This window comes from Caenorhabditis remanei, chromosome X (genome assembly GCF_010183535.1).
Source record: "Caenorhabditis remanei strain PX506 chromosome X, whole genome shotgun sequence".
NCBI lineage: Eukaryota > Metazoa > Nematoda > Chromadorea > Rhabditida > Rhabditidae > Caenorhabditis > Caenorhabditis remanei.
The window spans coordinates 21,371,548-21,501,900 of record NC_071333.1 but is presented as its reverse complement, the minus strand read 5'-3'; the positions used below and the strand labels follow the sequence as shown (position 1 = coordinate 21,501,900).

Here is a 130,353-nt window from a genome sequence, read left to right as displayed (position 1 = left end):
TTTCGGAAAAATCGATAATTAAACTAAATTAAATTTTAAAATTTTGAATTTTATCTTATTCGCAATTAAATCTTTACTTGACACCGCCCAATGACTTGCAAAACATGTTTTGGCCACAACAAATGTCTCCTCGTTGACTGACTGTGTGTGTGTGCAAATGCGCTCCGCAGAACACCGCTCCGCACTCGACCTCCACACGCGCATTCGATGTGTTCTCTCTGTATTGTCATCATTTTCACTTCATTTTTCGTTGTGTTCCGTCGTTCTTCTCGGTATTTCTTGCATAAATCAACTAATTCCAGTTGATAAACGAGTTTTTAGTGCTTTTAGTTCGTTTTGTTTGAAAAGAAACCGTTGGAAATCTCGAGCCAATGGTATTCATAACCGTTGAAGTCAAAATTGCTTTCTCATGATTTTTTTGATGTCGAAAGTGTATGACCCCACTGTTCTGCTTGAACATTTCCTCACTACATTTTGTTTGATATTCTGCCTCAAAGAAGTCTAGCATGTAGTTGCTGCGATCGTCGTTGACTTTTCGACATGAGCTGTTTGATCCAGTGGACCCCTAGGTGATAACTCGGCCATTACTCTGGTTTCTGTTTTTTTACCCAGTTTGCGCAAAGAAGTGTTATTGACGCATTTGTTGGTAACACAAATAGCGCGAGGTTGACCTCCTCGCTATTAAGTGTGTGCGCAAAGGAGCGCATCCACATTATTTTCTCTTGTCCTCTTTTCCTCTTTCGCTCCCTCTGTATTCTAGAGTTTTGAAACACTTACCCATAATTCTATTCATTTTTTTCGACCTTTGGCAATTGTGCTCTGAAGTTCGATCAGGGATTTTTGTGATGCACTGATATTGTAACATCCCGGAACACAGTCCCCCGTAAGACTGTCCAGAGTGCGAGAAATCTCAGGAGAAAGAGAAGGATTTGGTGTGTGGCGCCATGACAGTAGAACTGAAAATCAGAGTGTGGTTTATATGGCGAAGGAATGATGGCGCGAAGGCACCAGCGGTTGCGACGGCGGTGATGATGCTCTCTGGTCTAGTTGTTGCTGTTGCGCGCCGCCAAACGCGCATTCAAGTACTCTCCAAATTGCCATAATTTTCGCTTCATTTTCCGTTGTGCTCCGTCGTTGTTTTTGGTTTTCCTTAAAAAATTAACTAATTTTAGTTGATGAACGAGTTTTCGGTGCTTCTCCAAAATTTCCTTTTTGTAATCGTATTTCCCTGAGATTCTTCACGCTTCCGACTTTATTGTTGAGCATAGTCTCTTTTTCATTCACACATTATCGATTTTTTCCTTTTTTCTATGAATCAGCTTTTTCACTCACGATCTTCCGTTTTCTTTTTTTGTGATTGAATAAAATATAATTTTGTTGTTTCAGGCAAAGATGTCCAACGTTACTTCCGTCCACAACAACACTAAGTGGAACATTATCCCCACCTCTGAAGTCAGTCTCTGCGTAGATCCGAAACACCCCAATTCATTGGTGAGAGACTTTCCAGCTCAATTTACAAATTTTATTTACTTGGTTTCAGACACACTGGGTGCTCTCGCATGATCCTTCGTCAACCAAACTCTACCCATGCTCCTACGCGGCGCCGGAAAAACTCCGGAAAGATCTGAACATCGCTTACTTTTTGATTGATCACGAAGATCTGATGACGGTTCATCAATTGGAAAAGGAGTTCTCGTACAATACTTATCAGTACTGGGGAGACTCGTTCAGCTCAATTCTCCAGTTCACTCATATGATTGATATGGTTGGAATGGTTAGTATCATGTGCCAAACGGTGTTAAATATAAATATTGTGTTTTTTTTAGGTCGCCGAAGACAGCAGAAGAAAGAAAATGTATCTCCGTACTATTCCAGCAGTGCCAATGGGTGACAACACGCTCGGAGAGTCTCGGGTCTTTGTCGAAGAGATTTCGGCGATGATTCCTATTTTGAGAGAACATCAGGGAAACTCGTTTGAAAAGCCAGAAGGTTAGTTTTTGTTGTCGTTGTTTTTAGAACTAGATAATAGTTGAGCTTTTGTGTTAAATTAATAACCTTCATCCACGCAATATGGTAATTTTCAGCTGAGCAACAGAAAATCTCCGATAGATTCAACCCAGCCAACAACTCTGGTCTCATCCAAACGATTACACTCTCACAATTGAAAAATCTTCTCGAAGAATACGATATCGACAAATCCCTGCTTACTGTATGAATTTTTACTAGTTTCATTCAAAAAATGAACGTTTTTCAGCTTGTCGACGACCCAACTTATCTCATTGGATGGAAATCACTTGAAAAAAACGGGAGCTCCATTCAAAATGCTCATCCACTCGGGAGCAAATGATATCGGAGTCTACAATGGTAATTTTTACCAAGCTGTCCATACCATTAATTTATACTTTTTCAGACCCTGCTGACTATCCTTACCCGCTTTTGCCAGTCATTCCTGTGATTGTACCGCCAAAAGTCAAACCAGCTGAAGTGCCGGTTGTCTGTCCGGCACCAAAAAAGGCCAGCCAGTTGGAAACGAAAAGTCGTTCCAAAAACCGAAAAGGAACCTGGAAGCAAATCAATCGCAGCTTTCGAGCAAATGGTATGTAGATAACTCAAGTTCTATGTGATATATTCTAGGCTTCTCTTTATTTTTGTACATTTTCTAAGCTGACATCGAGTAACAATCAAACATTCCACGAACTAAGTACTAAGGATTCACTGAAAATTGTTTCTCTGAGTTAGCTAGAACGCAGAACAACTTGTGAAAAATTAGTTGTTTGAAACATTTTTTTCAAAAACTCGCAAAGTAAATTCCATGATTTCAGTTGGATGTCAGCTGGGACCGTCGTTGACCCATGAAGAGCTGCTTCAAGAGCTCACAAAGTCTGCGCCCCACAAAAAGGACACAAAATGCAAAGTTCCAAAAGAGAGGCTGTTTGGATTTGGTTAGTTTTCTATCGTTAGTCTAACAATCACAATTTTTCTTTCAGTCAAGCAGTAGACCATACGTCGACTTGGCCATCCCAACAAAAATCGGATTATAAGTGCCACCTGTTCTAGTCTTCACCTCCAAAACCAAACATCTCTATTGTATCCACTTTATGCCAACTGATTATATTGCTTATCATCCATCTGTGAAATAACTCCCCCCCCCCCTCTTCCAGTCATGTTTTTATTTTATATTGCTGTGTAAGCTACAACCGTCACAACTGGATACTGCTTGAATGTTTTTTGATAAAAAACAAGTTGACAATGTTCTTCTCAGTGTATATAGATCATTGCAAAGTTTGAAGAACTGATTTTCTTGATTCTGTGAAGCAAAGTTCACATCTGATGCCTAAAACAGATCTCAAGGAGTCACACTGATCGAGCCGGGTAGATGGAAAATGGCCCTCGAAAAGGTTGATTGATTACTAATATGTAGCACAAAGTCCAGAAGTATATTTTTGACAAGTTTTCAGTACCAGGTTTCACGTTTTACAAAATTACCAATCGATAACAATCCTGGAAATGTCTCAAATAGGATAGTTTGGTAAATTGAGCAGTTTCAGCCGGAGAAAGTCAGTTTTTCGGATGAAATTTGATAGGAAATAACAGAAATGAGTCAGCGACAACTAATTATAATCAAATTCCATCTTTTTATTTGGTTTCCAGCGCTCCCGGCCACAAAATCAAAAAACCGCGCTATACTTTTGACGCGGCTGATTTTCAGAAAACCCGTGACTGAGCTGGGGACATGATTGGAAATTTTCGAAAAAAACTTCGCAAGACATGTTTTTTGAGACGCCGGATCGAGTGGCATCAACCATCTTCTCATGCCGATTGCGGAAATTCCAGAAACGCCAAAATCGAGGGGGGCGCTATACTTATGACGCGCACTGTATGTATAAACCATACAAAACAAAGGTAGAGCATTATGTTTGTAGTTGACAACTGTTTTGTACAAGCACTTCCTTGAGATTTACATAACGACATAGTAATTTCTCCCTCAAATCGACCAAATTCGGTGCAAAATAGAACTTTGAGCTGTGTCCTTAAAATGATCACAGCTCTTTAGGGAGTTTTTTTTACAAAAAAGTTGTCAACTACAAAAATGAAGCTCTACTTTTGATCTGTATGGTTATACACAATTTGCTTTGTAGAACAATCAGTGATACCGTAACACCAACTCAAAGTTGGTCATTTTCAACTGAAAAAGTCCAAATTTGATATCTTACTGCACGGTATTGTATGTATTGAAAAAAATTCCACCATGACTAAATAAATTTTCGCAATACTTTTTTTCTTTTTCAAACACACTTTACGTATAACTCGACTCGTTCGAAACTATTCAATCTGTTGTAAGGCTCTCACATTCAACCCAGCACACTCCGGTGTCTGTACTTGCGCCCACGTCGAGCATGTTGTCTTCCGGGCGCCCGATATATAAAACATGTTGCCCAAGTAGGTACCTTGCATGTTGATTATGTGGGCTTTTTCTGAAATTCAGATGAATTCAGATTCAACTTCCATGATCTTCATATGATACCAGTCGCAAAGTTTCGTTTCTCGTCACTTTTTAACCCAGCTAACATGCCTTTCGAGTTGATGCATAAAACTTGAACTTGAACTTGAGTGAAGAATATATCAGTGGATCCGATTATTTTCAGACAGAATGGAGTGGTTAATCGGATGAATTTGGTCCAAGTTGGAGGACATGAACGGGTTACTGGAAAATGATTACATACATAAATAGAGGATTTATTGTTTTGAAAACATTCCGATTGTTTAGGAAAACATGATGAAACAGAAGTTGTCTACTCACGATTAAAAAAACGTTCAGCTAAACATAAGATTCTGATATAAGCAGATGTTTCATAAGTTCTAATTCATCTAGAGGGCAGGAACGCGTTACTGGGAAAAGATCACAGAGCGAGTCAAATAAGCCCAAAGATCCAACTATATCAGCCAGAAATGTATTCAAAGCTCTACTCCGATTTCCAAGCATCCACTGTCCATCATAATCGTGGTCAATCCAATTCTTCCAAGTAGATATTCAAGGCTCCTCAGTGATTCAATGATTCACCAAGATCGCAAGTCCTATTATGAGTCGCAACCTGTGTAGTGTCATAAAACCACGGTGAAAAGATTGAAAAAATTCTTGACAAGCGCATACTGCTTTTGATTCAAGTTCAGTTCAAGTACCGTTATACTTTTTCCTACTCGGAGGATCACTAGCAAAATTCAGCTCTTCCTTTGATAATTTTTCAGCGTAGGTTGGAACAACAATAGCGTCGGTCTCCACTTCAAATATGTTGATCATTCCAATACAAATTTTACATTTCTTCATTTCTCCACCAATCGATTCCTCATCTTTCTCTTTGATGCACGTCTTTTTAGGTGTCTGAGGAACAGCAAAGCAATGCGCATCGGAAGCATTTCGTTTTCTGCTGTTGTGCTCTGGCTTACTGTCCGCCACGATTTCGTTGGTAGATTCCATTTCAGGTTCGACGGGCTCCAGTACATTAGGTTCAATGTCTGAAAAAATGAGATGTGAAAATTGTTTGGTTGGGATCGTTAATTGATACCCATAAATTCAGATACGGTGTTCATTGATATATCGTTGATAGATTCGATTTCGGGTTGACCAGTTATTGAGCTACCGTTCTCAGACTTCATACCTGAAAAGGGGGATTTCAAGATTGTTTGACATTTCCTGTTTTTTTTATAATTTCAAAATTTGAAACATTACAGCACTACTCGGTGTATGAAAATGGATCCGACATTTCATTAACGGATCACAAGTTCCCGGCGTCGGGTCAACTTCTGATTCGCGCTCCACACACTACAAAGATACGGATTGGTGACAGTACAATTCAAGGGCGGCACGATTTTATGGAATTGAAAAAAGTCCATGTCTCTGAGCAAATACCTCAACTGGATCATGCCAAACTTGAAGAGTGGATGAACGATGATGATGCTATTGAGAAGGGTTTCACTGATCTGGAGAAGGAACGGATGCATGCCAATGTCGAATTCGAGTGGGGATTGGACTCAATACTCCATTGGTTCAAACCCAGCGTGGCTGAATTCATCTCGGCACTCAAAATTTGTGCTGCCGGTGTAATTGTAATAGGCATTATTTATTGTCTCTGCTGCTGCTACAGATGCAGCAAAAAGGCAACTGTTTTACCTAATTGAAATGCTTGCTATATTACGGATTTGTCGTTTTGTCTTCTTAATGTTTCCAAATCTTATATTCATATCTTGAACTGAAACTTCATCTCCTCTCCCTCCCCTTCTTCTAATTGTCTTCCCATCTTTTATTGTACCACTTTTTTCTTCTATAATAAACTGAAATATCAATAAACCATTTTACTTACTTATCTACCGGAGGCTCTATAAAAGCACAAAATCCCGACACAAAAATCATAATGAAGTGGTGATTATATATATATAAACAGATTGCGGTGTTTGAAATGTCTTCGCCCCTTGCGCAGTGCCCAACAAGCTTTGAATTTTTGTTCTACCGCCATTTTGAAGCAAGTTAGTTGACTTTTTTGATTTTATGTGACCCAAGCAAGCAGCATTTCATTAGCTTTCGAATGGTAGTAAGATGAAGGTTCTCCGACAATTTTGAACCGAGTTAGAAAAAAAAAATTATACCAGCCAGAGAGTCGAACCAAAAACCTCCCGAGCGTCGCACTACAAAACTGCCACTGAGCCACACACTCGCTGGTGTGTAGCCACCCAGATGGCGTTTAAGTGGTGGGAAGAGGCACGCTTGCTTCGACTCGACCAGTTGTCTCCTTTCAAAAATGTTCTTCAAAGTTTGGGACCCTATAACTCGGGTCAAAATTAATATTTTTTAAATCTGTTTTTTTTTTGCCTCTATATAATTTTTCTGGCTAACACATATCAAAAAACCATATTAGCCGGACAAAAGACACTCCAGAGCTAAGCGATATAAGCGAAAAACACGTTTTCTCCACAGCTCAGCTCCCACTCGACCGTTTCGGCTGAAACTTATATATTCCACTAGATAATTCCGATTTGACCAACATATCAAAAAATCAAAACAACTTTAGTACAAAAAATTTTCAGGACAGCAAAAATAGTCCGGTGGAGGCCAACTACAGCAAGGAATTTTTTTCTGTTTTTCTTCAGACCACCGGCCGTACCGGGCGGGGGGTGATTCAAATTGTGAATTTGGCGTAAAAAAGTGATTTCTCGTCTAAGTTTACGTCTAGTTGCCAAGTTATATGAAAAACTATCGGGTAGAACTCGAGATAATCGAGGTAAAGCAAAAAAAACCGAAAAATCAAAAAATCGAAAATTCTCTCAAAATAAAAAGTCTATCGATTATAACTCGTTCAGAAGTATGGAATCTCGATTAGGGGGTTTTTAATAAAAAAATGGCCACAAAATTCCCTATTGATGAAAAAAAATAAAATCAAAATTTCATCGAGAATTGGGAAAGTTATTAATGGTTCAACTTGGGGACAAAAAGTTGACATTTTTTGTCGCTTTTTTCACCTATTTCTGAGCACAACTCTGCTCTTTTCGACTCCAGGAAAATGAAATTTGGCAAAAAGAAAGAAAAAGTTATTAGCTAAGCAGCTAAAAAAAATTATTGGAAAATATAAAGTTTGAACAAAGTTGCAAGAGACAAAGCAAAAAAACTTTTTTGGACACAGTTTTAAGTCCCGCCCACTTTTTTTCCCCCCGCCATACCTACTACCCATTGGGAAAGAAGGTGGTGGAAAGTAAGAATCCCAGAAAATCAACTTATTTCCGTCTCTCGCATTGTTGATGGTCGCTTTCAGAAAACTACACGTCTCATCGTCATTGAACAAAGAGTGTTTGCATGACATCGAATTCAGTTTATTCACAAACTTCTCTTTGCGTACTTTGACGACTTCTAGGATAATTATGAATTTAAGACATTTGGTACCATCCAGACTAGCAGCAAGCATCACAGTGATGTAAACCAGTGGGTGTTTGGTAGCAGCTTACAATACATTGGAAGAGATGGTCTGTAACAGTTGCATCAACATCTAAAACTAAAACAGGAAAATACTAGTTTTTCTTAATTAGTGGGGAAAAGTTTTCCTTTCTAATTTTGGTTTTAAATAATGCTCAAAAAGTTTTGACTCACCTTTGCAAATTCCAAATATCCGAAATAGTAAAAAAAAGAAAAATACAAGGATTCAATAAAAATAAACAAGGCCGGGGGTGACGTTTATTTCGTTAAAACATCTTTGGTTCGGATGAATTGATCTTATCGACAATTATATTATTTTGATGCCTGTATATTTCTTATTTTTTGGAAAAATTTTGACGTAAAAACTCTCAGTGTATCGGATTTCCCATAATCAGGAAAATCAAAAATAAGAATACTGCCGCCGCGAGAACACTCGGATAAGACTCACTCTAAAGCAAGAATTACTGAATGTGAGTATCAGCGGTTTTAACGTGATGGGACGGGAAAAGTTTGGAGTTTGAGTTTGAAAAACACGCTGCTTTTTCTCGACTATTATTCCCAAGTGGAATTCTATTATAGCAACGTCGGTGAACCAATTCAGTTTTTCTCAATAAATTAATCAACAGGCTATGATTTCCCACTTTACAGATCGGTACGTTTATCTATTTAGTATCTCTGCCTCCCCCTTCTCGGTACATTTTTCAACCCAATTACTCTTTCTCACCCTTGTCCAGTTTTTCAAATTTTCTCTCCATTATACATGATTTTTGTCTATCTCTCCCTCCCCAACCAGGTATCAGTCTCCTGAGGGGATCCATCTGGTCTCTCACACTATTGTTCAAATTCCATGTCAATAAATAAATAAAGACATGAAAACTTACCAATGCAAGATTTTGGAGCAGACTGCAAAGATATGACATCCTTACTAAGGATGGCTTAGAGAACGCTGATTCCAAATATATATTCAGTTTTTGCCCTCGAGGTATTCGAGAAAAACGAGGTAAAAGTTTGGACGGGTGGCAAGTCATTACCTTACCGACGTGTTAAAAATATCGGCAGTGTGGCGCAGTTAATAGTGAGGCGGTGTGGCATGAGGAAAGTTGTGAGTTCGGTCCTGGCCAAGCGAATTTTTTATTGCAATTTTTGTAATGAACTTTTAAGATTCTCTAGCAAGGTCTGTCTTACTTTTACAAGATTTGGATAATGTTTTATTGATTCTTGTGTGAATATAAGCCATTTGAAACGAAAATGACGAAAAAAATTTTCCGAGTACTTCATCACTTTTCGACCATCAAATGATGGGCAAGTTTTTGAGAATTTTTGAAAAATAAATTGTTTTTTTAAATGTTGTTATTTTTCTTGAAAATCAATGAAACATTATCAAAATCTTGAAAAAGTGAAACACACCTTGCTAGAGAATCTTAAAAGTTCATCACAAAAATTGCAATAAAAAATTCGCTTGGCCAGGACCGAACCCACACCCTTCCTCATGCCACACCGCCTCGCTACTACCTGCGCCACGCTGCCGATATTTTTGACACGCCGGTAAGGTAATGACTTGTCAGGGGTCCAAAGTTTGACCTCGTTTTTCTCGAATACCAGGCCTCGAGGGCAAAAACTGAATATATATTTGGAATCAGCGTGATTTCAGCTTTCCAACGATATAGGTAACGACCCATAACTCCACGTTGACCTGGAGGCTTTCTCTAGTTAGCTTTACTTTTACAGATCTGTGAATTATGTCATTATAGTATATTGTCTTGCATTTTCAAAGTGATTAGGAAAAGTTAATTTCTTAAGCAAAAACCTTTACATTTGTTATAAAAGTTCCTGACATTTTTCTGTTCCCCCGTCTTTCAAATTTATCCGCTGGGAGATCTTCAATATATCGAATATTCTTTAAACCTTCACCGTATCGGTGTCTCAGACGGGGGAGACTGTCCCTGTGCCGTCCATAAGCACACTACTGTACAAAGCTAATCCAGCAAGAATGCTTTCCGAATCAGATAATACATTTACTCCACAACTCCATTTTCAATCTGTATTTTCTTCATAAACCTGATGTTCCGCCTCAATCAACGATCATGTGTGCAAGCTCCCTATCGAGAAGGATGGCACAAGTTCGATCAACAATTTCTGTGATGGATCGAAAAAATCGTTCGATAAAAATTCAAAATCGGTCTTGAATCGGTCAAAATCGGCGGAAAACCGGTCTTGAAGAAGTTATAGGTAAAAAATTTTTAAAAAGGTGTTGTGGTTCTCGAAAAAAGTCTGCAAAATTGAAACTTCTTTGCAGAAAATATTTTTCAATAGTTATAATAGTTGTTCTTCCCAAGTGCACAACAAAAATGTTTTCCTTCAATAATATAGGTGTGGTGTTGCGTTTTTTTCAACCAGAAAACCACAAGTACTATTCATTTACTATGTCTTTCATAAAATTCTACACAAAGTTTTCATAAACTGCAATTAATAAAAAACTCCTTTAAAAAACTAGTTGAAATCCAACTTTAGAGCAATACAGCATGAATATTTAGGTATATTATAAGTTTTTGTTATAAAAGCGAACATCATCTTATGCGGCGTCTTTAATGTTGAAGTTGAACGGAACACAGTACTTGTCTGAAAAAAGATTTGCTGAACAATTTGATTTCAGAAAGGCTAGCTCACTCAAGTTTTCAATTTTGTAGGAGGTCCAGTATATTGCTTGATCAAAAATAGGATATATAACCTATTCTCTGTAAGACTCGAGCATGGTCACTGTAGGTGGGGGCGTACGGCCTGTATTGATGTTGAAGATTAGAAATTGCATGTTCATATACATTAGGTCATCAGTGACCCATACCATGATTTTTGGGCCCCGGCTCCGGGCTACGGTAGTACGGTAGGTGCTCAAAGGTCAAAAAATTTTTTTTTTGTTTCTGATTTTTTAAAGCTGATTTTTCTCTAAAAAAATAAGCACAATTAGTAAACATTTTTACCAAATTATCAGACTTGAACAACTTTTTTTCATCGAGTTCACAACAAAAAATTTTGAGACATTTTGACCGAGAATCAAAATTTTCGACCCTTATTCAAAAAAACCTCACGATTAAACTTATATTTTGCAAATGAAAATTGTAAATTCTTTGATTTAAAAAAATATCCGTTTAAAACAACCTCTGAGCAGAAACCCAAAAGTGCTGCTGACTGGATGACGAAAAAATTTTTTTGACGGAAATCAAAAAATCTTTACAAATATAATAAGATCGTGTTATTCTAAACATTTTTTGTACTGACACTTTTTTTCAAACCAAGTGTATCTATGTTTTTGGACACAATTTTTTTGTGGTCCCCTTTAAAAAAACCATTAAAAAGATTATAGAATTAATTATCTGAAAAAGTCAAGTTGTCACTGAAAAAACGAGCAAATTGAGGCTGTGGAACGCATAGCTGCGAAACGTCCGGCTGCGAAATATCTCGCTGCGAAATGACTGGCTGTGAAATGTCTCGTTGCGGAATGTCTCGGCGGCGAAACGTCTCGTTGCGAATTGTCCCGGAGCCTCTGTATTAACCTCAACCGTTCCAGTTTTTCTTATCATTAAAATAAAATCATCTAACTTTTCCGAAAAGATTATTTTCAGAATTCCATTCCTTCGGTCTATTCTGTCTGGCGCCGTTCACACAATTTCAATATTCCATTCACGCTGCCACCTCCTAGGGGAGTCTATGTAGTCAAATAATCTATGTGTCAATCTATTGCGACGTGCGTAGAGTTAACTCGAATATTTTCGATTATTTGTATATTTTTAATATAATTTTATACTTTTTTTGCAGAGAGCAAGAGTAATCTAATTCAAGCTACGCTCATCAATATCATAGGTTTGATGGTATATTTGATTCTAAAATAAAAATCCTATTTCATAAGTGAATTTGGATTATCAAGATTTATATTACACCATCTATAATTTCGTTCTGTCCAAAGTTCTCAATGTTAGGACAACTTAACCTATCATTTAGCTTTGTTGACTTAACCTATCATTTAGCTTGTTGAAGCTTCAAGCAGGTGAGTGGGTAACTTGAGAAAAAATCACAAGATTTCAACTTCTTGCTTTACATATCATTAGAAGTTTAATGTCATATTTTGTTGAAATCACACTCTAGATCTTTTCGAAAATGTTAGTATGAAGCTTTTTTTGACTACTTTTTTCACATAAACACTTTTTTTCGATAACTTTTTTTCGGTTCATCTAAAAGAACGACTGTAATTTTGAACGAGTTGAAATATGTCATTAACTATGTTGAACATAATTATCATAATTCTGAGCAGAGATAACCATAGAACATTAGTTGGTCTCATAAGATTATCAATAACCTCTAGAAAAGTTGTGAATCATCATCATGAGGTTGTTGAAAAAACGCGGATAGTTTTATCTACAGCAAGTGTTCTTTATCAAACATATACTTTGTAATTGCAGATGCCTCGGCGTTCAATCTTTGGAAATGGAAAAGCTCGCGGCTTTCAAAAGAAGACTAGTGGATTCAAATCTAAATCTGGAAAAACGTCATTGTAGTGAGACGCCGTGCTAGCAAAAATCGTAGAAGAGTGAGCTTTATTCCTTAATTGTTCATCGATTGATTTTTAACCCACAGAACTACAACAACGTCTTGAACCAAACCAAATCGATGGAGGACTACAGTAATGCTCAAATCAACAAGATTTACAACGAGTACGAGGAGATTTGCCGAGCCTGGTGGTTTGTCGAAGAGAAGAACCGCCCTTATATTTTCTTAATTGGATCTATTTTTCTCATTGTTCTGCTCGCAATCACAATCAGAGCAATGTCGTGAAAATGAGGATTCAAGAGTTTTCGTGAATAAACTTCATTGTGAATATCTTTGGTTGAATCCCAATATGGGTGAAAGCTAGTGGTCAGATGAGGAACTAAACTCCACGACAGACGGGTCAATTGGCCTATGTTTAATTTTCTTATCTTATTGATAAGAACTCTAAGAATATCTGCAGATGAGGAACTAAACTCCACGACAGACGGGTCAATTGGCCTATGTTTAATTTTCTTATCTTATTGATAAGAACTCTAAGGATATCTGCAGATGAGGAACTAAACTCCACGACAGACGGGTCAATTGGTCTATGTTTAATTTTCTTATCTTATTGATAAGAACTCTAAGGATATCTGCAGGTGAGGAACTAAACTCCACGACAGATGGGTCAATTGGCCTATGTTTAATTTTCTTATCTTATTGATAAGAACTCTAAGGATATCTGCAGATGAGGAACTAAACTCCACGACAGACGGGTCAATTGGCCTATGTTTAATTTTCTTATCTTATTGATAAGAACTCTAAGGATATCTGCAGATGAGGAACTAAACTCCACGACAGATGGGTCAATTGGCCTATGTTTAATTTTCTTATCTTGTTGATAAGAACTCTAAGAATATCTGCAGATGAGGAACTAAAACTCCACGACAGACGGGTCAATTGGCCTATGTTTAATTTTCTTATCTTATTGATAAGAACTCTAAGAATATCTGCAGATGAGGAACTAAACTCCACGACAGACGGGTCAATTGGCCTATGTTTTATTGTCTTATCTTATTGATAAGAACTCTAAGGATATCTGCAGATGAGGAACTAAACTCCACGACAGATGGGTCAATTGGCCTATGTTTAATTTTCTTATCTTGTTGATAAGAACTCTAAGAATATCTGCAGATGAGGAACTAAAACTCCACGACAGACGGGTCAATTGGCCTATGTTTTATTGTCTTATCTTATTGATAAGAACTCTAAGAATATCTGCAGATGAGGAACTAAACTCCACGACAGACGGGTCAATTGGCCTATGTTTAATTTTCTTATCTTATTGATAAGAACTCTAAGGATATCTGCAGATGAGGAACTAAAACTCCACGACAGACGGGTCAATTGGCCTATGTTTTATTGTCTTATCTTATTGATAAGAACTCTAAGGATATCTGCAGATGAGGAACTAAACTCCACGACAGACGGGTCAATTGGCCTATGTTTAATTTTCTTATCTTATTGATAAGAACTCTAAGGATATCTGCAGATGAGGAACTAAAACTCCACGACAGACGGGTCAATTGGCCTATGTTTTATTGTCTTATCTTATTGATAAGAACTCTAAGGATATCTGCAGATGAGGAACTAAACTCCACGACAGACGGGTCAATTGGCCTATGTTTAATTTTCTTATCTTATTGATAAGAACTCTAAGAATATCTGCAGATGAGGAACTAAAACTCCACGACAGACGGGTCAATTGGCCTATGTTTTATTGTCTTATCTTATTGATAAGAACTCTAAGGATATCTGCAGATGAGGAACTAAACTCCACGACAGATGGGTCAATTGGCCTATGTTTAATTTTCTTATCTTATTGATAAGAACTCTAAGGATATCTGCAGATGAGGAACTAAACTCCACGACAGATGGGTCAATTGGCCTATGTTTTATTGTCTTATCTTATTGATAAGAACTCTAAGAATATCTGCAGATGAGGAACTAAAACTCCACGACAGACGGGTCAATTGGCCTATGTTTAATTTTCTTATCTTATTGATAAGAACTCTAAGAATATCTGCAGATGAGGAACTAAAACTCCACGACAGACGGGTCAATTGGCCTATGTTTTATTGTCTTATCTTATTGATAAGAACTCTAAGGATATCTGCAGATGAGGAACTAAACTCCACGACAGATGGGTCAATTGGCCTATGTTTAATTTTCTTATCTTATTGATAAGAACTCTAAGAATATCTGCAGATGAGGAACTAAAACTCCACGACAGACGGGTCAATTGGCCTATGTTTTATTGTCTTATCTTATTGATAAGAACTCTAAGGATATCTGCAGATGAGGAACTAAACTCCACGACAGATGGGTCAATTGGCCTATGTTTTATTGTCTTATCTTATTGATAAGAACTCTAAGAATATCTGCAGATGAGGAACTAAAACTCCACGACAGACGGGTCAATTGGCCTATGTTTTATTGTCTTATCTTATTGATAAGAACTCTAAGAATATCTGCAGATGAGGAACTAAAACTCCACGACAGACGGGTCAATTGGCCTATGTTTAATTTTCTTATCTTGTTGATAAGAACTCTAAGAATATCTGCAGATGAGGAACTAAAACTCCACGACAGACGGGTCAATTGGCCTATGTTTTATTGTCTTATCTTATTGATAAGAACTCTAAGAATATCTGCAGATGAGGAACTAAACTCCACGACAGACGGGTCAATTGGCCTATGTTTTATTGTCTTATCTTATTGATAAGAACTCTAAGGATATCTGCAGATGAGGAACTAAACTCCACGACAGACGGGTCAATTGGCCTATGTTTAATTTTCTTATCTTATTGATAAGAACTCTAAGAATATCTGCAGATGAGGAACTAAAACTCCACGACAGACGGGTCAATTGGCCTATGTTTTATTGTCTTATCTTATTGATAAGAACTCTAAGGATATCTGCAGATGAGGAACTAAACTCCACGACAGATGGGTCAATTGGCCTATGTTTAATTGTCTTATCTTATTGATAAGAACTCTAAGAATATCTGCAGATGAGGAACTAAAACTCCACGACAGACGGGTCAATTGGCCTATGTTTTATTGTCTTATCTTATTGATAAGAACTCTAAGGATATCTGCAGATGAGGAACTAAACTCCACGACAGATGGGTCAATTGGCCTATGTTTTATTGTCTTATCTTATTGATAAGAACTCTAAGAATATCTGCAGATGAGGAACTAAAACTCCACGACAGACGGGTCAATAGGCCTATGTTTTATTGTCTTATCTTATTGATAAGAACTCTAAGGATATCTGCAGATGAGGAACTAAACTCCACGACAGACGGGTCAATTGGCCTATGTTTAATTTTCTTATCTTATTGATAAGAACTCTAAGGATATCTGCAGATGAGGAACTAAACTCCACGACAGACGGATCAATTGGCCTATGTTTTATTGTCTTATCTTATTGATAAGAACTCTAAGGATATCTGCAGATGAGGAACTAAACTCCACGACAGACGGATCAATTGGCCTATGTTTTATTGTCTTATCTTATTGATAAGAACTCTAAGAATATCTGCAGATGAGGAACTAAACTCCACGACAGACGGATCAATTGGCCTATGTTTTATTGTCTTATCTTATTGATAAGAACTCTAAGGATATCTGCAGATGAGGAACTAAACTCCACGACAGACGGGTCAATTGGCCTATGTTTTATTGTCTTATCTTATTGATAAGAACTCTAAGAATATCTGCAGAAGAGGAACTAAACTCCACGACAGACGGGTCAATTGGCCTATGTTTTATTGTCTTATCTTATTGATAAGAACTCTAAGGATATCTGCAGATGAGGAACTAAACTCCACGACAGACGGGTCAATTGGCCTATGTTTTATTGTCTTATCTTATTGATAAGAACTCTAAGGATATCTGCAGATGAGGAACTAAACTCCACGACAGACGGGTCAATTGGCCTATGTTTAATTTTCTTATCTTATTGATAAGAACTCTAAGGATATCTGCAGATGAGGAACTAAACTCCACGACAGACGGGTCAATTGGCCTATGTTTTATTGTCTTATCTTATTGATAAGAACTCTAAGAATATCTGCAGATGAGGAACTAAACTCCACGACAGACGGGTCAATTGGCCTATGTTTTATTGTCTTATCTTATTGATAAGAACTCTAAGGATATCTGCAGATGAGGAACTAAACTCCACGACAGACGGGTCAATTGGCCTATGTTTTATTGTCTTATCTTATTGATAAGAACTCTAAGAATATCTGCAGATGAGGAACTAAACTCCACGACAGACGGGTCAATTGGCCTATGTTTTATTGTCTTATCTTATTGATAAGAACTCTAAGAATATCTGCAGATGAGGAACTAAAACTCCACGACAGACGGGTCAATTGGCCTATGTTTTATTGTCTTATCTTATTGATAAGAACTCTAAGAATATCTGCAGATGAGGAACTAAACTCCACGACAGACGGGTCAATTGGCCTATGTTTTATTGTCTTATCTTATTGATAAGAACTCTAAGGATATCTGCAGATGAGGAACTAAACTCCACGACAGACGGGTCAATTGGCCTATGTTTTATTGTCTTATCTTATTGATAAGAACTCTAAGAATATCTGCAGATGAGGAACTAAACTCCACGACAGACGGGTCAATTGGCCTATGTTTTATTGTCTTATCTTATTGATAAGAACTCTAAGGATATCTGCAGATGAGGAACTAAACTCCACGACAGACGGGTCAATTGGCCTATGTTTTATTGTCTTATCTTATTGATAAGAACTCTAAGAATATCTGCAGATGAGGAACTAAACTCCACGACAGACGGGTCAATTGGCCTATGTTTTATTGTCTTATCTTGTTGATAAGAACTCTAAGAATATCTGCAGATGAGGAACTAAACTCCACGACAGACGGATCAATTGGCCTATGTTTTATTGTCTTATCTTATTGATAAGAACTCTAAGGATATCTGCAGATGAGGAACTAAACTCTACGACAGACGGGTCAATTGGCCTATGTTTTATTGTCTTATCTTTTTATAAGAACTCTAAGAATATCTGCAGATGAGGAACTAAACTCCACGACAGACGGGTCAATTGGCCTATGTTTTATTGTCTTATCTTGTTGATAAGAACTCTAAGAATATCTGCAGATGAGGAACTAAACTCTACGACAGACGGGTCAATTGGCCTATGTTTTATTGTCTTATCTTTTTATAAGAACTCTAAGAATATCTGCAGATGAGGAACTAAACTCCACGACAGACGGATCAATTGGCCTATGTTTTATTGTCTTATCTTATTGATAAGAACTCTAAGGATATCTGCAGATGAGGAACTAAACTCTACGACAGACGGGTCAATTGGCCTATGTTTTATTGTCTTATCTTTTTATAAGAACTCTAAGAATATCTGCAGATGAGGAACTAAACTCCACGACAGACGGGTCAATTGGCCTATGTTTTATTGTCTTATCTTTTTATAAGAACTCTAAGAATATCTGCAGATGAGGAACTAAACTCTACGACAGACGGGTCAATTGGCCTATGTTTTATTGTCTTATCTTTTTATAAGAACTCTAAGAATATCTGCAGATGAGGAACTAAACTCCACGACAGACGGGTCAATTGGCCTATGTTTTATTGTCTTATCTTATTGATAAGAACTCTAAGAATATCTGCAGATGAGGAACTAAACTCCACGACAGACGGATCAATTGGCCTATGTTTTATTGTCTTATCTTATTGATAAGAACTCTAAGGATATCTGCAGATGAGGAACTAAACTCCACGACAGACGGGTCAATTGGCCTATGTTTTATTGTCTTATCTTATTGATAAGAACTCTAAGAATATCTGCAGATGAGGAACTAAACTCCACGACAGACGGGTCAATTGGCCTATGTTTTATTGTCTTATCTTGTTGATAAGAACTCTAAGAATATCTGCAGATGAGGAACTAAACTCCACGACAGACGGATCAATTGGCCTATGTTTTATTGTCTTATCTTATTGATAAGAACTCTAAGGATATCTGCAGATGAGGAACTAAACTCTACGACAGACGGGTCAATTGGCCTATGTTTTATTGTCTTATCTTTTTATAAGAACTCTAAGAATATCTGCAGATGAGGAACTAAACTCTACGACAGACGGGTCAATTGGCCTATGTTTTATTGTCTTATCTTTTTATAAGAACTCTAAGAATATCTGCAGATGAGGAACTAAACTCCACGACAGACGGATCAATTGGCCTATGTTTTATTGTCTTATCTTGTTGATAAGAACTCTAAGAATATCTGCAGATGAGGAACTAAACTCTACGACAGACGGGTCAATTGGCCTATGTTTTATTGTCTTATCTTTTTATAAGAACTCTAAGAATATCTGCAGATGAGGAACTAAACTCTACGACAGACGGGTCAATTGGCCTATGTTTTATTTTCTTATCTTATTGATAAGAACTCTAAGAATATCTGCAGATGAGGAACTAAACTCCACGACAGACGGATCAATTGGCCTATGTTTTATTGTCTTATCTTGTTGATAAGAACTCTAAGAATATCTGCAGATGAGGAACTAAACTCCACGACAGACGGATCAATTGGCCTATGTTTTATTGTCTTATCTTATTGATAAGAACTCTAAGGATATCTGCAGATGAGGAACTAAACTCTACGACAGACGGGTCAATTGGCCTATGTTTTATTGTCTTATCTTTTTATAAGAACTCTAAGAATATCTGCAGATGAGGAACTAAACTCTACGACAGACGGGTCAATTGGCCTATGTTTTATTGTCTTATCTTTTTATAAGAACTCTAAGAATATCTGCAGATGAGGAACTAAACTCCACGACAGACGGGTCAATTGGCCTATGTTTTATTGTCTTATCTTATTGATAAGAACTCTAAGAATATCTGCAGATGAGGAACTAAACTCCACGACAGACGGGTCAATTGGCCTATGTTTTATTGTCTTATCTTGTTGATAAGAACTCTAAGAATATCTGCAGATGAGGAACTAAAACTCCACGACAGACGGGTCAATTGGCCTATGTTTAATTTTCTTATCTTATTGATAAGAACTCTAAGAATATCTGCAGATGAGGAACTAAACTCCACGACAGACGGGTCAATTGGCCTATGTTTTATTGTCTTATCTTTTTATAAGAACTCTAAGAATATCTGCAGATGAGGAACTAAACTCCACGACAGACGGGTCAATTGGCATATGTTTTATTTTCTTATCTTATTGATAAGAACTCTAAGGATATCTGCAGATGAGGAACTAAACTCCACGACAGACGGGTCAATTGGCCTATTTTTAATTGTCTTATCTTATTGATAAGAACTCTAAGGATATCTGCAGATGAGGAACTAAACTCCACGACAGACGGGTCAATTGGCCTATGTTTTATTGTCTTATCTTATTGATAAGAACTCTAAGGATATCTGCAGATGAGGAACTAAACTCCACGACAGACGGGTCAATTGGCCTATTTTTAATTGTCTTATCTTATTGATAAGAACTCTAAGGATATCTGCAGATGAGGAACTAAACTCCACGACAGACGGGTCAATTGGCCTATGTTTTATTGTCTTATCTTATTGATAAGAACTCTAAGAATATCTGCAGATGAGGGAGAGAAGTAAGGTGGGGGTATTGGGAACACACCATGGAGCCGCTGACTGTCAGTGATAGAGGAGGGGAATGTAGGAGGGAAGAAGCGTGAGGGGTACCATTGTTGGAAGGGAGGATCGAGGGGAATATCAGTGTAGGAAAGTCATCTGAGCTATGGTAATGGTCTGTGTGAACGGATTGCTTTGGGTTTTCAGGAATGAGTGGGCAAAAATTTTGTGATGGATTCAAAGATCTACGTAGATGTGTCCTAAAAAGGCACATTTTCGGATTAGCGTTATCACTGGCGTAAACTTTGTGAGTGCGTACCGCCAGTTTGTTGTTTCAAGAGAATCCGTTTATAGGTTGCAAGGGCTTCAAGCTTTGAGGTGCCGGAAAATTTTTCACGTCTCTGAAAATCCTGAGACGGTTCACGACTATGCTTCTACATTTATGCTCTTGCGAAGTCAAGTCTCTGATGTTTTGAATTTTGTTCCCTATTCATTAAGCCATTGTCCCCAGAAATTTTCATAACTTTCCGTGCAACTCCAATTTAATCAATATAGTGACTCCCGAATAGCGATCAATGAAAGATTTGCACAGATGTACACAAAACTGGCTACTCCATTCTACAGTTCGAGTATTGATGAGCATGCCGTGTAGTGATGAGCATGCTGCAATTTCACGAGCGTAGTGACAACTTCAAACAAGACGTCGTGGAGTACATTGGAAATGCACCAACGAAACATGTCGCAGGACAGTTCTTTCGATTGATGCTCAGAACCACTTTCATCATCATCATCATCATCATCAATGACCCACTCTTTGAATTTTTCGTACCTGGATGTGTACGAAGGTTTGACACAGCGGAACAACAAATGGATAAAACTTTGGATCAGAACTATAGAGTTCAATTTTGTAATTAAAACAGATACCGTTGGTCATCAGTAACCTATATGCCAAAATTTGAGCTAGGGCTCCGGTCATTTTAACATAATCGTTTTAACGTTTTAACATTACCATTTTAAAGTTTTTTAAAGCTTATTCCACCTTCTTTATCTAGTTCAACAGAATCGGAAATGTGAACCACAAAACATATGGGTCCGAGTTAATTACAGGTTTTTTACACATGGTAGAAGGCGAAAGTCAAGAAAATAATCAAAAGATTTAGTACTCTGTGGATATATTTCGATGGAATACCTTGACTGCTATAAAAAAACAAAAGCTGAGCTGCAAAACTTGTTCAAAAGTCCAAAACTCTCAAGCACGCGATAGATCATTTTTTGAAAAACCATTTGACAAGAGGAAAAGCAGGAAAAGTAATGAAATTTAGGCAGTGAGAACAAAATGAAAATTCCTCTCAACTTTCTTTTTCGTGATAGTTCATAATTCAAAATTGCTCCGCTGGTTTCCGTTTGCATCGTTCCCTGTAATCTTGAATTGTTTGATTGTTGATATTCAGCTCGTTCTCAGATGAACATATTTGCATCAATTACGTCAGCACCATTAGGTTATTTTGAGAGGAACTCGATGTGTTTACGAGGTGTCCAATACTATCTTTACCTGAATTTTCATTTACCCTTCTTGTATAATTTCATCCTCAAGCTACACTTAAAATCGTATTTTGCTGCTTTGAACTTCTTCTCACTATTAATTAGTCACTAATTCCTTTCTGTAAGATCTTTATCATTGACGCACGCAACAACAAAATTTAAAAGTGCAAATTAAACCAAACCCAAGGGAGGAGCGAGAGAGCATATGTTAGACACTTTTCTCCTTCATGAAGATAATAACCACTTTCAGTTCGTATTCTCATGATTTCTTTCATCATTTTCCTTTCTTCTTTTTTCACTTCTTCACGTTTTCTTTTGAGCCTTCAAATGTGAAGTTATGAATTCGTGTTCCAACAAATGGCTTAGCGTGACGTATTTCACGGAATGTCTCGGATGTTTTCTATCATTTCTGATGAATGCGATCTTCTTGATTTTGCTGTGCAAGAAACAGAAGACGCCGTTTGGAAACTACCAATATCTGATGGCGGCTTTTTCCGGAATCGGCATGTTCTACTCTCTCTGTAGTTTCTTGATCAAACCAGTAAGTTTCAATAATAAAAATATGAATATGACACATTATTTCAGAATTTCTACGTAACTGAAAATTATTTCATCATTTTCACGGTTTTCAACAATTTGATACTTCCAAAGAATCTCGGGTCAATTTCACTTGGTGAGTTCACATGGGAGTTATATTTGAACTAGGCTTAGACAGATTGATCTCATATATAGAAGAACTTGTGTCTATGATTCATTTCGAAAAGAAAATGAATGGTTATCTTCTGATCGTGAAGTGGTTTTCAAGATGTCAGAAAAAAATATAGTATGTATTGTATGTATTTGTTGTAGATGGGCCATGCATGGTACACCAGAATAAGGGAATCACTGGAGAATGACACGAATACGAGAGAGGTGGCTAAGTAGAATTAAAACATTAAATTGTGATAGAAAAGTTCAACAAGATCAGGGTAGAACGTAGGAGACGTAGATAAGAAGACGTGTTGTACCGGATCACCAGTTATTGAGATTGTTACATTAAAAATTCAAATTTTTGATGCATAATTTGCTTTTGACTGAATTCTAAAGTAAATTTGAAAATTCGACGTTTTTGGAATTAAAAACAATACTTATTTTTTTTCAAATTTTTGTTCAAATTTTTCAGACGAGCCTTTGGGCCGGGCCGGGTCGTGAAAATTCTCATCAATGCTCGGGCCGGCTCGTTGCAAGTATGGAAAATCCTATTTTCTAGTAAATCGACGCAGTGTTCGAGAAAAAGACGGTAAAAATAGTCATTCGAGAATGGCGATTCATTAAGAAGCTTTATCTTAAAGATCAATGTTTGTTAAAAGAAGGCAGCATACACTGATTAAGTTTAGCTACTAGGTACATTAGCTACATATGTGCAATTTATGGAGTATGTAGTGGTCACGGGTGGTGCACGCCAATGGGTAAGGGTTTAATCCTTCCCGAAAAGGAAACCTTCTGATTTTAGTCTGTTTGAAGTAACTAGAACAGTGGCAACTATTATTTGAAAAAAGTTATGTCTGATTTTGTGATATGCAAGATATTTTCTTCAAAATTTGCCAGAACTAAAAAGATAGTTAAATATTTACAATTCTCTCGACTCAATTTTTCTTTTCAGCAATCTACGGTTCCTGTTATGCAATGATGTTATCCCTTATCACAATCCAATTCTACTATCGCTTCACATCCGTCAGTGATCCTATGTCATTAGCTCGTCGCTTTTCCTTGAAAGCCTTGCCTTTCTGGGCTCTACTCGTCATCTTGTTTTCTGGACTCTTTGGATCTTTGAGTTATATCCTATACGGACCGAATGTCAACAAGGATTCGCAATTGTCGCAAGATTTTTATACGACATATTGCCTGTATTCGGATGAATACGTGTACATCGGCCCTCAGTATTCCTTTCACGACATGGAAAACAAAAAAATATATCACATCTTATCAATTGGTGGTATTTGCATCACAGCAATTATGCTGTGGGCAACTTTTTTGATCGTTGTTTACTTCATATATCGCATCTACAAAGTCTTGGCTGAACGTGGTATGCCGTGCTACGCATCGAAAAAACTCCAAAGGCAACTTTTCAAGACGTTGATTCTACAAAGTCTAATCCCAATCATGTGCATGTATATTCCATTGACATTCATGTTTGTGTTCTCAATGTTTGGTGTTGGAAGTGGATCGGTTGCCAATCTAATCTCAATATTTGCGGCTATTTATCCGAGTTTGGATCCTCTTTTGGCAATGATGTGCATAAAGTCGATGAAGGCTATAATTAAGAGTGAGTCATTATGTGAATAATTTTTTCTGGAATGTACACACACTTTTATGAATAACACCAACAAGACTCCGATTAACAAATTTTGATTAATAATGCACACTTGTTTTTCAGATATCATATGCTGCTCCAGAAACCGTCGGGTACAGATCGATGTTGTGGACACTGACTACACAGATTTGAGAGTTGTTTACGCTTTGCAAGACATATCAGTACGTAACGGAGATGCAGTTGCTTGATGTTTATAACGTTTTCTTGTAACTATCGAGTTTTAACCGTAGGCTTTGTAAGCTGTTTTCTAAATATCCATCTTTCTCTGACTCAATATCTTTTCTAATTGTTTCCGTCTTTCACAAAAACGTCCAATATACCCACAACTCGAATGTTTTAAAAAGAAGAAAACCTAATCATTAAATATATACTAATGCATTTGGTTTCTGTCTTTTTTACATTCGGTTTCTGACATTTATTTCTTTTTTCCTTTCATGTCAACAAAATTAAGCAATTATCTTGTTTTCTCCTCTCTTCAAAAATATGAATGATTGAAGAACATGTGTATTTCAAACTAATAGCAGGGAGACAAAGCGAGATTTAAAAATGACGATATATGTAGAAATAGAGAAAGTTGTAGAAGAAGAAGAAATGAAAGAAGAAGTATAATAGATGAAAGAGGGACACATATTATTCAGCCTTTGAAATTTGTTTGAGACGAAATGAAATGGACGAGAATAGTAAGTTGAAGCGTCTGCATACACAACATAATACAACCGATCAGACATTCGTTAGGCCCGCAACATACGTGGATTCAATGTAAATTTAGAACCGTGTCGATCCGCGTTTTGTCCTTTTTAGTTTGGACGTCCTCCGTTCCATTTTAACATTTTCCAACGAACAGTTACCAACAAAGCAAAAATTCCCAAAAAACTAGCAGTCTTCATTTCAACACTTGGCTAAACTTAATAGGTAAGTAAAAAATTCATGAAGCACAATAGATAAAGAAGACTGATTTTTAAAAGTGGAGAATAAAACATGAAAGTAAACTTCTCATTGACTTGAGTCTGTCTCGAAATACTCGTTGGGTATCGCCTAATAAGATCACAAAAAATGTATTTTTAGCCCTCGCGGGGTTCCAAAATTTATTTTGTTGGGATGGGGACTCCATTCCAACTAGAAGCCCTCTATCACAAATATGGCCCTCCTTCCACATAAACTTTCACAGCTTCATATTTGATCATTGCTAGCTGACACTCGCGATGATTTATGCGCAAGTGGCGGCCGACAGTTACCGGCTTCCGCCAGCCGCTATGTTTTACGTGCAAGGGGCGGAGTCAGTCATTCTGTGTGTGTATAAGCGACAATAAAGAAACAAACAGGTGTTTTCGAACGGAAAAAAGGAAATTAAAGGTTTTTTTCCTACTATACTGAATCTTTGGTCTATAATGTTAATTTCGTTCATTTGAAATCAGCATCACGTTCTCTACAATTAGGTCGACTGATTGTTGGACGGTATTCATCAGTTCAGCCTGACATTCCTGTCGCGTAGTTGACAATCGTTTCAAAAGATTGAGATGAGTGCTCTTTTTGAATGTCCGTCCGCGTATTTGTATCATTCATTTGGATCACTGTCGACTGTTTTGTTATCAGCCGCCCTTTTATTATATTTTCCAAATTTGTGGGCACTAAAACGGCTGAACAGACTTGTCATGCGTTTTATATATAATAACTTATCGGCTCAGTATGGTTTAACTCTCTTTTTTAGATCTAACCAAACCCGTTTTTAACGGCGCCCGTGAGAGAATGAGCCCGACTTCAAGCAACGTCTCGACTGTTTTGGGAATACCTTTTAAAACAATCCAAAGAATTTTTATTTCTCTCAAGCAAGGTCATCTTTCCGTTTTCTGTTTTCACTTGTTTACTCAGTTATCTTTATTGGCAAATTTCCACTGTTATTTAAGCAATATTTACAAGCGAACCTTCAGAAGAATGTGGACGAAAAAAATACATTTGACAAAATTTGAATATAGGGCGGGGGACATGGGAATAAGCCTATTTACAATAAGAAGGCTAAGTAACTGTTTTTACACGAGCCACGGTTTTTACGAGTGTAATTTTCACGATTATATCTTCATGAGTGATGGGCGTTGCGAACTTTTTCGTTTGGGTGGTGGTCCTCAGTGTTGTTCTTTGTGTCCAATTCAATATTTTTGATTTCTTCATTTATAACCAATCCATATGGATCAGCATCTTGATTGGAACCTAAGGTCGACATGACAACCACGTCTTTTTCCAAGTCGGCGCATTCCTTCAAAAGTTTCTTGTCTTCCTTTCTTCGCTTCACACGATAACGCCAGTCCCGCCACTGAAAATGCGTGATATTATGAAATTTATTCATAACTGTGAGCTAAACTTACGCAACCACAGATGCAAATCACGATTACAAAAACCACCGAAAAGATACCCAGACCTGCAAAGGTATAAAACACAATCAGGTTTCCAGTAGAGATAGCCTCGACTTCGAGAGGAACTTGTGTTGCAGTTATATTCTTGAGAAAAGCGACTAAATCCTTCGGATCAACCAAGTTGGATTTGGTGAATTGATATGTTATGTTGTATCCTTGTCTAATATTATTGTACACTGCTTCTTCATTGAAAACGATAGCGTTATCCGAGAATAAATCACCACGTCCTGGAATGTCGGGGGAGTGATATATCAACTCATCGGCGCAGTCGAACATGACACCTGAAAACAGAAAACATTAAATTTGATATCATCCGGCATAATACATTACCATTGAATTTACCACGCAGACCGTTCTCCATCTCCAGAATCCAGATTGTGACGCAAGTTGTACTGCACGGTAACATTTTAACGTTGCTGAGAAAGCAGTTGGTCTCATACCAGTCGTTGACCCAACCCATTTTTTGCTTTCGTTTACTGTTCTGCATCAATTCGCGATGTTTGAGCTGGAAATGTAATGTTTAGTTTACTCCGAAAATTAATTTACTCTGTAAACTTACAAATTTGCCTCCAATGCATTGGATGCAAGACAACTCCAGTGGCCAAGTTATTGTCGGTGCTTTCGGATTCAGAGTAGTTCTGTTTGATTCGAGGAACTGTTTCACATCCTTCTCATCATAATCATCCTTGTCGTCAGCTTCCCACATTTTGAGACATTCGACGGTGTCACATTTCCAAGAATCTATGTTGATTCCGAGCTTTCTCGCCCAGACTGCGATTCTATACGGATTGAGATAGAGCAATTCTTTTGGGTATTTGATGGTCAAGGCAGCAAAGAGAAGCATCAAACCACACGAAATCAATATGAGCAGGATAAATCCAAGAAAGATTTTACATTTGTGACGCATCCTGTAAAAAACAGTTATGAAAGGGTATAAATAAGTATTATCGTGGGAAAATGAAAAATGTTTTAGATACTAGATAGATAGAACATCAAACGGTTAAGTGGAAACGTAATCTAATTGCAGATAGACTCAAAACAAAAATTTGACTCATGAGACAGTCGGAGAAGAAAGTTGGAGACTTGAATGGTACATGTTGTGAACACATGTGGTGAACAGACTGAACGCAGAGGAGTGAGCAAGTCACATATAGCTTTGAGAGGTATTAGAAAGCTAGACAGTTTTTGTGGGCGGAGACCGTCTAACGAATTGAAAATGAGTCATTGTAAACATTTTCTAGAACATTCTCATGAACGACACAGAAACTCATGCTAGGGTAAAAAATAAGTGAAAGAACAAGTGAAATGAAAATAATTTGGGGAGGTTCAAGATGTACTAGAGTTAAAACTCCGCAGTTTGATAAGTATTCGAGTAGTCTGAAAGATAGATAAAAAACTGGAGAAGTATATTCAAGCTCCGCCTCTTAAAGGTAGGATAGTGCAGAGAAGTACAAACTAAAGGTTCAACACCGCAAAGAACAGAAAGGAAAAATAGATGCAGACCAATCTGAAAAGTTCTAGTCGACTAGAAAACTGTTTTGGGCCCGGCTTCGCCCACAAACGCTATTTAGGAGTGAATCATAAACATTTCCAAATTTTTTGAAATTAAAAGAGGCTTCGTAGTTATTATAATGTTTGTTTTTGTGATTATGATTTACAAGTCTCCGTTTTCAGAAGAAGATGTGAAAAAGAGCTTTGTGAAACCAGGCGGCTACTGAAACTAACTGGTTCCTATGAAACAAAAAAGAAAAAAGAGAAAATTGATTACAAGTGAAATGATAGCTAGTAATCAAGTGAATGGATATCCAGATAGTGAGTGAATATAGGCACCAATACCGTTTCATATTTCCTCAAAAAATGAAACTCCGCACCCTTCAAAAACAATTGAAACACTAAAAACAGATATTTTCGGGAGACACTCTGATCACTGATCGTTTATATGAACTGTGATAGATGATCAAACATCATTCAAAGCTAGAAAGCTCAAGCGTTTTCAGGCGGGGCTTATGTATTTCCAAACCACAGAGAGACGAAAAGAATTAGACGGTCCGCGTTTGTTGATCAACGAATTTTGCATTGTTCACATATTGAACAATTCTAAGAAAAAATAAAATCTTTCGATTTCATGAGTCACTGGGACAAAGTCAGAAGAATATCCCACAAAAAAGCTACACAATAATTTGAAATTAAAACTAAAAATAGAAACCCCAAACTTATAAACGTGAATTCGAAGAGATAGTTAAAAGTGGGTCAATAATTGGAAATGAATCGAAAACTGTGAGATACGAGACTCGAAAATTTGAGATTGTACTGGTTTCTGAACATCAATATGAATAGTAACAAACGATCATAAATTATTTGATATTGGAGTGGTCAGTGATTGTTACTGGAGGGCCAAAAACACATGCCGTATTCGTTCAAATTGAAGCGCGCGCGCTTCTAATTTTCAAATGAGTTTCCAGAATGCGCTTTTTTTATTGAAAAATGGATGGAATACGGTAAAAACATCGATTTACACAGAAATCTTGTAAAGCAAGTCAGACACATTAGAACCAGCTTGAATTCATGACAAAAATTGCAAGAAATGTGGGGTTGCCGGGAACCGAAGCCGTACTCTTTCTCACCTCCTCTTCATAAGCTCTAAATTAAGCTTCTGTTCTTTTTTGCATGTTGGTAAAGTAATTATTAGCCAGCGATAGAAACGTTGGCTTTGTTTTCTTCAAACAGCAGGCTTCGAGGACAAAGCCTAAACATCTGAAATTTTGGAATCCGCGTTTTCATATCTCAGCAGTTATATATAACACGTCTCAAATTTCCAAAGTAATTCCATTACCTTTCCTAGTAAATAGTTCAAGTTTTGAAAAGATCCTTAATCGAGTCACGTCATTTCGCAAATCAGGATGATTAAGGATGCTTCCACAATCACCACTGAATTGAGAGCTGACAGACAAGGAGGATTTGGATTAACTTATTTTTAACGGAGTCGTTGTCGATGGGACATCATCAGCTGTGGTGGTGGTTTCAGCCTGAGTGGTGGTTGTGTTGTTCTCACAGGCTTGAGCAGTCGATGGAACATCAGCAGCCGTCGTTATGGTTTCAGCTAGAGTGGTAGTCTCAGCTTGAGTGGTGGTTGTAGAGGCATCGGTGGCGGTTTCATAGACCTGAGTGGTGGTCGTTGATGGAACATCAGCAGCGATTCTTGTGTAGATAGCCCCAGTGGTAGTTTCAACATACACATAGCCAGACGACGCATCACCGGATCCACTTTCCTCATAATTTCCAGACGCATGTTGGCACCTTTTCACGTTTTCAGTGCAGGCACAGATGACACGAGCCTTATCGAAAACGAGTCGAGCAGGATACTGCACTAGGATGGTACGTCCGGTGAAGCAGGCAATTTATTAATAAGTAGAATCCGTTTTCCTTGTCATCGCAGGTCCGGCCGCATGGGATGTCACCAGCAGGAGTTTCAACAGCATATGGGGAAGCGGTGGTCTCACTTGGAACTGGAACGTCTTTGACTGCGGTAATGGCCTTAATGTCAACTGGATCGTAGTAAGAAGCAGAGGGAATCTTCACATCGGCAAATCGGGAAGTTGTAATGTCTGCTGGAGCATATGGACTAGCAAGGGCTTCAACTGACAGCTTGAAGTCTTCGGCTGCAGTCGTCGTTGCTTTGGTGGCGACTGGGGCTTGGTGTGGGGCGGTTACGGCCTCTACTGGAACAGTGGCATCTTCAGCAAGCTGGTGTGGTGAAAGTCTCAGCGATATAGGGGCAGCGATGGTATCAACTGAAGCATATGAATTAGCAGTGGTATCTACTGGAACAGTGGCAGCGTCGTTAGTTCGAGCTGCTCTCAATGCCATATTAGCTTTTTTTTCTCGATACAGTTCAAAAAGTTAATATGCGGGTTTGCGAATATGTTGACTCAAAATTCCTAGTTTTTGTATAAATTCAAAAGTGTTTCTCGAAAATAGTCTTGTTTTAAACGTGTTGACTTCGGGTTTTGAATATTTTAAGTTTCTTTGGTTGCAAACGATCGAAATGTTGAATTTTTTTATACAAATTTTCTATTTTACCTGCAAAATTAATTATGAAACACTTACGGTATCTGAATACTATAGTTTTGAAAACAATATTTGATTATGCGCTTGAGTTTGCCGGCTGCAGGTATAAGTCAATAATTTATCCCATAAATAGGCAGAATAAATTGATTAGTGTTGAAGATGTCTTTCTAAATACTTTTTCTTGTTATAAATTATCTGAATTACTAAAAAAAAATAACAAAAATCAAAGGTTTTAGTTCGTAAAAAGAAACAAAACCCTCTCTTCGTGGTGAGACCCAGCCGCATAATTCAATGCGCCTTTGAAGCGTCTGCGTCTCTATTGGCAAACAAAGCCTCTACAAGAAAGAGGATAGGAAGGGAGGACGTTGGTCCACGTCGTTTTACTGCACTCTCTTCATTCTTTTTACTCTTTATCCAAACGCCTTTAACGTTGTTTGCATATAGAGACGCAGACGCTTTAAAGGCGCATTGAATTATACGGCTGGGTCTCACCACGAAGAGAGGGTTTGGTTTCTTTTTACGAACTAAAACCTTTGGTTTTTGTTATTTTTTTTTAGTAATTCAGATAATTTATAGCAAGAAGAAGTATTTAGAAAGACATCTTCAGTTCTAATCTGTTTATTCTGCCGTATTTTTTTCCTACTAATCATTGATTTATACCTGCAGCCGGCAAATTCAAGCACAGAATTATATATTTTCTTCGAAACTGTAATATTCAGATACCGTAAGTGTTTCATAATCAATTTTGCAGAAAAAATAGTATTATTGTGTAAAAATAGTTCAGCATTTTGAATGTTTGCAACCAAGAAAACTTAAACTATTCAAAAACTAAAGTCCAGTCGACGTTAAGACCATTACCGCAGTCAAAGACGTTCCAGTTCCAAGTGAGACCACCGCTTCCCCATATGCTGTTGAAACTCCTGCTGGTGACATCCCATGCGGCCGGACCTGCGATGACAAGGAAAACGGATTCTACTTATTAATAAATTGCCTGCTTCACCGGACGTACCATCCTAGTGCAGTATCCTGCTCGACTCCTTTTCGATAAGGCTCGTGTCATCTGAGCCTGCACTGAAAACGTGAAAAAGTGCCAACATGCGTGTGGAAATGATGAGAAAAGTGGATCCGGTGATGAGTCGTCTGGATTTGTGTATTGAAATGAGACATCTCCTTACAAAGCTCCGAATACCACCACTCAGGCTTGTGAGACCACCTCTATCCCAGTTGAAACTACTACTGAAGCTGTCTACACAAGAACCGCTGCTGATGTTCCATCAACGACCACCACTCAGGACAATGAGACTACCACCGACGCCTATACAACGACCACTCAAGCTGAGACTACCACTATAGTTGAAGCCACAACGACGGCTGCTGACGTGTCATCGACTGCTCAAGATTATGAGAACTACACAACCACCACCACAGCTGTTGATGTCCCATTGACAACGACTCCATTAATTTGATTTATTCTTCGCGTGGACGCAGTGACAACGTTACTTTCCCCAATATCACCAAATTCAGGAAAATCTCCCAATAAGTTTTAGAATTGTTTCAGGATGACACACTTATCGAACTGAAACTATTTCTGCTAGAACTATTCTTTTTATGTAGAATAAATTGATCCAAACCATTCTTGTCTGTCAGCTTTCAATTCAGTGGTGATTGTGGAAGCATCCTTAATCATCCTGATTTGCGAAATGACGTGACTCGACTGAGGATTTTTTTCAAAACTTGAACTAATTACTAAAAAGGTCGTGAAATTAGTTTCGAGATATTGGACGTGTTATATGTCACGGATAGAGGAGAAAACGCTGATTGAAGAAATGAAAATAGGCCGTTGAAATTGAGAGATAACGTACGAAAAAAGACGATTCTGTTTCTTCTAAAACTCTTTTCATTAAGCGAGTCCGCATGTCCAGTATTTCAATTTTCACGACTTTCTGTGTCCCTGTCAGTCCGGATGTCCGGAATTTCAATGCTAACGTATGTTTGTGTATCTGTGATTCCGAGTGTCCAGAATTTCATGTCTCACGTCTGTTTGTGTACCTACAAGGCCGAATAGTAAATACAACCCTTTCTGTTAATGCTTTCCCGCTTAAACCTTCCTCCAACTGTTTCAAGAATAATGTTAAACCTCTCGATCTATCTAAATACTTCACTCTTAACATGTCTAACTACTAATCGTAACTCCCTCTCGTTCCTTTTTTTCCTGTATTCTGATTGTGTTTATATAACAAAGTGAGGTGCCATTACTTAGAATTTAAACTTTTCAGAAAGCATGATTTGTGAAGAAACTACTACTCTCTGTCTAATCTCTGTGGTGTACAGAACGTTTACGCTGTGTTCCTCCTCTGTTGTGTGACTCACATCACTAAATCTGGAAACACTGATCTTTGAACGCTATGCATAATTTTGTGGGAGTTTTATGAGGGCAGCAGGAGGCGGGGGGACAATACAAACCATGCCACCTCTCGGCAGTCTCATTCTATCTTGTTTTTCGCACATTCAGTTTGGTTTTCTCTAATCCTATCAAATCGTATTCCTCACTGTTCCGAGATGAAGGCAGGATCAAAAGTCCTTTTAGGACTTTCTATTCTGTTTTTCATTGTCGGACTGTCCTGTTTCGGGATTGGACTGTATTCCTCTCTGCCGAATGTGAAGTTTGATCTACTATTTGACTTGGAGGATAACTTGATGGTTCATTCAACCATCGCCGAAAACCGTACAGATTTCCAAGAAGCTCTGATGCCCCTCCGCAAATTCGCTCGTGAACAAGTATTCAAGTTAAGGAATAAGACTGGAAGCTCAATGTTCTTGCTCATTTCCATGTTCTCATGTTTCCTGGCAACCCTCATCTTTATTGCAATTATGAAATTATGTTATGTATGTGTCAACATCAACGTGCTCCATTTTGATATAACATTTTTCAGGTGATGGAAAACTCGAAATCAACTGGTTTCACTAAATACCGCAAGGACAATGTTCAAATCAATGAAGGTAATCTAGTAGCCGAATTGGTGCGGAAAGAGATTGATAAGTATCAATTCGTTGCAGAAAGCACAATTGAAACTGATGGCGAGGCTGACGATGCTGTTCTCGTAGGGTATAAACAATCTTCCCGAGTTCAACAAGTTCAGCGTGGCGGAACTGAAGCCGGAGCGTTTTTTGGAGATCCAAATGAATATTAAATGAAACGCTTGCTAATAAATGTTGAATATATGCAATTATGTTGTCTTGAATTGTTGTGGTTCTTTTTCAAAAACTACAGAAACGATACTAACGAAAATTATGAGAATGTAACGTCTTTTTTTCATTTGAAACAGAGGTGTCACACTTTGAAAAAATCTGAGCAGATTCTGAAATATGGATGCACTTAATGAGTCTTCTACAGCTACCACATGGGCAACTCTTTCGCATTTTTATGCATAGTTGCTTACTGATCTTGTAAATTTTTATTGCAAAAAGATTTTGTCATGCTAGCGGGTCAAAAAACATCTCAGCATCCCCCATAAACCTTCCAGAAAATTATGCATAATGTTCAATGAGGGTCTCATGATTTATTGTTGTGAGTCACAGTGAATACTGAAAGAAAAAACAGAAATCATAAGACCATGGCACACAGCATTTGAAAGTTTCCTAGATATTTCAATCAGTTGTTTATTCGAGATAATGAGTTTTGATTAACATGTATCATTTTTTGATTAAAGCTTTTCTAAGTTGTTAGAATGACATTGCAACACAAAAAAGTTCTCCAAGAATTTTCGCGATGTACACTTCTACATGCTTATCTTCAGAGCATACACCTTCTTATTCGTATGATAAGAAAATATGCACACCGAATATATGATGTTGATGATTGTGGAGATCAGTTCAGAGATTTAATGGAGAAAACCGTAATGCTCAGAATCTCACTCTCTGCTATTATGTTTCCATTGTTTGTTAACTTTAAACTTGCTTTTCAATCTTTTTTAACCTTGTTGGAGTCGAAACCGTAGTTTTCACATCACTGGAAGAGAATAGTGGCAGCTCAAAAATCTTTTTTTTCAAACTTCCAACCCTTTATGCCGCCAGAAATTTTTGTTTTTCAAATTTTCTAATCTGAGGAAAAGAGATACCTACGTAAAAATGGTGCGTTGATTTGACATGGATATCCTTATCTGACGCTTTCATTGTTTAAAGTTGTAACTTCTGTCGTTTCCTACAGTTTTTGTGACACTTTTGTGAATGACTGCTTGTTACCGTTTTATTATTATATCGTTAGACTTTGGCTTTCAAAAAACCCAAACTAATAAAAACCACACATTCTTCTACTAATCAAACTTTTCTTGTGAATAATTACACTCTTTCTGTCAAATTTTAAACTTTTCTTCTGCGTATTTTCTCAGAAAACTTTTCATAGATGCGTCATGTTTTTCAAGTTTAATTTTTCCCGCTTTTATCTATCTTCTTGTGTGTGCCGCTTTGAAATCTCTTCACATTGAGGAGACAAACAAGGTTTTGTCTGAGGAAAAAAGTTTCGGTCCCAGAAATTTAAAAATGCGTCAACTCAAAACTAAAGGAATTTCTAAAAAACCAATATGTGCTTCTTCGCGTCAGGCATTTATGAGCTCAAGTCTATGGGTTCCGCAAAAGCGTTTTCGAGGTGCCTCGTTCACATTAATATTTCTCTTTGTTCCTCTCAAATCGCGATCCATTTCATTTTTATTGGTTTTTGAAAAATAGCTTTCTCTATTACACTGGTTTCTCAAGACAGCCCCTTTTTTTCATTTTCAACTTCAGTCATAATCGCATAGCAGCTTCGTGGCTGGCTGGTTGACTCAGTTATCATTTTTCACTTTTTCAAACTATTTCTAAAAAATTTAAATTAGAGTTTTTCACAATCCTATCTATTTTTAAACTTTTTAAAGAAACGATCTACACGCTTCTTCATTCTTCGGCTATTCATTTTTCGAAATTCGTCTGCTTCACCGGAACTGGTGAAAGATGAAGGTTCCTATCATATGTCTTCTACAGTTGCTTCTCATTTTTGTTGTTGTCAAAAAGACAACCCAACGGACCGACATCTACATGAAGGGTAATCTGACTTGTGTAAGTCATTGGACGCCTAAATGGTGTGCAAGAATAGTATTGGTGGAAAAAGATACTCTGTACGTTTTACTTATCACATGATATCTTTTGGTGATGTTTTTCTGTATTTAAGTGAAAGTGGGACCGACAAAATCGCTGAGTATGGAGTAGTATGTTCAAAAATACCATGGATTGAGTATGAGATGAAGGGCTTTCAAGATGGCGATGGATTTTACGACGTGAGATTTTACCTTTTTCTGCTTTGACTCATTCAAAAAAATAGGACCCATGTTAGAACACAATTCAATACGTTTTCAGATTTTCTACGAAATGAGTGCGGTCATTACACACTCCTGCTCTGGTCGGGATCTTATTTGGAAACAAGAGCACAAGCTGAATTGGATTCCCGTTTCTAAAACGTAGGTTTTCAACTTCAATGCCTATTCACAACTTTAACTTTCAGAAACGTCACATTGGTCGAGAATTTTGCAATGTCCGAAGCATTTCGTGCAAAAACTTTTTTCGATGATTAGATCTGGAAGTAGCCGAGTTTTGCAAGCAGACAAACTTTCTGATAATTTCTGAAAATTATTTGATATTTAGCTAGATGACTTTTACAATATGAATGAATCACTTTTTTTCATTAACAACATTAAACAGTTTTTTTGGCAAAAGAATGAGAACGATCCCCAAACTAGACCATTTTTGAATTTGAATTTATTTATTTAGATTCGTGATGAAGGGCAAAGAGCCACTGATACAACCGAAGTGGATTACAAAAGATATAGAAACAATTTGTCTTATTAAAAGGGTGGGTTAGAGCTTATTAAAAGGGTGGGTTAGAGAAAAAACAGAAGGGAGAGACAAATGATGAAAAAAAAACTTTATAAATTTTTCCAGAGTATTTTCAACCCCTTTTTGTTGGAAAACATACTCAAACATGATGACATAAACGCCTAATTGTCGAAATGAAACTTGGAAACACACAATGAAACTGTAATTTTGAAAAACTGAGAAAGAAATTTAATGGCGTCGGGGTGTTTATGTGTCTTATTTTTGAAAATAGACAGTAATCAGCTCGGTAAAAAAATGAAATTTCATCCAACTTTTGCATTTAAAGTGTCCACGATAAAGTAGCAATTGTTTCTATCTCTGTCCCATGAAATTTTTATTTATAACTTAATATGTTTCCGGAACCAATAAAATTCTGAAAAGGCATCTCTCCGTATTAGTTTGTAGCTTACTAAAACGTATGCCCTTTTTTCGAAATAATAATATAACGAATCACTTTGATATATGTACCTTGAGGTCAGCAAACATAACACTGGTGGTTTTTTTGGCTGATAGACAATGTGCACTCTCTTGTATATTATCTTCACGCAGTCGGCTCCATGTGCCTTGATAGCTCAGTTGGGAGAGCGTTAGACTGAAGATCTAAAGGTCACCAGTTCGATCCTGGTTCAGGGCATTTCTTTTTGCTGTTCGTTCAATGTGACTTATACAGTAAATGTTGCTCAAAATCACATTTCAACAGATGATAAGAAACAACTAGAATTGGCTGTCTATAGCTTTTATGAAAATTCTATTTTAAAGGGGGACTGCGGTATTCCAAAAATCGAGATTTTTTTATATGGATCGACTCATAATTTTGCGGAAAAGAGAGAAGTCTCTTGGAGACACGTCAGAAATTAGTCTAAAACGAGTTATGAGGTCTCCAAGTGTCAAAAAAGGGTCTCTCGCATTGAATTTTTCTTTATATTTCAACATTTTTTCACGTGCACGGCGAGAGAATTTTACCATAAAATATAATGAAATAATTCCCTGCGAGAGACCCTTTTTGACACTTTGAGACCTCATAACTCGTTTTAGACTAATTTTCGGACCTGTCTCCAAGAGACTTTTCTCTTTTCCGCAAAATTCTGAGTCGATCCATATCAAAAAATCTCGACTTTTGGAATACCGCAGTCCCCTTTAAAGAACCAACTTGTGGAAACCTCCAATCCAGTTTCTTATGCGTCAATTCATTCAAAAACCGACATTTCAGAAATAGCGCACCATACATGTCTACGTAGAAGGATGTTTCAACGGCAAAACCTTTGAAGTTTGAAGGAAATGACATATTTGTAAATTACAAATGAGGAATATTGATGTTTCACGATTTCTTGCTATTTGTTGTATAAATTGACAGTCACTTGTGTATTCAGAATATTATTGATGTTGCATACTCGGACAGCTGCTTTCTTGCGAATTTCTTATCAGTGGGCGAATAAGGCGGAAGGAATGACGTCATTTTAAATAGAATATAAAAAATCAAAAAAGCATTGAAAATTTTGAAATAAAAACTTGTATTGAAGGAGTGGTTTACTATTTATTTTGGCTGAAAACACTATAGGATAATTATGTTGTGTGATATATGATAATAAAGCCATATGGACAGATGATGCTATGCCAAATTCACAAGCGTACTTCACATTGAAATGTGCAGCTGGTATTTTATAGAAGATAGGGTGCTCCAGTTGGTATATCCTAATTCAAAAAATCAAATCAACACCGAGATGTAACAAGAACCGTTTGAACAGCTTTCAGAGTGAAAAATGGTTTCTGGTTTCGAAATGCGAAGAAAAATCAACATTGTGGTGAATTTTTAGATGCTAAATATTCCAAAACTGTTGCTCCGGATGTATGCTGTTTCGATACAAACCGCCGATAGGATAGTGCTAATTGCGGTATAGATTCCGAGTATCCGTGGAATATCATCAAATTAAATTGAGATTTTCTTGCAATTTTAACGAGATATTATCCGTTGTCGCACTAATTCTTCATTTCTCTAAACTTTTCGACATTCCAAGTTTCATTTTTTAACATTGCAAAAAATTGACACCTGTTGGGTTACATCTGTCGTTTTTCCCGTTTTGATACATGGTAAGTGTCATTTTTCTCACATGATAGTATGATTGACGTTGGACATCACACGAAACATGTATATTAACTCGGCTATTCTAGAAATTATCATTTCTTATTTTGTCTGAAATATTTTCCTATTTCTCATTAATAATTGTATATTTTCAATCAGAAATGGCTTTTTTCTGGAAACTTTCATTGGTTTCTGCTGTTCTACTTGCTTTCAGCTTGAATAAAGTTGGAGCGAGCTACGCACACAGTGATTACAAACTTCGCGAAGTAATTGAACCAGTCAAAGAATTGACTCTTGTCAACAATTCCGTGAGTACTAACAACGATTTAAAGTCTGTATTATATTTTGTTTAGAATTCATATCCGGAATTCACGCTTCATGGTCAGATTTATTGCAACAAGTCACCGATTGACGGGGTTCGACCATTCATTGAATCAGATTTGAGACCTGAAGGGATTCTTGCTATTGACACCACATCCCACGGAGGGCTCTATAGATTGACAGCCAGCGTTGAGTACGAAAAACAAACAAAAACTTGGCTTGTTATCCGTCATCAATGTCCCATCGAATCAATTCCTCCAATGAAACAATGTGCAACACCATACTATTGGACTGAGATTAGCATTGATCTTGATCGAGTGATTCCTTCTCTCTCCGTAAGTAAACCTGACGTGATAAGTGATGCAATGAGTAACAACATTTTCCGTTCTATGTTCTACTGCTAGTGTTCAAACACCACGTGTATAATATTGAATGGCTGAATCTATGTTTCAAAATTGTGTTTTCAGTATAACTTCGACTTGGGACATATGGAAACTTACACTCGTGCGAGATGCCTTATTTGAAATAACCGGAAATGAGTTAATTGGCATTAAACTAAAAACTTATGTTACACAAATATGTGTTCCTCTTTATTATGAAATTTTTAAAGACATCTTAATCCACTCAATGAATATTATTGCAACAAAATTTGTCTTCTTTTTCCTTTGTGTTTCATGAACTTTAACTTGTCAAAAACTACTGTAAAGTTTGGCCAAGTGTTGAAATGAAGACTGCTAAAGTTTTTTCTGTTGTTGTGGAATTTTTACTTTAATGATAATCGTTCGTTGGAAAATGTTAAAATGAAACGGAGGACTCCAAACTAAAAAAGACAAAACGCGTCTCGCGGAGCGCGGTTGTAGATCCACAGAGGATCCACATATGCTGGCGTTCCTATGAATGTTTTATCACACGTATTGTGTTGTGTAAGCAGATTCTTTAACTTTCCCTTCTCGTCCTATTCATTTCGTCTACAAAATTCTCACCATTTTCACTTTTTCTACGATTGTAAAAATGATCGGTAAGTGGAAAAACTCAAAGTGTTTTTAAAAAAGTCTCATTCTTGCTCTGAACACAGTATCATTTGAAAACAGGAGCACAAGCTCTATTTGTATCTTGTTTCAGAAAAGTAGGTTTTTGTCAATTTTGAAGCCAATCTACAACTTTCGATTTCAGAAACGTCACATACTTCCAGGATTTCGTTATGTCTAAATAGCAGTTTGTTGAAGATCGACTCATAGACGGTTGGTGTTGTTATTGCGTCCAGTCATCAACTAAAATTTATTCTACTGCATACGGAATCTTTAATAACTTCGAGAACAATAATGTAAGAAAAATACCTAGTCAGGCCTTTGTAAACTGCGAGAGAGCAGATAATCCGGTTTTATGAACGTTCCAATTGTTAACAGTGACCCAAATGCATGATACAAACTTGTCAAGATCAATCATTTCAATATTTTCTAACGAGTGACGTCATGAATGACTGTGCCCAGTGTGACAACTAGGCAACAGGAATGTCAGGCTGAACTGATAACTATCGCTCACGATTCAGTCGACCTAAATTTGAAAAACGTAATGCAGATTTCAGACAAACACTTGAATGAACATTATAGGCAAATGAAACTGATTCTTGATAGAGCTATTGTAGAAAGCACACTCAGAATTGATTCGGTGGTGTCCTGGAACAGGACTTAATTCCAGTCAGTTAAAATTCTGAAACAGAAAAATTACATTGGATTTCGTTTATTTTGGAATTTATCAAAATCTATTGAAAAGCTCAGTATAGTAGGAAAATTTCCTTCAATTTCCTTCTTCCCGCTTCTATATATCTTGCTCTCATGTTCACTCGCAGTTTACAAAGCCAGAATAGGTATTTTTCCTTAATTATTTTTCTTGAAGCTAACAAAAATTTCGTAGACAGTAGTATCAATATCAGTAACTTCTAGATGAATGGACGCAATGATAACACCACCCCTTTTTGGGTCGATGATGCCGTCCCACACACCGATGTTGCAGATATATGCGAAACTTCAATTATTTTTTCAGTGTTTTATCATTAATACTTTTATATTCTCCTCCTGAAACTCAAACAAAATGTTGGAAAGAACTACTGACTACAGCTGAAATTATGAATGTAGTGGGTATGCAAGAGGTCGTGAATGGCTCGAGACTACAGCACCCGAGTTTGATGTTATCCTTTGTCTGGGTGACAACGTGCCTTTTTCAGAAACCGAGTGCAGTTTTCGATTAGGTGTTCCTAGTTGCCGTCTTATATGAACTTTGTCAAAACGGAATAATAGTATTTTTAGCCCTTGCGGGCTTCCAAAAATTATTTTTGTGGGGAGGTGACTTTGATGTCGTTTTTCTTGGACCATCATTCAGTAGAAGTCCTATATCACAAATACGAAATATGGTCCTCCATCCACAAACTACCACAGTTTCATATTTGATCATTCTTAGTGGACACTAGCGATGATTTATCCGCAAGTAGCGGCCGACATTGACCGGGTTCCGCCGGCCGCTATGTTTTACTTGCAAGTGGGCGGAGTGGATGTCTCTAAGCATATAAAAAACGAAAAAAAAGCAAAAAGGTGTGTGAGAGCGAGAAAAAAGAAATTAAAGCTGTTTTCTACTATATGTACTGAATTTTTCAATAAATTTCGAAAATGTTCAGATAAATTAGCCGACAATATTTATTTTGTGCATCAAAAATCAGAATCTCGTTCTTTTCAATTAAGTCGACTGATTGCTGGACGGTATTCATTAGTTCAGCCCGACATTTTTGTGCCCATAAAGGAAGGGTTTTCCCTTTAGGAGCACAAGTCAGGCAGGGTAGACATGAAGAGTGTTAGATAACGGAGAGGGAGTGAAGGCAACGAAGAGACGACGGAGATAGTGAGGAGAGACGGTGACGAGAGGACTAAGAGAGTTTGTGACTAGAAGAAAGATATAGAAATGACTATGTTTATAGTGATATTAGGCCTAAGTGTATGAAGATGTGAGAGACCTGAAAGGAGAGAGAAAACGAAGAATTGGTGGTAATTATAAAGATTTATTATTGTGGTTAAAGTGAGAACGCTTGGTGATTCGCGTTGTGAATGTTATTTATTATCATATTAGAAAACATATTAAAACTAGGGAAAAACGTGAGAGACGTGACAGCGGTCCCTCGTCCCTCCACCGATTCGAACTTGCCTCCGCCGACGGCAGGCCATCTCCACGGCAAGTGAGTCGCGACGCAGAGAAATGTCCAGCAGAGCGCGGATGCAGCAGGACAGTGAAGAGGAAAACAGAAGGAGGCGATTCCAGGGAAAAGGACGACGGGGAAGCTGAAAAGGGGGGTTAGAAGGGTGGAGCTTTGCTCCTTTTAACTGTTTGGGTGTTTAGGTATTATTATGTATCGTATACGACTTGTGAAATCAAGGGATTTCACAACACTCCCCCGGGCGGGGGGCTCCGACTAATGGAATTAGTCGGAGGAACCTAGTCCGTGTGTGTTCAGACCATCCATATTGCGTTGCTTTGCACGCAGATTTTCTGGACACCTTCCTGTTAGTTCTTCATCTGCTAACATTTCACCGAGTAATGCTTCGGCTTTTGGGAAGATGTATTCAGTTGTGAGTGTTCTGTTCCCTCTTTTAGCTGCGCATTTTTGTCTTACTATAAATGGCATTCGAGCTAGGAGGGAAAGGGTGGCTTGGTGATCAAAGAACAGTGGATCTGCATCATGTATTTGGTCATAAAGTTGCCGAGCTACTCCGAGGTTGCGAATGAAGTTCTCAGAATTATCTGATACCACTCTTACTTTTTCGAGCTCTCGGACCAGACTTCTAACGCTGACGTGGTCTAGATATACTCTATCTAGATTTTGGAATGTGATGAGGATTGCCTTTTTGGCGTCGTTTACGAGTGAACGGTGTACTGCTGCTTTTCCAGTCACTTTTTCGAGAAGGGTGTCTCTGACGATGTCTAAATCAGTGTCTCCTTGAATTGCCATTTTGTTAAATAGCGATCTAAATTTTGGGTAGTAAGTTTTGTCTCCTGAGAATGGAGCGCAGTGTCTGAAATGATCGAAAAGTCCCTCGCTTATCGAGCTGTCCATGTATCTTTCTCCTCTATTATTGGAGTCTCTGCTGCTGTTTGTTTCCTTTTTTGGATCTGGTAGGAAGCTTTCTTGTTGTTGCTGAGACTTTGCCTTCTTCGGAGTAGAAGAATCAGTTGGCGAGTGGTTTTCTGCTGAGTTAGAATTCATTAGGAATCGTAGTTCCAATTCCTTTTCCTTTTGCCTTATCTCAGCATCTTCATGTTTCTTTCGCCGCATTGGACAGTTGAAATACTCATGCAGAAGAGATGTGCATTCTGTACACCTTCCCGTGGAGGCGCAGTAACGCATTAGCACTTCTTTACTCACAGTACAAGCTGCGAGTAGATGTCTGCCTTCACAGAGCTCGCATATAGATGTTCTCTGTTGTCGTATGGCTGTTTCGATGTTATTGTTTATCTTTGAATTTTGTTGCTGGTTGGATTCACCCACAAAGCGCGCATAGTTTTGAAGAAACCGTTGCTGATTTGAAACGTATTCATTGTTGTGACTTCGCGAGTGATTCAGGTTAGCGGATGGGTTTTGCATAGTACGAGCATCTTGTGAATTTCCTCTGTATACCGAATGATTCTGTTGTCTGAAATGTTCGGTGTGAAATGGATATCTTGTCGCGTTGTGTGATTGTTGATTACTGTAGTTGGTGGTGTTATCGAAGAGTTGTTGTACTCTTGGGTTACGGAAGTTTGTATTGAAGTAAGTGTCTGATATATTTTCGGGTGCTCTGTTAATTCCTTGGTAATGGGTATTTCTTCCCGTATTCATAAGGATCGGTGTTTCTGGTATCTGGTGTGGCTGAGGGTGAGCCGAGTTATTCTCCTCGGTGGTGGTTGTTTCAGGATGTGGTGTTTGGTTTGGGTGATTTGGTGGGCTGGTGATTGGGTGAGTTGGTGGGCTGGTGATTGGTGTGGGTGATTTAGAGACAAGAGGTGGTGATACCTCTTTCTCCTCTTCTTGGAGTGTGGACTCCTCGAAGGACCGTTCCATTTCCTCCAAAATTTCTTCTGGAGAAGATGGGACGCTAACATTTAACTCATAAGACACAGTGTAATCAGTTAGAATGGTAAGCAGATCTGCTATGATTACTTTCTTTTCATTCAGGATCGGAGCATAACTAGATACCAGTGCGAGTCCTAATGACTCGACTTCTTCTGGGTCGGATCCTGACTCGAATGCTTTAGACTTAGCGTCAGATACCTTGTTCCCTAAGAGAACAGGAAGCTCACCGACTTGTTGCAGCATCCGTTGCAGGGACTCTGCGATCCGAGGCGCATGGACGCGATCCACATCATGTTGTTGACCGCCTTCCGAAGCTTCTTGGTCGCGGATGACTTTTTGGTCTCGCTGCCACAGTCTTGCTCCATCGATGACCTTGTCGATTTGTTTGTCGAAGGAAGTAACGTAGCTCTGGATCGTTCCGATCCTTTGTCGCGCGGTGCGAGGAGGAGGAGCGGGGGGACCTGGAGCCATGTTGGAGAGAGAGCACGAAAAACTGTTGAGATTCTGGAAACATATAGATTAGAGGGGAGAGAGGTCTTTACGACCGAACGAGAAGAGGGAGAAAGGGAAAGAGAGAAAACGAAACACAGCGGTGTAGAAACATAGAGGTTTTGCATCACAGAGTAGCAGTCGTCAGGTATCAATAGTTCGTATCTCGAGTTACGGTGGATTGTGTCAAGATTTATCCCTTCTGCGCAGAAGGGCTAATGAGAGAGAGTTGCCTAAGGTTTCGTGGTGTCGACTCCACAAACCCTTGTCTCTCTGCATAGTGTATCTTGTTGGTGTTATCCTTTAACTATTGGTAGCTGATCCTACTTTTAACCGGGGGGCGTCCATGGGCGGGAGAGGCCCAACTATAAAAATTAGACATCCTTTGCGGGAGAGGTCTAGTGTAGCATAAGAGAATAAGACATGTTGACTAAGTGTTCAACTTGATTTGGTTTATTGTGCATAAACCATGGCTTGCGCCAACATGAAAGAAAAAAACAGGGGGTTAACATGAAAAGGGAGGGAAGAAAAGATTGTGGGGAAACTGATTAAAGATTACTATAGGAAGAGGGAGGGGTGGAAGTGATTTGCTTGTCACGTTGACTTCATCGTCCGGTTGGAATCGGTGAACGAATCGGTTGATATTGGGCTTATTCTCCTTTTGTTCCGACGTTGTTGTAGCCATCTTCGCTGGCGAAGACTCGGAAGGCATCTTTTCAGTTGGATGTGGAGAGAGAGAGAGAGAGATTGGGATGAGAATAGGAAGAAAGGTTGTTCGAAAAAACTTGATGAGATTTTCGAGAGAAAAAAAAATGCGATTAAACCGCTGATAGAGTGAAAGGTTCTTTTTGAATTTCGAAATTATTGTTCATTCTCATGTTTAATTTTTATCTTTGTGTGGGGAGAGAGATCGGGATTAGAGTCGTAAACAAGTTGATTGAAGGAACTCGACGAGATTTTCGAGAAAAAAGGGTTTTTAGAAAGAATTATGCGATTAAACTGATGAGAGAATGTAATATTTCCGAAATTTTTTCGAATTTCGAAATTATTGCTCATTTTTATATATTGAAAACTACTGTAGAGCGTGCGCCTTTGAATGTTGTTGCGTCTGTTATACACTTATGCGTTGTTCATACACTTGTGCTTTAAGGAGCGTCTTGTGCGTCCAAGGAGCGTGCGCGCTACGCACTACTATCACACGATGATTATCGATTAATTGAAGGGGATATTTGAAGATGATACGTGTAAAGATGAATGGGAAATAGCGGGTTAGACTCCATTTTCAGAACGATTTTTAGAAATTCAGAGTTTTATGTCCAATAACGACGGATATAAGCAGAAATGAATGGTTTTCGGAGTCTATTTTGACAGCGCACTTGTGATGGATGTGATATTATGAAGGGATTCGAGTTTTCGGACTAGATTGAAACTGTTTACTGTGTCTGTCTTGCTGATCGTTCTGAATGGTTTTTGATGCTTACTTCGAAAGAGGAATAACGTCTTCCGGTTTTGATTTGGTTCAGAAGGAATGAGAATCATACGGATGTTATTAGCTCGATGAAATTTGAATATTTATGCATATTTTTCTGATTTTTAGTGATTTGTAACGCTAATTTTAACGAAATTCTGGCGTATTTGATTGCTTTTGCTATCGATTTTGCTCGAATTGCTCTATAATTTAAGTTTCTCATGAATAAGTTTGAAATTTGGATATGCGACTGAGATTTCGTTATTTTTTGGAGTGAACCGCTCATTTTTATTCGAAATTTGTGATTTTCTGGTTGAAATGGTGGTATTTCTGCTCGAGATGTTTTTGCTTTTGCTAGGAATAGTTGAATTCGCACTGTTGTGGCGAAAAAAATGTGATCGGAGTGCTTTTCCGATTAAAGACAGAGAAAATATCGATTTTTTGCAGTGATGCAATTTTTTGATTTGGGTGAAAGATTTACGTCAGTGATGACGGTTCAGTGGTGGGTTCAGGTTCAGTGGCATGCTCGAGTTCGTAATAGAGGTCGATGCACCATTTTGTGCCCATAAAGGAAGGGTTTTCCCTTTAGGAGCACAAGTCAGGCAGGGTAGACATGAAGAGTGTTAGATAACGGAGAGGGAGTGAAGGCAACGAAGAGACGACGGAGATAGTGAGGAGAGACGGTGACGAGAGGACTAAGAGAGTTTGTGACTAGAAGAAAGATATAGAAATGACTATGTTTATAGTGATATTAGGCCTAAGTGTATGAAGATGTGAGAAACCTGAAAAGAGAGAGAGAACGAAGAATTGGTGGTAATTATAAAGATTTATTATTGTGGTTAAAGTGAGAACGCTTGGTGATTTGCGTTGTGGATGTTATTTATTATCATATTAGAAAACGTATTAAATTAGGGAAAAACGTGAGAGATGATCTGCGTTTGGACCAGCACCTCTCGACCACAACGCTAACAAACACACTCCACAACCACGACTAATTACAACCTTTTTCCGAGTTTTAAAGTGAGTTTTCAGAAGCTACGTGTTCACTCGACTCATAAAAAATAGTACTAAATTACTTGAGAATAAGTTTGTTTTGCTATCAAAAACATGTGTTTCATTGTAAGACTTTGCTTTTCCGGTAATCCAAAATCAGGATTCTTTACAAATAAGAATATTTTTTGCTTTTCTCCAATAATGATTGTTGTTGATCGCTCTTTTCCAAGACGACAACCTTTTTTAGAATCAGTGCAAAAACCCCATCAGTTGTGACTCCATGTTGTGTCCAGCTATTCATATTCTGCTGTATTTTGAACCTTAAATCTGTAATTCTTCTTTTCGGTTGCAGAAAAATGTAGTCTCACTAAAAATAAGCGAAATCGGGAAACGCGCCAGAAACCGGGAACGCGTCAACAATACCGCAGCCGATAACTGTGCGCGTTTATTGTTTTAGCTTTTTTCATTTTGTTAATTTCTAATTTCTGTTGGAAAAATCGGAGGATTACCAAGAAAAATCTTTTAAAGAAATTTTGTCAATAAACTTTCAGTAAAATTACTTTCATGAAATCATTTTTCCAGGTTCCATGCTGTTCCGAACAATCTGGTCATTGCCGAAAAATGCACAACCGGCGAATGTATTTTTATACAGGTCATCTGTTCTTTAAATATTGTTCCGATTTATAAAAACCACCCGTGGGCAATGAATATTTAACAGAAATCATTGAACCTGCCGTGAACCGCGAATCGATCTTTTGAATTTTGCGGACACAACAGCTTGGAAACGTGCAGAGTGGAGATTCAGCAACAATTATCCAAACAATACAATAAGAAAAACTCTCAACGGTGAGTTCTGAATTCCAAATCGATGTAAATCTCTGTACAGCTCACTACGATGTATTCGTAAAATGAATTGCGAGTTTCACGGAACATTTTTCCTTCTGATACTGACTTTCCCTTTTTCAGAGAATACTTGTGCTGAAGTAACAAACAACATGAACAGGTTGGTGGCCTAAATAAAAAATACTGGAAAGTTTCAAGCGTTTCTACAGAATTGATGTCTCCGTAAAATGTGGATTGTGAGTTCTGAATTACAAGTTGGATAAATACATTTTTTCTCTTCCAGTTGGTTATATCACTGCAAAGAGAACCATGGATTATAACTGTTTAGACTGGAGCAACATCCAAGCAATAAGAGACATAATGGTTCTATGAATTATTCGAAGATTTCGAATCGATCGTATGCGAGTGAGATGGTGTTATGTGTTAAGTAAGTTTTCCCTGATTCAATTTCTTTCTGGAAAAAAACTCACTTTCAGAACGCATCGAGGAGAAAGAAGAACTATATATCGAAACAGATCATGCTGACAGAGAGTAAATGTGCCTATGATGAAGAAATCAAAAAAAAATGAGATGGAATGAGAGGGAAAACCATTACTTCAGGATGAAATCTCATTGACTCATTCTGAAACTGGAACGTCTTTATTCTTATCGTTTTGGAAAAAAGACTATCTGAAATCGTGACTACCTTTGTGAATGATGTTATTGACAAATTCAGAGAACGTAAGTTTTAAAAGTATTTGGCCCCTCTCTTTAAATTGAGTAAGGACAGGCGTGTAGATTCCGGTGAGCTGACCTTGCCAAAAATGTTGATAATTTTGTTCCACAATAGTTTTTTTGAATAATGTTTTCGTTATAGAGATTTTTGAAAAGTTATTTTTTGTTTGCTTTCGAAAAATGAATGTGGCGACCCAGAGAGTGGCGGGTTTGGAGTATTTAGAGCGTAATAAGCACAGAACCGAGAAACAGACTTGAGAAACTCACGATTTTCGCCGTTTTCTAATAATTTTTTTTGTAGATTACTTCTGGAAGTCGAGGATCACGCAAACAAGCTCTGGGAAGACATGGATGCAATAGTTTCTCTCCCAAAGAACAACGCCAAAGTTCTCCCACATCTTCGCTAGAAGATGAATCGGTTAATCAAACGCACTGATTCTTTTTTCATAAAGTGAGAAAAAATGTTAATACATTTCAAGTTTTCACGGATAATTTTCTCCAATTCCTATCTTAGTTAAAATTGAGGAAAACAACTGGTTTTAATCACGATGCAATTCTCCAAAAAAGTTGTAAATATTGAAAAGAAAAATAGATTTTCACGTGAGTTTAATCGAGAAATGCGTCAGAGCCGGGAAATGCGTCAACATTAGCGCTGCCGATAGCTGTGCGCATTTATCGTTTCCGCTTTTTTTTTATTTTGTTAATTTCTACTTTCAGTCGAAAAAATCGGATAATTATCGAGAAAAATCGGTTTTTAAAAATTTGTCAATCAACTTTCAGTAAAATCATTTTCATAAAGTCATTATTTCAGGTCTCATGCTGTCCCGAACAATCTGGCCACTTTCAAAAAATGCACAACATGCAAATCCGTTGCTATACAGGTCAGCTTTTCTTTGAATATTGTTCCGCTTCATAAAAACCACCCGTGGGCAATGAATATTTTCCAGAAACCATTGAACCTGCCGTAAACCGATAATCGATCTCTTGAATTTTGCGGATGCAACAGCACGGGAACATTTACTGAGAAAGAAGTCATCAAGAATGAAGAGGAGTACGGGATTGTGGAAGTGGACGAGGGTACCAACAAGAAAGTGAAGTTGGACTGCGAATCATTTGCCACGAAATACAGAGTGGATAATCAGGAACAGATGACAAAAAATACAACATAAGCAGATTTCAACCGTGAGTTTTGAATTTCAAATCCGACATAAAACAACGTAAAAGAGTCTATGATTCAAAGAGCGTTCTTTCGTTATTTCGATTTATAAAAAGTTTCCGTGGCCCATGGAAATCTTTCAGAAACCGTTGAATCTGCTGCAAATTCGTAATCGCTGCAATGCCTAGACTTGTGCAGACTTAACAGCTCGGTTGCTCAGAGTGAAGATTCAACAACAAACGACGGAGAAATACAAAATACAACAAATTTCAACGGTAAGTTCCAAGTTGATCTCGGTACAGCTTACTACGATGTATTTGAAAAATGGATTGCAAACATTTTCATTCAGATACTGATTTTCCTTTAAATCGAGAACAACTTTTCTCTCGAAAACAAAGCTGAGAAACTCACGATTTTCTCCATATCCTAAAAAATTTTTTGCTGATCACGTGCCAATCAAGATGAGGATGGCTACAAAACTCCAGAAAATGAGGACGATGATGACTCGGTGAAAGTGTTGAATGCCATGATTGGGCAGTAATCTAGAAAGCCAGTCGACCAGGCTTCTGACAGTGATGATGATTCGTCCGTCTGGTCGACAAAGAGAGACACCAACTCATCTGACGACGACGAGAGTGCCACAAAGATGGAACAACTTCGCCGTTATTTCTTGAAAAATGAGTTCTGCAAGGAGAAGAATGACAAGAAGTATCTTTCGAAACTTTTGGACATTTCCGATGAGAAGAATCTTGGTCTCGGAATTCATGTCAAGATCAGTTTCTGCATCATCTCGGATCTCTTCGTTCTTAACGCCAACATCAGTGATTTTATGGAGTACGAGACGTTCATGAACACGTTGGCCACTGCTAAAAAGCTGCTGGTTCTCCTTATTAGGACCGACCGCGACAAGTTATCTGTCACTTATTCCGAAGAAGATGAGAATCTAAAGGTAAGATATTACTAACGTGTTCAAGTGGTTCAATAGATTGCTTTTTTACAGGATGAGAACGAGGAATATCGTGAAAGTATTGGATGGCGAATCAGCGAAGATAGAAGCTACTTCAGTAGGGGGATTGTCACTCAAATGAATGCATAAAAAAGCTGAAAGGTGAAAAAGACGTGTGCCAACTTAACGAAAAGTAGAGAGCCACGTTAAATTTAGCGGGTGTTTCGAAATATTCGACAAACACGAAGTCTTCGTCACGCAAGAAGAAAAGGATTATTTGTGGCAGAAGATCTACAGATTGGATGATGAAACCTCTTTCACAACTCCGAAGAGTTCAAGGGAATGGATGTAAGACGTATTCAAAAGGACTCCCTTCGCGCATACCTTCTCACTTACTCGACCGTTTATGATACAGTTTCACTCAAGGTGCTTGCTCCGTTGTTCGACCTTTTGCAGAAAGATGTGCACGGAATTATTAGGTAAAATAACTGTTTTCACAGCATATTTTCAATATAATAATTTTCAGTAAGATGCTAATCAAAGAGGAGTTGTCAGCTGCACTCGATGAGCCAACAGATTGTCTCATCATCGAACCATCTCGTCTTTGAATGCTTGCATTTAACTTGTCCGACAAACTCCAAACTCATGCTGAGAATAATGAGCAAATTCTCGAGCCAGGCACCGGACCTAGAAGCTATCAAGGACCGGATTGTGATTTCCAGGCATAAACGAGTGGCATGGAGACAAGCAGAAGAGAACAGGAGGATTCCAAGAATAACGACGTGGAGGACATATATAAGACGGAAATAGTGGAAACTTGGGCTCACATTGTGGTCACCACCGTCGCCAGTCAAATGAGAACTTTCAGTTATCCGCAGGCGTCAATACTCGTTTCTGTTTTTGTTGAATTGATCAGTTCTTGAATTCTTCTCACTACTTCCTTCGCAATCCCCGTTTATCTTTTCTGTTCCATATTTAACCTTTAAAGTCCTTATGAGTTTGTTTTCTGTTGGTAGTTGTTATATCCGTGAAGATCGTGAAGATATAGAAACCTGGCATAGCACCCTAGTTCACGTGCTCTACTTATTGAACTTGTTATTTCCTATGGAAATCAGTTTGTAAATAAACCTGTTCTAAATAACTCGCTTACGGCTCGATCGCACAAACGCAACAGTGGCGATCAGGATCACTAAAGAACGACGAGAGACTCAAGAAGAGAACCACCAAACGACCACTAAAGACACCAAAGGATAAGACAATGGTAGAAGAAGCTCAAGGTATGAACGTTCAAATTTCGATGGATGAGGTGCTGAAGGCGTTGGCCGACGGACGTTTGAAATTGGCGACAACAACAACCGAAGGAGCAGGAACTGGACTCGTGGATTCGATTTCGAGAAGAATCGCTAATTTTGAGTATGAACCAGAAGAAGGTCAGGCATTTGAAGACTGGTACTTGAGATATGGAGACACCATTACGGGTGAAGGCACTGATTTATCAGATGAAGCCAAGAGAAGACTAATAATGAGCAAATTGAACCAGAGAGACTACAACTATTTTACAAATAGAATCCTACCAGATAAGACGAGTGAGTTCAAATTTGAGGAAATTGTGAACAAACTGAAAGAATGTTTTCCATCGACAAGATCAACATTTGCAAGAAGAATGGAATTTTTGAAAATCATAGACGAAGGCGGCGATTTAGGAGAGTACACCGGTCGAGTGAAAAAAGCCTATGCAGATGCCAAATTCAATGAGATGAGTTCAGAGCAAGTGCAGTGTTTGATGTGGATAAAGGGTCTAAGAACTAACGGAACAGTTGATATAAGAGCTCGGGCTATGCAGATTATGGAGACAAGACCGACGACGACACTTATTCAATTGGAGCATGAAATCATGAAGTTGCTAGAGTTCAGAGAAGACGCCAAAAACATTGGAGGATGTAGAACGAGTGAAGTGGTATTTGCTGTGAGAAAGATGAGAACTGAGAAAGCGAAAGAACAGAAAAGATCGAGCCAGAGACACTTGCTAAGAAAAGAGAAGCAACGTGAGAACGAAGGAAGTTCTACAGATGAAAAAGATGATTCGGACGAAGAGAAGCCGACGATAAATCATAATCAGAGAAAGAAGAAATGCCATCGATGTGGAGGTGAGCATAACGCAATGAATTGTTGGGCCAAGAATAAGGAATGTTTTGACTGCGGACGCAGAGGACACATATCCAAGAAATGCCGAGAACAACAAGATGATGAGAAGTCAGACCGCTCGGGTCACAGAGTTAATCATGTAGTTGCGAAGACACCGAGAAGAAGAAGAGACATCTACAAAGTCAATGGTATATACGTGAAGGAATCGAAGCCGAGAAAGGGATCGACAGAGATCGTGAAGAACGGATCGATGAAGAGACACATGAGACGTTGGCCAGATGAGAAGTTTGAGAAGATTCAGAAGAATCGTGAAGAGACTGGAAAGGAGAGATGCAAGAGTTTCGTGACAAGAAGTCCAAATCCTGGTCGGAAGGAGAAAGTTGGAGCCTTTGAGAGACACGATCATTGGGAAAAGAAGAATCCTAAAGAGAACTCGAGATTGCAACCTGAACTAAAAGTTAGTTTTCCAGAGACGATGAGGCAACATTCAGCGTGGAACCGTGGCTGGAAGCAACAAGGAAGTAGCACACCAACATTGCCAATCCCACCACAATCCAGCTTTGCAATGTACCCATGGAGAAACAATTTTGGATGCTCGAAGATGACCGGACGTTATGTGTGGATTCCGAATTGTTACGAGTTGAGAATGATGAGTGGACGAGATGCCAATTGGAGAGAATTCAATCAGAATGACGTGGCACCCGTGGACTTTCGATGTTAGAAGGAGAGATGTTATATCCGTGAAGATATAGAAACCTGGCATAGCACCCTAGTTCACGTGCTCTACTTATTGAACTTGTTATTTCCTATGGAAATCAGTTTGTAAATAAACCTGTTCTAAATAACTCGCTTACGGCTCGATCGCACAAACGCAACAGTAGTGTTTAAGTTGTTTCTGTTCCCTACAACTTCGTTTGTCTTTTATAATATCTTAATTATTCTTGTTGTGTTTTAGTACTTTTTTTAAAATAATTAAACCAACGTTTTTAGATGACTGTTCCTCTATTTCTTTTTAGTGTCAGTTCAACTTGAAATATTCTTTCACCGAAAATTTAACTGCAAAGGGATTTCTATCGTCAGTTTGCGGGGAATTCGTTTTGCCAAGCGGACAACATATAAAAAAAAGGTATTCATCAATAAGAAATCCAATCAAAGCTTTGGATGACTGCCGGATGATAGGGAGAAGAATGAACGATTTAAGCCAGATCAAGCATATATGGAGGAACAACAGAAATAGGGAGTCTACTACGACGATGACTATGATTATTTGCAGCATAAGCGAGATATCAATGACGTAAACGACAGTTCTTATTAATATTTGACCTCAAATTAGTAATTTTTAGCCTATGAAACTAGAAAGTGTACATGAGGAAGTGGAGAAAACATCCATTCGTGCTGCTCCTTCTGCTTTCTTTTCAGTTCCTCCTCTCTTCGATCCCATCGGAGACAGACTTGCAAAATATCGGCACGGACCAGTAGAGAAATTTGCCGGTCGGCTCGGTCGGCCCGGAGCCAAAAAATGTGCATTATTTTTTCACAAAATTTTCTCAATTTTCATCAAAAATGTTCAAAAATCCTATATAAGCTTGCGTTTTATCGATGTGTAAAAACATTGCCGAAAAATCGACTTTTTGCAGACAAATCAAAAAAAATTTCAAAAAAATTCAAACTTTCAAATTTTTGCTCAGTGATTTTTGCACCGCCGACCGGGCCGGGCCGGGCCGGTGAAAATTCTCAAATCGGCCGGCCCGGCCCGTTGCAATTCTGGTCGGAGGTTTTGAAAAATTTAAATTCTTCGATAAATACGTTGCAACGCGTTGGAAGATGTGACAAAACGGAGGAGAACTCGAAATGGGGTGGAGTTCTTAAGGGCAGTTTTCTTAAAAAACGAGAGAAGAGGTGGGGATTCTGATGAAGAGGATGATGACGATGAATATTATCGAATTTTCGATGATTTTGACGACGAGGAGCTTTTCGGAGAGGAGATTGCCAAGAAGATCAGACTGGGGAGAACAGGGCAGAAATTATGGATGATGTTGCAAAGAGCTTGTGAATAGAGAAAACAATACTGATCAGGTAGAAAACCTTTCCACTTTCTGATAAAAATAAATCTTTTCTCCAGATCGGAGAGCTCGATGATGCGACTACGGGATCGGAGACGCTCTTGAACCAAACAACTCATTGATGACAAACTCATTAATGACAAATAATGTTCATACTTGTCATTTGACGGGCCGGGCCAGGTCTGCTGGCCCCTCAGCCACAAAAAAGTCGTACACACACGGTTCTTCTCGTGTTTGCCTCCTCCAAAACTGACCGAATATTTCTCGACTACACACATCTTGGCTACTATCGTGAAGACAATCTGCATTAAGACCAACACCACTTGATTGACCACAACGACGCTGCCAACGTACACCTTTTCCCCGCTTATGAAGTGAGTTTTTAATTCTCTCTCAAAATTAATGAACACTAGAATCAAACTTCCAGAAACAGCCATCAAGTGTTTCGATGACAAATGCATTTGCCGACTTCTCAGAGGTGGAAATAAGAACACATACCATGACAAATCTTCTGAAATCGCTTGCATTTTCACGAAATTATAGGACAGAAGCGGGCTAAATGTGCAATTTGCACTATAAGTTTCCATACAACTCGAGAAGTATATGTCATTGCCGATGATTTGAAAGAGTAGAAAGAAATCTTTTGGAGAACAACCGTAGAGCTATCATCTGTTGGTACAACATATTCGGGTCACATTCGACAATACAAACATAATAATTATCATTGTTGACCGCTCTTTTCCAAGACGACTACCTTTTTTAGAATCAGTGCAAAAACCTTATCAGTTGTGACTCCATGTTGTGTCCAGCTATCCATATTCTGCTGTATTTTGAAATTTAAATCTGTAATTCTTCATTTCGGTTGCAGCGAAATGTAGTCTCACTAAAAAAAACGAAATCGGGAAATGCGCCAAAGTCGGGAAATACGTCAACATTAGCGCTGCCGATAGCTGTGCGCATTTATTGTTTTCGCTTTTTTTTTTGTTAATTTCTACTTTCAGTTGGAAAAAATTGGAGGATTACCAAGAAAAATCTGTTTCAAAAATTTTTGACAATCAATTTTAAAAATATTGTTTTCATGAAATCATTTTTTCCAGGCTCCATGCTGTCCCGAACAATCTGGCCATTGTCGAAAAATGCACAACCGGCGAATGCATTGCTATACAGGTCAGTTGTTCTTTAAATATTGTTCCGATTCATGAAAACCACCCGTGGACAATGAATATTTTCCAGAAACCACGGACACAACAGCTTGGAAACGGGCAGAGTGGAGATTCAGCAATAATTATCCAAACAATGCAATAAGAACCACACTCAACGGTGAGTTTCAAGTTCCAAACCGTCATAAAGCGTCGCAAAGAATTATATGATTCATAGAGCTTTCTTTTAATATCATTCTTCAGAAAAAATTAGAAAAATCTTTCCGTGGGCAATGGATATCTTTCAGAAATCATTGGACCTGCTACAAACCCGTAATCGTTGCAGTGTGCAAACTTGTGCAGGCCCAACAGCTCGGAAACGTCCAGAGTGAAAACTTAGCAACAGATGACGAAACAATACATTGAGGACAACGCGAACCGGTGAGTTCCAAATTCCAAATTGATGTAAATCTCGGTACAGCTTACTTCCCGTGGGACGCTAAAATGAATTATCAAATCAAATAGAATTTTGCAATCCCACGCCCAGTTTCGATGCTATCATAGTTTGGCAATTTCACAATTCATAAATAAACATTAGAAATGTGTTTTACACTACGAATCCTATAAAAACCATAAATCTCTTTACTTTTCAGAAATGTACTGCCTCATTTACAAAAAAGGAGATTTCGGCTCCGACTCCAAATCCAGCGAGGATTAGAAAAGTGAACAAAAACACTAAATCCCGGTATGTTTTATATTTTTACTTAGAATGGATAAGTTTAGCAAATTATCTTTTTTCAGCGATAATCTCGACTCCATGGCTCGTCCTGAGCTCGTTGATCATTCCTATATTGACAATCAAGTTCTCTACAAGTTAACCATTTGCCAACTCGGACTATGTGCTTTCCGTCACGGATCCATACGCGAAGCTCATCAAGGACTTTCCAGGATTCAAAACACTCACAGTGCCAAAGAATTGTTCGCTCAAGCTTTTGGATCTCGTCAACATGAAACACAGCCGAACAAGAGGAGATCGATTGTTCCCGCGTGGTTCCTTATCACATGCACATCAATGTCGAACTTATGGAATGTGTCTTTTTGATTTGTTCAATGCTTTTTGAGATTCCCAGCTGTGAGTTTGAGTTGCGTCGTCGTATGCTTAGCCGCAGTTTCCACTATCAAAATCAGTGACCGGACCACCAGAGAACACTTGTGAACATGTCGTTGCTGCATTAAAAGCCATGCTCAAGGAGACTGGAGGAAGTGTAAGGAATACATTGTCAACGACAAGATGAACCAGAAGGTGTGAAACCTCTTCCGAGCAAGTCAAGAGTATGATTGTGAGACGTGTTCAAAAGGACTCCCTTAGCACATACCTTCTCACCTACTTGACCGTTTATGCTACAGGTTCACTCAAGAAGTTTCCTTCGTTGTTCGAGCTTTTGAAGAAAGATTTGCACAGCATTATCAGGTAACACAACTGTTTTCACAGCTAATTTTTGATAAAAAAATTTCAGTAAGATGATCCTCCAAAATGAATTGACAGCCACACCCGACGAGCCAACTATTGGACCAACTCGTCTTTGAATACTTGCACTCAACTTGTTCAACAAACTCCAAACTCATGCTGATAATAATGAGCGAATTCTCGACCCACGTACCGGACGTGGAGGCTATCAAGGACTTTGGATTGTGATTTCCAGGCATAAACGAGCGGCAAGGAGACAAGCAGAAGAAAAGAGGAGGTTTCCAAGGATAACGACGTGAAGGACAAGGATAAGACGGGAAGCGAGGAAACTCAGACTCACAGGGTGGTCAACAGCGTCGTCATCCAAATTAGCAACGTGCTCTCCAAATTTTCATTATTCAATTGTTTCTTCTCTCGGTGGAATCCGCTATCATGTTTTTTTTTCAGTTGTTCCAGTTGGCTGCTGGCGCCAATACTCGTTTTTGTTTTTGTTGTTGAATTGATCAATTCTTGAATATTTTTCACTATTCTCTATTCTATCCCCGTTCAACTATTTCCTTCCCTACAACTTCGTTAACCTTTTACAATATCTTAATTTTTCTTGTTGGGTTTCCGTACGTTTCATCGAAGGTTGGAAACAGCCAGAATTTTTCGATGAAGACGTTGCCAACGCGTTGGAAAATGTGACAGACGATAGGAACGGAAGAGAACTCAACGATAACTTCATCTCACAAGCTGGTGGAGTACTTGACGAGCAGGCACTTTTCTTCAGTAACGAGAGAAGAGGTGGAGATTCTGATGAAGAGGTTGAATATGATGAAGATGATCAAATATACGATGATTTTGACGATGAGGAGCTTTTCGGAAAGGAGATTGTCATGGACAAGGAGCTAATTGGAGAAGAAACTGAGAGATCAGACCGGAGAGACCAAAACAGAAAGTTGTGGATGATGCTTAAAAATGGCTTATGAATAAAAATACAATACTAATTAGGTAGAAAACCTTTCCTTTTTTATAATAATACATATTTTTTAAATGGGAGAGCTTGATGATGACAGTCATTTGTCATTCAATGCACAAATATCTACAATCATCCAAGACTGATTGAAGAGCCACATGGATTGTCAAGAAAAGCCTTGAAGCGGCATTTGTGAGAGAGGCAAGAAAGCAGAGAGGAATTGAGAAAAATGCCAAGAAGACAATGCTTGAGGAGAAGAAACGAAAGGTGAGAGTGAGCTACAGTTAACTGGAAACGTTACTATTTTGTTTCAGCTTTCCATAGGACCCATCAGACAGATTAAAGCTTGTCCAATCTATGAAACACAATACAAGTGATCATCTTACAGACGATCGGTTTCTGAGCACAATTGTCAAACAAAGATTCTGAGAACCTCCGGAAGGAAACAATGGTTTTAAAATTCAATGTTCAAAATAAACATATAAGAAACTTCAATAGATTTTCAGTGTTCATCATTAATAAAATGATATTCTTTTCCCGAAATTCTAAAAAAAAATGTTGGGAAGAACAACTGACTACAGCAGAAATTTTGAAAATAGTGGTACGGTAGATGTTCTTAATGGCTCGAGACTACAGTACCCCAGTTTGACGTTATGCTTTGTTTGGGTGATAACGTGCCTTCTTTAGAAACCGAGTGGAGTTTTTGGATTTGGTGTTCACAGTTCCTGCCTGACATGAACTTTGTAAAAACGGAAGAATAATATTTTTAGCCCTTGCGGGCTTCCAAAAATTTTTTTGTGGGGAAAAGACCCTGGTACCAACAGAGTCCTTTATCACAAATATGGCCCTCCTTCCCAAGGCTGTCAAAAAGGCCGTGGGCCAATTCTATATCCCAGTTCCCAGCCATGGAAAATTTTCGCTTCTTCAGGCGGCCTTGTAAAGGACCCAAAGATTAGTCGACGTACAAAAATTCAGCCCGTTTGGTTAATCCGCGGCCTCGGCGGCCCTAAATGCCTAGGGCCGCGGCCGGCCGTGAGACAGCCATGCTCCTTCCACATAAACTTCCACAGTCTCATATTTGATTATTGTTAGTGGACACTCGCAACGACTTATGCGCAACCGGCGGCCAAAAACTTACCGGGTTCCGCCAGTTGCTATGTTTTACGTGCAAATGGCGGAGTGCGAGACTAGGGGCAAATGTATCGGCGTATGTGTTTTGAGCAGAATGAGAGTTTGGGACAGGCCCACCGGCGAAAACGTCATCTTGAGTATGGAAACTAACAGACTAGCCTATCGAAAGACTGAAAGTAATGGACATGTCGTGGTGAATGACTTTATTGGAACACGATTCCATAAGGCTAGATTATAGCTCTTCCATGTTACCAATTGATTCTGTGTTCAGAGCAAAAATGAGACACTTCCAGTTTTCCCCCAACCGATCATATGACCGCAATATACGTGGATATAATACACATTTAGAACCGCCGCAATCCGCGTTTTGTCCTTTTTAGTTTGGAGGTCCTCATTTCCATTTTAATTTTTTTCCAACGGTTATCACTAAAGTGAAAATTCCACAAAAACAAAGAAACTAGCAGTCGGCCAAACTTTATAGTCATTTTTTGCAAGTTCACGTTCATGAGACACAATAGAAAAAGAGAACATATTTTGAAGAGCCGAGAATGAAACATGAAAGTAGACCTTTTCATTGACTTGAGTCAGTCTCTAAAGATTATGAAGTTTGTTTTGTTTATTTGACGTTTTATATTTTTAAACTTTATTCATGGACCTTGTTAGATCACAAAAAAATATTTTTAGCCCTTGCGAGTTTCCAAAAATTATTTTTGTGGGGATGGGGACATCGTACCAAGACGTCCTTTATCACAAATATGACCCTCCTTGCACATTAACTTTCAAAGTTTCATATTTGATCAATGTTACTACGTGCAAGTGGGCGGAGTGGATGATTCGGGGTAGGTGTATTGGCGTATGACCTTTTCGCTGATCTTCATCTGACCATGAGTTGCTTATTTTTTTGTTATAATAATTGTTTTGTTTTGGTTTTTGATACAACATTTATGAAAAGATAAAGCTAAAGTACCGTCTTTTTTTCCCCAATCTATCAAATTGGAAAAAGTTTAGATCAGCACATCGCTTGACCACGGCTCACATAAACGATTTGGATTCAATCTATGTGCGGCTCTGTATACTGTTTTGTATGTCTAATTTCATACTTTTTTTCCTTGATTCACGGTTTTAAATTATTTATTTTTTACTCGAGATTTTCTAATACCTTTTGAAATATTATATTTTCAGCATTTGAAAAGTTTGTACGTTTATTTACTACTTTTTTGTATTGATATTGATTCTGTGTAACTAGTAGAAAGCAAAAGTAACATCTACGGGTTCACGGTCATGTTCATAAAATGACGTAATTATTGAACAGTCTTTTCAATCACTTTACACAGAGACTTCATTAGTGCTGTCTAGACACTTAACATCTGGCGGCTGTTCTCCTTTACTTGAATATGACATCACTAGCTTAATTTTGGCGGTTTTCACGCTCAGAGATCATTCTGGTAATGTTTCTAAAAGCAGACACGTGTTTAACAGATGTTTGCATTTTTGCGACAAAGGGAAGAAGTACAAATCACCAGTAAACTGTACATGCGTTCCACATACGTTTAATGATGGGCGGAGCTTAAAGAAAATTCAGTATAGCAGGCTCAATAAAATCAGTCTTTCATTCTTCATTGTCCGTGACGATATTTCGTTTATTTTAAGTTTTGATAGACACATCTCTGTGGCTCCAAAAGGGAAAATAATCAATTCAAAGTGAATTCATGTGCTTTGGGTGACATTTCGAATGAACTGAATAAAACCATTATAGTGATTCATCATGTGATTTGCACTTTGCCATGACATTTTGAAATGGTACGTGAATGTGTAATAGTTGTAGGAGATGAGTAGGCAAATACAATCCTTTTCTCTTTGTGCCTCACTTTTTGTCTCCTTTTTTGGTAATTCTAATCTTATTGTCAATCTTTTGTTTATTTCTGCATATATATTAACTCCGTTTTTACTGATTATAATATTAGATATTATTCTCAGAATAATTATTCATTCTATTAACATTTTCCTTTCAAAGCAGTGCTTTTACATGAATCGTTTCCCTGAAATACAGCCACTCATTTCGATTTTTGAAGTTTCTTATCCAGGTAGCAATGACAACATCATTCAATCCGATTCCAGCTGAAAGAGTTGGTGACCAATCTCCTTCTATCTGGTAGGTTATCTTCAAACATTTTCCTAGGCAAAGACTCGGACTGTGCCGGCCCGTGTCGGGCTTTGTCTGCGAAATTAAGCCACGTCCCGATGGCCCGGGTGATTGGCGCCAAAATTCAACATTCAAAGTTTTTGAATTTTTTTTTACGAAAAGGTCACATTTTCGACTATCATTTAGAGCGAGACGAAATTTTGAAAAATCAAATCCAAAATCAATGTTTACATTTTCGATGAAAAATTGAAAAAATGTCAAAAAAAATTGGTTCATTTTTTGATGTCGGGCCTTTGGGCCTTCTAGGGGCTTGCCAGACTGGGCAGAACCTTAACAAGTATGGGATATTTTGTTTGAAATATCACCAGTTTTGTTTCAGGGTCGAGTTGACTGCTCTAGCTGCAGAATCTAGAGCGGTAAATCTCGGTCAAGGATTCCCAGACGGACCAGCACCGAAGTTTGTCACTGAAATTCTCAAGAAGATTTCCAAGAAACCAGGTATGGTCGAAGCTCACCAGTACACTCGTGGCTTTGGTCATCCGAAACTTGTTGAAATGCTCTCAAAGTGGTACACCACTTTCTATAAAGTCAATGTCAACGCATTGGAAGATATCCTAATCACTGTTGGAGCCTACCATGCATTGTACTACGCATTCCAAGCTTGGATCAATAAAGGAGACGAAGTCATCGGTGAGTTTTTATTCATATTTTTTGAGAAATGAAAGAGCCAATTTCTGAAGCTGACTGACTAGAGCTACGCAGATACGTCTGCAGTGGGTGAAATGGGGTGTTGGTTTCCCTGAATGGTCAGCGAAAGGCGGATCAGACAGATTAGCTCACACATAACTATCCCGCTATTAAAATTATTCTAATAACTCAATTTTTCCATATTTTCCAATTTTAGTGATCGAGCCAGCATTTGATTGCTATGGACCTCAAATCAGGTTTGCTGGAGGGATCCCAGTGCCAGTTCTCATGCAACTACCAGAAAGAGCTGAAAGTGCTGCTGAATTCAAAATCAACTTCACTGAACTCGAGGAAAAAATCAGCGAGAAGACCAAGATGATTGTCATCAATAACCCACACAATCCCACTGGAAAGCTCTTCACTCTTTCTGAGCTTGAGAGCATTGCCGAACTTGCCAAGAAGTACAACTTGATTGTTGTCGCAGATGAGGTCTACGAGTTTCATGTTGAAAAACACCTAGACATGATTCGCTTTGGTGAGATATAGTCAAAAGGTGGACAAATTAACAGTATAATATTTCAGCAAGCCTTCCAGGCATGTTCGAGCGGACCATCTCCATTGGAAGTGCCGGAAAAGTTTTCTCCGTGACTGGCTGGAAATTAGGATGGGCAATTGCCCCGAAAAACCTCCTGGCTCCACTCAAAACCATTCACCAGAATTGTGCTTATACTTGCTCCACACCGACCCAGTTGGCCGTCGCTAAGGCTTTTGCGTATGAATTCCCCAAGTACTTCAACAATTCGAAAAAGTCATATTTGGCTCATAAATTGCCCAAAGAGATTGCTGTGAAACGTGCCAAACTCGCTGAAATGCTCGCGACAGCTCAGTTCTCTCCAATCATGCCCGAAGCGGGATTCTTTATGGTGGCGGACTATACAAATGCTAAAAATAGTGAGTGATTGGAATATATTTTATTTCTCAGAGTTTTGTTTTTCTAAAAAGACAAATTCTATTTTCAGTTCCGATGTTCACAAAATCCAGCCAAAAAGAGTCGGATGACCCAGCCGACTTGCTTTTCACCAGATGGCTCTGTCGCGAAAAGAAGCTTGCTGTAATCCCATTGACTGCGTTCTTTTCTACACCGGAAATGAAGCACTCAAACAGCAGCATGGTGCGCATCTGCTTTTTCAAAAAAGGCGAAACTCTTGATAATGCCAAGAAAATCCTTGATATGTTTGCTCAGTAACATGGAATCTTTATTTACTAATCTAAAATCCTATTATAGTTTTGTATGGCTACTATTTTGTCTCTTTTTTTGTGACAATGAAATAATTAATAATTTAAATTGTGTCGTTCATTTTCTGAAGTAAACGCTTTGTTTTCACAGTCAAAAATCCAGCGAGGTTTATCAAGGCAATTCTAGTTTGTTTGTTTACAAAGTCCTCAAAAAGAGCTGTAAATGAACAGCCAAAGACATACTGAAAACCGGGTTAAAAAATTAGATTGCGAACTCTATTTTTTTTAATCTAGTCGCATGCTTTAAAAGGGGATAGAACTATTTTCTGAGTTTCAGATATTTTTACATGGATCAACGCAAAATTCATGAGACAATCGAATAAAACTCGACCCGGCCTTTGGGAAATATGCTATCTTATACGAAAACCGGGATTAGAGCGGGAATTTGATATTTGAGGCTAAATTCGAAAAATGACTCCTTGAGTACATTATTCCTCAAACAAAATTGAGTGTGAGAGATATGAATCGAACTAGTATCTTTTTTTTTGAGTTTTTCTCATTTTTCTTTCACTGTCAATGTCCAAAAAGTCGTATAAATTATACAACAGCAGTTTTTGATTATCTGAGCCCTCTACATATAAATAATTCATATGTATATATCTTCATTTTGTTTCTACCCAATTGTCATTCCCAATTTCCAGCAATGTCTCTGAAAATGGAACTATTTCCCGGGAATTGTACGGTTTGTTATAAACTCGGTGCTGTCAACTACAATTACAATGTAAGAAACCCAATTTACTTTACGAATTATTTTGTTATTTCAGTGCCTTGCATGTGAACCATGCAAAATTTATGGAGAAGCATCATAAAGTATTGCCGGTACACATGTGAACGCAATAGAAAGTGCTATGATGGTAAGTTTTACGGAGATATCGCAAAACAACGTGTTTCTTAATTGAAGGTTCTCCACCTCTATCTTACAAATACCTGAACTGCAAGGCATGTCGTTTTTGCAAGTGTCAAAAGATTGGAATGCATGTGAATTATGAAACAGTTCCTATGTTGGTTATAGAAAATCACGGTTTTGTTGCAGAAACATTAAGAGAATTGATTAGACTTGACGATAAAAGATTTGAAACTTTAAGAACGTTTTTTACTCTGGAGAACCCAACTCTAAAACAACTTGTGGGGGGAAGAGGAACAAATATTTTAACTGTGAAACAAGTGAGTTTCATTTTGATGGAAATCAATCGAAAGTTATGTCCTTCCAGAAATCTGTGCCTGAGCTAACCGTTGCAGACTGGTATTTCTTTTATACGTACACAACAATAGTTTTTCTCTTGAACACGGCGTTTATGAATGGCGTAGAGAATCAAGATAGAGTAAGAATCGTTACGTCTGCGATAATTGAAAATACTGAAGTTTCAGGTGACTCTGTTGCGGGAAAATACTGTCAAAACAATGCTTTTGTTAAGTTCTTTTAATTCAATAAGCAAGAAACTTGAAAGAATTGTGTTGCCAAAAGGACAAAATGTTATTCCTGATGAGATAAGAAAGTGAGAAATTCTCAGAATCATGTTTGTTTCCACTAGACAGATTCAAGATTATTTGGCAATGCTCCCGAGTTTCTTGAAAAAGTGACAGGCATGCTTGTTAGGAAACTTATTCCGTTAAAAATAACAATTGAGGAATTGCTGCTAATTATTGCCATATTTTTTTTGCGATTCTGGTAAGAGTCAGTTTTAATTGAACACTCAGAATAATAAAACTATTCAGGTGCTTTAACCATATCCGAAAAAAGCAGAATACTTATGAAAAGTCGTCACAATAAATATTGTTTAGACCTTCTCAAGTATTGCCATTGTGGCTCTCCAGATAATTTCCAAACACGGTATGCTGACTTATTGGGAATTCAAGCAGTTCTACAAGAGAATTTTGAATGCATTGAATATATTGCACTAACTATTCGTATTCAAATGAAGCTCACTGGCCACAAAAAACTATTCAATGACATTATATTATAAATTTATCTTGTTTTAACTTTAAAAAAGAGTAGTTTTTTATATTTTTCTCAATTTTTATGTTTCATATTCATGATTTTTTAAATGTTGCATATATTCTCAATGATAACAACTTTGTTGTTTCAAATAAAATATTTCCACTGTTCTTATTCGCACAAATATGAGAAATGTCTATGAGAATATAAAAAGGATTTGTTATCACTAACAGACGACTTGAGGAATCGTCAGTTTTTGTTGTAAAACGGTGGCAAAGTTGAAAAGCATGGAGGAATTGAAGCAGTTATTATTTTGGGTGTTTGAAGAGCTGTTTTCTATTTAGATCAGTGATCAGAGGCCAATGAATACTTTTTTCTATGTATTCTTCATGATATTTTATTCCTTATCAGTATGCTTTAAAAACTTAGCAATTATGTATCAAGGTGTGTTTTGTTCCTATAAACAATCACCATTAAAATGGTTGGAAGACATTTAGAATTTTTCTGTTTAAATAATTATAGTTTGATAGCAGCTATTCTGCAATAGCTTAATGTAAGAAATTTCCACTGAATAAAAAAGGTTTCAATTCGTCAACTGAGTAGATCTTAAACTATCAATAACGATGTTGTAAAATAGTTTGTCAGTAAGAGGTAAGAATTAGTAGAATGTAATTAATTTGGTTCTCGGAACCGATTTTTTGTCTGATAGGTTACTCAACCAATCCTCAACTACATAAATGAACTAGTTGTATGGATTAATTGATAACCTATCAGACGTAAAACTTTTGAATAACAGAATATAATAGAATGTAGTAGCAAGAAAATCTCCGAGGATGTAGATAATAGCTGATTTGGAGACAGACAAATCAAGGAGGAGAAACAACAAATGTGAACACAGAATGAGACGAAAATGCAAATTAGCACCTAAATGGGCGGGACTTCGTATGACATTTTGGTGGATACGGTAGCTACGTAAGCCCTCTAACGGATCAGACTCAGGATAGAGATCTAACCATCTGGCTTTCTAATGATCCAACCTGCATTGAGTAAAAAGCGGAAAGATTTTATATTAAATTGTTATTTTTATTTTGTTATTTTTATTTTAATTCGATATGAAGGGCAAGGAGCCACTGATACAACCGAAGTGGATTCAAAAAGATAAATAAATATTTGATGGGCCGATTCTGGAGGACGCAAAATTAGGTGGTAAAAAACTATTTTTCCCTTTGGAAGTAGTAAAAAAGAGAAAAATAGTTTTGCCCTTTTTTTGCTACCTCGTGAATAGGCCAAAAACGAGAGAGGGAGGGGGGAGACAAGTAGAAACATTAATAGTTGAGGGGAGAAAGAGTTAGATACTTAGACAAATCAACATGTTTCAAGTTAGTTTTAAACGAACGGGAGGAGGATTTAACCGGGAAAGAAGAAACGGGTAGAGAGTTCCAACAGTTTAAAGTACGGTTGGTCAAGAACTGGGAGCTGGATTTGTTACTATTTTTGATATTACAACGCAAATAAAATGGGTGTCTTCTTAGAGATTTAACAGATGGAATAAATGTAAATAAGGCATTTGCACAATAGATCTCTCTGCTGATAATTGATTTATATATGAATACCAAATCGAAAACTAATCTTCTGAGCTCCAGAGAGTCCAGTCCACATATATCCAGAGCATTGAAATAGGATGTATATTCTATTCCAAACTTTTTGAAAATTCGATGAACAAATGACTTCTGAATAGATTCAATCTTCCGAATGTGAAGTTTGAGATAGGGCGAGAAAATGGTACATCCATACTCCAAGATAGGTCGAATATATATAATATAACATCTAATAAACACTTCCATAGTCGAATTCTTGAGAATATTGAAAAGCATATTCACTCTGAATTGAGATCTCCTTAAAATAATATTGACATGATGTGTAAATGACAGGTCGTCCGAAAAGAATATTCCTAGATCTCGAATATGCCTGACAAAAGGGAGTTTCAAACCTGAGATATTGAAATCCGGGGAAGTTTTGCTTTTGAGGTTGCGTGTCGAGAGTCTGAACGCAATAACTTCACATTTGTTTGGTGCGACTGTCATTTTCCACTGGGAGCACCAATCGGATATAGTAGCTAAATCATTTTTTTTTAAATGAGACATAATTGCCGGCAAACGGCGGAACTAATTATCAGATTAATTCACGACACACGAATATAACACTGCACCTGGATAGAGCGGCTTGTTCAAACGTTCAACGCATTGCACAAAATATGTCTAATTAATGCACATCGAGATGCAAATCTCACCATCTGCCCCGTTTCTCTTTGCATCAGAAATGGAATGAACAGGTAACAACGCACTTTTCAAAAAACCAGTAATAATGGGGTATCTACAAGTTTCACGCTGGTTTCTTGATTAAAAATATCAAGAATTAGATGCATTTAAAATCTTTGTCTCATACTACACTTGTAGTTGAAAAAAACTATAGTTAGTCAAAAACTTTGGTTTTGAAATCAAAGATAAGTTCCAAAGTCAGCAAAAATTGAAAAAAAAATTGTTTTTTTTTTGCAATGTATTACATATTTCCTCTTAACAGGTTATCGTTCATTCGATTTTTACTGTTTTTTTTTTGTAAAAACTTTTTCAACAAGAACAGCTAGGCAAAGAGAACAACTCGAATTTCTCGTGATTTCACTTTGTAATTTCACTTTGAAATGCTTGAGAAAGTGAATAATTCACAGCTCTGTAACCAAATGCGAATTGTGTTTATACAAAATAAGTGTCAACTACAAATATGAAATGCTAGTTCTGTTATCCATAAATAATTAACGTCGTGAGGCAATTAGTAGCCAAAAAAACAATTGAATGTTGGGATTTAACAATGAACAATTCAAACTAGATACCTTCATAACCAGCACGGTACATAGTTTTCCATTAAAAATTTTGGTAATTCAATTAAAACAATTTTCAAATGATATAATATAATTTTTCATATTTCACTGTGCCAAGTTTGTTAAGAAATTTCCTTGAATAAATGGTAGTATATCACGCATTATCTAAGATAATTCAATTCTTATACCAAAAACTTAAAAAGTTATGTTCAAACATCATATAACAGCAGAAAAAGAAAAGAAAAAAGAAAAAGCAAACGACGCCCCAGCCACCTCATTCAACTATCTCTTTTCTCGCTCCTCTCTTTCTTTTGATGTGTTCATTCGCACTTTTCAATGTTGTCGGCGCCCCATTCACTCGTGCCGTCGATAGCTCAGTTGGTAGAGCGGAGGACTGTAGAGTCAGTGGGTATCCTTAGGTCGCTGGTTCGAATCCGGCTCGACGGATTTCTTTTTTTCTTGTTTGTGTTGTTTTGGAGGTTGAAAGCGTTCTTTTTTGTATACACTGAGATGAAGATTTTTGTAGTAAATAGGTGAATGGATGATATTTTGTTTCCCGAAATGTCTGGAGCTGATTTTGAATGAAATTGTACTGCTGGGAAACCCAACAGTGAAGATACTAGATGATCATTAAGCCAATTTGTGTTTAGAGCGTTATTCGTGGTGCCAAGTTGATATATTTCTGTAGTGCTCATTCCCACGTAATCTATCGGTTATTATAAACTACTGGATTGAAGAATATGACAAACCGAATAAGAAATGATGTAATTGGAGAACAATCGTATCTGAAAAACAAAGGAAGATTGCAGAAAACAGAAGTAGGAAAACAACGGACGAAAGGATTTTCTGTCATTTTACTCCTCTCCATCTTACTTTTTTTTTGTCCCATTAACCGCACTTTTTTCGGATGCTCAATACAAGATATTTATTACGCTTAACTGCAAGATGCCGTCATTTCAAGCAATTTAATGATATGAAACAGAATCTATTGAACTCTGGATTCCCAGCAGCAGTCGAAACACTCAAGAAATGGCAGGATACTGTAAAGAGGCAATGGATTGTATCAGTGGGGGCAGTGTGATGTTAACAAGGAAAAGATGAACGAAATTTCGAAAACGTGTGAGGCTATTGATTTTAAGTAAGATGAACATCAATCTGAAATCTTTTCAACTTTGCAATTTTCAGCTGAAAGCAAGCAAGAACATAACCGAGTGTATTCAATGCTATTTTAGTGATAAGTTGAGATTTGTTCATCCGTTTTTTTCAGTTTAAAATATTTTCAGACTTTCAGTTGTCAACTGTGCAGAATTGTGCACAACTTAAGGCCAAGAAGCAATGAATTGAGAATGATTTAGGAAAGTTTTGTGGGGACTCTAATCTAAAAAGTTTCCGTGAGGTATTATGGGAAATGAGATATTTTGAGTCTAAAATTCTTATTTTCAGATCTAGGACTACGTCAGCAAGTTTGTCGGATGTCCAGTTCATTGAATAATTTTTAATTCTCCTTTTTCTCTTACTATATAAACAATTAACTTCATTTTTCCCTTTTCTGGTGAAAACTTTCGAGGTGTCAACTTATTTTCTAGTGCTTCGTTAATCTGGAACGAACCTATTCTCTGAAATACAAATTTTTAAAAAAGCGAAAAAAGAGTTGCCTGCTGCAGGCATCGAACCAATGTCGCCACGGCCACAACTTGGAGTACTAACCACTATACTAAATGTAAGCAGGTCGAAAGAACTCCGCCCACAATGACACTTTTCTTACCAGTGAAATGAAAAGTGGAAAGAGAGAAAAACGGAGAGAACATGTAGGCAACAATAACCGATCTATGCCAGAGGTTTCGTGGTGTAGTGGTTATCACATCTGTCTAACACACAGAAGGTCGGCGGTTCGATCCCGCACTAGAGACCTGATCATGGAGCGGATGGTCGATCATTATGACGACGAGTACGAAGTCGTTGACGAGTCGCCGCTTCCGTACTACATAAGAAAGAAGAACGGAGGACATTATGCTCCACTACAGCAACTATAATAATTTTCCTTCGAGTTATACAAAATCTGCCCCACGTTTTCTTCTAAAATGTAATCCTTCCAAAATGAATAAATAACTATTGTATTCGAGGATGTATTTTTTACAGTTTCATTTCAGATGTAGGGTACTTTCGACTGTTGACCAATGTTCAATACTTTGTATATTTAGAATCTCAACATTTCCAGTTATCGCGCTTTATGTTTAAAAGGGCTCATTGAAGGTTAGTCATTTCTGTCTTCCGCCGATAACTTGTCCACAATTACTACCTCCGTTAGCTCTTTCCATCTGGCTCCGCCCATTTTTCGCCCAGCATACGCCGCCGTCTCTTCTTTCACCGTTTGGACGAGAATCGGGCGGCACACACACATCGATCGGTTCTCTTTCCGAGTGGCGCCTCAACTTGCTCTTTTGAGTCGGTTGCCATGCCCCCGCGCGCTCCTCTTCTTCTTGAGTCCTCTCTTCCTTTTCATATTCTGCTAATACTACATCAGCCGGCTAATGAAGGGTTGTGTGAGCCTCCGGCTTTCTCAACAGCCGGGGAAGAGGGGAAGAGACATAGAACGGAGCCAGCAGGTAATGGTGGGGAGAGTGGGGCTCGCTCAAAGTTATCGATCTTCGGGGATTTGGCGGTAACAAGTCGTACACAAGGAAACATAGACAAGTTAGACTTTAAACGTCGGATGAATGCAGGGATGTTTTTAAACTTCAATCGAATATAAGAGAAAAGGGAGAAGGGAACAGAGCTGTTTGGGAGATTTAAAAGTTGTAGGGAAATCATAACGGAAGAGTTTCAGATGGGTGGTCCATTTTTTCTGAGTGGGTAGTCTATTTTTGTTCTAAGTAGGATGTGTCATCTTGTGATCTTGGGCACTTCATGACTTAAAAAAAACGTATGGAAAGAAAATATTGATCAAAGAGAGAAATTTAAATTCTTGGAACATTGATAGGAATGCCACGGGAACCGTTAAGCTATCTCAAATAGAAAGTTTACGGTAATTGTAAAGCAGTCAACCAAATATTATTTGGATTTTTCTACGAGTTCATGTAGAGTAGTCAGACCACATTCGGATAACTTTCATTCTTGACAGGATGACGGAACGTGTTGCCCACACAATGTATAGTGGCCAACCAAAGTTGCACAATGTCGAATGTGCATTGAAGTATTTCTTTGTTTTGCTACTAAGCTTCGTTATCGCGTCAAAAACATAAATAATTCGAAATTTGTCCGAACTCTCTCGGTCAGAAAATTCGAAAGTTAAATGATCTTCATAGTTTTTGAATATACTCTGAATTTACAAACAATTTGGGTTTCTATCGAAAAAATCTCCAGGAAACAGATGTGAGATATTAGTTCTTTTTTGAAGATTTTATAAGACCTTTGATAGTGCTATTGAACTTTCATTTCGAAAGTTACGGCTTTGGTCAAACCACTATATTTATATGAGTCAAATTTTCATTGAATAACTGCAAGAGTCTAATGTTAGTTGGCAATGAGTGGAGCCCATGAGTTTCGTGCGTGTTTTTGAAAATCGAGAATAATTGCATTATTATGCTTGAGTGTGCATATTGAAATACCTGTTCCCACTTTTTTCTCAGTCTATTATACTTTTATAAAAACTCTATGTCATTTGCAAAACGAAATGTTTAAAAAGTTGCAATTGCCGAGTTGTAAAATTTCGCCAAACTGATAAAATTTGTTCGTCTTATCGAATTCATTGATATTTATTCAGGTTTGTTGCAGAAAACCTAACAGTTTTTTTCATAAAAACTAAATTTTACACTTACTTAACCATTATTAGGGGCTTTTTACAACAAAATATAGATAAAATCGTGTTTGTCATTTTATGATGTCATTTTATTCAGCCTTCCGCCGGAAAATGTTCCTAAAATTGGGAACAGGCTGTGACAAAAAAATCAGAAACATCTACAAAAAGAGGTGATTAAAAGAGGTGACTGTCTGACATAAGAGTGGATTTCAGGAAAGAAAGTGGCGCCGCAAATTATTTTATAGAGGAGCATTAATTGAGATTTAAGACGACGGTGACGGAGGGAGTATAAATCAAGAATCTCGAGACGATTTAGATAGGAAGTATAGCGAATGTTACATCTCTGAAGAACTTTCCTGGTGAAAGATCGGAGAGGTTTTTCTAGTTTATGAGAGAGAATGCTAGAGGGAGAAGGAGAGTAGATAGCTGAGCAATATTCAAGAACTGGAAGGACGTAGGTGTTGAATAAGTGCTTGTAGAGAGGAAGGGATCGAGATCGGAATGACTTGAGTAGTTGGCTGCAGCGAAGGATAGCTAATGAGGAAGTTTTGGAGCTAATGAGGAAGTTTTGGAATGAGGAAGTTTTGGATGAGGAAGTTTTGGATGAGGAAGTTTTGGATGAGGAAGTTTTGGCAAATTGTGTTTTTAAAGTATATTCCACTGTTTTCCAAAAGTTTCCAAGATTTTAAGTAATAATCTGGAAAGTTACGAGAGCTCAAACTTTTTGAGTCGAAAAAATGGAAGAGGTGTCTGTAACTCACTGAAACATGTTTAGAATTGTCTGAAAAGTTGCGTAAGCACTATTCTGATTCTGATCAACTCAAATCAAAAATATTTTTGATTTTCGTCATCCAGCCATTTTTTACCATGGAGGGGTTACGTTGAAATGTATCAAATTTGGCCACTTTTTTGATCATAACTCACCTAGACAGTAGAATCTGGGGAAAGTCTTTATATTTACAGATAGCCAACACAAATATGTATCTTCCCATTATAAATTTACTTCGGACCGCAGTACTTCGTCATCCCGAAAAATCCAAAAAACATGAAAAAATTGACAATTTTTTCAAAAAGTGATTTTTTCTATATGATGCAGGAGAGCTAGAAAAAAGTAGTTATCTTGTAAAATGCACGAAATCAGGTTGGCAATTCATTTCTGAAGAGATTTTGACCCTATCTTTCGAAACAAAAATTTTCATTTTTCAACTTCAATCGATCGTTTAGGTAGGTCAAAGGGGGCGGAGCCTAATCTGGTATGGTATAAAATTCTTAGAATTCCTTGCGTAGTAACATATCAAAAAAATCAGCCGAAACGGATCACTTTGGTTTATGTGTAACATGGCCTGTAGGCCCATGCTCGAGCCAGTCAGAGATTATCTCTTAACACCTTTTCCGCTTTCCGCCGATTTTTTCAAAATTCCGTTTTCCGCCAAAAAAATTCATTCCGTCAATAATAAAAAAAGTTTTTTGAGAGAGGCCGACCTCCTCCCCTTCTTCCAACGTGCGGGGCCGACCTCCTCTTCCTCCAACGTGGGAGGCCGATGTTTTCCTCTTCCACCACGATAAATGCGACGTTATTTGTCATTGTCATTGGCGCGTTTCTCGATGCGAGCGTTTCTCAATGGGCGATTTTCTCATTCTTCATTTCTGGTCGGTTTCGCATTCTTTGTCATTTTTTCTGCGGTTTTATGTTGCGTTTGTTTAATTATCGTTACTGCTCAAGATACTTTTTTTGGCACTGCTCCCGTTACTTTTTTTATTCAATTTCGAATTTTCAGTAATTCATCTATAAAGCAATGGGTAGTTTCAATAAGCAAGTGGATTGTCCGGTTATGACAGGTAAGTATGCCTATGTTTTTTTCATTTTCAATACTTCGTTTTCAGGCGAATCTTCGTTTTCGCTGAGCAATCAGTCTATCGAACAGTCTCGTTCTACGATAAACGCAAACTTGCCACTTTTGGCGGATTTGGAAATGTTAGAGCTGAAAAACATGGACAAAGATTTTACATTTATCGGGACCATTGGTATCGCTGACTTGGCTGCCAATCCAGAAATAGCAACAACGTATCCAGAGTTTCATAACTTCATTACTCATCACAATCCAAGCTGTCATGATCCATCAAGTTTCGACGGATATGTCATGGAAGAAACTTTGGAGGCGCCTTCGGTTGAAAAGTATCGCAAACTCTTCAACGAGATGTTGCATTTGATGTACTTTAACTGTCATCTGACTGTGAGTGGTCATATACATAAAATTTCATTTAATTCCAATTTTCAGCATGTCAATGAACAGCGCAAAGCTGAGAGCAGTGAGCTCCTTGACAAAATCAATACACTGCGTATGTTGATTGACTCCTCAGTGTCAACAGCTCAAAAAGTGAAGGACGATGGCAGTGAAATGCAGAAAGAATTCCGTGGAGTGTACCCGTATAAATCAAAAATAGACGACACTCAGGAGGGATGCGATAGCATCGAAGTGAAGTATAATTGCGGTGAACTGCAAATCGTTCGCACTCCAACTGTCGTCGGATCCTCAATGCAAACGCCGCCACCAAAAAATTATGAGGGGGATGGCCACTTCGAGCATTTGCAAGTTGAAAGCATCAAAAAAGAAGGGACTCCAGTTGCTGACGTAACTCACTCACGAAGATCAACTTCATCCAGAAGTCTTACTCGTCCAAAGCACACATACGCACCCTACAAAAAGAATCCCACGAGAAGACTCATCAATGAGCTTTGTCAAGTCTCCGCTGACACGCCAATCAAGCAAATCGCCGCCGGATTATCGAATCTCTCAGTTTCTCCACTAGTTCCCATAGTGAGTTGCTTGTCCAGTATTAACAATTTTTTCAGAATATGAGACTATATTATCAAAACAAAAAAGTGCGGTATTTTTTCTCACGACAAAATGCAGACTCGGCTCAAAATTGCTCCTGAGTGCATTCTGACGTGAGAAAAAATGATGGAACATTTTTCTTTTTCAACAATTTCGAAAAAACATTACAGCATATTTTGCAGAACAAGGAGATCAATCATCACGGTCTGCCCATCCACAACACTTATGAACGTTCACCATTTGCTCCGGTATCTCCACCCAACAGTAGCCACAGTGGAACCAACAGCAAGACCGACAACTCTGCCAACGACCGCCGCCAACGTTCTGTATACTCTCCTGATAGTAACAATTCTGAATCTCATTGATCGCTCTAATTTCTTCTTCTCACAAAACATATTTAACTAATTTTCTAGTTTCTTCATTATTGGTTAATAATTTGTTTCTTTTTCCTCTATTCCCAGTTTTAAAGTATACGTCCCGTTGGAAATATTGTGTGTTTGCTCCCCCATAGAAATCTCCCACACTCGCCCCTCCCCTTATTCTCATTACATTTGTGTCAAATGAATCTTTTTTGTTTCTTCACAAAATACTAGTTGAAACATTGTAGTAATGAGCTTAGGTTTTTAGTTAACTTTTATTCACATGTTTTATTTCACTTTCGAATTATTTTTTTTAAGTAGTTGTGCCCAAACAGTTGTTTTCAATGCAGTAACACGAAAACATCTTTTCTTATAATATTCAACATATCTGCTTGTGTGCCCGGATGTCGCCGACTCTTCGGTACTAAACAGTTTGTAACGACGAAATTTAGAGAGATCGCTCGGAAATTTGTCCCGTATGATGCCTGTACTTTTCGAATTTGAAATTTCCGATTTTGACGTCTTCTGTTTCTGACGACTCCAGCACTGCCCACCCTGACACTCGCCGAAAACATTGCCTATCTCAATGTTCGCGGCCGCGCCAATCTGGCATAGCGGTGAAGAGGAGTGCTCCCTAGCGACGAGAATTGAAACCCCGGGTTCGCGAAATCTTTTTTGTCTTTTTGATTAGTAAAGAATCTAAGTATTTTCAGAGCTCTCATTTCTTCTTCTCACAAATGATAAATTAACTAATTTTCTAGTTTCGTCCTCATTGGTTAATTATTTGTTTCTGTTCCTTCTTATTCTTTGGAGGACTACCTTCTAGTAGTGACTGCTCTGAAACTCATCAATAGCGCGCATTTCGTCTTCTATCGTATTAACAATGCAACTGAATTTCAAGTACCTTCTTTATTGGTTAATCATGTGTTTCTGTTTTTTAGAATTCAAAGTCTTCAAGTTTACGACCTGTTAGTAATATAATGTCTTTTGCTCGCCCATAAAAGTCTCCCGCACTCGCCCTTATTCACGTGAGACTTTCAGTTTTACTCTCGTTTTTGTAAAATATTTCAAATTTTTATAGCTCCCTGCTTATATTCTTTTTGTAGCTTCTTACTTTCACACTGCCTTGTTTATTCCATAATTTTACAAAGCATTATTTCAAACAATTGCATAGTAATCTAATATAAAAGTGAATGTACCCCCAGAAAACCTTTTTAGTTGCAGCAACACGAAAGCTGCATTTTATAGGGTGCACCAGCACACAAATCTGAAGAATTCAGGAAGCAAGCTGCAAAAACACATACACTTTAAACTATGAAAATACTTGGTTACAGTAACCAGTGAATTTATTCACAAGAATTAAATAAAATAGAACAATGGCAAAATATAAATAATTTTTAACGACACGAAGTCGATTATTTTTGATTTCAGAATTTAAAAAAAATCATGAATTTAGAAATATCCCGCATTGTATCCGGAAGTCGGTTCGTAGTTCTGTTCCGAGAACTTCTGACGACGGTTACGATTGCGAGGTCGGGAACGGGAACGACCTCGTTTACTTGGCTTTGGATATGGGTCGCGGGCTGGGTGTTGACAATAAATGGAGAAATCAAATCGATGCGCATCTGATCGTGGCTTGCCATTTGAACTCGATCTTCCACTTTTTCGAAAAGCCGGAGGCGGGTCTGTAAAAAACCATAATTATCATACTGAAAGAACATGAGAGAATATGAGGCAGATAAGAAACGAATGCTGTCATTATAGTACGCCCAGTTTTCAACTTTCTTTTTCAACTTGTCCTCTTTTTTCCTCGAAATGTTTTGCTAGATACCATTGGTTTTTGAATCGTTTCCTACACCCTACTGTAAAAATTTGGTTTTCAGAATCGAAGTGCAATGAACGACTATTTTGTCTACTTTTTGTGTTTTGGTAAGAAAGCCGATTCGCAACCACCACAAGAAATAATTCAAAGAAATGAGGTACATTTATAAAATTAGTTATATTGCCTCAAATATTATTATTTTTCAGATCCATGAAAATGCAGATTCAATCAACGGGGGTTCAAATGAGCGACGAGCAGACGACCAAAATGGTGGAGAGCGTTTCGAAGTGGAAGAGAGTTCCACAGGTGAAGTTGAACGAGAGGAGATAAGAAGAGCCCTCGAGAGAGGAGCAACAGTTACACGGGTTGAAAAAATATGTATTATCCCGGACCCTCCAAGAGCACGAAGAAGCACGATGATGTCGGCGGATGGACAAACTGCTCATGATTGAATCATTCAGAAAATGATATTATTTTTGAAACGGGTAGATCGGTTAAATCAAAAGTCATTCTGAATGAAAGTCTGAAGATCGGTCTAGAAGAAGCTATCCGCGGGAAACAGTGTCATAACTGGAGCCACTTTTTCTAGACTGATTTTAAGACCTACCATCAAGATTTATTTTTCGATTTTACACGAAATTCTACTTCTATCTATCTCAAAAAGATTAACATTTTGAAAATTATTCTATTCCCTTTGATCTTACAAACTCATTCTCTATTGTTTCTTTTCAATACTCCTGAGTAACACCTATTCGTTCTAGGCAAAGAGAAACCGGGTCCATCAACTAAGCCTCCAGGTCCAAAAGGCCCCTTTGTTTCTATAAGCTAGAACTTCCAGGTCGTTCTCTTCATTTAATGTATTTCCTTAATAGCTCCCTACAAATACACATTTGAGTGAAAATGTTTCCAAAAATTCGGAGTTTCCATTGTGAATCGATTCGTATTAATTGAAACACGAAAGAGCATATTCGTAGTTATTTCAAGCTCATCAACCGAATTTTAAAAACACTTTCATATAACTGGACTACTTGATTTTCTTATTTTTTCTGATTTCACATTATTGTTGTTGATAATTCATCCCCGCCCCTCTCATCTAATGTCTCCGATTAATTATCAAAACTTATTTATGTTCAAACCAATAAACTATTTCCCAATAAAAACAAAATGCTTCAAATTTGCTTATATGTATTTATCTACAGTAACTTTTCCGACTAAAGCGACGTCTTCTGTTTTTGAAACGTCACGTTGGATTTCACAAAGTTGAAAAACAGTGTGTTGTAATGATGGAGAATGGGAGTTAAAGTTCAGTGCAATTAGATTTTTTGGTGTGCGTAAACAAGAGTGATCGTGATTTTTTGTCACAAACCACATTTATTAAAGTTCGCTTTTTGATTTGGAACAGATATTCATTGCAAACATAAAAATTTTCTAATTTTCTTTTGAATCCATTTTAACAAGAAAAATTAGAAATTATGAAGATAAGAAGTATAACCGAGGCTGTTATGCAAATCTAAGGCGTGTAGTTGAGTTTGTAGATGCAAATTTGTGGAAAACCTGGCAGCAATATGTCGGTGACATTTACTAAAATGACAGCTTGGGAACTCAATACCCCAGGTGTAGGTATAATTATATATACCTGCCTGTCTCCCGGCCTTCGTTGGTTTATCCGGGAGGCATCTGCTCAATTAAGTATTCACCTTCTCAGAAAAGTATTCACATGACCGACTGGTCACAGGGTCCAGGCAACCCCCTTCCCCTTACCTTCTGAATATAAGATGAATATGTGAAATAAAACAACTTGGGAATCATCAATTGTTAATCAGAAGTCATCAATTGTTTTTAAAAGTTTTACCTGTAAATTTTTTTGAGGATATAATACAAATCTAATCGTTCAGTTTTATCAGGATATGTATTTAAATTGGGCAGTCTTACTTTGGTATTTTCGATTAGAGAGAAGAGATTTGGTAACGATTCATATTATCAGGTGAGGGCAGTTGATTGTACATATGAATACAGACGCTTTATCAGATTCTAGAAAAACTACTTAAATTGGAACGAATCACGCGAGTCAATTTGTCAATGCAACATCTCACGCGGCCATGACGAAAGTTATATATTTCTCGGCGTTTTTTTTGATTAAAGATCGCTATATTGTCTCAAAACAACAAGACGATCTTGCATCTTGGCATCTATTGATATCTCAACGGCTTCACAGTTGTAGGGAACCGGGACAAGTGGTTTGTGGTTTAAGTAGATTTTGATTATTTTTGATGATAGCAATCAGATTGCAAATTGTTTTTCTATTGTATGAGATGCTCATCAAAACACGATCAGTCCAAATTTGTCTCGTTCAATCGGATTTTAATTAATGATTTGTAAAAGTATGTAATCAGGTTCCCAGAATTGATTTTCAACATAAACCCTCTTCAATTTTGTCCCAGCAACTTTTCCCAAGATCTGGAAGAATATTCCGTTCTATACCGGCTTGAAGGCAAGCAGAGTCATGAGAATAACGTTTGATATCGTCTGAAAAAGCGACGAATTGGAAAAACTCTTTAACTTAAGTCTACCAAATTAATACTTTTCCTGGTTAACATCTTTTCTAAGGGATTGAATTCCATCTGTAAAGTTTAACGGATCCCTCGATAATCAAATTTCCCCTACTCTCTCGTTCCACAAGAAACATTAACAAATCCACTATTATTTTGTCTACAAAAACAATTTTGAAGCTAATACTAAACATTAATTTCGCCAGTTTTGAATACCATATTATACTTTAAGCTGATGACCCTGTTGTCCTCTAATCCTGTATAAATATAGTACCCATCTGGGCTTCCTCCTACGCTCTCCCTTTAGCCCGCATTAAAACAACTCTTTTCAGGCTAGTATTCAAAAACTCACTTCATCAATACCACGAAGACTACACATCGTCATCACAAAATCTACAGTAATCCTTCTCTTCCTCTCCTCTCCAGCCTTCTCATGGTCTCTACAAATCAAGGAGCCGGGGGCGGGACAAAAAAGTCTGTAATTATCAGTGTTAGAACATGAGAGAATATGAGAGAGATAACAAACGAATGCTGTCATTATGTGGCTCGAGCTTTTTCACTTTTTTCATTTCTTTTTTTCGAACTTGTGTTAGAAGTTTCTCTCCGGTTTCTTCCCGAATAACGACGTTTATTTTTCCATATTACACGAGCAAGTCAATTTCAGATGGCGTGCCTGACTGAATGGATCAACAGTTCCATCTCATATCTCTGCTGCCGCAGCGGTGTCAAGAGGGCTACCAGCAACGAAGCTCCGGTTGTGGCTCAAAATGGAGCGACCAATGGGTCTGGAAACCAAACCCAAAATGGAATCCAGTACGGCATTCAGAACAAAGTTTCTGCTGGAACCCAGATTATCACCGAGAACGTACGTTTTAGAAACGTAGTGATTCTGTATTATTGCCGTATTTCAGGCTGCAGCGGTTCAGTCAGGAGACACTGGAGAGGCGTCAGCAGCGCCAACTTCATCTTCATCAAGAGAGCTACCAGATCAGGTATACCAAACTTTTGTGTTCTAGTGCAAGTTCTGAATTTTGCAGAAATCGAATGGAGAACCGGAGAAGCCGGCACAGGCTGATACATTGACTAAGAAAGTCAAGGCTCCAAAGGTAAGAGGAATGATCAAGCCTCTGTGTCACAGATCGAAAAAAAAATCTTTATTTGTTTTCAGCCAAAGGCTACAAAGCGCTTCAGAGTAATGCCAGTTCAAGTCTCTCTGGACATCGTGGAGCCAGCACCATCGACAGAGCCTCCAGTTCAAAAGCGACTCCTTTGCTTCTACTAACTTGATTTTTCATGATTCTTTGACCAATATTTCTTGTTAATCCCCTCACCCAACATTTTATCTTCTTTCAGATGAAATTGTTTCCATAAATTCAGAACTTTTGAACTGAATCGATTTGAAAACATTAAAGCCAGAAACGTCTTATTGGAAACACATGTTTACAGAACGGTGGTCTCGTCGATTCATTCTTTCAACCAAATTTTGGAAACAGTTTCAACTTTCCCCACAGTTACTGATAATTTTATTTCCATTCCCTTGACTTTTCTTTTTGAAATTTCATCACCAGTCATCTCTGTCAACCTTCGACTGTTTTTTTTAAAATAGTATTAGAGTCCTTCCGACTTCTTTCATTTTTCATACGTCTTGGATATGGTCGAAAATCTATTTTGTTTACTGGGAATGTCTTCGCCAGATTGACGTGGAATGTTTTTCGAAACATCAGGGTTCTTAGTTAACATTGAAGAAAACAACCTGAAAAATGCAAAACCGGGAAAAGGTTCTGAGGAATTACGCATTTCAAAGTGGGTTAACATGTGACACGAGTAGGCTATCACGGAAAATATGAATGTATTTATACTTTTTCAAACAGGTAACCATATAATTATGACGAGCATAAAGGGAAAACATGTTTATAACATTTTGGATAAATTGAGCCGTACTTAAAATAGACTACCATGACGTCAAACGATGAATTAAGAAACGGTTTTCAATTTAAGTGTTTTGTGTTAAGAACTGCCGTTTAACAGACAAGCGAAGTATTTATATTTGGAACACCAGCATTCGGTGTGTAAGTTCTACGAGTATTGCATCAGAACAATGTGCAATCTAACAATTTCTCCCGAGTTTCGGATCATTCTTCAGACGCTATACACTACACATCATTTCGGATTTGTGATATTATATCGTATCCAGAAAACCTCTATGAGCACGGCATGTCGCATTATTCTTCGAGATCTCCTATAGAAACGTAGTATTAGAGATTCCGTTTTTATTTAAAAACGATTTTTCTCTATGAGCACATTTCCTTGAAACTCTGCTACAGTGCGTCCAATATTGATAGGACCCCCTAGATTTTGGGCTTCTAGGCAGAACGGGTACAGATAGAAAAAATCTAAGATGACTATTAGATTCAGGGTACAAAGAAACTACAGATGCCATATTTTCATTTTTCTACTACTCTTCTTATAACCGCACTACCAAAATTCACATTAAAACAAGTTAAGACACTTCCTCCATGTCTTGGACACAACTCTCGAAAATATTGAAATTTGGTCTAACTGGTTCGAGAATCCCGGGTATAACTTTCCAGAAAATGAATATTTTTACAAATCCATTGTTTACTTTTATCATGAATGTTTTTTTTGGGCAAACATTTCATTTTGGGGTTGAAAACGCCGCAATTATGAAGAAATGAACTAAAAACAACAGTGAAAGAATATTTCGATCGATTAAAAAAGTTTTCCAAGAAAAAGATTCTTGAAAATCAACTGAAAATTCAATTTTCGAGGTGGTCTTATTAATATTGAACGGATGAAAAAACGACTTTTTGGTGGTGCGCTTATAAGATGAGCAGTAGAATCATGAAAAATTGGAACCTGGGGGTTTTTCTGTATCCTGAATCTAATGGTTATCATAGATTTTTGTACCTGTACCGGTGCTGCCCGGAAGCCCAAAATCTAGTGGGGTCCTATTAATATTGGACGCACTGTTTTAAAACTTGCGTCAGTTTTTAACTTATTTCAAAACTCTTAAAACCAACCGGCGTTAAATAAGGAGGGATCGGTTTTATTAGAGGCGTTGTCCTTTTGAATGTGTTGTATTAAGGTTTTACGGAAAATGTTCTGTGATGTTCTCTTTATTGATTTTAAAATGTTATTTTTTATTCATTCTTTTTGTTAGTTACTCCAGTTATTTAAACAATTTTCTTCACTATTGTGAATTAAAGCATCAGCACTTTTTATTCTTTTAGAGATTTTTCGCACCAATGGCAAACTATTAACACCAGGAAACTCACGTCTTTTAACATATCAAAAGAACAAAGACAAAAACTGCCTTAAAATCTTTGCAGACAAAACCTGCCACAATTGATTCATGATTTTGAGTTTTTCAACTATCTTTGTTAAACCGTGCATTCAAATACATTTTACAAACTATGGAAACACAGATCTTAACGACCATGTCGTCATGCCAGACGGTTGGTCACACAGAAGACTTACAATGCACATTGACAGAACGATTGCCCAGTTAATGCCCTCTCACCGAATGAGTAACTGATAGAAATATTGGTCTGGTCTTCTGTCTATTTCCATTAACTTTTAAGCGAACAAATGAATAAGCCAACCAGATGAACTAAAGTTCGATGAGCTTCAAAAAAAAATAAAACAAGGAGCTTCACTAAAAAATTTTAACAAGAGAGTAATCAATATGCCAAAATACACGCAACACAATTCAACCGACAATGTTTACATTTGATTTCAGTATTGCCCATTATCGTATTCGTATTTTCATGAAGACCACCCTTCATTTCTTCTTGCAGTGTGTACACAGAGATGTGCTACGCACTTGCTAATCTTCAGAAAACCGCACATCTCCTTCTCCCCCCCCCCTCCTTCGAATGTGTCTCATTTGTTCCTTCTGCTGGTCATCCCACTCTCTTTTTCCTCCATTACACCTCGTTGCTCTTCCTTTGGTTGGTTGTGTTCTTTATTTCGCGAACGGCCTCCTTCGCCAAGAATCTAACTGTGGTGTATTTGCGACGTTGGGTGGGCCGAGCATTTATTGAATAATCAGTAATTTGTGTTTTATTTTGAAGTAGAAAAAAGTATGTTGTTTCAATCCGAGTAACACAAATTGAAAAACATAAAACTTGATAACATGAAATATTCTTTTGTTTCCAAGTTTTTAAATTTCCTGTAAAAAATAGTGCAAACTTCATGTTTTTCCTTTCAAACTACTCAGATATTCCTCTCCCAGTTTCTATTAAGTATTCACTGATCTTTCTTTCAAAATATTCACTCACCATTTGTCTCTTTCCCTCCGCACTCAAGAATATTAATCTGCCACCAATTTCTCACACCCTACCCCCTTCGACAGTGGCAACCCGATTTATTCATTAATCTTCTATTGATTCTTTTTTTCCTTTCTTGTAGAAATTAAAGAAGCTAATAAGGTAGATAATTAGAATATTTGTAATACGCAACACAATTTTTCACTCAACTAATGAACGAATGAAATCAAAAATATTTTTTTATCACAAGCAGTCCGAAAATCATACTACATCACAATAGATTAGCACATTTCCGAACAAGTAACATATTGGCTTACGATGTTAATGATTAATATTTTATTAGAAGTTTTTTTTTTTTTAATTCAGACGTAGTTCTCTTCTTATTCACTAGCATGGCTCAGAAACTAGTACACGCAGATAGTGTGTCTTGCTATTTTTGTTCGAGGTGAAATCGTGAGAATACTTTATTTCTTTTACATTTAAGTAATGTCATTCAAATAAAATCAAAAATAACTCTCACCCTGAGAATAGAAATGGTACCGCTATTTTTTCAATTGTCAAACCCGAACACGAATACAACTTTGTTGAACAGCTTTTTTTCTTTGACTGCACCCCACCCCAGTTTTATTTCCTTTTTTTGCTACCTCCCACCATAGGTGCGTTTTTGTTTTTCTAGCATTTTTTATTCTTAAAAACCTTTTTTCAATAAGCTAACCTCTGAATCTCAAATTTCTTTTTTTTAAATCGATTTTTGCCGTCTTTTTTGACTCAACCTAATAACACCATTCACACGCCCACACCCGTTTTCCTCTCATCTCTTATTTTTTGTATCGTTTTTTTCTGGATAGTTTTTGAATTTATATTTATTTCTATCAACAATGATATAGTTTTATGTAAATGTTTTGTGGTTTTTCTGATCATTGGAGGTCATTTTATCGATGAATCACCTCCTGCCGTCCTGTCTCTTTTTTCCGCTTTCTCGATAAAATTGAATGTAAACGTTCAGGCTTTTGTATTACTCTTCTGTTTTGGTTTTTAATTCAGATTGATATCAATCATTTCTAAACTGATTTAAAATGTCCTCTATATTAGTTTACTTATTTCACTGTGCTATTCCCCTCTTTTTTTTTTAAATTTTTGTTACCCCGCTTTTCTCACCTCAACCCATCCTTTCATTGGTCTTGTGAGGGACTGGAAAACTGATAAATATTTTTAAAAAAAACTATCTTCCTCGTTTTTATCTTAGAAAATATCATGGACCTGTCTCTAAATTTTCTTTTTCCCATATTTGATCTGACCTTGTTCCACTGGCATTTGTGACACTTTCTGTTTCATTTTATTTTCTCTTGTTTCATTTTTCTTCTACAAGCCTTTTCATTTACAAGTAAGCATCTTTTTCTTGATAGTTTTGATTTATAAGCTTGTGTGTTTTTTTTTACATCTTTAACTTATTCTATTGCTAAAAAAAAGTTTGTTTTTTGATTTCTGTGTCACTTTTTATTTTCAGAGTATCTGAAATTATAATTTTACGGAGCGCTAATTTCAATGCAACCTCGACGGAACATGAGCGCTTCCTATGGTTATGATCAAATGTACAATCTGTCAACCCAACTTCCACAACAAAATTTTCGAATCACCATCAGAAATTCTGCAGTTCAACATAAAGATTGCTCGAGAGATGTAAGTATCAATTTTTGATATTGAATTTGACAGTAAACATTTTGAATAATGAAATTCAGAACTAAAACTTGACCATTTGACATGTTGGAAGATTTTTGGTTTTTCAGAGCCAAAACTACGGCTGTTCAAACATACAACTATTTTCAACTTTTTCATTTTTTTTCAGCGAACTACACCAGTCCCAATGGATCTTGCCACAACTCCATCCCCGGTGCCACCTCCAGCTCGTAGAGGACCACAATCAGAGTACAACCGACTATTCCGAGAAGTCGAAGCAGCAGCGAGAAGGAGACCACAAGAAGGAGAGACATGGGAGGAGGTCCGCGAAAACACTCAGATGGCCTGGACGCGTTTGTTGGCTTTTGAAAGCAACAAAAAAGGATTGGATTACCTGGATAAAACTGCTGAAGCTGCAGTCGACAAGCTCTGCCCGAACTGGAAAGAACCAGGCTATAAGCCACCAGTCAGAACTCGTTCATCGTCGAGAGAACCACGAAAAGATGAACCTCCAATTCCAAAAGGAGAGTTCCGTCGGCACAGTGAGCTCTCCAGAGTGGTTCGCAAGCCACGATCAGATGCGCATCGATTTGATTTCTCCATTTATTGTCAACACCCAGCCCGCGACCCATATCCAAAGCCAAGTAAACGAGGTCGTTCCCGTTCCCGACCTCGCAATCGTAACCGTCGTCAGAAGTTCTCGGAACAGAACTACGAACCGACTTCCGGATACAATGCGGGATATTTCTAAATTCATGATTTTTTTTAAATTCTGAAATCAAAAATAATCGACTTCGTGTCGTTAAAAATTATTTATATTTTGCCATTGTTCTATTTTATTTAATTCTTGTGAATAAATTCACTGGTTACTGTAACCAAGTATTTTCATAGTTTAAAGTGTATGTGTTTTTGCAGCTTGCTTCCTGAATTCTTCAGATTTGTGTGCTGGTGCACCCTATAAAATGCAGCTTTCGTGTTGCTGCAACTAAAAAGGTTTTCTGGGGGTACATTCACTTTTATATTAGATTACTATGCAATTGTTCGAAATAATGCTTTGTAAAATTATGGAATAAACAAGGCAGTGTGAAAGTAAGAAGCTACAAAAAGAATATAAGCAGGGAGCTATAAAAATTTGAAATATTTTACAAAAACGAGAGTAAAACTGAAAGTCTCACGTGAATAAGGGCGAGTGCGGGAGACTTTTATGGGCGAGCAAAAGACATTATATTACTAACAGGTCGTAAACTTGAAGACTTTGAATTCTAAAAAACAGAAACACATGATTAACCAATAAAGAAGGTACTTGAAATTCAGTTGCATTGTTAATACGATAGAAGACGAAATGCGCGCTATTGATGAGTTTCAGAGCAGTCACTACTAGAAGGTAGTCCTCCAAAGAATAAGAAGGAACAGAAACAAATAATTAACCAATGAGGACGAAACTAGAAAATTAGTTAATTTATCATTTGTGAGAAGAAGAAATGAGAGCTCTGAAAATACTTAGATTCTTTACTAATCAAAAAGACAAAAAAGATTTCGCGAACCCGGGGTTTCAATTCTCGTCGCTAGGGAGCACTCCTCTTCACCGCTATGCCAGATTGGCGCGGCCGCGAACATTGAGATAGGCAATGTTTTCGGCGAGTGTCAGGGTGGGCAGTGCTGGAGTCGTCAGAAACAGAAGACGTCAAAATCGGAAATTTCAAATTCGAAAAGTACAGGCATCATACGGGACAAATTTCCGAGCGATCTCTCTAAATTTCGTCGTTACAAACTGTTTAGTACCGAAGAGTCGGCGACATCCGGGCACACAAGCAGATATGTTGAATATTATAAGAAAAGATGTTTTCGTGTTACTGCATTGAAAACAACTGTTTGGGCACAACTACTTAAAAAAAATAATTCGAAAGTGAAATAAAACATGTGAATAAAAGTTAACTAAAAACCTAAGCTCATTACTACAATGTTTCAACTAGTATTTTGTGAAGAAACAAAAAAGATTCATTTGACACAAATGTAATGAGAATAAGGGGAGGGGCGAGTGTGGGAGATTTCTATGGGGGAGCAAACACACAATATTTCCAACGGGACGTATACTTTAAAACTGGGAATAGAGGAAAAAGAAACAAATTATTAACCAATAATGAAGAAACTAGAAAATTAGTTAAATATGTTTTGTGAGAAGAAGAAATTAGAGCGATCAATGAGATTCAGAATTGTTACTATCAGGAGAGTATACAGAACGTTGGCGGCGGTCGTTGGCAGAGTTGTCGGTCTTGCTGTTGGTTCCACTGTGGCTACTGTTGGGTGGAGATACCGGAGCAAATGGTGAACGTTCATAAGTGTTGTGGATGGGCAGACCGTGATGATTGATCTCCTTGTTCTGCAAAATATGCTGTAATGTTTTTTCGAAATTGTTGAAAAAGAAAAATGTTCCATCATTTTTTCTCACGTCAGAATGCACTCAGGAGCAATTTTGAGCCGAGTCTGCATTTTGTCGTGAGAAAAAATACCGCACTTTTTTGTTTTGATAATATAGTCTCATATTCTGAAAAAATTGTTAATACTGGACAAGCAAATCACTATTGGAACTAGTGGAGAAACTGAGAGATTCGATAATCCGGCGGCGATTTGCTTGATTGGCGTGTCAGCGGAGACTTGACAAAGCTCATTGATGAGTCTTCTCGTGGGATTCTTTTTGTAGGGTGCGTATGTGTGCTTTGGACGAGTAAGACTTCTGGATGAAGTTGATCTTCGTGAGTGAGTTACGTCAGCAACTGGAGTCCCTTCTTTTTTGATGCTTTCAACTTGCAAATGCTCGAAGTGGCCATCCCCCTCATAATTTTTTGGTGGCGGCGTTTGCATTGAGGATCCGACGACAGTTGGAGTGCGAACGATTTGCAGTTCACCGCAATTATACTTCACTTCGATGCTATCGCATCCCTCCTGAGTGTCGTCTATTTTTGATTTATACGGGTACACTCCACGGAATTCTTTCTGCATTTCACTGCCATCGTCCTTCACTTTTTGAGCTGTTGACACTGAGGAGTCAATCAACATACGCAGTGTATTGATTTTGTCAAGGAGCTCACTGCTCTCAGCTTTGCGCTGTTCATTGACATGCTGAAAATTGGAATTAAATGAAATTTTATGTATATGACCACTCACAGTCAGATGACAGTTAAAGTACATCAAATGCAACATCTCGTTGAAGAGTTTGCGATACTTTTCAACCGAAGGCGCCTCCAAAGTTTCTTCCATGACATATCCGTCGAAACTTGATGGATCATGACAGCTTGGATTGTGATGAGTAATGAAGTTATGAAACTCTGGATACGTTGTTGCTATTTCTGGATTGGCAGCCAAGTCAGCGATACCAATGGTCCCGATAAATGTAAAATCTTTGTCCATGTTTTTCAGCTCTAACATTTCCAAATCCGCCAAAAGTGGCAAGTTTGCGTTTATCGTAGAACGAGACTGTTCGATAGACTGATTGCTCAGCGAAAACGAAGATTCGCCTGAAAACGAAGTATTGAAAATGAAAAAACATAGGCATACTTACCTGTCATAACCGGACAATCCACTTGCTTATTGAAACTACCCATTGCTTTATAGATGAATTACTGAAAATTCAAAATTGAATAAAAAAAGTAACGGGAGCAGTGCCAAAAAAAGTAACGGGAGCAGTAACGATAATTAAACAAACGCAACAAAAAACCGCAGAAAAAATGACAAAGAATGAGAAACCGACCAGAAATGAAGAATGAGAAAATCGCCCATTGAGAAACGCTCGCATCGAGAAACGCGCCAATGACAATGACAAATAACGTCGCATTTATCGTGGTGGAAGAGGAAAACATCGGCCTCCCACGTTGGAGGAAGAGGAGGTCGGCCCCGCACGTTGGAAGAAGGGGAGGAGGTCGGCCTCTCTCAAAAAACTTTTTTTTATTATTGACGGAATGAATTTTTTTGGCGGAAAACGGAATTTTGAAAAAATCGGCGGAAAGCGGAAAAGGTGTTAAGAGATAATCTCTGACTGGCTCGAGCATGGGCCTACAGGCCATGTTACACATAAACCAAAGTGATCCGTTTCGGCTGATTTTTTTGATATGTTACTACGCAAGGAATTCTAAGAATTTTATACCATACCAGATTAGGCTCCGCCCCCTTTGACCTACCTAAACGATCGATTGAAGTTGAAAAATGAAAATTTTTGTTTCGAAAGATAGGGTCAAAATCTCTTCAGAAATGAATTGCCAACCTGATTTCGTGCATTTTGCAAGATAACTACTTTTTTCTAGCTCTCCTGCATCATATAGAAAAAATCACTTTTTTGAAAATGTTCTCATTTTTTTCATGTTTTTTGGATTTTTCGGGATGACGAAGTACTGCGGTCCGAAGTAAATTTATAATGGTAAGATACATATTTGTGTTGGCTATCTGTAAATATAAAGACTTTCCCCAGATTCTACTGTCTAGGTGAGTTATGATCAAAAAAGTGGCCAAATTTGATACATTTCAACGTAACCCCTCCATGGTAAAAAATGGCTGGATGACGAAAATCAAAAATATTTTTGATTTGAGTTGATCAGAATCAGAATAGTGCTTACGCAACTTTTCAGACAATTCTAAACATGTTTCAGTGAGTTACAGACACCTCTTCCATTTTTTCGACTCAAAAAGTTTGAGCTCTCGTAACTTTCCAGATTATTACTTAAAATCTTGGAAACTTTTGGAAAACAGTGGAATATACTTTAAAAACACAATTTGCCAAAACTTCCTCATCCAAAACTTCCTCATCCAAAACTTCCTCATCCAAAACTTCCTCATTCCAAAACTTCCTCATTAGCTCCAAAACTTCCTCATTAGCTATCCTTCGCTGCAGCCAACTACTCAAGTCATTCCGATCTCGATCCCTTCCTCTCTACAAGCACTTATTCAACACCTACGTCCTTCCAGTTCTTGAATATTGCTCAGCTATCTACTCTCCTTCTCCCTCTAGCATTCTCTCTCATAAACTAGAAAAACCTCTCCGATCTTTCACCAGGAAAATTCTTCAGAGATGTAACATTCGCTATACTTCCTATCTAAATCGTCTCGAGATTCTTGATTTATACTCCCTCCGTCACCGTCGTCTTAAATCTCAATTAATGCTCCTCTATAAAATAATTTGCGGCGCCACTTTCTTTCCTGAAATCCACTCTTATGTCAGACTGTCTAACTCTAACCGACGACCCATGACCCTCATTTGTATTAGACCACAAGTAAATGATTTCTTCTCTTCCACTGTCCCTATCTGGAATTCCATCACATCTAATTGCCCTGAATTTCTCTCCCCCGGTAAATTTATCTCCCTTCTTGAACAATCCATTAATCGATTATAAGTTTGATCTCTCTCTCTCGCACCCCCATGTATTATATTGCTCACTCACCCGCCTCTCCCATTTTAACGGTCTGTCACTTTAATTTAATTTATCCTTCTCGAAATTCTTCCACCACCACTTCCACAGTTCGGTTTTCTAATCCTTCCCCCAATCCTATCTTGCCATTATGATTCTCAATTTTTTATTTTTTTATTTTTCCCCCCCCCTCCCCTACCTGGTCTGTCGCCTCGTGAGGGGCTTGATCAGGTCTCTAGTGTATTGTATTGATTATTTTTTTAGTCAATAAATTAAATTAAATTAATTGAATAAATAAAAGTTAATTGCAAATAAGAATGCTGGCCTTTCATGCCCCAGAATACCTCCCTATTGTAGACACATGAAGCTATCAGAGATGAAATGAAACGAAAGTTGAACAAAACGAAAAAACTTGACATTTATTTCATTTCTGTTTCTGAAGTATATTCCACTGTTTTCCAGAAGTTTTTAAGATTTTAAGTTATAATCTGGAAAGTTACGAGAGCTCAAACTTTTTGATTCGAAAAAATGGAGGAGGTGTCTGTAACTCACTGAAACATGGTTAGAATTGTCTGAAAAGTTGTGTGAGCACTATTCTAGCTCTGTTTAATTAAAATCAGAAATATTTTTGATTTTCGTCACCCAGCCATTTTTTACCATGGAGGGGGGTACGTTGAAATGCATCAAATTTAGTCGCTTTTTTTATCAGAACTCCCCTTGACAGTGGAATCTGGAGAAAGTATCTATATTTTTGGATAGCCAAAACAAATATGTATCTTACCATTATAAATTTACTTCGGACCACAGTACTTCGACCACCCGAAAAATCCAAAAAAACATGAAAAAAATGAGAACATTTTCAAAAAAGTGATTTTTTCTACATGATGTAGGCGAGCTAGAAAAAAGTAGTTATCTTGTAAAATGCACAAAATTAGGCTGACAATTCATTTCTGAAGCGATTTCGGTCCTATCTTTCGAAAGAAAAATTTTCATTTTTTAACTTCAATTGATCGTTTCGGTATGTCAAAGGGGGCCGAGCCTAATCTGGTATGGTATAAAATTCTTAGAATTCCTTGCGTAGTAACATATCAAAAAATCAGCCGAAACGGATCACTTTGGTTTATGTGTAACATGGCCTGTAGGCTTGAGCGAGACATTGTCTCTTAATACCTTAAAAACATCAGCAAATTGGAGTAGGAAAACTAATTTTTCAAATTGATATTGGGCGGAAGGCGGATGCAATAAGCGGAAACAGGAAAATGTTTCAGCGGAAAACGGAGGGCGGAAGGCGGAACGAAAAATTCAAGTAATTTTATCTCAAAAATTTAGTGCGAAAATGCTGAAAACCGAACAAAACAAACTCAATTCAACTATTTGTCATAGCTGAGCAATCAGTCTATCAGAGTTGCGCGGAAGTGGTTTTTTCTCGAACGGAAGTCGGAAGTCGGAAGTCGGAAGTAAAATTTTCAAAACGGAAGTCGGAAGTCGGAAGCCGGAAGTAAAATTTTGAAAACGTAAGTCGGAAGCCGGAAGTCGGAAGTGAAAAACAGCCCGGAAGTCGGAAGTCGGAATTCCGCGCAACTCTGCAGTCTATCGAACACTCTCGTTACAAAAGTACTCAAGAAGAAATTTCTGAAGAAGAATCGGAAGACAACAACTTCCGATGTGGTTCGCACTCCAACTGTCGTGAACAACTCAATGCAATCGGCAACATCTAGAAATTATCAGGAGGATGGTCGCTTCGAGAATTTGCAAGTTGAAAGCATCAACAAAGAAAACACTCCGGTGGCTAACGTGTCTCACTCACGAAGAGCAGCTTCATGCAGGAGTTTTACTCATCCAAAGAAAGATTCATCAATGAGCTTCGTCAAGTCTCCGCTGACACGCCCAGCAAGCAAATCGCCGCCGGATTATCAATCCTCTCCGTTTCGCCACTTATTCCAATTGTGAGTTGCTTCTCCATTATTGCCGATTTTTTATCAAAATATGTGATTGTATTCAATAATTTCGAAAAAAAAATTACAGCATATTTTGCAGAACCAGGAGATCAATCATCACGTTCTGTCCATCCACAACACTTATGAACGTTCACCATTTGCTCCGGTATCTCCACCCAACAGTAGCCACAGTGGAACCAACAGCAAGACCGACAACTCTGCCAACGACAGCCGCCAACGTTATGCTGAAGTTGCTCGAACACTTTCCACAATGAATACCATTCACAAAGGATACTCTCCTGATAGTAACAATTCTGAATCTCATCAGTAGGTCTCATTTCTTCTTATTACATAATTATAAATTAACTAATTTTCTAGTTTCTTTCTGATTGGTTAATCATTTTTTTTTCTGTTTCTTCCTATTCCCAGTTTTAAAGTATACGTCCCGTTAGAGATATGGTGTGTTTTGCTCCCACATATAAATCTCCCGCACTCGTCCCCTTATTCTCTTTACATTTGTGTCAAACGAATCATTTTTCGTTTCTTTACAAAATACTAGTTGAAACATTGTAGTAATCTTAGTTTTTAATTAACTTTTATTCACTTGCATAGATTTCGAATTATTAAAAAAAAAGTAGTTGTGCCCAAACAGTTGTTTTCAATGCAGTAACACGAAAACATCTTTACTTATAATATTCAACATATCTACTTGTGTGCCCGGATGTCGCCGACTCTTCGGTACTGAACAGTTTGTAACGAAACTTAGAGAGATTGCTCCGAAATTTGTAACGTATGATGCCTGTACTTTTCTAATTTGAAATTCCCGATTTTGACGTCTTCTGTTTCTGACGACTCCAGCACTGCCCACCCTGACACTTGCCGAAAACATTGCCTATCTTAATGCTAACCTCCATGGCACGCGGCAGCGCCAATCTGGCATAGTGGTGAAGAGGGAAACGCAACGGTCCAGCAACGAGAAATCAAAGTTCGCGAAATCCTTTTTCTCCTTTTGATTAGTAAAGAATCTAAGTACTTTCAGATGGTTCATCTGGCTAAAATTCCTGATAATTCAAGAGACTTCTTTTTTGAAAAGCAAAACTAATTGAATTGTCAACCTGCCCAACCATGTGTCTAAAGAAGCAAGCACATCTGAAGATATTATCACAATAGAAGAGAAATGGCATCACGATCAGAAATGGTTCACGCTGAAATTATCTTATAACTAATTTTACATTCCCCACGAGAGTTTCGACTATGGAATAAAGGAGACATTTTAATGAATATCTAGCTCTCCTAACTGATATGGAAGATAAATTGCTTCGTGTAACAGTCTCATGTTAAGTTGGTTTCCATCATGTAGGATCTTCACCAAAGAATGTTTAATTTTTTTTGAAACATTTAACATCTATGTTGGCTTTCGAGTTCCTCACTTTTTTCATCATACAATGTCGTATGTTTCATATGACCTTTTCCTTTGTTACATTTTCTATCTTTTTCTTCTTCTTCTTCTCTCTCTCTCTTTCTCTTTTCATTTCTCCCATCATCATTCTCACCTCGACCAACTTTTTGTTTTATTTGAAAATTTTGAAAATTCTTTGATACAAGTATAAGTTTTTGTGAGATAAAGCATGTTCTTGTTTGTTTTTAATTGGAAACAGTGATTGCAATCTGCTGAATGTTTTGCGTTTTTGACATCAAAACATCGTATTTCAGCTAAAAGCCAAGAAACATGGATGCTTCAAATACCCAAGAATTTTTCGATCCGCTTCCTCCTCTGCCTCGGCCACCAGATTTTTGGCAGCCGGCTGAGAAATCTTCAGTGCAACTGCATGATTATTCAAGAAACGTGAGTTATGCATCGAGGGAGCTAGAAAGGCATTTTAATAAAATAATGTAATACAAGTCATCAACACTGGAAACACATTTTTAGATCTGATAATTTATAAAAACTGAATACTAACGTTGCCTAATTATCAGTAAAAATTTTAGCTTCCAAGAGTAAAACACAAAAATTATCATTTTTTGACCTTCAAGCATTTTCCGGGGGTTAAGACCCAAAAACTATATGACCTAACATACATACATCAAAAGTTGCGGAACTGTAACATCCATACAGGCCGTACGCGTGTCTTTCAGAGAATATGTCTTATCAGACTTGTCGAAAATTAGGCCGGCCTGGAGTCGAAAATCGAGGCTCATTTTTTTTACAATTTTTTTTTGAAATTTTCAAAAATTTACATTTTTTTAGCAGAACACACCTGCTCCAATGGACATTGCTACAACTCCTTCTCCGGTTCCTCCGCCTGCTCGTAACTGTCTGAAATCTGAATACTCGAAACTTTTCCGTGAAGTAGAAGCAGCTGCAAGAAGGCGACCAGAACACCCTGGTGAAACTTGGGAAGAAGTTCGCGAGAAGACAAGGATTGCCTGGACACGTTTGCTGGCTTTTGAAAGTAAGAAAAAAGGACTCGACTACTTGGATGACATTGTCGATAAGAAGATAGATAAGAAATTCCCAAACTGGAGAGATCCTAATTTCAAACCTCCAGTAAGAAGCCGTTCTAGTTCAAGAGAGCCACGAAAAGATGGTTCTGATGGAGTCATTCAAAAAGGAGAGTTTCGACGACATAGTGAGCTGTCAAGACGTGGTCCAATAGTTCGAAGATTGCTTTTTGATCTCGCTCGTTACGTTTCATCTTCAAATCAACGCCAGGCACAAAAAGGACAGTATCGTTACCGTTCTCGGCATCGTTTTTCAGCTGATACCAGAAAAAACAAAAGAAAACCTACCGGATACAATTCAACTTATAAATTCCTAAATAATTCAACAAACGTCAGACAAACAATCAGTACTGTTTATGGTTATGGTTCATGTTTTTAACTTCTACTTTCTATTTTTCTCAAAACCGCATATCTGGTTTTTTTCGGTAATGATTATTTTTTTCTTTGATTATTAAGGTAAGAACTTGAAATCTCATGCAGTATTGGAAGTCTAATAAAACTCAGATTACCTAACTTTGTTCACTGTTTTTTCTTCTTTTTCAGATGTTTTTTCTCTGTTTTCTGCATTTCACAACTAATGCTGACGTGTATTTCTTCGTTCACAAGCTACTCCGCTTCTTTTCTCTCTGGGAAAGTGTCCTAATCGAATCAAAACGGGGTATAAATCGCGGCCCGCCGTCCAGATTCATCATTCGGAGTCATGTTCTCTCTACAATACTTTGTTTTCGTTTTCTTTCTTACTGGAAATCTTCTTGGCTTAGTTTATCAACCGGATACCAAATCCACAATCACCAATGAGATCATTTCAAATAAATTGGGAAATGAGCAAGAAGTCGAAGGTGTCATCATTTGGTCCTTGAACGAGTTGTTGATTGCTGTTCATTCCCGCAATTATGACAAAATCAAGAATCTTTTGCATGCCGATGTCCGTTATAAGAGATGCGATTCAACAGAAAACAGAGGTAAAGCATTCAACTTTTCAAATTTCAGGTAATATTTCATCATGTCTTACAGAAACCCTCGTGCTTTTGCGCTTATGCCCAAAGGAATGATCCTTTCTTTCAAACTGGCTTCGCTCGGTGCAGACAACTCAACTGCCTCTTCTATTGTATTCAAGGCCGTTTTCACAGCGAAAATGGAAGAAGAAGAGCGTACTGGATTGGTTCAAATGACTTTGGATAAGAAGTTGTTGGTGTTCACTGAAGGACAAACTATTTTTTTTCGCTCCACTGCAGTCTTTGAGCACCTTCTTTAAGATTCCATAGGAAAAAATAAGCATTGCAATTCTTTCATCATTTTTGTCTTATGTTAGAACAATTAGATTAATGCTATTTGTGAAAAATAATGATAAACAATTATTATGGTGGACACATCAAATCCTCACTGTTGTTAAATGTAATCTGATTGATTGTTGGAATCGAAGTGAAATGCTACACAAAATTTTTATTTTTTATATAACTTTAAACAAGGTAAGCAAAAAACCAGTAGGTAGCACGTGAGGGGCAATTGACAAGGTTCCCTTAACCAGGATATGTCATTATATCATGGCAACAAAAAATAAGCAATAAATATACCGGCCTAGACGGATAACCGTTTCTTATATAAATTGGGAAGAAATTTACGAACAGAATACTTGACAAATCAAGTCGATGGGGAAAATGGGCTTTCGGAAGTGTCAGAAGAAGCGTCATCAGACGACTTCTTGCTTTGCGGAGTCAGAAACTTCACATTGTGAAGCTCCGCGTCGTCCAAAGTGTTGGAGATAACGGTGATTCTTCGGGACGGCAACTTATTCTTATTTCCCCAGCTCTTCGGAGTGACCTGCAACTCACGAACCAAAGCAGTTGTTCTGAAAAATATTTTGTTCGTGATATAATATGCATAACTAGTATTACCTAGAGGGAGAGCCATGTACAGAAGTTTTGCGAGGAGTACTCGTCTGCAGGGGAGTGAAAATAACCGATTGAGTAGATACTTTTGGAGTTGTCGGTTGAGTATCGTCCACAAAATCCGCCTGATCCATCTTCTTTTCATCAATTGTTTTGGCAGGGGTGTCAGCGAGCCAATCCTCGACAGGAACATGACAGAATCTGAACAGATGCAAATGAATATGAGTCGCTTGTTATTTCTCTTACCTCGGCGGAGTGCGCTTCACTCCTTTAGAAATAGGAGGAAGGATGATCTTGCGAGAAACCTCAACTTTCTTTTCCTGGAGCTTGGCCAGTTTTTGGTCAGAGGTGTTCTTGAGGATAGTCACTGAACTCTGAACACTTGAATCATCCTTTTCTGATGTATGATACATTGATGGAGACTCCGCTTGGGGCAGAGGAGCACGAGTCTTCATTGCGATCTCGTCGACAACTGCCTTCAAATCATCCCAACCAGTTTCATGGTTGGAGACATGAGGAGGCCTGAAAGCATATTTGTTTAAATTACTCTGATTTGTTCACACTTACTTGTTAAAGAGCTCTGGATGTTTCTCACGAAGCTCTCTGTTCCACTGCCCAATAAGGTCATTTTGCGGATCTGCCAAGTAGTAGTAACGACCTGCGGGGATCTCATCTGGTCCAGTTTCGATGAAGGGATGGAGGTCAAAACAGAACTCCAATGGCATGAAGATGTGTCTTCCAGTTTGAGGATTCACAAAAGTAGCAAGTCCATCGGTGATATCAACACTGGGCATAAACTTGCAAATGCCTCCACGGGCCATGTAACAGCCAGCATTGTTTTTATCCTCGTTGTGTTCGACAACCTTCTTGAAAGTAACTGGACAAGAAGTTTTCCAGCCAGGGGGAGGAAGTGACTTCGGCTTTGCGGCCGATTTGAGCGGCTGGATGTTGAGCGGCTTGGGTGGTCTGGATGGTGTTGACTCTTCCGAAGATGTCTCACTCTTCGGCTTCATTAAAGACTTGTTCAGATCCGAGAGATTTCCTTCGGGTGAGTACATTGGCGTGTCAGGAGACTTGGCCTCGACTAGTCCCCAAGAAACACTTCTGAAAACAAAAATTTAGAATATGAAGAATATATCCATATGTTCTGCAAATGACAAACACAAACCTTGAACGAAACTCTGGTGGAGACCGTCTTGCCAAATGAATCTTCTTGAGGATTCCTCGCGGTAGTTTGTCTTCGCCTAACGTCAGATTGAGGATAGCCTTGGAGGGTGGTGGGGACTCAACGAATCGTTCACCACCAGTGATAGTCATATTCAAAGGATCCTCAGAATGGATCTTCTGTTTCATCATCAACTTGTCCTTTTTCTCTTTTGCCGTCTTCTTTGCATTAGCTACCTCCATATCAATTTTCTGCTTACGTTTCTCTGCACAGAGAATTTTCTCGACAGCCGGAGAGAACATGTACGGGTATTTGACAGGGCGAGGTGAAGTGAAGACAGGTCCGACGGCCAGAATGGAAGAATCTTGTTGGCAACTTTCGTCTTGAACACCGCGGAACGACTGATCCATTCGAGAGTCACCAACCGGATTCCCCATCGATTCCACGTTTTGGAGGTTCTGCAAGAGCTCTGCAAACCACGTCGTTACAGAAAAAAACTAAAAACAAGTAACACTTACTCTGTCCGTCAGTCAATTTCGTTGAAAAACTGGAAGGAAAGACTTGAATGAAGTTATCTCCATTGAGTTGTTGTGACTCGAAACGTCCAAAGTTGAAGTCGATTGTAGTCTTGTGGTCAGCGACGTTCTTAGGGCCGCTTTTCGCTCCGGTGTACCTGGCGTAGCTTGTGTTTGGATTGTAACGGTACGAGTTCCGATTGGTATTTCCACTGTGTTTTTGGTTCTCAAATCCTTTGGAGTTGGAAGAGTGACGATTGTAGTCGGTTGTCCAGAAGTTGCTTTTGGCATACTTGGTGGATAGATAGCGTTTGTTGTTTCCACCTTTCTGCATCTGGTAATGGTTTCCATCTCCTCGGTATTTGGGATTTACAAATCCATTGTTGCCAGCGGAGGGACGATCGTCTTTGGTTGTCCACAGGTTGTCACGACGAGCATTTGGTTGTCCCGTTTCACCCATTCCAATGGTAGTCGTGAATGATGTGTTATAAGTATTACGAGAATTGTTGCTCTTGGTGGTAAAGTTGGTGAACGAAACGTCGTGGCTGTTTCCAGTTGTCGGTATCTGGATGTTCCTTCCCTCTCCCCGGTATTTGGAGTTACCGAATCCTTTGTAGCCAGAAGAGCGATAATGAGATTCGGTCGTAAAGAATCTGTCACGATTACCGTTGGATTTTCCCGTTTCACCCATTCCGGCGGTGAATGACTTGTTATAGTCGTACCGTGGATTAGCATACTTGGTTGATGGATACTGTTGGTTGCTTCCACCTCTTTGCACTTCGCGGTTGGGCTGATAGCTCTGATTGTGTTCCCAGTAAGGTTTCTGTCCGGGCACCGTTTTCTTCACATATCCAGTCCCGTAATCGGTAAAAGAACGATGTTGACTCGGGCGGTTGTTCTGGTGACCTTAAAATGGAATACTGAAATCATGTTGAGAGGATATTGATTTTTTACCTGATCCGTTGTAAGATTTCTGGTAACCGTTGCCATAAGGGTATCCAGACTGAGGATAGTTCGGCGGGACATCAGTTTTTTTCGTTTTCGGGGTCATTACCAAAAGTCGAGGCTGCTGAAAAAAAGAGTGTGAATCAAATTAATTTTAGAAAAAAAACAATGCAAAAGAGAAAAAGAGGGAAAAATTGAACAAATGCAACAAAAAACTGCAGGAAACTGCAGAAAAATGACAAAGAATGAGAAAACGACAAGTAATGAGAAAGGAGAGAACCGCAGCGCATCGACAAACGCGCGTGCATCGAGAAACGCGCCAGTGACAAATAACGGGTGCATTTCTCGTGGAGGAGGAGAATGAGGTCGCCCCCTCACGTTTTGTGTGTAGCTTGTGTCATTTGAGTGTTAATGAAAAGAGAGTAAAGAAAAAACACTTTTTGGAAACAAAAATTGATAAAAACACATTAAATAATAAAAAAATCAGCAAGAGCAGAACAGTGAACTTTTTGACCAAGGGAAAAGATTATTCGATTATTTTGGCTCTGTTTTTTTGGATTGTGACGAATATGAAACTGTGGTAAAAGTTTCATTTCGATAAACTTTAAAATATTTTTTAAAGCAGTCTGAAACTTTCATTTTTAAATTTCATGATTTGATGAAACTGTTGTTTGATCGTTGAACTGTTGTACGTTAATTCGATTTCCATCGTAAACTTACTGCAATATTCTAATTATCGACAATATTGATAAAAACAAGAGTTTTACTCTGTTTACTGTACGCCATCATTCTACTTTGACATGATCCGTGTTATCCTTTTTTTAGTGAGTTATCTATTTCTATCTCTTAGGACAGAAACAGACTTTGAGGATCTGTAAAGGAAAGACAACTTACAACACAAAGACGGTTTTTACTCGCGTGCTTTATCAAAAGCAAGAACTAAACATTATCAAAGAGTTCAATCTTATGAAGGCTTGAGTTTCATGATGTGGATTAGGTTTTACGGTTGCCACGCGGATATTCATTTCCTTTGACTTCTGTGATTCCATGGGGTTCCGTGGACATGAGGTTGAGGCGGGGCCACTTCCCCCCCCCCCTCTGGGCTGCCGGACGTCCTGGATTGAAATCTCTCTTCAATCCGTTTGGAAGAGTCTTAGGTCTCGTCTTCAGTCGAGTTCCAATCGCATGATTTGGCAATGCCAGCAACAGAAATTTGCCGATCGACTCCAACGATTTATGATCCCACTTTTCCAAGATGAGCGGAGTTTGGTGCGTTCCGACGGGCATCAGTGGGTCGACCATTTCCACGTTGACTGCAGTTTTGAGCCATCTGCGCCATTTGTCGGTCACCTCGGCCACCTTCCCGAACGGACATTGCAAGCCACCCAGAATCATGTACACCTTCTTAGCCTCTCTAGCAATGGACTCGACAAATTCTAATCGTTTGCTGTTCGCTTCTTCATCGTCCGTAACCCCTATCAGCACCACGACCTCTTCAACCGCTTCCCAATCAAATCTCTCTGCCCATCCAACCATAATATTTTCCCGTCACTCGAGAACACCTGGCCCCCTCGCCTCCACTCTGGGTCCGACTACCACCATATCCGTTCCGATCTTGATCTTTTTCTTTGCATTCCGCTCCATCACCTCTGATTTCAGCGCCTCCACGACGGTCTGCCACCCAGCCGCAGTCTCACTCCCCTTCATCACCGCCTCTGCGACTGCAGGACATTTGCGGGCGAAACGACGAAGAGCGATCTCCTTTTCGACGTCGGACACTTCCTGTTGGAAGCTCTCCAAATGACGAACCATATGGAACTCCTCCATTGGCACCCCTTTTTTCTTCGCCAACAGTTGTAGGGCCATCTCCTTTGTCGATGCCGCATCAATCCCCCCTTCCTTTACTCCACACTTTCCTCCTTCGCAGATACATCCCATCTCGATCACATCTCTGCAAATATCACCATTTTCTTCACTAATCACAGTCTGCACATTTGCCGCGTCCCCCGCCGTGACACCGCGTCTCCCCCTCTTTCCGCGCACCGCAGCGGTCTTGCACTGTATCTCCGGTACTTCCTTCGGAACTTTCCGAAGTTGTTCCCACGGTATCCACAGTTTCTCTCCTCCCCCAATAATCTGCACTTCCGCCGAGTTCACTGTGGTCCTTATCACCCGGTATGGTCCTTGCCAATCATTGGCCAACTTCGGGTTCCGAGAGCCCAGCCTCTCCGCCGGAATTTTTACCAACACCCTATCTCCGACCACCGGAAACACCCTCCTGTGAACCTTGTTCTTCTCATCAAAGTGTTTTTTCGCTTTCTCCTGCTCTCGCCGAATATGTGCTCTTGCTTCCTCGTGGGCCATATTCATTTGCTCCGCATGACGGAATTTGTACTCGTCTACATCCACCTGATACTTCCCCACCAGCTCTTTTGGATCCGTTCTCAACGGAATCCTAGCGTCTCTGCCGTACATCAAATAATGTGGGCTCTCCCCCGTCGCTTCATGCTTGCATGCATTATACGCAAACACCGCATACGGTAGCCGCTCATCCCAGTCCGTCGGGATCACCGTAATCTTTTTCAGAACCGTCTGGATAGTTCTGTTGAACCTTTCAACAGCTCCATTCATTCTAGAATGGTACCCCTTGGTTTGAATTATCCGGACATTTGCCATTCTTGCGATCTTCTCAAAAGTCGCGTTTGCAAATTCCAATCCCTGGTCCATAAGGATCGCTTTCGGAATCCTCCCTTCCTTCAGCATCCAATTCTCCACGAACGCTCTTGCTACTGTCTCGGCAGACTTGTCCGGAATTGCGCATGCACCTGCATATCTGCTGAACAAATCTACTATACTCAACACATAACGATTCCCTGCACTACTTCTCCCCAAGTCCAATAAATCTAGTGCCACGATCTCCAATAGCTCACTCGCTTCAAATGGTGTCAGCGGTGAGGTCATAATCTGTTTGGCGTTCCCGCACAGACACTGCTGACACTCCCTTGACCATTTAGTGATTAGCGCCTTCATTCTGGGCCACCAATATTTCTTCAGCAACATGGCAGTCACTTTCGCTGGGCTCCAATGTCCTCCAAATGTACCTCCGTGAGCCTCAAGGAACACCTCCTTCTGTTTCTCCCCCGGCACGACACACATAGTCGCTCCATACTTCGTGACTTTCATTAAGTCCCCTTCGATCAACATAAATTCTCGAAGTTCCTTCTTCCGTAGACATATAATTATGTATGCAGTATGCAATTGTAGGAAAAGGCTCGTTCAACAATTTGATCTCGAGTAAATAATTGTACAATATTTTGAACTCCAGAAGGTAACATGCATGAAGAATTAATTCAATGTGTTCTGCCAAACAACAAAACCATTCAAGCTGTTTTCGTCTTTCATTGGTTTTGGACGTGCATCCTTGGTATGATTACAATTGCGGACTTTGGTATCAACATTGCTACAATACGTCGTAAACAAGTTGTCAGCGAGCTCATTTTTTTGGATGAAAACATGGATTAAAAAAATTTAGAAACAATACGACTTGTAGACAAATTTGTGAAAACTAGAGTTTCACAAGACTTGGTTCTAGTTTTCAAATTTATGAACGGACCATATGGAAAAACCACCATAAAAGTCGCTACATTTCTTTATCAAAATTGGATGAAAGATGTAATGTATAAACGAGATTTTGACAAAGATAGTGAAACCAATATTTCAACACACTTGGTTGCAAACTGTGCCCGGCCAGCTGTCTATGATATATAAATCGGAAGCACTACTCTATCCGTCATTATGACCCGTTTTCGTACACCTCGTCCACCGTATTGGCTAACACCTCCCTGCAGACCAGTAAGCTTTTTGTACCAAAATTACAAACAATTTAAAATTTCAGGAAATGGACTTTTATCTTAAAGACTACATGCGATATAGAGGAGATTTTGTTGAAAATTTATCACCATACGTCACTGAAAAATATACAAAATTTTTAAATCAACCTCAAGTATTACATATATGGAACACCATTACTTACACAACAATACATTTGCCTATTATCGTACCGTGAGTTACATTCTTATTTAACCAACAAAAGAAAAATCCATTTACAGAGAATACTATACAACTTCAACGAGAATGCCTACAACTACAAAAACAGTCGAAGAAATATACAAGGAAGATTATGCATACACTATAAATTACCCTTATTCTCCTATAATTTCTGATGTTTTAGGACGGTACCACCCCATTGAAGTTTGTGCCGTCCGAATTACTTCTTGTGTATAGAATATTTAATATAGTGGGCGGTCCTTTGACTTGTATATAAAGAGTCGAAATTTCAAAACTTGTGCAAAATGTTGTCTTCTTTTGACCAGTTTTTAGATATTGCTTTCCCAAACTGGCGTCAACTTTCTTCACGTGTGTTAAATGCACAACTAGAAGCAATCGGACCTATGAATTTACGTTTACGTCATCGACGCTGCACAGTGTATGGTGTCCCGCAAATTGTTTTAGAGTAAGTAAATTTTTTTTTAATCCCGGGTATATTCATTTCTTAAAGTTGTGTATCTTTTAGACCACGTGATGAACATTGGTTGCAAGATGGGCTTTGGCAAAATATTCCAGAATACCTACATCGTGAGTGGGCTATACATGTGAAAAACCCAAATGGACCATATGTGTACATTAAAAATAAACCAGGGAGTTTGTATCCAATTGATTTGGTCCATAATATAGAAGAAGAAACAGAAGAAGACACACAGGAACGTTTGAGAATCGAAAGGGCCGAAAGAATGCACGCTCTACTTTTTATCGCAAATCGAATAACAAGAGTTGGTCAAACTGTTGGATATAGACCGGATAATGACGGAAAAGTCGAAAAATTGGCACGTCGTTTTATTCAAATTGTACTAAATTCATAAGTTGTGTGTAAAAAAACGTTTTTTTGAATAAATTATTTATTTAAAAAAAATTATACAGTTGTATCAATAACCGGATTTCGCTGGTGATCAACACCTACAAGTTGATCAAATTCTGCATATACAATACAATAAAGACCTCCGGTAGGTGTAAGTTCGTTAAAATTCAAACGAATAGACACATTTGTAGGTCTTACAAGCTCGAAAAGCGATGTATCTTTAGCAACGGGGCTCAATTCAAACCCAAAAATGGTGAACCCCTTCCCTTTGAATTGGTCAAAACTTATAGAGTTACAAGTAGTGTTATTGCGATTGTGACCAAATGCTTCTTGTAGCATAAGGTAGGGTTCTACACATTTTCCCTTGCTAAAGTCCAAATTCATTGGTCTTCCAGGCAGTGTGACACCACAAAAATCTATGTGAACATCTCGAATTCCAAACGGTTTAAAGTTGAAGGGTGATAAGTTATAGTCTCCGCTATAAGCTGCCGCACTCACGAGTCCCATGAATATACGACGAGGCATTTTACTAGTGAATAAGGTGTTTGCCGGAGCATCGTTACGACCTTCACTAATGTAAAACGATCGAACTTGCGAACTAATAAGGGGGTATTGGAATAATTTGTGTTCAATCAAAGCAGCTTCAATTTCATTGGCAAGTCCATCTGCGAGTTCCAACTCGTTTACACGACAGTGAACATCTTCAATGTGTAATTCATATTTAACACCAGAGTTTTCATAGTTATCAATTAGAAAAGAGTCAGAATTTGGGTACGCCGTTAATTTCATATTGCAATTGTTTAAATGTTCAATTTTATAAAATTGAATGTTCAATTTTATAAAATTCTAGGGCAAGTGTGAGAATAAAAGCCAATGTTTCTGTTTCTTCCCTACGAGATAACTGTTCAGCCATTTGTTTCGCAAGACTTCCATCCACAGCTTTCTGGACATCTCTTTTTTTACGTGATCTTGCATTCAATACTGACAAAACTTGTTGATTGGTATTATATTGATTAGCAGGGAAGTTGTAACATAGATGTTGTCGACCATCTTTAAAATGAATGAAAAATTTCAAGATTTTATTCACATTCTTGTACGAATAAGGGTAAATTATATCAGTAGCCGCAACTACCCATTTGTCTTTTTCCATATTCAATACCTGTGGTAGTCTGGTGGCATAAACAGAACTAGTGTTTTTAATAGTCAAGTTTGGTGTTGTCGAAGGTAAAGTTAGATAAAAATCATCCATTTGGGGTTTGACTCGTAACTCGGACCCTTCTATAAAAGGAGTTTAAAATACTCGTTTGACAATTATGTGGTTTCTTTCCATTTTACCGTTAGCTACTAGTGTCACAGTCTTGACTAAAACTGAACCTAGTGTACCATTCGATGTATTCAACATTCCGGAAGAAACAAACTTTCATGGAAACTTTGCAGGCTATACTATTTCCGGTAAACCTATACTTTCATATTTTCATCAGTATGATGTCAAAATTATTGATAACAAGTCAAACTTGTTTAAAATTAATAAAACATGTTCCTTTGATGTAATTCATGAGCGAGATTTGTTAATGCATTGCAATGATCGCCTATTGAAAATTTCTAAAAACGAAACACGGTTGATGGAGTATAGATCAAATTTATTTACTTTTGATCACGTTGAAAATCAACTTTATCTTTGGAAAGATCCATACATTTTTCAATATGAAAACTCCTCTGATAGACGTGTATGGAAATTTGAAAATTTGTTAGATTTCAATGTAGTAGGAGGATTGTTGACTGTACTCGATAAAAATGGTGTTATTAGTCATAATGACACTACGCTAGCTATTGTTGACACTTGTCTCTATACAAGATTACCAATTTTTGTGGCTCCAGATTTCGAGTTAAACATGCCAGACTGTCGTATAAAGGGAACTGTTCTAGAACGCCGGAACGAAAAAAAAAATCCCGGAACGAAAAAAAAATCCCGGAACGAAAAAAAAATCCCGGAACCAAAAAAAAATCCCGGAACCAAAAAAAATACCGGTACCAAAAAAAAATACCGGAACCAAAAAAAAATACCGGAACCAAAATTTTTATTCTATTATTTGAATTTTTTCCTTTTTCTTTCAATATGTGTCTTATAATTTAGCTAGTCATACATTTTTTTCTTCCCTCTGCCTTTTTTATTATAACATGATTTTTGCGGATATATAATTTTTATTCGAATTAGATGTGTAAAAAAAAGAAACTTTGGGAAAACAATCATTAACCTTTCTTGTTGGTTTTTTTTTTGTTTTTGGGGACTTCGGGGACTTTGGGGACTTCGGAGCTTTAGTGGCCTTCGGAGCCTTCGTAGTCTTCGGAGGTTTAGTGGCCTTCGGAGATTTTGTGGGCTTCGGAGGTTTCGAATTGGTCGGCTTGGGCTTCCTTGTCGGTTTCAGTTTAGGAGGTGCCTTTGTAGTTGGCACAGCAATGGGCGCCCCCGTTGTGAGTTTCCGTCTCAGACCCCGTGTAGCATGTTGTGCAGCAACCACGGGTGGTTCAGTTGTTTGATCTTCAACTGTTGGTCCAATTTGAGACGAATCAGGCACGTGTTGTTCCTGATGATGTTCTCTGTGTCGATTCCTGCTTGGCCGAGGCTCACAAGCGCATGCACAAGAAGTACCTGAAAATGAATTTTATGCAGGTAAAATTGATAGGAATCATTACCAATATCGGTGATCTGGTTCCGAGCCATCTTGAGATTCCGGTTCCGATTCCGTATCAGATTTGTCTTCCTGATCAGTATTGGATTCATCTTCCTGACCATTATTGGGTTCATCTTCCTGTTCAGCTTTGGACTCATCTTCCTGTTCAGCTTCGGACTCATCTTCCTGATCGGTTTCATCTTCACTGTTTTTCTCTTGACACACTACTTTCTTGTTCCTGTCTTCATCTCTGACATAAATTCCGTCGTCATCTTCTGCGGACGATGCTCCCGAAGGAGGAGAATCTGGAGGAGAAGATGATGGGAAGGTGAAAGTTCAGGAGAGCTTTCAGAAGAAGGAGAAGAGTCAGAAAAATGAATGTCTTCAAAGGAATCTACTCGCCGGTAACTGCCCATTTCAACTAGCAAGCGATTGAGCAGTTTCTCTATATCGTAAAATCGCCTCCACATGTAATTATACATGTGACCTCCAAGGCGATGTTCTGGTGTACCGAATCTGTAACTCTACGAGTTCCGGATGGCCTTCAACAAAGTCACCCATATCCGTGTGAAGGGTGACATCAAAGTTGATGTCATTGAGATGTACCCTCCTGTTCCCCATCCAGATGCCCTCCAGCCAGAACAAGAAGAAGACGAAGAAGAAGACAAAAAAGAAGAAGAAGAAGAAGAAAAAGAAGAGGTAACCCTCCAGCCAAAAGAAGAAGAAGAAGAAAAAGAACACAAAAATGTTTAAAAAATGTTTCTTGTATCTCTAGTTACCTTTTACACATTTAAATCGAATAAAAACTGTATATCCGCAAAAATCATGTTATAATAATTAAAAGGCAAAGTGAAGAAAAAATGTATGACTAGCTAAATTATAAGACACATATTGAAAGAAAAAGGTAAAAAAATTCAAATAATAGAAACGGTTCCCTGGATGTTGTCTTCTTTGATTTCAAGAAGGCGTTCGACCAGGTTCCTCTCAATTTACTTCTAAACAAGCTTGCCTTATTTGACATTCCACCTCTCTTTATCTCTTGGTTTTCTGATTTTCTCACCTCCCGTTCCTTTTCCGTCAAAGTTAACAGTACCACCGATCCTTCCTCTGCTCTGATCCACTCTGGTGTCCCTCAGGGATCCGTCTCGGGACCTCTATTATTCCTCTTGTATATTAACGATTTATTAATCAGCCTTCAATCTATCCCTTATCTCCACTTCGCTGCTTATGCTGATGATATAAAAATTTACTCCCACCTTCCCTCCAGCCTCCAAGCAGGTATTGACTTGGTCTCCGACTGGGCAGTTTCCAATGATCTTCCTTTGGCTCATTCCAAAACGGGTTTACTCCGCTTGGGTTCCCTCAACCCCTCTCACCGGTTTCACATCGTTGGCTCTCCCATTCTAGATTCCCACTCTGTTCGTGATCTCGGAATTCTCTTTGAACCTGACCTCAAGTTTTCTGCCCACATTAAAAAGTCAGTATCTCTAGCTCGTCTTCGCTCTTCCCAAATCCTCAAATCTTTCAAGTCTAATAATCCGGCATTTTACTCTTTTCTATTCAAAACATATGTTCTTCCTATTCTTGAATACGCTTCTGTCATTTTCTGTCTTGCCCCCTCCTCATCCCTCTCCAGACTTCTTGAATCCACTCTTCGAATTTACTCTAGGAAAACTCTCCAACGATGCAATATCGCTTTCTCATCTTATTCGCATCGTCTAGAACTTCTCTCTATCTACTCTATAAGACACCGTAGACTCAAATCCCAATTACTCCTCCTGTATAAATTTATAGCTGGCGCATCTCATTTTCCCAATCTCAATTCCTTTATCAGACTGTCAAGTTCTCCACGAAGACCCATGACTCTCATTTATCTCTCCCCCCTCTCCGACAATTTTTTCTCTTTTATCCTTCCCATCTGGAATGCCATTGTTGCCAATGTTAGTAGTTTCCTCTCCCCCTCCCAATTTGAACATCTTCTTGACTCTGCCATTACCCGGTTTTAATTTATTATCTCATCTGGTCATTTTGTTAAATACATATCATTATTCTCTCCTTTAATTTGCCTTCTACGGTTATCTCTTCCCCCTTGCCAACTTGTCTGCCTACCCTCCTTTTTATATTTATTCTCATTCCCCGTTTCCTATGTATCATGTCATCCCTATTTTCTACTCGAAACTGTCTCGTGAGGGATCGTTTCTAGTCTTTTGTATCTTTTTGGTTTCCTTTTAGTCACAATAAATTAAATTAAGAATGAAAATTTTGGTACCGGGATTTTTTTTGGTACCGGGATTTTTTTTTGGTACCGGGATTTTTTTTTTGGTCCCGGGATTTTTTTTTGGTTCCGGGATTTTTTTTTGGTTTCGGGATTTTTTTTCGTTCCGGGATTTTTTATTTTCGTTCCGGGATTTTTTTTTTCGTTCCGGCGTTCTAGAACAGTGCCGTATAAAGTACATACCTGTGGTATTCGTTATATTTTTAATAGTTTTCTGTGTTAAAAGAAAACAAAAACTTCCGGATGATTTTTTGACAAAGTTTCGGAAATTCTTACCGACGGCAAAGTCTAGTCGGCAAACGCCCCTATAAATAGATGCATATTATACTTTGAGCGTATGACTCTTTTCCTATTCCGCTTCCCTTCTCAGACAACGATTATAGGGGCTACTCAATCCGGAAAAACCACCCTAGTTCGAAACATTCTTGAAAATTTGGACACTAGCTTTGATACTCCTATTGATAACATTTTCTGGTTTTATGGTGTTGATAACGATGGAATTCCAAAGCATCTACCAAAAATAACATGTATTGAAGGAATTCCAGATGTGGAGTTTTTAAAACAGCACCGTTACAGAAACAATATTATTGTGTTGGATGATTTGATGAATATTTTTGCCCGAGATAAAAAATCACTACATCTTTTGAATGACCTTTTTTGTGTCTATGCTCATCATTTTAATTGTGCAATCTTCAATCTAGTACAATCTGCTTTTGCACTACCTCCAACTACACGAAACAACTCTACCTATCTAATTTTGATGCGCAATCTGTCAGATGCCTCGCAAATCAAGCACTTACTAATGCAACAATTTGGTGAAAAATGGAGGGGTGCTTTGCAAGCATATCAAACGGTCATGAGTAAACCTTACAACGCCATGTTAATAAACAACGATCCGAACGCAGATTCAAACTTTCGAATAATGGAGAATTTTCTAGCCGAGTTTCCAATAGTATATAAATGAAGTGTTTGTATGTTTTATAATATGACAGAACGTTTAGTTGTTCACTTGGATTTTTTGAATAAAGTTTTAAAAACAAAACGTTCAATTCATAGTGCTTCTGATAAACAAGTTGCAATCTTAGTGGAAATTGTAGCAAACTTGATAAAAACCAAAAATGTACCACTAAAAAACAAGGAAGCGTTTATATTGAAACCTATTGTTGGACTCTTGGTTCAAATTTCAAAATGTCGCAATACAGAAGTTGCTCGGAAATTGCTATTTAAGCTCACCTATAACGAGTTGAAGGCCATTATCATTCCAGCTCTGATTGCAACTAGATTAAAATGATTAAAAAATACCGATTAATTGAAATTGATGGGCGCCACCCTCTCGATCCTGCCCGGCGGCTATTGGATGAAATTTTAAACGATGAAACAATAGATGCTGTATCCAAACAACAATTTTATCAGGATTTACTACATCGTATCAAATTACTACCTCATTTACGTATTAATGACTCTGAAATACTTCGTTCTTTGAACGATCATTTGGTAAACCATAAAAAAGAAAAAGATTCGCTAGACCCCGAAGTTTAGGCAAAACAGCAGAGAGAGAACCAAATGTCAAAAAATGTCTCTATTCCAAAAAGTGTTTCAAAAGAGGGTGAAATGCCTGTATTTCAACATTCACCTTCGGTACAAACTAGTAAAGTACAAGATGATCTCGACGATGATGTTACACAGTCTGATTACACTCCTATATCTTCTCCTGCAATATATACCCCTGAACAGCCGTCTACCGATACACCTCTTGGCACCCCTGTAAAAACCAAACCCATGACCCGCCAAGTGGCAAAACAAAAGAAAAACACTACATCTCCAAAGTCGAGCGCTATTGTTAATAATTCAGGGTCACCAGTCGTGAATAATGCAAATTTAAAACAGAAAGTGGTTTCCAAGAAAACTACACCTCTTAAGAAAACTAGTCCTAAAAACACTACTGGTCAATTAACGCAGAGATTTAGAGCTCAAAGATTACCACCGATTCCAAAGTTCCAAAAAGGAAAAGGTACAAATAGATTCGTTATTCGTTTGTGGTAGAAAATGTCCGAACACTTGATACGAGATGCTTATTTGAATCCTAATAATGCTAGCGCATTTTCATCAATAAATGCTGTACACAAGTTTTTGAAGCCGCAAGGAATATCGAGAAAACAAGTGGAAAAGGTTTTGGAAAATATAGAATCTTACATCAAACATGTACCCGTACGTTCAAAGTTTCCCCGATTAAAGACGACATCATCAGGTATTGAAAATTCGATTCAAGCCGATTTGGCAGATGTACCACGTCATAAAAAACACAATGACGGTATAACATTTTTATTAGTATGTGTAGATGTCTATTCTCGAATGTTTTATGTCGAACCGTTAAAGTCGAAACAAGGAGTACAAGTAGCAGAAGCTTTGGAAAAAGTATTTTCCAAATTCAAAGCACCGCCAATTTATGTATACACGGATTTCGGAAAGGAATTTTACAATGTACATGTTAAAAAGTATTTTGAAAGTCTTTCTATACGACACTGCACTCCAAAAAGTGAAATCAAGTGTGCCATGGCTGAAAGGGCAAATCGCACTTTAAAAACTTGGCTTGCAAAGTATATGACATCTAAATATAATTGGCGATACATTGACGTTCTCGATAAAATTGTCAATGCGATCAATCATTCTGTGAATAGGTCAATAAAAAAAGCACCGGTAAATGTTAAAAATGGTGACTTTAGCAATGTTGACACTAGAATCCCTTTGAAAAGAAAATTCCTCGTCGGAGACCATGTTCGAATTTATGCTAAACAAGGGACTTTTGACAAGGGGTATGAAGAAAGATGGACTCAGGAAGTGTTTGTCATTAAAAAAATTTATCCTACTAACCCTGTGACATACTTATTGGCTGACGAAAATGGAGAAGAAATTGATGGAAAATTTTATCATTACGAGATGACTAGAGTTGTATATGATAAAGGTCAAGTATATAGAATTGAAAAAATTTTGAAAAAGCGTAAGAATAAGGGGATACAACAAATGTTAGTACGATGGGAGGGATTACCGTCGACTTTCGACTCTTGGGTTGATGAATCAGAAATTATGAACATTTAATAAGGGAAATCATCGATAAGATCGCAATTTGGGTAATACCCACATGGTAGAGTTTTTCCGTCTGGTAGAACTCGAACCTTGTCCATTACAGGTCTCAATTTTTTGAAGGAAGGGGTTGTTGTCACATCTCCAAATATTTTGGATCGTCTCATTGTTCTATCTGGTGCGGAAATCGTTTCAACATGACCTTTCAAGTAGTCCCGGACCTGAACAAAAAAACTTTTTGTTGAATTTAAAAAAATCACGTACCGATTTTTCCATAGCTGACATGTTGATAACTCGTTCAGTTGATGTATTCAATACAACTCCTTTGAACTTTGTTACAATCTTCTCTTCTAGGGTTTGTTCATGTTCCAACCGATAAGAGTAAACTTTGGAGCCCATTGAAACAATTTTTTTCATTCGAAAACCATCGGGGATCTCAGACTTTAGTTTACCGAGTCCATCACCAAGTAACTGTTCAACAGGATTAGGTTCGTTTATTTTTTTCTTGTAAATGACACTGTCGGTATCTGAAATAAAAGGTAAAGTTTATACATTGACCAGGATTTTACATACCAACATAAATTAAATTTTCAGGTCCTATGGCTTCCATAGCTTGCAAGAGTCGTAGGCGTGCATACGACGTAGTGTAATCACCTATAAATTATTAATCGTCTTTTTCTCTTCAATTGTCTCTACATACCAATTACAACGTTTGTGAATTCTCTTGTTGACACAGCTTCAATTTTTGCCTTTCTTGTTATTAGGGTAATCCCCTCATCCCAATCTTTTATACCTGTGACTTCATAATTTTGATCATCCATGTAATCACTTTGTGAACCATGATCTAAGGTTTCGAATAGTTTTGATTCGTGTTTGATAGGATTCTCAGCAAACTTTCCTAAATAAAATTTATAAAACTTTAAACTTTAAAAAACTCACCCCAGCAAGTATTTAAAAAAAGTTTGGCCATCTCTCTCATGTTGTCAGCTTTTCTAACATTTTCCAAAACTAGACGAACACCATCTCGTTTTTCAATTAAACCAATGTATGCCAGTTTTTTTTCCAACGACATGTTTTCTCTCGGCCAACCGGAAGATTCGTGTTTTAATTGAATCATTGGTCTTAAATAATTGACAAAATAGTCTGCTTCGACCCATTGGTTATCAGGCCACCACCAAATTTCGTGAAATTTCAATATTTGATATCCTAAAAGAAGATTTTAAAATATTTAGTCAAACTCGTACATACCTCTCTCGATGGTTGTATTCAACTCAACATGGGTCCATACACCTGTGAGGTAACGATCGGAAATTTTATTATGCTTGCAGTCAATATTTTGATTGTCCTCAATACATGTTCGACAAATGGGAAATGTCAAGAACCCTGGAATCTTGTAGGGAAGTACAGGAATTCTTATATCAACTGGGGGTAGTATCGAGCAGCAGAAATATAGACCTGAAATTTGTTTTGATTTAAATCTACTTTTCAAAAATTTTTATACCTTTTTTTGATAAACTTTGATCTTTTATAATTGGAGGAAAATTGTTCTTGATCACAGACGGTTGTCCCCTAGGATACTTGAACATTATATTAACTGACGGGTATAACGAATTAAAATCAGCAAAAGTCAGTTTCGATACGGGTGAATGCTTCGCTGATGCATGAGGACAATCAAGCGATTCATTTTTGAGAATTTTGAGACACTCTCCTTCATGACTCGACTTGAGTTGGAAAACTGTATGAAGACTACATTTGAAAAACTGTGTGAATGCATTCTCATTTGTCAACTTACGCTTGAGATGCTTGCATCATTCATGATCTGAGTTCCAAAATTTGGAAATTTAAGTATAGTGAGCTTGATGCACTGAGTTACTTGTTTGCTAGCGGTTAAAATTGAATGCCACTAGTTTAGTCGTTTGACGACGTTCCCATTGTACGGAGTGCCTGCTGAAAGATTTAGTCTACTGTGGATCGACTTGACAGCGTTGGGTTGTTGGTTGGTATCGGCTATTTGAGAGTGAAGTCTGAAGACTTTAAACTGTTGATGGCGTTGCATTGACATTGCACTGACGTTGCACTGATTCGCATTGAGCAAAAGGAAAACATTGACTACAGCAACCCATTCTGAACAATCGAGCCTAGCAAAGAAGTGCTGCAGTGTGGCTTGTGTAGGATGTGGTAACGACAATGAATACTCAATGATAATGATGTTTCATGACTGTTGATGTTGATGGTGTCGTGTTTGCAGAATTACTTTTGACCGTGATTCGAAGCTTACAAGAAATTTGAAGAAGATTTGACCACGTTGTAGCATTCCCCCAGTAGTTTTTAAGTGGTTGCGTAGCCGTTCAAGTAAGTTTGATTGTGAAATAGCATTCACGCCGATAATTCATAGGGTTACGGAAAGTTTACAGAAGAAATTTTTGAAATTGACCTGGGTTTTGCACAAGCAGTCTTAAGTTTGATGCAGAGATTACACAAGTTGTTTTCAGGATGATGCATGGTCCTTCACGTATTTTGTTGTGACCTCAAACACAAATGCACTACACTTTTAGCTGATCGGTGAACACCCACATGAGGAAATTGGTGAACACTCACTGCAATCAAGTGCCTCCTCGTTCATAATTTGCAAACTTTTGCTCCTGTATGGGTGATTTCACTCAACCACATCATAGTTGATGCACTAACCTAGGAAATCTTTGAATTGGCAGCTGTTGGTGAATGGTGTCCACCTCGACACAATTTTTTCGTTTTTGATCAATCCACTAACGTCTTTATATCGATTTTCCAATGGGTTTGGAAAATCATAGTCACTTCTTCACCGCAATGACTGTGTCGCACGTTTCGTTCTCCCCATGATTGTGGAATGACGCGTTAAGATTGTCAATGAAACCGGATCACGAAAACTGAGGTGTCTGTATAATCTGACATATCTGTAAATGATGTTTTGAGGTCATCGAAGTGAATTTCAGTCAGTCGAGTGCCAAGAATGATGGAACAATCGATAATTGGATCTCCTGTGTAAATTGTGGTCACGGTTGAAACAATAAACTGCGAAAACTTCACACACACACGCGTCTAGGGTTTTCAAAAATGTGAAGCTTGTGTGATGTGTCGTGTTGTCATCATTTTGCTGGAGTGGATGGTCCTTTGTAAACCTCTTGATTGCTTGTACAAAATTGAACTCTATAGTTCTGATCCAAAGTGTTATCCATTTGAGGTTCCGCTGTGTCAAACCTTCGTAAACATCCAGGTACGAAAAATTCAAAGAGTGGATAATTGATGATGATGATGAAAGTGGTTCTGAGCATCAATCGAAAAAACTGTCTTGCGACATGTTTCGTTGGTGCATTTCCAATGTACTCCACGACGTCTTGTTTGAAGTTGTCACTACGCGCGTGAAGTTGCAGCATGCTCATCACTACACGGCATGCTCATCACTACTCGAACTGTAGAATGGTGTAGCCAGTTTTGTGTACATCTGTGCAAATTTTTCATTGATCGCTATTTGGGAGTTGACTACAATGATTGTCGTTCAGTTTTTGTAGCTGCATACATGGAGTTTGTCACTAGCCTGATTAAATTGGAGTCGCACGGAAAGTTATGAAAATTTCTGGGAACAATAGCTTAATGAATAGGGAACGAAATTCAAACATCAGAGACTTGACTTCGCAAGAGCATAAGTGTAGAAGCATAGTCGTGAACCGTCTCAGAATTTTCAGAGACGTGAAAAATTTCCCGGCACCTCAAAGCTACTCATTGACCTTCACAAATCGTGTCCTGAAGAGTTACGTTTCCGGGATAACCTCCTACCCAACAAAATTACCCATGTCTTCATCCCAAAGTCGTAAACCTGAATGGGACTTGGAGACTTTTAACCAAATATTGGCTGTTTCCTCAGCCAAAGACCAAACTACCCGCCTCGCCCTAATTGATGCATTGCCTGAAAACTCAATCATTTGTCTGGTGGACCTGATTTTCAACACGCTGAACGGTAATCTACCGCTATCCCAAGAAAATGTCCGAAAATTAAGACCAGAGTCGGAAAATTTACGACGTTTGGCACAACTTCGTGATTTGGACAAGACTCGCGAATTTTTGGTACAAACTGGTGGAAGCCCAGTCATTGCTCTTTTGCCAATTCTGATTTCCGCTGCCTCTTCCATTCTTGAACATGTCCTACGGTAAATATGTACTTCTGACCATCGAAGAGCATGAAGATCTCATTTCACGTCAAAAAGCTCCAGAAGAAACCGTTGACAAACTGCTGAAAGCCCCTCTTGATAACGATTCCAAAGTGGCTCATTTACGATCACACTTGACCAACATTGTGAAAACCCGACTAGACACCCAGGAGGAGCCTGAAGCATCCGAAGAAACCCCCAGTGTGACAGAGAACACTATATTTACACCAACACCGCCAAGTCCACAACAACCACCACCACGCACACGCCGTTCAAGCCTTCACGACCCACAACCGACTAGTGATACCACAACTGCACCACTCATCACCCCTGAAATTGCCAAAAAGCGCTTTTTGGAGCATATCGGGAAATTTCCAAATATTTTCCAACTTGACAAGAGTACTGGAAAACTAACGATTTTTGGTAACCCAATCACGATTCACAACATTAAGCGGATTGCCGACGATTTGACCAATGAGACACCATTACATGGAGTGCAACCAAGTTTAGCACTGCTATCTGAAGAGCTGAAAAAAACCGATTTCCCCGAACGTTTCATTCTCAACCCACGACGGAAATACCGAACCCGTGCATCACCACGAAGTTTTAGTGTTACGCGATGGAGAAGCTAGAGGAAACCCTTGAACGTCTTTACTCGGATCCCAAAAGTGGTCTACGTAGTGTGTCAACCCTCTTGAAGCAGGCTCGAAAAGTTCACCCCGACATTCAGAGGAAACAAGTTGTCGCCTATCTCCACACAAATGATGCCTACACTAGACATTTTCCAAAGTCCAAGTTCATTCAACACAACAAATGGGTAGCTACAGGTCCGGATAGCCATCATATGGCAGATCTCGCCATGCTACCAACTCTAAAGTCCCACAACCAAGGTTTCTGCTACATTCTGGTGGTTGTGGACGTTTTTAGCCGCTATGTGTTTGCCAGACCACTCAAAAATAAAGAATGTGCCACAGTTACAAAGGCTTATGAAGAAATTTTGCGGTCAAAGTGGAGGATACCAAGCAAGCTGTATACCGATAAAGGTGAGTCTGAAATTATTGATTTACCCCATTTTCAATTTCCAGGTACCGAGTTTATGGGCAAACAGTTTCGGAAACTTTGCAAAAACCTAGGCATCATTCACCTGAACCCCAAAAACACCAACGTGAAGGCTTGTTATGCCGAAAACGCCATCATGCGCATCAAGAGACAGCTGGAAAAATGGTTTACGACCACAAAGAGTTTTGAGTGGACCCGAGTTTTGCCTGAAGTCGTTGAAGGTCTTAATGCCAAATTCATGACGTCACTTGGAACTTCTCCTAAAAAAGTTTCTTGCGAAAATGCTACCGAAATTTGGAAACGTCTCTATGGATCACCCACAAGAAAAGTCGCCAAATTCAAAATTGGGAACACGGTACGTGTCCTGATGGACAATTCACCATTCGCAAAGGGTACAAGAGCAAAGTGGTCTGAAGAAATTTTCAAAGTCATCAAGGTTATTCCATATGACATCCCAGCATACATTTTGGCTGATACACTCGATCGAGAGGTGGATGGAATCTGGTACGAGGAAGAAATGGTAATCTACAACAAACCTGATGATTTCTATGAAATTGACCGAATCATTAGAAAACGGACCAGGAAGGGCATTCGGGAGTGTTTGCTCAGTTTCAAAGGCTACGACGACTCATTCAACTCATGGATCCCAGAATCGGATTTCAAAGACTATCATGGATAACGCAAAGTGGTCTTGTGGAAACACAGATTGCTCTAGGGCCCTCATTGTCTATTGTTCCCAAGTTTTCATTGTTTACATTGTCAGTCTTGTTGCTCTATATAAAATTTATTCTGATCCAACTCAACAACATCAGTGGATGACCGTACTTGGCTCCTGCATTGGTTACCTCTTGCCTAACCCAAAACTCAAAGATCATGAGTGACTTTTACATCACCCTAGTCAGTAATGCCCAGGCAACTTCATCAATTTCCAATTTCAATACACAACTCCCAAGCCCGATACACTTTGAACGTGAATTTGAAGTTGGCTTGTCTTCCATCATCTACCCATCCTCGCACGACTTGATTTCCAATCTACCAGAAGACAATGGATGGAATGAAAACGAGTTTGTCGTGTGGTTCGCAAATTCACCAATCAAGTGCAAAATTCAAAGTTGCACATTTTCAACACCCCAAGAGCTGACCGAAATTCTGAATCATACACTATCCTCAAAATTGGATAAAATTTTGAACACCACCAACACAACAATCGAAATTTTTGAGTATAATCCACTCTACAAACGGATCCTGATCAAGACACACGAAAGAAAAGCGGATGGGAGTCTCAGTTGGCCGCGAAGTCATGGATTCCTCACTTCGCGTTGCAAACGACGTGGCGGCTGGTGACTCGTTCAAACAGTCGCTGTCAAAGAACGCTTCAAATTCATACAATTCACTTGTCAATCGAGCAATCGACAAACTTGGTCAAAAAGGTGGACGCCGTAAACGACGAACAGTCAAACGTAAGAAGGTTGTGAAACGACGACGACGACGAACCACCAAGAAGCTCAAAAAATCTGGAAAACGGAAGATCACTCGCAAGAAGCGTGCCATTGCCAAGTCTTCATCCCGCAAACGTGATATTTTTGGAAAATGGCAAAATTGATGAACAAGAGCACTCCGTGTGCTACAGCCAACATTTGCCTTTTCGATACACCACCCAGTCAAGTTGCATTCAACAAGGGAAAATGGATGACATTCCCCACATCAAACCCAATTGACGCTAAAGGTCCCTACACATTCAACATTTTTGATAGTGCCCACTTCTTCCAACTCAACAAAACCTACCTTTCATTCAAAGTTCATTTGGCTGGTCTCAAGAAGAAGATTGACGGAAAACCGGTAGTTTTATCCTACTAACCCTGTGACATACTTATTGGCTGACGAAAATGGAGAAGAAATTGATGGAAAATTTTATTATTACGAGATGACTAGAGTTGTATATGATAAAGGTCAAGTATATAGAATTGAAAAAATTTTGAAAAAGCGTAAGAATAAGGAGATACAACAAATGTTAGTACGATGGGAGGGATTACCGTCGACTTTCGACTCTTGGGTTGATGAATCAGAAATTATGAACATTTAATAAGGGAAATCATCGATAAGATCGCAATTTGGGTAATACCCACATGGTAGAGTTTTTCCGTCTGGTAGAACTCGAACCTTGTCCATTACAGGTCTCAATTTTTTGAAGGAAGGGGTTGTTGTCACATCTCCAAATATTTTGGATCGTCTCATTGTTCTATCTGGTGCGGAAATCGTTTCAACATGACCTTTCAAGTAGTCACGGACCTGAACAAAAAAACTTTTTGTTGAATTTAAAAAAATCACGTACCGATTTTTCCATAGCTGACATGTTGATAACTCGTTCAGTTGATGTATTCAATACAACTCCTTTGAACTTTGTTACAATCTTCTCTTCTAGGGTTTGTTCATGTTCCAACCGATAAGAGTAAACTTTGGAGCCCATTGAAACAATTTTTTTCATTCGAAAACCATCGGGGATCTCAGACTTTAGTTTAACGAGTCCATCACCAAGTAACTGTTCAACAGGATTAGGTTCGTTTATTTTTTTCTTGTAAATGACACTGTCGGTATCTGAAATAAAAGGTAAAGTTTATACATTGACCAGGATTTTACATACCAACATAAATTAAATTTTCAGGTCCTATGGCTTCCATAGCTTGCAAGAGTCGTAGGCGTGCATACGACGTAGTGTAAACACCTATAAATTATTAATCGTCTTTTTCTCTTCAATTGTCTCTACATACCAATTACAACGTTTGTGAATTCTCTTGTTGACACAGCTTCAATTTTTGCCTTTCTCGTTATTAGGGTAATCCCCTCATCCCAATCTTTTATACCTGTGACTTCATAATTTTGATCATCCATGTAATCACTTTGTGAACCATGATCTAAGGTTTCGAATAGTTTTGATTCGTGTTTGATAGGATTCTCAGCAAACTTTCCTAAATAAAATTTATAAAACTTTAAACTTTAAAAAACTCACCCCAGCAAGTATTTAAAAAAAGTTTGGCCATCTCTCTCATGTTGTCAGCTTTTCTAACATTTTCCAAAACTAGACGAACACCATCTCGTTTTTCAATTAAATCAATGTATGCCAGTTTTTCTTAGAACGACATGTTTTCTCTCGGCCAACCGGAAGATTCGTGTTTTAATTGAATCATTGGTCTTAAATAATTGACAAAATAGTCTGCTTCGACCCATTGGTTATCAGGCCACCACCAAATTTCGTGAAATTTCAATATTTGATATCCTAAAAGAAGATTTTAAAATATTTAGTCAAACTCGTACATACCTCTCTCGATGGTTGTATTCAACTCAACATGGGTCCATACACCTGTGAGGTAACGATCGGAAATTTTATTATGCTTGCAGTCAATATTTTGATTGTCCTCAATACATGTTCGACAAATGGGAAATGTCAAGAACCCTGGAATCTTGTAGGGTAGTACAGGAATTCTTATATCAACTGGGGGTAGTATCGAGCAGCAGAAATATAGACCTGAAATTTGTTTTGATTTAAATCTACTTTTCAAAAATTTTTATACCTTTTTTTGATAAACTTTGATCCTTTATAATTGGAGGAAAATTGTTCTTGATCACAGACGGTTGTCCCCTAGGATACTTGAACATTATATTAAGTGACGGGTATAACGAATTAAAATCGTCATATCTACATTCTTCATTAGCATCACAATCGACTATCATTTGGAATGGTTGAGTGCGGCCTCCATACATACCTTCACGAGGTATCAAGTGCGTTGCATGGCGACACTAAAATCAAACAACATAAATTATGTCTAGACTATCCCAAACAACCTTTTCGAAAAATTTTTTCATAGAGACGTCTTTTTTAAGCATATCTCTTATTTCATGCTCCCAAAAAGAAACCAAATTGTACCCTGCTTGTCTAATACTCTTCTCTCATTGAATAGTAGAGTCGTATACGGCTTTGTTCTCCACAGAGACTTGTGGGGGACCTATAAGAATCGATAATAACCGTGACGGTTTGAGCAAACAGTGGGACGACCACTGGAATGTACTCTGCGTCTCTCGGACCTGTACACTCTTTCATTTCTCTGCGTCAATCCCGCACAATGCTGTCTCGTCATCTCTGCGCGCACTCTTACTTTTGCATTGTCTCTCATTTTCGTCGTGTGCTGTCACGCATATTAATTCAATTTTGTTTTTGTTTTATCCATATCATTTTTTGCGCATCTTTAGCGCATCTTTACCGTATCCATATATTTTTACCGAACCCCCATGATATTATACTTTTTGAAATCGGGAAGATCTGGAGATTACGAATATGCTAATTTCATAGCATGAATATTCCAAATGTTCAATGTGTATTTAATTAAAAAAACGGGCAAATTTGAAGTTTTTCAAATGACGTTTTTCAAATTCAAATTTTTTAAATGACGTTTTTTCCGAGACAAAGAAACTATTTTTGAAACATTCTTCTCTGTTAAGCCATGTGTCGGCTAGATGAAAGGGTAACCTTGGTTGCCGAAATTTCTCCTTCACAGCGCGACTTCCCTCTCGAGAATTTTCGCGTCATTTTTGCTTCTTTCAAATGTGAAGCCTTTTTCGTGAAATTATTTCTCCTTTTTCAACACTTTTCAAGTTTTTATTTTATATTTTTCCAAAACTGACTTTTTACAGGATGACAGTGTTCAAAAAGCTCGGAGAAAAGGTCAAGTCCTTGTCATTGGTGGAATCAGAAGCCGTGAAACCGGTGGATAACATGGTTGGAATCGAGTCGTGAAGGTAAAATTTTGATTTATTCATCTACTTTTTAAGAATTACGTATAAAAGTCAATAAAAATAATGATAGAGAAAAACAGTTAAGAAAATTTGAAAGGAATACAGAAAAAAAAAAAATTAGGATAACTAAGCTAAAGTTGAACAAATGCTGGTGGTCGTGGCAAAAGACGGGGAAGTACAATAAAGGCTGTGGCGAAATCACGGTCCTCAGGCTTTTTTGTATACCGTCGGCATATCCAACACCTGGCCACCACCACCCCATTGATTTCCTCAGTCACCTGAGCCAAGTGTCACATGATAGAGGAACGCAATCCTTTCGGAGGGCGTTCCTTCGTTTCTGTGTCTCTCTCTCTCTCTCCCGCACGGGTTTGTGACACCCGCTTGCCAGTAGAGAGCTAGGACACCAAGACTAACACCCGTCTTGAGGTCTTTCTTTATTTTAATTACTCTTTCCCTTTATCTAGTTTTATATGTTTATCTCCCTTGAATTCCTCATTCAGTATTAGTCTCCTGATTTAACTATAACCTACCTCTTTATCTTTATCTTTAGTATCTCTCCCATAATAAACCTCTATGTATTCTAAAAGACCGTGTTCTAAAGTGTTGGATATAAGTCAAAGTGGAAGGACAAGGAATAAGATCCACCATGGAACGTCAACCTTGTTAAATGGAGGTCCCGTCACCGAACTCTATTATGATCCAGTTTCACTGAGAGTGTTTTGAGTGTTACCAATTCCCACTTTTCCCTCACTTTAACTCTTCTTAGTAAACAGAAGAATGGTCCTAGCTCTACTCCAACCGCACGGAAAAGGTTGTAGTGTCACCTTGGACGGTTTTTATGAGCATTGTTTTTAGTAGTTCAGAGGTGCTTTTAACAATATTTGGTCCAGGTGTGGAGTAATTAACCCACCTCCCACTCATAAAATAACCCTCTGTATTTTTTCTCCATCTCAAGTACAGGGTAATCCAAGTGTTCTGGAGGTAAGTTTTGTATCTGTTAAACCGAAAAATCTCCACACAAATTCTCTCAAATCGTCCCTCGGCTCACCTAGGTCTATAATCACGTCCCCCTCCCAATTCATGTATCCACCCCAATATTGGTAACCATAAGTTTAGTTCCATTTTATTCAACATTAGGACGACACCTGATGGGGACCGCTGTACTTGCCCCGGTCCTTTACTCAATTCTGTGGTTCCCAGACCTGGAATATCAGGCAAAGGCAAATAGCAGGCTGAGAACTGTTTATTAATTATATATATAGTAAGATTATTAGTCGCTCGTTCACGTCCCTCGCGAGAATGACCACAGCTCAGCGAGTGCAGCTCGTGACGCCTGGGCTTTGGATGAAGGGCCCGCACAAGGGAGGAGCGCATTCTGAAAGAAGAAAAAGAAGAAGAAGAGCCTGTCGTAAAACTAAGCCAAGGGCGATTTCCGACTCAGTAGCACCTAGACGCTGGGAAGCTAGCTATGACCTAAATTTCTTTTCGATGCCCCGTAAAATTCTTAAGTTTTGATATGAGTCGGCGATATGGATTAGTCAACCATATCTTATCCACCTGGTCATGGATAGTGTGAGAGATACAGATCCAAACACTCTCTGACGTACGGCGTCAGAAACAGAACCGACACAAGATTGATAGATAGATTGTTTACTGTTTGTGGCATCGGCAAAATCTATCTCTAATCTTATGCATTTGAAGTGCACCATCCCGTAAACAAAGTCATTAAGTGCAATCCGACCCGATTAAATATTGCAAACGATAGCGTAAACAATATGCATCTCGTATCGGATTACGCGCATAATTAATGACAGCTGTTCGAGATGGCACCGCGGGGTACGCCTATCTGGCAAATGCGGTAAACAACATGGAAGAAGCCCCGCCCCAGAGATCGTGGAGCCAGTAAGACAGAACAGCCACATTCATTCAACACTCACCCGACGCATTCGTCCACTGCTCAGTTCATCGTTTGTTTCGTTTCTTTTCTTTTCTTGAATCTTAACTTTCGTTGACTTGCCGTGGCGATTGCCGCTGTTCTATTCTCTCGTCTTATTGACCGTCTACTTTCTCTCATCTTCCATTCTTCGCTTCCTTACTCCTCATCTCGTTTCACTCGTTCTTCTTAATTCAAATACTTACTTTTTCCATCAATCCTGGACAAGAAGACGAAGTACAAGAATCCACGGAATCCAACTGGACCAACGGACCGACGTACGAGGAGCCAACGGAAAGCAGAAGACTTAATTGCTGAAGCTGCAACAACTGCATCAACTGCGTCCACTGCATCGATTGCATCGACTACATCGGAGACAACTGCAGCAACATCGTCAACGACACCGACACCAACTTCATCGAATCCGACGTCCAACACTTCACCGGCCGTATCACCATCAAGTTCGTTCCAAACTCCAACCGCATCTCCATCGTCATTGGCTGAAAAGAAGACCCCAGAAGTAAGAAAAACTCTTTTTCCATTCTCAGTCAAGGAAGACTACTCACCGGCGCTCACAAAAAACTCTACGCCAGAAGAAGTCAACGCGTTTCTGGAGAAATTATTGCGGCTGAGATCACCTGGATCGAGAGCACCAACTTCAGGGAACCAGGAGCAGACGGATCTCTCACCACCAGGAAAATTCGTAAGAACCTCCACTCCTATTTCTTCTCGTCAATCTTCTCCTTGTATATCTCCATTCCACTCTCCTCTCAAATCCGATTCTCCAAACTCAACTCTCTCACTATCGGAGTATTTTGATTCCCTTGAGTCGAAGACTCTCGTTGCTTCTCCCCCACCTGGAAGCTACAACTTTGTTAGTGTGAAAGTTGAAAAAGACCCACCGTTGGACACAACTGAGAATTCGGAGAGAACAATCATGGGGGACGAGCAAAAGCCACCGACAGCCCCATACAATGATCGCTTTGAGACGGAGGAGACGCAGATCGACGTCACCGGTGGGACGGAGTGGAAGTCCACCGGAGACGTATTGCGGCTGTTGGAGAGGCGAGTTCGGAAATTCGGTGATGGCAAAGCCGCAGACATCACCGAGTGGCTGGACTCCCTGGCGCGGACCTTCTATCGAATCAAGGTCCCGTCGGAGGCAGCAGTTGGGATTCTGCCGTTTTTTCTGGAGGATGCAGCCCTCCACAAATACGACAGAATCCCAGCTGAGGAGAAGAAGACCTGGGCCGGCGTCACCAAGGCACTCCTCAAGGCTCATGAGTGCGATGCCGACAAGGAAATAGCTCTGCAGGAGATCAGTAATACCCATCAAGGGAAATCATCGATTTCGGAGTATGCGGAAAAAATCAGGAAACTCGGGACGTATGCATACGACGATCTGGAAGTGGCATCCAGAGATCGGCTCCTAGCGACTCAGTTCCTGAACGGAATCAACAAGGAAATCAGAACGGAGCTGCGCCGACTCCCCACTGCTCCGAAAACTCTAAAGGAAATGGTGAACCAAGCGGAGAAAATCGATCGACTCCTCAAAATCGAAGCGGAAGAAGATGATGATGAAGCACTGGTGGCCGTTGTCCAACAAGCCTTTCCAGCATGGCAACCTGGAAGGGGAGGACATTTTGGAGGACGAGGCAGAAGAGAAAAGACCTACCGGAGTTTTCCCAATTACCAGGGAACACTTGGACAAGTTCAAGGATGTCAGCATTGCCAGCATTGCCCTCATCATGTCCCTCAGCAACATCATCAGGCCCCTCCTCAGTATCACCAGGCCCCGCAGCAGTATGGTCAGCCAATGCAAGGATTTGGACACCAACCAATCCAAGGAGCGGGATACCAGCAAATCCAAGGAGCCACACACCAACCAACCCAAGCAATTGGACACCAGAGACCGCCACCACTTCCAATCGAGGATGCTCCACCAAAGGTTGGATTCAATAACCGGACAGGTAGACCGGTTATTAACAACGTCAGTAAGTTCCTTTTGGGGTTGATGACGTTGACCCTCCTTCCAACGGCTGATTCTCTACAAGTTTGTGGATTCGGAGTGACTGGAAACGTGTTCGTCCCACCGAAGCCCATCCAGTGCACCTTCAACACGGATGTCCATTTGCAACGCCATCAGATAGCAGTCTATGTGCCAAGGACCGAAGCGATGGAGCTCCAAGCCAACAAATGCTCCAAGACATCAATGAAGGCTCACACGTTTGGCTTTCTGACCATCTACCAGACAACCGAGACGGAAATTGGAGAGCAGGTGGAGGTAGCAGTCGAAGAGTGCAGGAAAGCGGTGCTGGAAAAGAAGTATGATGGAAAATCGTTGGAGGAGATCTCACCTGGCTACTTCCGGACAAATACCATGGAGAACGGGACAATCAAACCTAGCTGGTTCGGAAGCAAAACGTTTGAATTCCACGAATTCACACTCCAGACCGGACACGTAGCGACCATCGACGGAAGGACAATCATCTCCAATTTGGGCAACTTGGAACAATGCTCGTTCGAGTCAGGTAGCTGCAAGGAGGATCGATTCACCATTGTCTGGGAACCTCAAATCGCCAGAAGGGAATGCCCATTCCAATACTCCTTCTCGAGTGAAGCCATCATCCACCAGGATTACCTCGCGATCGAGGAGACTGGATTCTTTGCTGGAATTGAAAAAGATTTGAGGAAAGTGCGAACAATTCTCGATGACTGTGCAATGAACCAGGCTTTGATGACAGATGATGGTCTTCTCATCGAACTGCCACAGATACTTTATCAGAGACCGGAGTACACTGTCTTTCAAAAAGACTCACCGTTTCCATGGAGGATAAAGAGAGCGACTGCCGGAATCAAAGGAAATCTCAACGAATGGATTGAATTTGAAATCGGGGAAAACTTCACGACTCCGTTGGTTTGGAAGCTCTATGGAAAGAAGAACCTCAAGGATGTCGCGGTGGTCAACTCTCCAATTATAGACCAAGTACTTCTTCGTGAGTTCAAAAGGTACAACGTCACCAACAATTTGCTGAGCCAACGAGCCAAATTTTATCCGGAGGACAGGAGACATCAACAATCCACTCTTCTGATTGCCCTGAAAGCTATTCGGATTGCACAGTACGCTTGGAGAGAAATGAGAAGACTTACTTCGTTGAAGAATGGACTCACACATGCTGAGGAAACAATGTTTCGGATGATTGAACAACGAGATGCATTCATGTTCGACACGTTGCTGGAACGAGAGTTTGGGAAAAGTGAGCCAGATTTCATTCATTTGGATTCAAGTGCATTGGTTCCAAAATTCAACGAGACGAAGCTGAAAGAAATGGGAGAGTTTGCTCCAATCGATGAAGCTCAGTGGACACGGCCGACACCACCTCCCACAGAAAAACCGACGACTCCACCGAAGACAACAACAACAGCTCCACTTGTTACACCTCCTGTTCATACAGTCCCCGCTGCTCCTGCTATGTCTGCCAGACCTGATGCACCTGCTCCAGTGATAACATCGAACCATGCTCCGGTTATCAACCAAAACGATGTCAAATCATCAAAGGTTCGTACGAAGACAATTGAAGAGAGTTTCACCTCCACCTGCAAAGAACAATTCGCCACAAATTCCTTGTTCGACACTCTTCTTTCAATTGATCCGACTGCCGCAGTTCGCCAACTTCTGAAAAGAAAGGATATTTCTGCAAAAAGAATTGGAGAAAGCTTACTCATTTCGAAATGCAGGACAGTGACGCCATCTACAATTCATTGGGACAGGAAGGTCAACAACACTTGTTATGACTTGGTGCCAGTTACAGTGGATGGAATCATTTGGTTCCAACTGCCAGGATCTGAAGATTTGGTGACCGAAGCTGTGAAAATTTCGTGTGATGACCGACCAATTGGAATCCGGATGGAACATCATCGGTGGATTGGATCGGACAACAAAGAAGTCAGCCCTCAGCAGCTCATTCGACCAAACAGGATGACTCAAGATCAATTCTTGCTGGAACCACCAAAGACTTTCTACACCAATCTCAACCAAGAAATTGGAGTTTCGACGTCTGCTGACAAGGAAAACGAGAAGAAATCCAGTCGATTCCAAAGAGATCTGCAGAAGAGTTTGATTAAGGAAGGAGTGCTGAACACAGGAATTGATCTACTCACCGATTCTGCTACAAAAGTTGGAAAATCCGCAAAAGAGCTGTACGACACCACAGTTGATAAGGTTGGAAATGGACTTCGAAATGCACTCTTCTCTATTCTGGAACTTTTCATCTGGATCGGATCGTTGATTGCTGTCATATTGGTCATCGTATGCATTGGATACGCCTATTTGAAGTACCGAGCATTCCGGAAGGCAACAAAAGTGACCAGGAAAACAGCAATTGGATTGGCCGAATCTCTCGTGGGATTGACACAACAACTCCACATCAACAATGTCCAGATGACCAATCGACCAGCTCCACCACCACCCCAGAAAATTCGACAGAAGCCAATTGAAGAGGAATATCCTATGCTTGGAAAAGTCTGTGCAATCAAATCGAGAAAATGGAAAGGTATCAGACCTGCTCGTACTCCGCACATTCCTCTGGAAATCGAAGGAAGACCACTGAAAGCTTTGTGGGACACGGGAGCTGCAATCAGTTACATGCCGATGTCTTCAGTGGTGACAGATGTGGATACAAGAGGACAATTGGTGGCCCAAGCTGCAAATGGATCACCAATCAACTTCCTCGGGACAACCATGGCAACGATCAAAATTGGTCCATATGCGATGCAACACAACTTCTTGGTATCATCAGATGTCGATTGTCCAGCTCCAGTTCTGTTAGGTGCCGATATCCAAACAAGCATCAGTAAGAATTTTGGAAACATCAGCACAAATCTCTTCGAAGGAGTTATCGAGATTGGAGGCGTAAAAATTCCAATCAATTATGTTGGCTGTGACGAGGAAGACGAAGAAGAAAGCATCTTGGTATTTCCACAGGGAGACGTTGTAATTGATGCTAAGTCGGAAGCAGTAATCCCAGCCATCATCGAAAACTACAATCCAGAGATGGGACAGGAATTGTTGTTGGAAGATACCCAGGAAGATGGTGACGACATCTACGTGGTTGGAAGAGTGATTGCTCGTATCGAGGATGCTGGGAAAACAATGGTTCAAGTCTTCAATCCATCTGCAACTCCAGTGCGACTCCAGAAGAAGAGAGCAATTGCCAAAGCTTCGAAGATTGGATCCATCAAAACTTTTGATCAGGACAACGCATCACCGGAAGCTGATTGGGAATCGAAACTGCCGAAACTTCCACAGGAGACGCCTAGAAATTTTCGGATATCAGATTGGGTAGACCTTTCGAAATCAAAACTCACCGAAAATC

The 130,353-nt window shown here is 38.6% G+C and overlaps 27 protein-coding genes across 27 annotated transcripts; 19 read left to right on the top strand and 8 right to left on the bottom strand.

The window, feature by feature from the left end:
* Positions 1-1,392: 1,392 nt before the first annotated feature.
* On the top strand, positions 1,393-2,215 carry GCK72_026296 (uncharacterized protein; the record flags this gene model as incomplete). The annotated part of the gene is made up of 4 exons (XM_053736817.1): positions 1,393-1,491; positions 1,541-1,774; positions 1,827-1,989; positions 2,085-2,215. 4 exons carry the CDS (start codon positions 1,393-1,395, stop codon positions 2,213-2,215), a joined length of 627 nt encoding a protein of 208 aa, XP_053580383.1.
* Positions 2,216-4,323: 2,108 nt separating this feature from the next.
* On the bottom strand, positions 4,324-5,655 carry GCK72_026295 (uncharacterized protein; the record flags this gene model as incomplete). The annotated part of the gene is made up of 4 exons (XM_053736816.1): positions 4,324-4,475; positions 4,526-4,705; positions 5,182-5,514; positions 5,565-5,655. The coding sequence occupies 4 exons, from the start codon at positions 5,653-5,655 to the stop codon at positions 4,324-4,326; spliced, it is 756 nt and encodes a 251-aa protein (XP_053580382.1).
* A 216-nt stretch (positions 5,656-5,871) lies between these two features.
* GCK72_026294 (uncharacterized protein) lies at positions 5,872-6,177 on the top strand (the record flags this gene model as incomplete). The annotated part of the gene is made up of 1 exon (XM_053736815.1): positions 5,872-6,177. One exon carries the CDS (start codon positions 5,872-5,874, stop codon positions 6,175-6,177), a length of 306 nt encoding a protein of 101 aa, XP_053580381.1.
* Positions 6,178-22,048: 15,871 nt separating this feature from the next.
* Positions 22,049-24,252, top strand: GCK72_026293 (uncharacterized protein; the record flags this gene model as incomplete). Its single annotated transcript, XM_053736814.1, has 4 exons — positions 22,049-22,252; positions 22,297-22,384; positions 23,354-24,016; positions 24,128-24,252. The coding sequence occupies 4 exons, from the start codon at positions 22,049-22,051 to the stop codon at positions 24,250-24,252; spliced, it is 1,080 nt and encodes a 359-aa protein (XP_053580380.1).
* Positions 24,253-26,138: 1,886 nt separating this feature from the next.
* GCK72_026292 (uncharacterized protein) lies at positions 26,139-27,379 on the bottom strand (the record flags this gene model as incomplete). Its single annotated transcript, XM_053736813.1, has 4 exons — positions 26,139-26,372; positions 26,425-26,753; positions 26,803-26,977; positions 27,032-27,379. 4 exons carry the CDS (start codon positions 27,377-27,379, stop codon positions 26,139-26,141), a joined length of 1,086 nt encoding a protein of 361 aa, XP_053580379.1.
* Positions 27,380-29,435: 2,056 nt separating this feature from the next.
* Positions 29,436-30,339, bottom strand: GCK72_026291 (uncharacterized protein; the record flags this gene model as incomplete). The annotated part of the gene is made up of 2 exons (XM_053736812.1): positions 29,436-29,839; positions 29,931-30,339. 2 exons carry the CDS (start codon positions 30,337-30,339, stop codon positions 29,436-29,438), a joined length of 813 nt encoding a protein of 270 aa, XP_053580378.1.
* GCK72_026290 (uncharacterized protein) lies at positions 30,074-31,588 on the top strand (the record flags this gene model as incomplete). Its single annotated transcript, XM_053736811.1, has 2 exons — positions 30,074-30,371; positions 31,380-31,588. The coding sequence occupies 2 exons, from the start codon at positions 30,074-30,076 to the stop codon at positions 31,586-31,588; spliced, it is 507 nt and encodes a 168-aa protein (XP_053580377.1).
* A 47-nt stretch (positions 31,589-31,635) lies between these two features.
* GCK72_026289 (uncharacterized protein) lies at positions 31,636-32,006 on the top strand (the record flags this gene model as incomplete). The annotated part of the gene is made up of 2 exons (XM_053736810.1): positions 31,636-31,668; positions 31,740-32,006. The coding sequence occupies 2 exons, from the start codon at positions 31,636-31,638 to the stop codon at positions 32,004-32,006; spliced, it is 300 nt and encodes a 99-aa protein (XP_053580376.1).
* Positions 32,007-33,099: 1,093 nt separating this feature from the next.
* GCK72_026288 (uncharacterized protein) lies at positions 33,100-33,731 on the top strand (the record flags this gene model as incomplete). The annotated part of the gene is made up of 2 exons (XM_053736809.1): positions 33,100-33,426; positions 33,474-33,731. 2 exons carry the CDS (start codon positions 33,100-33,102, stop codon positions 33,729-33,731), a joined length of 585 nt encoding a protein of 194 aa, XP_053580375.1.
* Positions 33,732-35,526: 1,795 nt separating this feature from the next.
* GCK72_026287 (uncharacterized protein) lies at positions 35,527-36,143 on the top strand (the record flags this gene model as incomplete). The annotated part of the gene is made up of 4 exons (XM_053736808.1): positions 35,527-35,690; positions 35,744-35,849; positions 35,929-36,029; positions 36,074-36,143. 4 exons carry the CDS (start codon positions 35,527-35,529, stop codon positions 36,141-36,143), a joined length of 441 nt encoding a protein of 146 aa, XP_053580374.1.
* A 2,542-nt stretch (positions 36,144-38,685) lies between these two features.
* On the top strand, positions 38,686-39,249 carry GCK72_026286 (uncharacterized protein; the record flags this gene model as incomplete). The annotated part of the gene is made up of 2 exons (XM_053736807.1): positions 38,686-38,832; positions 38,878-39,249. The coding sequence occupies 2 exons, from the start codon at positions 38,686-38,688 to the stop codon at positions 39,247-39,249; spliced, it is 519 nt and encodes a 172-aa protein (XP_053580373.1).
* Positions 39,250-42,311: 3,062 nt separating this feature from the next.
* Positions 42,312-45,141, bottom strand: GCK72_026285 (uncharacterized protein; the record flags this gene model as incomplete). The annotated part of the gene is made up of 2 exons (XM_053736806.1): positions 42,312-44,444; positions 44,989-45,141. 2 exons carry the CDS (start codon positions 45,139-45,141, stop codon positions 42,312-42,314), a joined length of 2,286 nt encoding a protein of 761 aa, XP_053580372.1.
* A 2,960-nt stretch (positions 45,142-48,101) lies between these two features.
* GCK72_026284 (uncharacterized protein) lies at positions 48,102-50,699 on the top strand (the record flags this gene model as incomplete). The annotated part of the gene is made up of 3 exons (XM_053736805.1): positions 48,102-48,160; positions 50,150-50,552; positions 50,604-50,699. The coding sequence occupies 3 exons, from the start codon at positions 48,102-48,104 to the stop codon at positions 50,697-50,699; spliced, it is 558 nt and encodes a 185-aa protein (XP_053580371.1).
* A 192-nt stretch (positions 50,700-50,891) lies between these two features.
* GCK72_026283 (uncharacterized protein) lies at positions 50,892-51,157 on the top strand (the record flags this gene model as incomplete). Its single annotated transcript, XM_053736804.1, has 2 exons — positions 50,892-51,028; positions 51,076-51,157. The coding sequence occupies 2 exons, from the start codon at positions 50,892-50,894 to the stop codon at positions 51,155-51,157; spliced, it is 219 nt and encodes a 72-aa protein (XP_053580370.1).
* Positions 51,158-55,859: 4,702 nt separating this feature from the next.
* On the top strand, positions 55,860-56,998 carry GCK72_026282 (uncharacterized protein; the record flags this gene model as incomplete). Its single annotated transcript, XM_053736803.1, has 2 exons — positions 55,860-55,924; positions 56,698-56,998. 2 exons carry the CDS (start codon positions 55,860-55,862, stop codon positions 56,996-56,998), a joined length of 366 nt encoding a protein of 121 aa, XP_053580369.1.
* Positions 56,999-61,543: 4,545 nt separating this feature from the next.
* On the top strand, positions 61,544-63,529 carry GCK72_026281 (uncharacterized protein; the record flags this gene model as incomplete). Its single annotated transcript, XM_053736802.1, has 5 exons — positions 61,544-61,605; positions 61,976-62,286; positions 62,501-62,818; positions 62,866-63,234; positions 63,303-63,529. 5 exons carry the CDS (start codon positions 61,544-61,546, stop codon positions 63,527-63,529), a joined length of 1,287 nt encoding a protein of 428 aa, XP_053580368.1.
* Positions 63,530-73,985: 10,456 nt separating this feature from the next.
* GCK72_026280 (uncharacterized protein) lies at positions 73,986-75,391 on the top strand (the record flags this gene model as incomplete). The annotated part of the gene is made up of 4 exons (XM_053736801.1): positions 73,986-74,028; positions 74,074-74,423; positions 74,469-75,008; positions 75,209-75,391. 4 exons carry the CDS (start codon positions 73,986-73,988, stop codon positions 75,389-75,391), a joined length of 1,116 nt encoding a protein of 371 aa, XP_053580367.1.
* A 1,889-nt stretch (positions 75,392-77,280) lies between these two features.
* On the top strand, positions 77,281-77,659 carry GCK72_026279 (uncharacterized protein; the record flags this gene model as incomplete). Its single annotated transcript, XM_053736800.1, has 2 exons — positions 77,281-77,364; positions 77,414-77,659. The coding sequence occupies 2 exons, from the start codon at positions 77,281-77,283 to the stop codon at positions 77,657-77,659; spliced, it is 330 nt and encodes a 109-aa protein (XP_053580366.1).
* Positions 77,660-80,420: 2,761 nt separating this feature from the next.
* On the top strand, positions 80,421-81,038 carry GCK72_026278 (uncharacterized protein; the record flags this gene model as incomplete). The annotated part of the gene is made up of 4 exons (XM_053736799.1): positions 80,421-80,621; positions 80,668-80,748; positions 80,794-80,862; positions 80,925-81,038. The coding sequence occupies 4 exons, from the start codon at positions 80,421-80,423 to the stop codon at positions 81,036-81,038; spliced, it is 465 nt and encodes a 154-aa protein (XP_053580365.1).
* A 4,552-nt stretch (positions 81,039-85,590) lies between these two features.
* GCK72_026277 (uncharacterized protein) lies at positions 85,591-86,473 on the top strand (the record flags this gene model as incomplete). Its single annotated transcript, XM_053736798.1, has 2 exons — positions 85,591-85,725; positions 85,892-86,473. The coding sequence occupies 2 exons, from the start codon at positions 85,591-85,593 to the stop codon at positions 86,471-86,473; spliced, it is 717 nt and encodes a 238-aa protein (XP_053580364.1).
* On the bottom strand, positions 85,896-87,339 carry GCK72_026276 (uncharacterized protein; the record flags this gene model as incomplete). The annotated part of the gene is made up of 4 exons (XM_053736797.1): positions 85,896-86,067; positions 86,117-86,160; positions 86,232-86,494; positions 87,267-87,339. 4 exons carry the CDS (start codon positions 87,337-87,339, stop codon positions 85,896-85,898), a joined length of 552 nt encoding a protein of 183 aa, XP_053580363.1.
* Positions 87,340-87,919: 580 nt separating this feature from the next.
* On the bottom strand, positions 87,920-89,324 carry GCK72_026275 (uncharacterized protein; the record flags this gene model as incomplete). The annotated part of the gene is made up of 4 exons (XM_053736796.1): positions 87,920-88,102; positions 88,303-88,842; positions 88,888-89,237; positions 89,282-89,324. The coding sequence occupies 4 exons, from the start codon at positions 89,322-89,324 to the stop codon at positions 87,920-87,922; spliced, it is 1,116 nt and encodes a 371-aa protein (XP_053580362.1).
* A 3,614-nt stretch (positions 89,325-92,938) lies between these two features.
* On the top strand, positions 92,939-93,386 carry GCK72_026274 (uncharacterized protein; the record flags this gene model as incomplete). Its single annotated transcript, XM_053736795.1, has 2 exons — positions 92,939-93,064; positions 93,156-93,386. The coding sequence occupies 2 exons, from the start codon at positions 92,939-92,941 to the stop codon at positions 93,384-93,386; spliced, it is 357 nt and encodes a 118-aa protein (XP_053580361.1).
* A 1,398-nt stretch (positions 93,387-94,784) lies between these two features.
* GCK72_026273 (uncharacterized protein) lies at positions 94,785-96,812 on the top strand (the record flags this gene model as incomplete). Its single annotated transcript, XM_053736794.1, has 4 exons — positions 94,785-94,901; positions 95,304-95,685; positions 96,241-96,519; positions 96,643-96,812. The coding sequence occupies 4 exons, from the start codon at positions 94,785-94,787 to the stop codon at positions 96,810-96,812; spliced, it is 948 nt and encodes a 315-aa protein (XP_053580360.1).
* Positions 96,813-97,198: 386 nt separating this feature from the next.
* Positions 97,199-100,177, bottom strand: GCK72_026272 (uncharacterized protein; the record flags this gene model as incomplete). The annotated part of the gene is made up of 7 exons (XM_053736793.1): positions 97,199-97,406; positions 97,453-97,647; positions 97,693-97,968; positions 98,014-98,550; positions 98,615-99,080; positions 99,130-100,032; positions 100,081-100,177. 7 exons carry the CDS (start codon positions 100,175-100,177, stop codon positions 97,199-97,201), a joined length of 2,682 nt encoding a protein of 893 aa, XP_053580359.1.
* An 887-nt stretch (positions 100,178-101,064) lies between these two features.
* Positions 101,065-101,607, bottom strand: GCK72_026271 (uncharacterized protein; the record flags this gene model as incomplete). Its single annotated transcript, XM_053736792.1, has 1 exon — positions 101,065-101,607. The coding sequence occupies one exon, from the start codon at positions 101,605-101,607 to the stop codon at positions 101,065-101,067; it is 543 nt and encodes a 180-aa protein (XP_053580358.1).
* Positions 101,608-103,866: 2,259 nt separating this feature from the next.
* On the top strand, positions 103,867-104,355 carry GCK72_026270 (uncharacterized protein; the record flags this gene model as incomplete). The annotated part of the gene is made up of 3 exons (XM_053736791.1): positions 103,867-103,923; positions 103,967-104,133; positions 104,181-104,355. 3 exons carry the CDS (start codon positions 103,867-103,869, stop codon positions 104,353-104,355), a joined length of 399 nt encoding a protein of 132 aa, XP_053580357.1.
* Positions 104,356-130,353: the final 25,998 nt, after the last annotated feature.